This window comes from Lynx rufus, unplaced genomic scaffold, assembly GCF_022079265.1.
Source record: "Lynx rufus isolate CCGP_SWC_20201006 ecotype Redwood Valley unplaced genomic scaffold, mLynRuf1.p SCAF_8, whole genome shotgun sequence".
NCBI classification, from domain to species: domain Eukaryota; kingdom Metazoa; phylum Chordata; class Mammalia; order Carnivora; family Felidae; genus Lynx; species Lynx rufus.
Window position 1 is genome coordinate 15,297,742 of NW_025814896.1, and position 114,891 is coordinate 15,412,632.

At 45.2% G+C, this 114,891-nt stretch overlaps 6 protein-coding genes across 6 annotated transcripts; 5 read left to right on the top strand and 1 right to left on the bottom strand.

Annotated features, from left to right (window-relative positions):
• Window positions 1–1,649: 1,649 nt before the first annotated feature.
• Window positions 1,650–2,824, top strand: LOC124503365 (WAP four-disulfide core domain protein 10A-like). Its single transcript, XM_047068369.1, has 2 exons — window positions 1,650–1,746; window positions 2,679–2,824. The coding sequence occupies exons 1-2, from the start codon at window positions 1,650–1,652 to the stop codon at window positions 2,822–2,824; spliced, it is 243 nt and encodes an 80-aa protein (XP_046924325.1).
• Window positions 2,825–9,331: 6,507 nt separating this feature from the next.
• Window positions 9,332–10,875, top strand: WFDC9 (WAP four-disulfide core domain 9). The gene is made up of 3 exons (XM_047069141.1): window positions 9,332–9,422; window positions 10,371–10,518; window positions 10,842–10,875. The coding sequence occupies exons 1-3, from the start codon at window positions 9,332–9,334 to the stop codon at window positions 10,873–10,875; spliced, it is 273 nt and encodes a 90-aa protein (XP_046925097.1).
• A 22,531-nt stretch (window positions 10,876–33,406) lies between these two features.
• WFDC8 (WAP four-disulfide core domain 8) lies at window positions 33,407–41,914 on the top strand. Its single transcript, XM_047069142.1, has 6 exons — window positions 33,407–33,492; window positions 33,657–33,766; window positions 36,596–36,736; window positions 38,023–38,190; window positions 40,655–40,795; window positions 41,775–41,914. Exons 1-6 carry the CDS (start codon window positions 33,407–33,409, stop codon window positions 41,912–41,914), a joined length of 786 nt encoding a protein of 261 aa, XP_046925098.1.
• A 7,688-nt stretch (window positions 41,915–49,602) lies between these two features.
• On the top strand, window positions 49,603–56,334 carry EPPIN (epididymal peptidase inhibitor). Its single transcript, XM_047068385.1, has 4 exons — window positions 49,603–49,928; window positions 51,653–51,784; window positions 55,376–55,543; window positions 56,027–56,334. Exons 1-4 carry the CDS (start codon window positions 49,844–49,846, stop codon window positions 56,032–56,034), a joined length of 393 nt encoding a protein of 130 aa, XP_046924341.1. The 5' UTR covers window positions 49,603–49,843; the 3' UTR covers window positions 56,035–56,334.
• Window positions 56,335–58,145: 1,811 nt separating this feature from the next.
• Window positions 58,146–62,970, top strand: LOC124503997 (WAP four-disulfide core domain protein 6B-like). The gene is made up of 4 exons (XM_047069251.1): window positions 58,146–58,702; window positions 60,122–60,253; window positions 61,887–62,054; window positions 62,705–62,970. Coding segments are annotated over exons 1-4 (393 nt in total). The 5' UTR covers window positions 58,146–58,611; the 3' UTR covers window positions 62,707–62,970.
• A 20,687-nt stretch (window positions 62,971–83,657) lies between these two features.
• On the bottom strand, window positions 83,658–87,608 carry WFDC2 (WAP four-disulfide core domain 2). Its single transcript, XM_047068145.1, has 3 exons — window positions 87,530–87,608; window positions 86,822–86,965; window positions 83,658–83,809 (listed from the first exon to the last, which is right to left on the bottom strand). Exons 1-3 carry the CDS (start codon window positions 87,606–87,608, stop codon window positions 83,658–83,660), a joined length of 375 nt encoding a protein of 124 aa, XP_046924101.1.
• Window positions 87,609–114,891: the final 27,283 nt, after the last annotated feature.

The window sequence follows — 114,891 nt, forward strand, 5'->3', positions numbered from 1 at the left end:
CCTCATAGGATGAGAAAAGGTCCCTGGAGCAGACTTCACCTCCTCCCTGCAGAAAACCAGAACAAATTCCCCCACATTGTCTGTTCTTTAAGAGCGTAGACATAGTTCATTTGAAATGGCTGTTTTGGGGTTCCTGTACGTCTACTCCTGGCTATGCCTCCAATCCACGTGGAGTCAGCGGATCTGCTTGCATAAGCGTGAGAGTCCCACTGACTCCTGGACCAAAAGGTTTTTCTTCTAAGAGTCCAATTCCAAGGCTGGGTCTTAATACCCAGTATAAACTAAGAGGTAAGAGACTTCTTTTGGTCCTTGTTTGTGCGGGGCTTGCTATGTGTGGTTGGGAAGGGAGAATGGAGAGAAGACCAATGTTACATTGAGCACTTGCTGTGTGCCAAGTAGTATGAAGGTGCTTATAGATGGCATTTTATTTCATCCTCACAGCGGAGGTGCCAAGAAATAATGAGTAAACGAAGTCTATAAAGGTCATGGTATAGTCCCAGTATTACAAAGCTGGCAAATATTGGAATCAGGATTCCACTCCTCATCTGCTTTAGCACAAGCACAAAACCTAAGGACATTCCTCTGCTACTCAATTTTTTATAGCCAATAGAGGGCTGATTCCCCACAACATCTCCTGATTTATGCTGTGGTGCCTTTCAAAGTTTGAGGAAATTGACAGTCATCCTCTGTTCAGTTCAACATGATGCAAACATGTTTAATTACAAATCTCATTCTCCTTCTGTTTGTGTCTCCAAGTATGTGTGTATCTATACAGGTAAACATGTATATATGTGTGCATTTATTTATTTATACTTGAAATAACTCTTATACCCATAAATTCTACCTCTCTTATATTAGTCTAAAAACTAAAAGGTTTATGGTTGAAAATGCCCAACATAATATTGTCTAGATAATCAGTAATTATAACAAGGCAAATGCTTGACAATAGACAAGTTTTTAAAATTTTTCAATGTTTATTTATTTTTGAGAGAAAGACACAGAGCAGGAACAAGGAAGGGGCAGAGAGAGGGAGACACAGAATCCAAAGCAGGATCCAGGCTTTGAGCTGTCAGTGCAGAGCCTGACCTGGGGCTTGAACCCACAAAACTGTAAGTTCATGACCTACACTGAAGTCGGACACTTAACCAACTGAGCCACCCAGGTACCCTGACAATAGATATTTATCTTAAGTTAGACATGTGTAATTATGGAAAACCACACTGGGGAATACTTTCCTGATTAGATGAGGGTGGGACCAGATGGGTAACAAAAGGTCAGTTGTTCTAAATGTGAGAAAACAATAGATACTTTATGTTAAATATGCAAAAAAATAGAATGGTAATGCAAACAGGCACAGGTTAATTCTCTGCAGTTAGATTATGACAATTCTTAAAAATTATACCTTCTTCCCTCTTTCTGTGAATCATCTTATCATTAGAAAGTAGGAAATATTGTTTGCAAAGGAGAGAGTGAATCATGTAAGAGGAGGAGTCATCTGAAGAGTCTAAGTCCCAGAGAACAGGCCATGGTAAGGGCTGGCAAAGAGGAGGAGGGTAAAGCCTCCTTGTTTGGCCAGTGGAAGCAGGGAGGAGCCCAGGACAAGCACCCAGAGACTCCCAAACTGAGAGCTGTCCACTCCGGCCAGAGTCATGCCAACCCAGGCTCTCCTGCCCATCCTGCTCCTCTCTGTGTTGCTGCCGCTGCTACAGGTCCAGGGAGGGCACCGTACACTGAACAGGATGCAGAGTAGGTGATGGACTAAGGGGGTGGGGAGAGAAAGGGGCCAGGAGAGGCTGTGTCCTGTCTGGGGAGGACCTGGAAATTGGAACCTTAAATCACACCCTACTCTGACCACAGCACTATGAAGATTCTGGGTCTTTCCAAACGATAGCCCTCTGGCCCCTTTACCCAGCACCGGGAACACTGATGGGGTTGGAGGGGGAAACTTTGTCTTTTGATTCTCCATTCGAAGTACACAGACACAAATGGTACACAGAGCAGTGTACCCTCATCAGGGCTGAGAATCACTTGGGGACACCGAACCACTATTCTTGGATTTCTGCCCATATGTGACCTGTAAGCATCCAGAGATATTGATGGGGGTGGGTACAGAATGAAAGGGCCCTGGGAAAGTAAGTTTTGGAGTGTCCAGGGTCAAGTCAAAGTTCTCATCAGAGGGACCAGGATGATGGCAGTGGAAGGGAAATAGTGCAAGTGGTATTTTCTGGGAAGGGGCAGGGGTCCTGGACACAGTGACAGGCACAGGAGAGGGGGGGAAGGTGACAGGTCATCTTCCTCTCTGGACCCTGCAAATTCTGGGAAGTGAGTGGCTCTGCAGGATGTCTCAGACTTTGCTGAGTTTCTTATAGTGTAGATTCTATGGGGGTGACTTCACCAAGACCATGACTAACTTGGGAGACAGGTTCCTGGCTGCAGAGAATACAGAGGGCCCAGGAAGGCCAGGCATTGAGATCTGTTGGCTAGAGTGGAGAGATATAGGATTTAAGATACTACCAATCACCAGGATTGGGTGTAAAGGGCAGAAAGTGAGTGCCTTGAAAAGTCCAAGAGCTTCATAAATGGGACCTGGGTACTGGGGTCTTTGGGGAGGCTTTAAGCTTGAGACACAGGATCTCTAGGGGTCTGGTTCCACTGACTCTGCTCCTGCTCTGTTTCAGAAATAGAGCAGTTCAATGAAGTCAAGGTTTGTGAAAAGCACACCAACATATATATGTGCAGACGTCCATGTGAATATCACCAAGATTGTCAAGCAAATAACATATGCTGTTCAACCTTCTGTGGGAATATCTGCATGACACTCTAGGGAGTGGGTGAGGGGGATGGGCTGTGCACCCTGCTCCCCTAACCCTCTAGGCAGACCAACACCAGGACCGCAGATCCCTGGCACCAGGATGTCAAGAGGAATGCACCCTCCCTCCTGTCTGAACCGCTTGTTCCTGTCAAATAAACCAGCACAAATGTTCACAGACCTGCCTGTTTTACTCCCTGTGCCTGTAAGCATTGAGGACCCAGTGCAGACCTTTTCTCTGAGTCTGGGGCTCTGATCTCTCTCCCCTTGTCATGCTTCTCTATTTTCTCTCCCATCGGCCCCTGCTCCCCTGCAGGCCCCTGAGGCCCAGCCTCATTGTTGATCTGCTCACTGAAACAGTCCCGCCAGGGAGAAACTGCTCATTTATGGTATCTCCCAGTGCTAACCAGAACACTCCTCAGCCTGGAGTCAGAAGGGCCAAGTTAAAAATGAGGTAGATGGGGCTACACTCTGAGGCACAGAGTAGGAGACCCCAAGGGGGCCGCCTCTTAAATTTAATCTACCTCCATTCTGTTCTCCCCATTCTGTTCCCTTAGGGGGAGCCCCTCGGCCTTTCCTTTCTCACCTGCCTCCTCTTCTCTACTTGTTCATCCTAGTGGCTGCGGGAAGATCTCCACAAACTGTGTCCTCTTTCAACATTTCCTGGGTGGGATAGTTTTAGCCCAAGACACTCAACCCTCACCCTTTACCCTGAGGCCAACTATCCAAAAAGGATTCCTATCCAAAAAGAATTCCTAAGTGATGCTTACATTTCCACGAGCAGCCATTTTTTTCTCTGGAGATTGGATCCCTTTAAAAATGCAAACGCTGTATGATCTCACTTATATGTGAGTAGAAAACAAAGACAGCCCAAACTCATGCGTGCGAAGAACAATTCGGTGGTTGTCAGAGGTGGAAATTGACAACCACCGAAGGTGGAAGGTAGGGTGTGAACAAAATGTGTTCAAAAGGCACAAGCTTCCAGTTATGAAATGAGTAAGTCCTGGGGATGTACTGTGCAGCATGGTGACTGTGGTTAACAATACTGTGTAGACAGTGTAGACAATACTCCTAAGAGACTAGATCTTAAAAGCTCTCATCACAAGGAAAACAAATGTGTAATAGTGTGGTGATGACTGTTAGCTAGATTTATTGTGATGATCATTTCACTACACCAATTTTGAATCATTATTCTGTATACCTGAAACTAACATAATGTTATATGTCAATTATATATCCATTTGAAAATGCAAATGCATGTGGAGTAATCGATTTCTAGGATATATGGAGAGCTCGGGAACGGAGACTATGAGAGCAGGCACCAACAACACAACCTTGCAGCTGTAGAAGAAAACATAGGCACACTATGGATCGGAAATACATGAGCAAGTATTATATACAGGTGTAATATACGTGTGTATATGTGTATATATAATCGTATAATAATATGTATACATACATAATAACGTGTGTGTACCTATACATACATCTGTGCCCATATGGGTGTGTGTAAACATATGTGTGTTTGTACGTCTGTGTGTGCATGTGTGTATGTATATGAGGGGTGTTTATATATGCGTGTAAAAATGTGTGTGTGTTTATATATGTGTGTGTATATCCACTGTGCGTATGTGTGCCTGTGTGTATAAAATATACGGATAGTGACAGCCAGAGCCTGCTGTTTTCCTAAATTCTACACAGCTTTTTTGCATACCCATCTGCGTGATCCGGAACCAAGAGTGGCAAGAATCCTGGGAGGAAGCTCCTTGGCACTCTCAGCGACGGTGCTCCTCAAACAGACCCCGAAGGGCCCCTAACATCTGGGCCAGACCCAGGGCAGGGCTGTGATTGCCCTGTACAGAACATCGTTTTCCTACCATAGAAAGCAAGGACTTGGGAATCCATAATTCAGTAGCTTTAGGTTTGGCACCATTTGCAGTCCCCCTCAAAGTTCCCTTCAGTTTGCTCCCACACATTTGTACCCAGGTCCCCAAATTCTGCCCTTTGTCTCTATACAGTCCACCCTCCTCAGCCAAGTCCCTGGAATCCCACTGCTCGATGCACCCGACACATCCTGGGGCACATCACTTGTATATGGGTGTCTCCAGACAGTGTAGGAAATATTCCTGGAGACAGAGTTTGCAAGAAGGAGGTCTGCTCCTCGGGAGCCCTGGCCCCTGCCCACCTGACTCTTCTCTTTTGTCTAATCAGCTCCAAGTCATGGGTACGAGTGCCCAATATACTGCTCCTCTCTGATATTTGGTGAGCAGATCCCCCACCCCTCACCTCACAAACTGCCAAGATTCCGTCACTTCCCTTCCCTCATTTGCTGGGTGGTCATCTGTCTTTCCTAAAGTCCTTCCTACACAGTCTCTTTGTATCCACATACGACCCCCAGGGCATTTGGTGGGAGACAGTGTGATGCCTGAAAGAGCAAAAGAGAATCAATACAGAGGAGGGTGGGACCTTATTAGCACAAAGCAAGTCCAAGGCAAATAGTTGTACAAACTGCCCTTCACTCCCCACCTTTGGGTAGAATCAGATGCGCCACAGAAAGAGTCTAGACTTGGGTCTGCTTAGGTGGCCAGAGCTGACTCAGGTACACAGCGTTCCTCCCAGCTTACAGGAGGTGCTGCTCACATCAAAGAAAATCCGATACTTTGGAATGGGAGAATATCAGAGGAAAGAGTCTGTGATACAGCCACCGTGTAGTTCCTGGGTAGAACTTACAGATCTGCCACAACCCAATCACCATTAAGTTCCAGGCCTTTGAACTTTGTTTTTCTGCTCCTCTCCCCCCATTCCAAGCCACTACCTCCCCTCCCGCTCCCCGGGTGGAAGTGGTCACATAAAAGAGCTTTCAGCCAGTTACTGCAGACACTCACCTCAGACACCTTCAGAGGTAGGTGGGGGTAAGGATCTTGAGGCATGACATTTTATTTGTGGCTTCTTGGAGGAGTTCCCGGCCCAGATGGTGTCGACACCATTTCTGTGAGATGGGGATTGTTGTCTCTGGTGTTCGAATAAGAAAATTGGGAGAGAGGTGACATACCTGTCTGAGGTCACACAAATAAAAGGGGCAGATGTGAAACAAGACACCCGTACCGCTGACTCTAACTAAATCTAACACTTTCTCCTCTTAAACATTATCTGGAAAGCCGAGGACCCTGAATTCTGAGGGGCGCAGTAGTTCTGGGTCTTTGCGATGCCCAGGGGCCTTGTCATCACCCTACACTCTGTCTCAAAAGATGCCCAAAGAGTCGCCCAGAATTCTCTATGTGAGTAGTGCCCAGCCTGGGCGTGATTATATTTCTCTTCTCTGGCTCAGTGAGGGCACCTGAGGTGTGCGGAGAAGGGGATAGGACATCCCCAGGATCGTCAACACCCTTTAAGGGCAAGTAAGGAACGCAGAAAACTGGACTAAGAGCAAGGCCTCGTCAATGAACAGATCTCAAAGTTCTGGAAAACTTAGGTGGAGAGTGCTATTTTTAGATACAAATAAATAGCTGCATGGAACCCATGGCTTTGGATTTACTGTGCACCAGTCTTCCTCCTTCTTTGTGCAAAAGGCAGTTTCCAGGACCCCAGCTCTACCCCAGTGCGTGCTCACCTTCACCCAGCTACCTCCTACCTCAGATCCCCACCTGTAAGTGGAGGACGGAGCGTCGGCATTGCGTGTCTCTCTTGCCGTGTGCCGATGCCCTCAGAGGACCACAGAAACAGCCTGAGCCAGGCGCAAAATCGGACAGCCCGCCACCTTGAGCTGGCGTGCTTGTGCAGACAACGTGAGTGATTTATAGGATTTCTGGAAACCTGTCGTGCTCGAAGATAGTTTGCCTTTGCCCTGGAGCTTCACCAGTCAGGTTGTATCCTCTGGTAAACACTGCCCCATGGCAAATGAGCCCCAGTGCCTTCCCTTGGCAGTTTTCCTTCATCAAGCCGTGCTGAGGCAGGCTGGCAGGGACACAGTTTCTGAATGGAGAATGTGGGAGCGCAGATGTAAGCACCTAAGGGTGGAAGTCCCCCCAGCATCTGATCTTTTACATTTAAAGCTGCCCTCCTTTGTTTCTCCCCACAATCTCCTTCTCTCCTCTTCCCTTCAGGTCTCCTAAATCCAACCTGCTCAAAGTCAGCGTGCCAAAGATTCACATGCCTAAAACTTGCATTTTTCCAGCTTCTAAATTTCACTTATTCTGAAAGGAGAGTAAGTTTTCAAAGGCCCCTTGGAAACATTTTGCACCTTTTAAAGGATCTGTATGACTTACACTTGCTTTTGAGCAGAGGCATTTTGGTTGATTCGTCTAGAGCAGCGTTTTTCAGTAGCATTTTATGTGATGATAGAAATGTTTGATGTTTGAGCTGCCCAGTGTAATAGCCACTAGCTACGTGTGGCTATGGAATGCTTGAAAGGACTGGAAGCTGAATTTTAAGTTGACTTAAAATAGTCACATATGGGAAGGGCCACCATACTGGACAGTGCACAGGACTCTCTTCTGCTTGGTTGAAAACTTCTGAGCAAATATAAAGACTTTCAGGGACAAGGACAATCATTACCTGTGACGATGCGATCATCACATTAGAATTTTGATCTTTCCTTGGGCTCTTTTGTTTTCCTTCCTTTCTGGTTTCAGGACGGCAAAGCAGAAGATAAAGGTTAAAGGGGGCAGACAGTAGAGCACTGGGAAAATTGACTGGTAATTATCTTCCCCCCACCCCTCAGCTGCCAGTTGTCAGCAGGCTATTTCATCTTCTGCTTCACTCTTTTTTCCTTAACAATTTCCTTAACCATCTCTGGGGGATCGATCGTGATATTTATAGTTGGCTTGTTGGCATGACTTGTGTGATGTGATCATATTATTTTGTCTCCCTCGTGTGTATTCTTTATTCAGAATGGCTAGTTGTTTCTTTTCTCCTCCTGGAAAATGTAGGCAGGAGCCCCACCTTTTGTGTGACTGCTCAGTCACAAAACATCTCAACCTAATAGTTAAATGTGCAGATCCATGTAACGAACCACAACTCCACCAATTGTTGAGAACTGTGAACTCGCTCCTCCCTCAGAAGCTCTAGCTTGGGCTCTTTGTGATTCTGTTCTGTCACCCCCATCTAGCTAAAAAACTTTTCTGCTTCTTAGAGAGTAGAGGCAGGGAGAAGCAACAGGAGGAAGTAGGACAGCTCTCACACAGTAGATGCTATCCTAAGCTGGCTTTGTGCTGCTGGCGCCTTTTCGTGGGAGATTCCAAGGGTTCGCTGCAGACACAAAACACTATCTGGCCATTTACAATTTAGATGTGCCCCAACTGCAGCCCTCTTCTCTGCTACTAAAGGCCATTCTGGCCAGATCCCTCACCCTTTAGAGCCTTCAATCATGACTCAGATCTATGGTATCCCTACAAACTTCTGGGACACACAGTAAGCTCTATGAGTAGTATCCACAAAGCCTTTTCTCTCAACTTGGAATTAGAAGACAGCTTCCCTGCTTCCCGAGCAGAGCTTCGTACCAATAAAATCGTTGAAGGCCTCTCTACAACTCCTTTAACTTTGGGTCATCTGATTAGATCAAAGTTTAAGAGGTCCCTGACCCGTTCTTGGCTGTCAACTTTCTCAGGTCCTACTGAGTAACCCATCTCTCATAACTCATTTTGAGTTCACTCTGGCACTCTGTCATAGCGTCTAGACTAACACTTCCATTATATTATCCTATTACATATGTTCTGAAGTAAAAAAAAAAAAAATATTCAGGACACTTGGTGGGTTCTATTATCCAGGTTCATAAAAATATTGAGGGCAACAAAAAGGATACACATACACTGGTTATCTCTGGGTGGTGCAATTACGAATGCCTATCTATTTCCTTCTTATATTTTTTGTTGTTTGACTAGTTATACAAACTGAAGATTTATCGATTTTTAATCAGAAAACGCAATGCATTTTTATTTTTTATTAAATATAATTTATTGTTGAATTGGTTTCCATACAACGCCCAGTGCTCATCCCAACAGGTGCCCTCCTCAATGCCCATCACCCACTTTGCCCTTTCCCCCACCCCCCAACAACCCTCTTATAGTTTGCCTCCCTCCCTCTCTGTAACTTTTTTTCCCCCTTCCCCTTCCTTCCCCATGGTCTTCTGTTAAGTTTCTCAGGATCCACATATGAGTGAAAACATATAGTATCTGTCTTTCTCTGCCTGACTTATTTCACTTAGCATAATGCCCTCTAGTTCCATCCATGTTGCTACAAATGGCCAGACTTCATTCTTTCTCGCAATGCACTTTTAAACGAAAAAATTTTGCAAAGGAAGTGGCTGTAATGTGAGATGGGGAAGTAGCCTTGCGAAGCCAATGGCTAGTTTGATATGTTGTTGGGTGACAGAGGGTGTAAAGGGACAGTAGGAGAAAGAATAACCCAATATTCATAAGCATGTTCTCTCTCTTTCTGATCCTACTCTCTTTAATTCCTGTTGTACCTCTGGCAGCATTGGGAGAAGACCAGAACTTAACCCAAACACGCATAGAGACTACTACCATGAAGCCCTGGGTTCTCCTACTCAACGTGATCATCTATGGGGTTGTGATGCCTCTGCCTGTGCTGGGAGGCCTCAGGAACAAGACATTTTGTAGGTGGTATGGCAAGGGAGGAGGGGTCTCTGCCCAGGCCCGGGATGTCTGGTGTAGCTGATTCAGGGACCACCTTTCCCGGATCCCAACCCTCCTTAGAGCTGAGACACCCAAGAAGATTTTGGTTGGATGTTGCCAATCAAGTGCCCCTCCATGCTCCCCCTCTCATCTCTGAAAGCAACCATCATGGGTATATGGAAAGGGAACATAGTTCAGTCCATAAGTCCATTCCATAAGCTTGTGGGAAATGATATTTGACAAAGGTAGACTACCTTAGGTAGGGGAAGCACCAACACAGAGCTTCCCTCTGAGCCCTTCTTTTCGGAATCTCTGTGCCTTTGATGAATACCAAAAGGGCAATATTATTTCCTTGGAATATGAAAACTGGAAAAAACTAATAAGGGATCCTTAGAGTCTAAGTTTGGGGTCAGAGGATAAAATGGGGATAGTAAAAGGAGGGTACTGGGAATCTGGGGAGAGGCTGAGTGCTTAGGTGGTACCAGCAAGGAAGCAAATAGACAAGAGGAAATATAGGTGCCTATTCTCCTCCAGCTCAGTCTTCCATTCTGCAAACTGGGTGTGGAAATTGGAGCTACAGTATATTGCAGGCCCTGAAATCCAACGTCCCATGAGAATAGATAGACTTGGTGAAGTGGTGCCATTAGATGATGAGGCTGTCCTGGGTCCTATCTTTAGGGAGCTTGGGGAGGACCCGAATGCCTGCAGTGCTGTAGGGATGTGGGGAGAGAGGGAAGGCATGGCATGCAAGAATGGTCTCCTGTGAACAGACACAACTAGAACTCAAGAAAAGGATTTTCTTAAAATGCAGAGAAATGTTTTGTTTGTGACTTCAAGCTCAGGTTCCAGAGCTTGGGGATAGTTAAGCTTGAGAAGGGTTTCTTCTCTAAGTTGTGGGTGGGTGGATCTGCCAACATCTATCGTCTCAGTTTCAGTTGGAAGAACAGTGGTCGAGCAGTGCTGGATACAGCCTCTGTTAGAGTACTGTGAGAAGAGGTGCACTAGATTACAGGAGTGTTTATCTCCCAATCATACATGCTGCTGGACCTTCTGTGGAAACATCTGCTTGGACAATGAGTGAGTTGTTTGGAGTGGCAAGGTCGGGCCTAGATATGCTTCCTCACTACTGGTCACCCTCATTCAGAAGGTGGGACCTGGAACAGAAGTCACCCAAATCCCGGACAAAGAAACAGGCAGCATAAGTCCATGCCCTACTATCTCTGTACCTAGGCTGACATTCAGGGCAAAATAAATCAAGACACAAACATGGGGGGCTCTACTTTTCTCCCTTCTCATTCAGTTCCCCCAAAAGGTCACCCATCAGTTATTCATCCCTCCTTTGTCCAAGGCCCCGATTATGGACTCCTTAGTCTGGCCTCTGTGTGGGCCCCTTGTCTCAGGCAGGCCCACAAGGCCCAGTCTCCACCTGTGTGATGAATTGGCAAACTTCTTGGGAGAAATTGCTTAAAAGTGGGTAACCCCTGAATTACAGAACAAATTCCTTTTCCCATTAACCGGGGCCAGGGGTGTTGTTAAGTTTGGGAATGGGTGTTCCCTGACTTTTAACCACCTGACTTTTCTCTTCCAGAGAACCCTTTAAATCCATGCTAAACCTCTAGGCTCTAGCTGCCCCACCACTGATGTGGGCTAGAGGATGCCTATGTAGTCTAAGAAGAGTGCTGCCTGGCTACCTGTTGAGTTATTCCCTTGCCCTGGCTGAGGACCATTCTATTCTCCCCTTGATCTCTCTGTCCTGAGAAGTTTCAAGTCTCAGCCAAATAAACTGACAACCAACCCGAGGGCTCTGCAGTGTGTTATACTCCATTCCTGTGGTTCCATTTGTCTCTTCACAGTGATCGAACTGTTCTTCCCGCCCCACTACGGGTTATAGACAACCCAGTTAGTCTGCCTTCCCAGTTATTCAGTAGACTCACGGCTGTAGCAACAATGCAGAGATTTAGAAAAATGTCAGTGCGGGGCGCCTGGGTGGCGCAGTCGGTTAAAGCGTCCGACTTCAGCCAGGTCACGATCTCGCGGTCCGTGAGTTCGAGCCCCGCGTCAGGCTCTGGGCTGATGGCTCGGAGCCTGGAGCCTGGTTCCGATTCTGTGTCTCCCTCTCTCTCTGCCCCTCCCCCGTTCATGCTCTGTCTCTCTCTGTCCCAAAAATAAATAAACGTTGAAAAAAAAAATTTAAAAAAAAAAAGAAAAAAAAAAAAGAAAAATGTCAGTAAACACAATTAAAGCTTATTCTCATTCACAATAGATTTCACTGCGGGTGGTTGGCGAACACCCCCATGCCATGCATGATTCAGGCACCATACATCTTTCTACCTATAACGCCATCATCTCCCAGAGCCTCCTCTGCATCCAGCCAACAGATGGGAGAAGGTTGCGTGGAAGCTCCTGCAGAAGGTTTTTAAGAGCCAGGCCTAGAAGTGGAGCTCTGCTCCATCCACGTGCTATTTGCCATAATGTGGTCATGTGGTCCCTTATTTGCAAAGGAGACTGGGAAATATAGTCTCGCTGTATGCCCAAGGAGAACAGAAAGCAGGAGTTGGTGAACACAGGGTGGCCTCTGACCTGTCTACTTAGGCAAAGCCAAACTCCTCAAGCAAGACCCAAGACCTTGGCCTCCACATCACTGCAAAATGGAACAAGCGCCCCCTGGAAAGCTGGTGGCTCCTCTCATTAGAGAAGGTGGTCCTGCCCTCAAGGCGGGCACTCAGCTTCCAGAATCGTCCCTCCTTCTGCCTCCTTATATCCTCTTATTCCTGCCTGTTGTGTCTGCATGGTAGTTTTACGTGGGTAATATGAGTCATATCCTGACATGTCTGGTAATGCCAGGCAGGCTTCCGGCCCATAGTGTTCCCTTAGATTAAATTCAAATATAATATATGTCATATTATATTCTGCCATTAGTATCTTGAAGACCATTTTAATGTTTATTTATTTATTTCAGGGTCAGAGAGAGAGAGACAATTCCAAGCAGGCTCCCCATTGCCAGCACAGAGCCCAAGGCAGGGCTCGATCTCACGAACCACAAACTCATGACCTGAGCCAAATCAAGAGTCGGATGCTTAAACGACTGAGCCATCCAAGCTCCCCTTGAAGATCGTTTAGAGATATAACTTCCCTTGGATGAGGGGATTATAAAGTCCCTAGGATGTATTCATATCTGTGCCTCTTCCTGATCCAGAGGACAGTATATATTCATTTAGAGGGGCTGAGTCAGCAGATCACACTGATCAGCGGTGGAGCCCAGGGAAAGGTTCCACGATGTGATACAGCAAAGACTGAGGCCAGCAAGGATTAGGCCTAACAGAACACTGGTTAGTGCCTTAGAGCTCAGAGTAAGGAAAAGGCACAAGGACTCAGCGGCTCAGGCAAACATCCTTCAGGAGTGGGGCTTCGTCTTGACGTTCAGGGATAAGGGTGACCTGGAGCTCGATTGAGTGAAAGTGGTTATTTCTTCATGACAAAAGAAGTCAAGAAAAACAAGAGGTTAGGGACACCCAACAGAAGGATGAGGGAAGGAAGAAGGTATTGTCCTCTTGGGTATCCAGGATAGTATAGGAAGAAAAAGTGCCTTTTCCTCTCCCCTTCTGGGTTCTTGTCTGAGACCCCCCCCCCACAACCCCCCCTGCCACTGCAATCAAAGATTAGCAGGAGAAAAACAAACAAGTTTCCCAACATGTATACCTCCAGTATACCTGGGAGAGACCAGGAAAACTTAGGAACTCCCCCAAGTGGCCCAAGCCATCTCCTCCAATGACATCTTCAGCTGAAGACAAAAGATGTGGAAAGGAAAGGGAAGGCCCGTTATGGGAAGTCACGAGGAAAGGCACAGTGGACAAAGGCATGGTCGTTATGCAGATTTCTGCTGCAGGCTCCCTTGATAAAGACTTTCTAGGGGCTGAAAGTCATCCTTCTCTTCCACATCCAGAGAGGAGGACAGGCTTACAAATGGAGACTTCCCTCATGCGTGTAAATGTCTCTTATGAAGGGGAGAAAATTTTGCCAACTGAAAGATCTGCCTCTATGGCGTATTCATTATTTTAAACTGGTTATTTTTAAGAAACAGCAGACACAGGTGAAGCTCTGAAAACTGAATAGAAGATACCTTTTTGCAAGAGATTGCTTAATGCAATCCTGAGTCGTGGAGAGGTGGAAGGGAGAGAAGATGTGTTGCCCCAGGCGAGCAGTTGCTTACATTTGGAGCTTTGGCTTTCATCTCCTATTTTCCTCCCTTTGACTACTGGAAGGAATTTCATTCAGTTCATCCGGGGCATTCCAAAAAGGAAATCCTTTTAAGGGGGACAGTTAGCTCCTTGACAATCAGAATACCAGAACTGTATACTTTTTGTCACCTTTTCCTCTTTCTACTTGGGACAGAATGGGAGCACATCGGGCGGTACAAGGGTAGAGCCAAAGAATGCACCCGCAGCTGAAGCCACTCATCCTAAGCATCCTGGAAGTAGCTGCTTTTCCTCCGTGGAAACTCCGAAAGTCTTCAGCCTCTGCACCAGCATATGCTGTGCTCCAGGGCCATACACAGCAGCACTGGGGACTTCTCTTCACCAGCACGGTGGCACTTCAGTTCCTCCAAGATCAGAGCACCCAGTTCCTAGATCCGACCCCTCTCTCTTTCTTAACGACCTCATTTTGGTAACATACAACTCACCAGGCTTCCTGAGAGAGCACGTGAGAAATAAAAAAAATAGAGACTTCTTAAGCCACCATTCTCCATTAATATGCACTTCAGCTGGTGTTTCAGTTCGGATTCGTTTCGAATGCATGATGACAGCAACAACAAAGAAAATAGCGGCTTAAAGTAGGACGGGTCAATATTTGTTCATGTGGAAGACTGAGGATTAGGTGTCCCGAACCAGTGTAGGGACACCACAAACCATAGAAGATCCAGGCCGCTTCACCTCTTTGATCCATTGTCCTTGACATGAAGTTTCCACTTCTAAGATCACCTCATGACCCACAAGGACTAAGCAAGATATGAAACACCCCCCTCCCCCAAGAATAAAATTCAGACAGTTACTTCAAATGTCAAATCCAAGTAAGAACATTCGAACCATAGCCAAACTAGAGGAAAATGGAATGCTGTGTTGCTCAAAACCGGATGAGGAAAGACTTTGTGGCCTTAATAATAAAATGGTGCTGTGGTGCAGCATTTTGAAAAATATTAACCGAGTCGCAATTTTTCTTCCTCTGCAGTTCCTTGTTTTTCCATCAAGCCCTTTGACCATGAAACCAGAACATGCAGGTGAGGTTTGTTTCCCCAGGGAAAAGAGGTCACAAAATTAACCAGCAAGTACAGAGTCACGCTCATGAATCTGAGGGCTGGAGTATTTTGAAAGCCATTACTGGTCATTGAGAGAGAAAAGTTGTTTCTCCGTGTTTGTCTTGTGTTTGAGATGACAAAGCTTCTGCTTTGGCTCTCACGAGGGTGGAGTTCATTCCACAACCTCAGAATTAGGAATGAAGGTAAATATGTAAGAAGGGCTCTCGTCCACTGTGAATGTATAAACACTTGGAGGGCAAGGTGAACGCTGGAGGAGTGGGTTAGGATAGAAACAGAAACATCCAGATAGGCTGGATATCCCAACACAAAATTGGGCCTGCCAGCTAAACAGGGTATTTGAATATGAATATCTGTTTCCTGTTGCTGCTGTAATAAGTCATGAATTTAGGGGCTTAAACCACACAATTTATTACCTTACAGCTCTGTAGGTCACAAGTGCCACACGGGTCTCTTCCAATTACAATCAAGATGTCAGCAGGGCAGTGCTACTTTTTGCGTTTCCTTTCTAGACGGAAGGACCCAAGACTGTGTCCATTCAGATTGTCGGCAGAATTCAGGTCCTTGATGTTATGAGCCTGAGGTCTCCATTCCCTTGCCAGCTGTCAGCTGAGGGCTGTTTTCAGCTTCTAGAGACCACTCACATTCCTTGGCGTGGGCCGCATTCTTCCATCTGCAGAGCCAGCAAAGGCCAACTGGGTCCTCATGCTTCACGTCTTGCCTTATTCTGTGGGTCTCTAACCCACTGCAGTCAGGAAACATCCGTGCTTTCATCCACTCATGGTCACACTGGACCCACCAGCCTCCCCATCTCAAGGTCACTACCCTTCATCTCATTTGCAAAGCCCCTTCACCACTCCAGGTCAGCTAGTTCTGGTTCTTGGAACTAAGACATAGGCATATTTAGAGGGACCTTTATCCTTTTTCTCTCTGCTTACACTTAAAACCTCACTAGAATGACATAAAAGAAAAAACTCACCCTAATATGCAAGGTTGAAGAGAATAGGAGAGGAAATGGGAAATAAGCATTTTCAAGAAATTGAAAGCTGGAAAGCAATGGCTTAACTAGTAAGTATCTTAATTCATTAGAAAAGATAAACCCAAACTGCCTGGAGGATTTGTATGGATTCCTGAGAATTTGGGCGGGGCTGGATGAGGAATGTAAATAGAGCTGATTTAGCCAAAGAACCGGAAAGAGCACTGAAGCCATTTTGCCAGCATTCAAAAATATCATGCCATGCTCCGGTGACTCACCTAGCTTTCTAGAGCCTACAAAGCTTTAGTAATTATTTTCTTGTGCACAGAAGAATCATGTGGCCTTTTATGTGCTCATCATTCTCAAATGCTGAACACTTAGCAACTTTTCTTCTAATATGGTGGGCTTTTCCAGTCCCCCTTGGCTCATGCCAACCTCATTCATAAGGTTTAATTTGTGTAGAAGATGTCTTCACTTAGTAATGTGCGGAAGATGAATCGATAGTGCACAATATGTGTAAATAATGTGAGCGTGGAACAAGCAGAAGTGTGCCGCAGGGACTATATATACTTCCTCTTGCCTGGGTTCACGGAGGACATGTCAACATTCTTGCAGGCACAATTCCTTAGAGGATTTTTTTTAAAAAACCTGGATGGATGTGATGCAGGTAAAGTCAAACTGTGACTTTTAACCTCTCCAATGTGTCCACACTTGGATTGCTTTTTCTCTCCAACAGTGTGATGGGACATCTCTGTTTCACGCCTGGACTTCCACAAAGCTTGTCATGTGTGGGTGATGGTCTAAATGAGGCTTCTCCCCTGGCTCCTGGACTGTGGCTGAGGAGGGAACACAGCCAGTCCACAGGCCACTTCAGAGTCCCTGGTAACAAGACTGAGGTCTCTATGCCTGTGACCAAACGCACGGGGGATATTCCTCCCAGGTCCCCTGGTGCAAGGAGCTGGATCCTGAAGCTTCCACAGAGGTACTTTTGTGTGTGGGTGGGTGCCAAATTGTTGTAGAGGGAGGATTCAAGCAGGGGGCCCTTGTTCAGCCATCTTGCTGCTCTCACTCCCCAAAATCACTGTAATGGAATCGAGTGATAGAAAGCTAGTGCATCTACAAAAATTGTAAATTAATTATGCTTTAAATAGGAAATATGCTGGTATCATTAGGACCTAATTCTTATGAAAGACAGGAAATATTCGGGAAATTCAGGCTTAGCAAAAGTTGTTCCACTTCAAATTTTGTGATCAATTTATAAGTCTGGAGATTAAAAAAATTTTTTTACTAATATTTACTGATTTGTTTTTGTTGTAATTTTTATGGAGGGGGGTGGGGTAGGGGGAGGGGGAGGGAGAGAGAGATGATATTAAGTGGCTCCATGCCCAGGGTGGGGACTGACTCCCAGCTCAATCTCACAACCCTGAGATCATGACCTGAGCTGAAATCATGAGTGGGACGCTTAACCAACTAAGCCTCCAAGGCATTTCCATGTGCTTATGTTCTTAAATGGCTTTTTTTTTCAGTCCTTTTATTTATTTATTTATTTATTTATTTTATTTTTTTTTTTTATATGAAGTTTATTGACAAATTGGTTTCCATACAACACCCAGTGCTCATCCCAAAAGGTGCCCTCCTCAATACCCATCACCCACCCGCCCCTCCCTCCCACCCCCCATCAACCCTCAGTTTGTTCTCAGTTTTTAACAGTCTCTTATGCTTTGGCTCTCTCCCACTCTAACGTCCTTTTTTTTTTTTTCCTTCCCCTCCCCCATGGGTTCCTGTTAAGTTTCTCAGGATCCACATAAGAGTGAAACCATATGGTATCTGTCTTTCTCTGTATGGCTTATTTCACTTAGCATCACACTCTCCAGTTCCATCCACGTTGCTACAAAAGGCCATATTTCATTTTTTCTCATTGCCACGTAGTATTCCATTGTGTATATAAACCACAATTTCTTTATCCATTCATCAGTTGATGGACATTTCGGCTCTTTCCATAATTTGGCTATTGTTGAGAGTGCTGCTATGAACATTGGGGTACAAGTGCCCCTATGCATCAGTACTCCTGTATCCCTTGGGTAGATTCCTAGCAGTGCTATTGCTGGGTCATAGGGTAGGTCTATTTTTAATTTTCTGAGGAACCTCCACACTGCTTTCCAGAGCGGCTGCACCAATTTGCATTCCCACCAACAGTGCAAGAGGGTTCCCGTTTCTCCACATCCTCTCCAGCATCTATAGTCTCCTGATTGGTTCATTTTGGCCACTCTGACTGGCGTGAGGTGATACCTGAGTGTGGTTTTGATTTGTATTTCCCTGATAAGGAGCGACGCTGAACATCTTTTCATGTGCCTGTTGGCCATCTGGATGTCTTCTTTAGAGAAGTGTCTATTCATGTTTTCTGCCCATTTCTTCACTGGGTTATTTGTTTTTCGGGTGTGGAGTTTGGTGAGCTCTTTATAGATTTTAGATACTAGCCCTTTGTCCGATATGTCATTTGCAAATATCTTTTCCCATTCCGTTGGTTGCCTTTTAGTTTTGTTGGTTGTTTCCTTTGCTGTGCAGAAGCTTTTTATCTTCATAAGGTCCCAGTAATTCACTTTTGCTTTTAATTCCCTTGCCTTTGGGGATTTATTTATTTTTTAAATATGAAATTTACTGTCAAATTGGTTTCCATACAACACCCCAGTGCTCATCCCAACAGGTGCCCTCCTCAGTGCCCATCACCCACCCTCCCCTCCCTCCCACCCCCCATCAACCCTCAGTTTGTTCTCAATTTTTAAGAGTCTCTTATGTTTTGGCTCCCTCCCTCTCTAACCTCTTTTTTTTTTTCCTTCCCCTCCCCCATGGTCTTCTGTTAAGTTTCTCAGGATCCACATAAGAGTGAAAACATATGGTATCTGTCTTTCTCTGTATGGCTTATTTCACTTAGCATAACACTCTCCAGTTCCATCCACGTTGCTACAAAGGCCAGATTTCATTATTTCTCGTTGCCACATAGTTTAAATGGCTTTTAAAATGCAGTGAAATACTAATACAAGAAATATGTATGTTTTTTTTATTGAGAGATAAACTCTAAAGCTATCTGTCATGATAAGCTAGATGACTATTATCTATCTAGCTAATAGATAGCTGATCATATCTTAATACTTTTCTTTGTACTTTGCACTGTTTTTCAAATTTTAAAATAAATGATAATGCTATGAAGAATTCATTTCTGCAATGAGAGGAGGAGAAAGCATAAGGAGAAGGCAAGTAGCTCAGGAGACACCCATGCCCAGCCAAGGAGTGGTGTGTGGAGGAGAGGAGGCAGAACCAGAGGGGGTAGTGAGAGACCAGTCACGTGTTTTCCACTCCACACCCCAAAGCCCTTCGCTACCCGCAGCAGGACCTGGTGAAATCCTGGGTCTCCTGCCAGGCTCACACTCAGACATCCAGAGTTCACATCATGAAGGGGTTGTTTCTCCAGATGTTCACACTGTATTGTGTGGTGATCATCATGTCAGTGGCAGGAACACTGAGAGAAAAATCTGAGACTCAGTCTCCTTATTCAGGTAGGTATTCTGGTTGAGCTTCAAAATGAAGAAGGGGTATAAAACAAAAGGAACAAAGGGACTGACTGGCATATATAAAAGCATTGGTTCCTTTTTAAAGCCAGGATATGAGGAAAGTTGAATGTGCACTTCTCAAGTTTGAGGGTCTCCTGATGTTACAAGTAATGATGTTTTTATGTGTGTTGTGGGGACAGTGGTGGCTACGTGGCATTTTTTTTTTTTAAAGAGGATCTTAGCAGTGGAAACCTCCACAGGTTTCAACACCCAGGTGGAAGGTGCTTAGACTGAGCCACTAGGAGTTTATGACTCCAGTTAGGAGTTCCAAGCATGAGCACCAAATTGGGAATGGGGTACTAATTATTTCTTGAAATATGCCCTTTGTCAAGGGAATTGGGTATTTTAGACCATTGGGCATGTAGAGGAGAAGTTAAATGTGTGCTTGACCAAGAGAAGTCTGGAATCACTGGGGTAAAAAATTGAAATCAGCAGAATTGAGGGGGGAGTTGTGGGTCCATAACTGGTGGCAGAGGTTTCTGGGGAGCAGCTAGGTTTGGAGGGCTGTCTCAATGAGACAGGGAAAAGTACAAGACAGTTCTTCCTCTTCTCTGTGATCCATTCCCCTACCCTGTAAATGAGGGCAAGAGACAAGAGGATCTCTTGGGACTCTTTGTTCTGGGAATTGGGTTTCAGGACTCAGGTCCTGTGATGTTAAGTTGCATGCAGGTGATTTTATGGTTGCTGGATTTGTTAGGGGTGGGAGCTGGATTTTGACTCCAGGAACAAAAAAGCCCACCCAGATCCCTGGACACAGAGAAGAAGACAAAAAACCAATGGAGTGAGTCCTGTGGCTTTAAAGGGGTGGATAATAGTGAGAAAAAGTCATCTTCTTGGAGCCACTGCTCATGTGTTCCTTCTCAGTTATAGTAGAACTGAAACCGAGACACTGCCTGAGGCTTCCCAGTAACTACGAGTGCGGCAGAAGGTGCAAGTATGCCTGGCAATGCGGTGTGGGCTACGAATGCTGCTATTCTCTCTGTGGTCCTATCTGCATGAACGTCAGAAAACATGGTAGGACCTCAGAAGCACCCCTCTCTTGCCATTTGGTTTTTAAGACCGTGGACTCCCTACTGAGGGGACAGACAGAATATGTCTTCCTAGTCCTGGTACCCAGTCCAACTTGAGGTACCCCACCCCTTCCTCCCATCCCCAATCCCTGTCCGCCCTCCATTCCAAGCCACTTGCAGGCCTACCTGATTTATCCAAACCCCATAGGTCTGACATTTATGTGTCTTTACTCATTGGGCTTAAAACATCTATAGTGTGCCTGGGTAGCTCATTTGTTTACACATCTAACTTTTAATCTCATCTCAGGTCTTGATCTCAGGGTCGTGAGTTCAAGACCCACATAGGGCTCTGTGCTGAGCATGAGTCTTGCTTAAAGCAAACAAGCAAACAAAAAACATCTTGAGAGAAGCGTGGTGTGCGAATATCCTAAATCACAGAAAATATGCCTACCACCAGAGTTTGGGAGGATCTGTTATACTTAAAGAAATGTTTTTCACCAGACTGTGTGGCCACTGAATACCTACCCATTCTCTCTTCCAGAGGCTGACACTGAGGACTATACACCCGTCACCACCACCACCACGCCAGCGTTTACTTTTTCCATGACCACCACCCTGACTGGTTAATAAATGGATATGGGGCATCAGAATAATACTACTTGATGTCCAGTGGGACCATCATCTTGTCCCAGCTGGAAAGTAGGGGGAGGGAGGAAGAGGGGTCCCAGGGCAATGTCTCCTACCTGACAGCCCTCTTCCCTGAACCATTATATTATCAATCTCAATTCCTTGACAAATAAACTGTGGAAGTAATTCAGAAGCTCTGTCTCTTCTTCTATAATCCCAGGACCATTCACTGTCTCCACCTTTCCCTAAGCCCCCAAACCCTGTCTCCCAGTGCATTTCCCTGATTTCTTAACGTTTGGAAGTTTGTTCTTCTTAGCCAAGACTCCTGGACTCTCTTGGTTCACTGACTAACATACCTGGGGAAAACTGCTTATGTGTGGGATGTTCTTATGGTTACAGGAAACACCATCTCTCTGGGTTCCCCATACCTTGGTGCAGCCTTTCTTTTCTTATTTCTGGCCTGTGATTCTAGCAGGTTCCCACAAGTGGCCTCCCTTTTAACTAATCCAGGGAAGTACAATCTTCCTTAAAGGTGGCAGCACCCATGGTCTGCAACTGGAAAGAAATGCCATTGACCTCTCCAAGCTGTCCTCTCAGACAATGCCTCTTTTGTTATCATTATTTACTCAGTCACTTGGAATCTGGAGGAATTTTTTCAAATATAAATACTCCTAGAAAGAATAGGCAAGCTTTAGAGGGTTATAGAGCCTACACTGTGCTCAGGCTGTGGCAAGGGCCACTCCTCATGAGTGCAGGTGTGGCTAACTCTATCTTTTGGCAGATAGTCCAAAGAAGGGTTAAGTCTTATGATCCAAGCAAACAGAAACCAGGATGGGAAAAGGCAAGAAGGGATGAATGAGACAGTGCCTTAAGTTATAAATATAGAGGGGTTGCTACATGTCCGTGTCATTTTTCTGGAAGAAGAGATGCTTGGTCCTTGAGGGATAGAGAGGAATTGGGATAGCTCAGAAGGAAAGTTAGTTTTCCTCCATGATGGAATTAAATACAGACTGGGGGAAAAAGAATGAGAACTTGAAGGAAATAAAAGGCTGATATCCTACCTTCTACTGTCCCAACACCAACAGATGAAGTTGCAGACAAGGTTGGATTATCAATTTGGTATTAAGCTCTATGACCCTCACATATTCTAATTTGCCAACTTTTCCTTTTGGGTCCCTGTTGTTATACCCATAAAACCTGCAGAGCACAAGTATTGTTTGCTAGAATTAACAAAGGAAAACGAACAGGCACAGACAGGTGGCTGAAACTACCATAGTCCACTCAGCAGGTTATTACAAATAGATATGTAGACTTCATCGTCTAAAAGCCCCTGTGCCAATTTCCTGAAATACATACAAGTTAAGGGCCAGAGATATACTTAAATAGGGGTTCTAGTAGGGAATAGGGTTGGGAGGGGTGCTTTGCAGAAAGAGTATTAGCTGAGATGGATGAAGGAGGACAGGTCTGTAGTTTTCTTCTGGACTAGCAGGGGGTGATTGCCTTAGGACAAAACCAGTGAACTGTTTCCTGCTAAGAAATTAGCATAAAAAAGAGGTTGAGAAAAACTCTGGAACCACCAAGCAATAGGACACTCTTAACCTGCAGGTGCATTAAGGAACATGATGAGCTTTTGCTTGTGGGTGTCTCACTTCAAAGCCCAGAGCTAACCTACTCTGAAAGCAGAAGTGGCAGGTGATTTGTATCCAAAATGCTGCTGGACAATCCTCAAGGAATCGTATTTTGCTTTCCTGGAAGGATCTCAAGGTCCCAAGTAAACTGGTCTGCCATTGCCAGAAGCATTATGGACCAAGAGACAATTTTAACATACTTCCCAGTAACTTACAGAATAGGAAGAAAAAACAAAACAAAATACAGCAAACCCAGTAACGATCTAAAAGATTTGAACAACACAAATAATAAGTGACTAATGCCTATCAAAAAGAATTCAGAATTACTGTGGAACATACATTCTTAACAAGAGCAAATGGAACATTTTTTTAAAAAAATTCTCAACAAATGTCAAGAAATTGAAATCAAACTGACCACGGTGGAATTAAGCTAGAAATAAATAAAGTAAAATGGCTAGAAATATTTTACATATGATTAAAAATTAAGCAAAGCAATTCTGAGGGATCATGGGTCAAAATGAAATCATGATAGAAAATAGAAAATATTTTGAACCAAAAATGAAAATATGACATTTCAAAACATATGCATACAGAGGGATGTTCACCAAATGACAACATATGAGACCCCAGCCTCTGTCCCACAACAAAGATCAACAATTACACAGGTGTAATTGGGCAAGCTCTGGAGTCCACATAGAAACTTCAGCAAAATGGAACATACACCTGAGAATAATTGCATACGAAGAGAAGAAAGGGCAGCTACATTCGCCTGCATCATCCCATCCCTGCATGCTGCATGCCAAAGGGAAGTCTCCCATTAAAGTCCCCTCACCATGAAAGGAGAGAGCAGGGTGGGTCAGTGCCCCACCAGCTTTCTTGGGTATCACACAAAGGGTGGGCTTCTGTTTCACCCCACATAGACCAACTAAGCTGAAACATATAGAGACAACTACTAACAGGAAATAAAAACAGTAGCAGCCACAGAGTGGCATTGATTGTGGCAAACAGTGACCTGCTCTAATGTACAGCATGTTGATTATAGTCAATAATAGTGTAGTGCATACTTACAAGCTGCTGAGTCAATCTTACATGTTCATCACAAGCTTTTTGAGTCTATAGGCCTGTGTCTTCCAACATACTTGGAAATTTCAAGTCATTATTTCCTCAAATGTTTTTTCAGCCTTGTACCGTTCTCTTCTCTTTCCATGACTGTGACAGATGTCAGGACTTTGGTTATTGTCCCTGAGGCTCTGTGTATCTTTTTTAAGTATATTTTTTGTTGCTGTTGTTCAAATTAGATAATTTCCATGGGTCAGTCTTCAAGGTCACTGCTCCTCTTTCTGTCATGTGCATTCTGATATCAAGCCCACCCAGTGAGTGTTTAATTTCAGTTGTTATGTTCTTACCAAATTTCCTTTTCCTTCTTCTTTATGTCTTCTGTTTCTTTGCCAAGACATTCTATTTTTCCATCAGTTTCAAGGGTGTTCATGATAACTTGCTTCAGAATTGTTATATGGGCACCTGGGTGGCTCAGTTGGTTAAGCATCCAACTCTGGCTCAGGTCATGACCTCACAGTTTGTGAGTTCGAGCCCTGTGTCAGGCTCTGTGTTAACAGCTCACAGCCTGGAACCTGCTTCAGGTTCTGTGTCTCCTTCTCTCTGCCCCTCCCCAGCTCACACTCTGTCTCTCTGCCTCTCTCTCTCTCTCTCACAAAAATAAATATTAAAAAAAAGAATTGTTATAATAGTTGCTTTAACATCTTTGAAAGATAATTCCAACATTTATTTCATCTCAAAACTGGAGTCTGTTGGTAGCTTTTTGCCATAGGTTGATATTTTGCCATAGGAGTTGATGTTTTCCTTTTCCTTCATAGGCTACATAATTTTGGATTATATCCTGGACATTATGAAACTTACAAGACTCTAGGTCTTGCTTACATCGAATGGAGAAGGTTGACATTGTGTTTTGAAAAGTAGTTTAAATGATTAGGTTCAGGCTGAAAAGTTCAATCTGTCTTGGGTGGGTTGTGTTCCAATGTCAGTTTAGCTTTTCAAAGCCTCTGTTTGCAGTTCATTTAGTGCCTCCTTGCATATGCACCACCAAGTGACTAGTCTGGGACCTAGGTCATGGTGTATCTGTTAGTTCATTTCTCGATGCATGTCAGCATGCACAGCTTGGAGGTGAACCCAGGAATAAATAAACAACTGTATGTGTTTGCTTTCTCAACTCCTTCCCTTGGTGATCTCCCCAGTGCCTTCTGTTTTCCCCAAGTCTCCAAACAACTTAGGCTTTGTTTACCCTGCATTGCCAGGCCCTTCCGCAACTTCAGCTCCATATCCAGAGCCAAGTGGCGGAGAACAAACCAAAGAGAGAAAAGAGAAACAAGGACAACAGAGGTCCACCGACTCTCTTAGAATTACAGTTGACCCCCTGGATGGCTCGGTCAGTGAAGGGTCCGACTTTGGCTCAGGTCATGATATCATCGCTCTTGGGTTCAAGCCCTACATCGGGCTCTGTGTTGACAGCTTAGAACCTGGAGCCTGCTTCAGATTCTGTGTCTCCCCCTCTCTCTACCCCACCACCACTTGTGCTCTGTCTCTCAAAAATGAATAAACGTGAAAAAATAAAAAATAAAAAAAAGAATTACAGCTGACCCAACGGAGGAAGATTTCACTTCTCTCAGAGTTTTGGCTCCTTCCAATCTTATTCCAGCTGCTGCCCATCACTACTGTAGATTTTGCTAGGGACTGGGAAGCAGAAGAATTTAAGAGGCACCTGGCTGGCTCAGTTGGTAGAAAGTATGACTCTTGATCTTGAGGTTGTGAGTTCAAGCCCCATGTCGGGTGTAGAGATTACTTAAAAATAAAATCTAAAAAAAAAAAAAAAATCACCAGAATATTGAAAAAGTACCAAGTAGAATATCTAGAAATACAACATATACCTGAAGTAAAAAGCAAAAAGAAAGAGATTGTTTGACCCACCGAGGATTACTCAAGAGTAGCACCAGAAGCATAGAGAGAGTAGAAATAAATTTTTAGGGGTGCTTGGGTGACTCAGTTGGTTAAGTGGCTGACTTCAGCTCAGGTCATGATCTCACAGTTTGTGAGTTCAAGGCCCGTGTTGGGCTCTGTGGGCTCAGTACCTGGAGCCAGCTCAGTACCTGGAGCCTGCTTCGTATTCTGTCTCCCTCTCTCTCTCTGCCCCTCCCTTGCTCATACTCTGTCTCTCTCTCTCAAAAACAAATAAACATTAAAAAAATTTTTTCAACATGCTGGCTTAAAGCAATTAATCTAGTTCTGAATACCCAGTGGAACCTTCTTTTTATTTAAAAAAAAATCTGTAAGCTTTTATTGAGGTACATTGATGTGTAAAAATTGTGTATATTGAAGGTGGGTATAATAAATTTTGATATAGGTACATATTGTGAAATGATCAACATAATCAAGCTAGTTAGCATATTTATGACCTCAAATAGTCACCCCCCCCCTTTTTATGTGTGGTGAGAACACTTAAGGCCTACTCTCTTAGAAAATTTCAAGTACACAACACAGTATTATTAATTATAGTCACTATGCTATCCATTGGATCCCCAGAACTTACCCATCTTTCAACAGAAGACTTAGACATCCCCTAGTCTCTAGCAACCACTATTCTACTCTCTGCTACTAAGAGTTCCACTTTTTGAGATCTTGCAGTAGTTGCCTTTCTGTGTCTGGCTTCTTTCACTTAGCATAATATCCTCCAGATTCATCCATGTTGTTGCAAATGGCAGGATTTTTTTTTAAGGCTGAATAATATTCATGTATATCACATTTTCTTTATCCATTCATCTATCCATGGACACTTAGATGGTTTCCATATCTTGGCTATTGTGAATAATGGTACAGTGAACTGGGGGTGCAGATATCTCTTCAATATTGCTTTCATTTCCTTTGGATATAGTATACCCAGAAGTGGGATTGCTTGATCATATAGTAGTTTTGTTTCTTATTTTTTTGAGGAACCTCCAGACTGTTTTCCACAGTGGCTGCACCAATTTAAATTTCCACCGAACACACACAAGACTCCTCATTCTCCACATCCTTATCAACACTTGTTATCTTATGACTTTTGGATGATAGGCATTCTAAGAAGACATGAGGTGATATCTCATTGTAGTTTTGGTGTTTACTTCCCTGATGATTAGTGGTGTTGACATCTTTTCATATATGGTTGGTAATTTGTATGTTTTCTTTTGAGAAAAGTCCACTCAAGTCCTTTGTTCATTTATTAATCAGGTTATTTGTTTTCTTGTTATTGAATTGTTTGACAAACACACAAAACCAATTTGCAAATACAGAATCTCCAAATAATAAGGATAGATAATAGAAAACTCAAAATAAGATTGTAGAAATGAACCCACATGTCATTAAATCCCATAAATATCAATTAATAGGTAAAGATTGTAGATTTTTAAATGTAGATTTTTTAAATGTAGATTTACACTGTTTCAAAAATGAAACACAAGTGCATGGAAAGGTTGAAGCAAAATGAGGGGGAAAAGTTGAGGCAAATGCAAACAAAAAAAAGAGATGGTATAGTTAGATATCAGGAAATACAGAGCTGTAAGAGGAGTTTATTGTCAGGATAGAGGAGGAGTCACTGTATAATGATAAAAGATTCCATTCACCAGGAATGTTTGCATTTACCTAAATCAATAGAATCAAGATCTATTAAACAAACACCGATGCAATTACAGACATAAATTGAGAAATCTTTGTAGTGAGAGCCCTCCACACACCGTTCCGAATTATTGACAGTCAAAGAGACAAAAAATTACAAAGATTTAAGATATTTAAACAACACACTGTGGAGATAGGCAGTGCTCTGCATGCCACACTTAGCGAGATTCAGTATCAGAATGTAGATCACTGGATAGGAGTTATGTAGAAGATCACATCTTTGGAGGAAGCATCTGCTTACTCTGCCCAAGCGTGGGACAAGGTGTATGAAGGAGATCCATGGAGCTAATTGTCCTCCTCAAGGTCTGCCAAGTGACTGAGGCAAAAGGCACATTGTTGGTTGAGTAGCCAAGCAGGAGACATGCCGTGCCATTGAGAGGAGGCAGATGTGAGGAAGGGGCTCTCAGCCATGGAAGTGGGACCTGAGGCTGGGTGTACTCCCGGCATGGGGTGGGAGTGGGGGGAGCAGTAGGGGGTTATGGGATGTGATAGAATCATAGTGAGGCCTTACCTGTAGTTTCTGAAAATGGTAACCTGGAAATTCAACTGTTCCCCTAGCTCCTGACCACCTGTAGACCTTTCAGTTGCAAAACACTCCTCCATTCACTGCAAAGAGCAACCTCTGCCATGTGGGGAAGCTGGACAAAGAGGTAGGTTCAATGATGGGGTTCTGGGGAAGCTTCTGACTACCCAGGCTCAAGAAATGAGGAGCCCACTGGGTTTGGAACATTGTCAAAGGGACAGCTGGGAAATAGGAATAATATCTCCACCATCGTTTTAAGTGACTTAGAATCTTATGGTCCCAGAAATTCAAGCAAATTCCTTTCATCTCTTAAAATTTCTCACAATTGTACCACTACACATGTATTAGAATGACTAAAATAAAACATTTACGATCTTAAATGCTAGCAAGTAAGTGAGGCAAGTGGAGCTCTCCTGTACTACCAGTGGAAACACAAGATGGCACAGACACTTTGGAAAACATTTTGGTGGTTCTTGTAACCATATACTTATCACATAACCTAACAATCCTACTCCCTGGTACTTACCCAAGAGAAATGGCAATTTACGTTCATACAAAAACCTGTATGAAACTGTAGAGAGTTAATTCATAATCACCACAAACTGGAAACAACCCAAGTGCACGTTAATTAGTGAATGGATAAACAACCTGTGGTGCCTCCATAGGATGAAACATAACTCAGCAATAAGAAGGTCCAGACAACACACAACAACATGAGGGAATCTCAAATGCATTATGAAAACATGTTGTGAACGTTAATATTTTAAACACTGCAACATAACTTTTATTTTATTTTTTTTTAATGTTTATTTTTGAGACAGAGAGAGAGAGAGAGAGCATGAACGGGGGAGGGGCAGAGAGAGAGGGAGACACAGAATCGGAAGCAGGCTCCAGGCTCTGAGCCATCAGCCCAGAGCCCGACACGGGGCTCGAACTCACGGACCGCGAGATCGTGACCTGAGCTGAAGTCGGACGCTTAACCAACTGAGCCACCCAGGCGCCCCTGCAACATAACTTTTAAAACAAATCCTTTGGAGCCAAAATACCATCCTAATTTGATACTCACAATCATCCACTTAAAAAGTATATGGGGGAGGGGCGCCTGGGTGGCTCAGTCGGTTAAATGGCTGACTTCGGCTCAGGTCATGATCTTGCGGTCCGTGGTTTCGAGCCCCGCGTCCGGCTCTGTGCTGACAGCTCAGAGCCTGGAGCCTGTTTCGGATTCTGTGTCTCCCTCTCTCTGACCCTCCCCTGTTCATGCTCTCCCTGTCTCAAAAATAAATAAAACATTAAAAAAAAAAAATATATATATATATATGGGGAGGGGAAGGGAAATAAAAGCTAGAGAGAGAGGGAGCCAAACTATAACAGACTCTCAAAAACTGAGAATAAACTGAGGATTGATGGGGGGTGGGAGGGAGGGGAAGGTGGGTGATGGGTATTGAGGAGGGCAACTGTTGGGATGAGCACTGGGTGTTGTATGGAAACCAATTTGACAATAAATTTCATATCAAATATATATATATATATATATATATATTTTTTTTTTTTAATCTCCTGAAATCATTGTTGTACTATATGATAACTAATTTGGATGTAAATTTAAAAAAATAAAATTTAAAAAATTTTAAAAACAAAGAGGAAAAAAAATATGGAAAGCATTTCTTTAAGAGTTGGACATTTCAAAACACTTCTCCTTCTCGTAGAACTCATATTTCCATTCTTATTGCCCCACAGACTCACAATCTAATGCAATATAATCTTATGCTCAAAAGCCTTTTAATCACGACCTTTTCATACTGCTATGCCATAAACACATGTATATAGATTAAAATGTAAAGTTTTCAATTCCTGGGACCATAAGACTCTAGGAATAAAATGTTTTCTTATGGACTGATTTTTCATTCCATTTGTTACTTCGATAACATTATAATAGTGACCATATAAGTAAATACATTGAAATTATCGATTGGCAAAATTTTATTGATAAACAAAATTCTATAGGTAATGCATCTCTTGGTGATATGTAAGTGCATGGGAACAAAAGGAGTTTTGTTATAGGTAGGTCACGTGGTTCTTCAAACTTCCAGATCATTGCCCCCCAATCATGTAATATTCTATAATCAAAAACTATTTTAATGATCTAATCTAAATATTCATATAAGCTTACTTAAATCCCCTTTCTATGTTTACAAGGCATAGAACTGGAAACCTTATACTTGAAAGGAATTTGTTTCCTAGGAATTAGGATACTGATCACAAATCACACATGACTTTCTCAATTTCTGGAAAGTACCAAAAAGGCTTTACCAGTATTCACCAAATGATCAATAATGTTATTAATTAGACTTGTTACTCTTTTATGTAGACATATTGTTTAATCTGATACACTGTAAGCACTGGAAAGTTTGAATACTACTAGCTTTGATAGACCTTCCATAATATATATTTTATAAAATGCTTTTACCTTATTGCATGCTTTAAATACATTTTAAAGTTGGGGGAAGCAGCTAGTGGCTCAGTTAAGCATCCCACTCTTGACTCTGTCTCAGGCCATGGTCGCGTGGGATTGAGCCCCACGTCAGGCTCCAAGCTATAAGTGCAGAGCCTGTCTGGGATTCTCTCTGTCTCCTCTCTTTGCACCCCACCCCTGGCCCTCTCTCTCTCTCACTCTCTCTCTCTGTCTCTTAAAATAAACAAATAAGCATTAAAAAAATTATGCCACAGATTTAACTCTATTTATTGAAAATGTTAAACAAATCAACTAATTGGCAAAGTCAGTCCTCAATCGGCCAAATCAGGCCACTTTCTCCCACAATACAGCTGACTTCATTTTTCAATTGAAATTAATGTTTTCATACACATCCCTGTGGATATGTGCCATCACTCTTGGGATTTCCAACTCTAGAAGAGGGAGCTAAAGGCACAGTGACATACTATGACTTTGTCACCTGAGTGAAACAGGGTACTGACCAACCTCTTAGTATTTCCTCTCCACACATTTTTGCTTTGCTCTTTGGGAAGCGTCCTCAGGAAAATGCACTCTCAAAGTGTTCCTTTGTTTGTAACTCAGTTTTTACACTTTGGACACATGCAAGAGATAGGTAAGAAGTATGGTCCCTACCCCTCCTTTTTTGGAAGCAGCACGGGGCTTTGTGCGAGACAGAAAAGGAGAAAGGCGGACTGCAGGCTCTTTCTCAGGCAGACCAACTTCAGGAAGAAGTAAATGCGGAATTTGAGAAGCAGGACATCATGTCCTTAAATCTGTCCGTGCCTGTGTACCCTCTGGAAAACCTTCCTGTGCCCTCAGGGGTACGTGTGCGCCAGCATGATCAGGACTGACTGAGTTGAATCTCGTCATTTTCACATGGGTAGACTGACTTAAGAGTAGCCCCAAATGGCATGGCTTCAAAGTCTCTTCATTCCTGGTTCGTTGCTGTTCCTACAGCACCCTAGTGCCCATGCCTCCCACGTCTGTCCCGTTGCCTAGGGCCACTGGGCAAGTCCCCCACACGCATTTGCTCATTCGCCATAGGACCCATGTTTTGTAGTCTCTTGCCCAAACAGATCCTCCTCAAATCAAAATGAATCCACTCTGTTTTAAAGTTGCCAGATTTAGCAAATAACAATATAAGCTGACCAACTAAAGTTGAATGATAAACACCAAATAATTTTTAGTATAACGATGGTCCTTGTATTTCATGGGATATACTTCAATGAAAAATTCTAACCGGACGTGCTGTATTATATTTGGCAACCTTTGGTCTGCATCTCGCCCTGCACCCCCCCCCCCCCCCGCCCCGGAGCTCTGATTCCTACTAACTGACTACAGGCTAATCTAACCAATGAATTCCCAAGACTGGGTTAACAGGTGTAAAACTTCACACCAAAAGGGTGATTTGATTATAAGAATTTAAGGCACCCTAGGGCCTTGGCTAATCTTTTGGGGGAATAAAAGCAATGATATACACAGTCTTACAGGACACTCAAAAGCTGAAAAGGTAATAACTTTTTTTTTTCATTCATGAATTATTTTTTTATTGACTAAAATATATTAAGCACTATATGCCAGTCACCATGCTTTCCACATGCTTCAATTTGTTCTAATGTGTATGAAGTAGTTGTGGTAGTTGTGTTACTATTTCCTTTAAAGAAAACGAAGGCTTGGGGGCGCATGGCTGGTTTGGTCAGCAGAATGAGCGACTCTTGATTTCAGGCTTGTGAGTTCAAGCCCAGCATTGGGTGAGACTTAAAAATAAAATCAAGAAAGAAGAAAGAAAGAAAGAAAGAAAGAAAGAAAGAAAGAAAGAAAGAAAGAAAAGTAAAACTGAGGCTCAGTGAGGTTCAGTGGCTGAGCCAAAGGCCACATAGCTGGCAAGCGGGGGGTCCACAATGTGAACTCAGGTCCAACCTCAAGCACTGCTTTTGACCATTCCATACCACTCAGGAGTAATCTCACACAATCTCATCTAATTCTCACAGTGACAACAAAGCTGCCAGGTAGGTGTATCATTTCCATTTCCTAGATGAGGAAACTGAGGATCCGCATACAGCTACACCTGTAAGTTACCAAGCCAGGACCCAAAACCAGTTGTCACTGAGTTTGGGGCCATAATTGCCATTGCGAACAGTCCAGGCATTGCTGTAACATTCAGAGAGGATACAGGATTAGAATTCTGGTGGCGGGGGTGGGAAACGATAAATTGCTACAAGTCTTTCCCCTTAGGCAGCCACGTAATACGGTTCAGGAGATCCGGAAAGGACTCCTGGCAAGGTCTGAAGTTCCACCAATAATATAGGTGCATTCTGGGCATGATGACGTTCTCTGTCTCTCTCTTTCTCTTCCTGTCTGCCTCCCTCCTCTCTTGCTGTTTTCAAATTGCATTTATGCATTTATTAATTTAATTTAATTTGTTTAAGTTTATTTATTTATTTTCAGAGAGACAGAGAGAGAGAAAGAGTGAGCACCCACGAGTGGGGGAGGGGCAGAGAGGCGGGGAGAGAGAGAATCCCAAGCAGGATTCTCTCCACAGACAGCGGGGGACCAATCTCACAACAGTGAAATCAGGACCCGAGCCAAAATCAAGAGTCAGATGCTCAACCAACTGAGCCAGACAAGTGCCCCTCAAAACGCATCTTAGTTTGAGAGGTAACACTGTATGGCCTTATCAGTTCTTCACATCACAAAATGAAACAGTACATAAGGACCAGGAAGAGACATATGGAAATGGGATTGAGTGAGTGGGGGAGGGTCGTCTATGTATGAGGTGCTCTAGGAGTATCAGAAGCTAGGCTTGGATAACAACAGAAAGGAAATGAGGGATCCTTTGGTTAACCCTCGGTCATCTGGGACTTTTTTGCTCCTGGACCATATGGAACATGTCAAGGCCCTCCTGAAAGTCTCCTACCATGAGTTTCTTGCCATCAGTGGAGCAAGAAAAAGGTGTTCTCTCGTGTCTGGGGTTGCCCTGGGAATGACAGTGGGCAGACCAGCCCTGCAACTGTTCCAGACAAATCCCTGTGATCACTGATATGTGACCTCTCATGTAGGAGTAACACAATGGGCGAGGGTCCCGGTGGGACATGGACCATTACCGGGACAGAGAGTGGGGCCAACAGGAGGGTCCTGGGCTTGAAGGGCCTGCCGTACTCTCCACGTGACCTCAGACAACCCCCTTCCCCACCGTGTATCTTGATTTCCTCATCTGTGAACTGAGGGAAATGGGGACCATCTGCATGGTTCTCAGCACACCCTCTGTATCTCTGTCTGGCTTGTGCCTAATCCCCACGCCTCCTGTCACCCCACACAGGCACCTTCCTGTCCACAGTTCAGTCTTCTCCCCAAGGAATGTAGTGTTCCTGCTGCTTCTTCTTCTCTCTTTGGAGGAGACATCTTCATCGCCAATGAAAAGAGTCAAAGGTGGGTTGAGGGAAGCTACGGCTGCCCCTTCTTCAGGAGGCCTTCCTGGGACTGAGGGTCAGACAGCAGGCAAGGACTCATGTCGGATGAAGGAACTTCTACTGTGGCTTCAGAGGACTAGCCCTGCTCACCCACCCTGGGACCTTTGAATCCTTCCCTGACTGGAGCCCCCAAATTATTTCCTTAACTTTGCCTCATTTGTATCTTTTCCAAGTTAATTTTTTGGAGGTGAATCAGACACTGGGGAGGACCTGAGGTCAGAGGACAGTGAGGAGGAGGTGGCACAAGTGGAAGAGAGACATGAGCGGAGGTCGGGAGCTGTCTTGGAAGTGGTGGCCAAGAGGGGAAGCCATGGGACTTGGAGAGAGATTAGGAGGAGGAACTGACCCGAGTCCATGTCTGACAGGATGCTGGGGTGACAGAGAGGGAGGAGTGAATCTCAGGGTTCTCTTGATAGCCTGGGGGCATATTGATGCCAATATAAAGATGGGAGCAGAGAGAAGGAGGCACTGCTGAGGCATAGGGAGATGCTAGTTCAGTTTTGTACATGTGGGAAAAGAGGTCTTATGAGATGCCCAGATGTATGTTGCCAGGTGGTTGGATATGTGTCTTAGCTGGGAAGTGGGGATAGGTCAGGAGGGAGGCATAGGAACCACAGATAGCATTGTGGGAATGGATGTGGTCTGTGGGAAGTATGTGTCAAGGGATGACAGCAGAGAGCAAGACCCAAACTTTGGGGAGCATTCCCAGTAGCTGCAGAGGAATCCCCAGTATGTGTGCTTCAGGGGAGACCACATGGACAAGCTAAGTGGCTGGAGAAGGCTGGCTGGGAGGGAGGAGGATTCTAAGTGGGAGCTGAAGCTGACAGAGGGGGAAGGAGCTAAAGTGTAGAACCCAAAAAAGGTTTAAATGCCCCCAGAAGCAGGAGAGAGGTGGGCCTGGGTAAAGTCAACACTAGGGAGGAGACATTTGTCTTTATAATTCCAAGATTTCTGTGCCTTTTTACCTCTTTGGATGTGTCCCTCTTTGATTTGCTTTGCTCTCGCTGTGCCCAAGCCTCGAACAGGGATTCCCAAGTAGTAGCCTACATCATGATGCCTAACTGCTTCGGTGTCACCAGTGGCACTTTTAAAAAGTTGAGTCCCTCGGCTTCACTTTCTTGAGATTCTGATTCAGGACATGGTCTATATTTTCTAAAAGATGCACAGGTGTTTTCAATACACAACTCAACATTAGTAACCATATACTCAGCCTCAGGGCATCCTTGGAGGGTGCATGAAGGGTGGTATGAAGGCTAAGAAATATAACTGGAAATATACTAACAATTTCAATTCATCCTTCATCCACTATATTTTCTCATCTGACCTCATATTTTTTAACCTAAGAAAGTAAGAGGGTGATACTAGTGATAAATATGGTCTTTCCAATGCTAAACTTCTATAATTCCAAGTCAGTGGTATCCAAAAGGATCATGCTTCTCCAGTAGATCTCACTGGAGGGATGCTCAGTTTAGAGCCTCATTGCCCCCGGCACAGGGTAGTAGCTATCTCTGGCTGTGTAACACACTACCTGTAGTTCAGAAGTCTGGTGTGGTGCGTCTGGCTCAGGTTCTGTCTCTGTTCAGGTTGTCACCAGGCTGACATCCAGGTGTCAGCCAAAGCTTCAGTTTCCATCTGGGACCCAGGGTCCTCGTCCATGCTTACTAGCTGTAGCAGTTGCACTATTGAGGTTGCTTCCAGAGGCCACCCTTAGTCCAGGGCAATTAGCTTCTTCCATCCTCAAAGCTACTAATAGCATGTTAGATTCCTCTCACCCTTCGAATCTCTCTTACCTCTTCTCTGTTAATCAGGGGAAAACCCCTCCTTTTTAAAGGACTCGACAGCTTCGGTCTGGCCCACTCAGATAATCTCTGTATTTTAAGGTCAATTAATTTGGGACTTTGCTCCCATCTATGAAATTTCTCCACAGCAGTACCTAAATTCATGTTTAATTCAATAACCAGAGGATGGGAATCTGGGGGGTGCAACTTTAAGATTCTGCCTCCTACCGGGACGGATATGAGGCAGCCATGTTTAACCCTACAAAGGGAGGAAGCAATCCCATACCTGCCACGCTGTTCCCATGTGCCAGGTACTGTGATGAGTGCATTACGGACATCATCTTCCTTAATTCTTATAAGCAGACTGTAAGGAAGAGATTGAAATTCTCATTTTATAGGTGGAAAGCTTAGGACTCAGAAGGAAGACTTTTTTCTCCAAGATAACTTAGCTAGTCATGTTGGAGTCAGGCTCCCACGCCAGGTCTGTCTTATAGTGCTCCTCTCGCTGCACCATTCCTGCCCACTTTAAAGATAACTGTGAAGTTACATTGTGGAACTCAGATTGTTCTCGAGCTCACAAGGAGTCAGGGGCCCAAATCGGGTATCGCGACCACAATATTCCTATTTCCATGATATTTACACCACTCCTCACTAATTTCCCTGTCAACTGAGATACTGGAGGCGGAGGGATTAGACATTAAAATATTAAGTTTTAAGAGGAGAGAGAAGTTCCCAAACTTAAGGTAAGTCTCCTGGTCCCTGCTGTAGAATCTGAGATGCTTCCCTTCCCTTTCCTTTTTCCAGGAAACACAGTTTCCTGATTCAGATCAATCTAAATGAGCTACAAGTGGTGAGAGGCAGACCCAGCCCATAAGATAAGCAAAGCAAGCACTGAGGATGGAAGGTAGAGGAGAGGGCTGAGGGAATGTCACTATTCCCCTTTGCCATGGGGGGCGGGGGGAGAGCTGAAACTCTCAAGGGATGTGAATGTGGACATTGTTCTCTTGCAGAGAAACCAGGAGTGTGCCCCCATGAGAGGATCACCTGTGAAACTAAAGTTCCAGATTGGTGCCAAACTGATGGGCACTGCGTGGAACAGATGAAGTGCTGCTCATTTGCCTGTGGGAAGAAGTGCATGGATCCACTCCAAGGTAGTGGCACCAAGGCTGAGGGCACAGGTGCCTTTTGAGGTGTCTTACTTCCTGCCCCGTCTAGAACTTGCTGAATGATTCCCTTGAATGGTAGGACAAAGAGGCCAGGGCTCATGATTTTCTCTTTTTCTAATTATATTCCAACCCTCAAGTACAAACAGTGAGTCTAAGCATGGTGGATGGCAACTGGATAATATTGATGTTAGTCTTCTTGGTTCAACATTCAAGCATTCACAAATAACTAATACTTGTCGTACGCTTCCTATGTGTCAAGAAGCTATTGTTGCCACTGTGGTAAATGTAAACCCCAGTCAGCTTAGATGCTGGTCTTATTTTTGGACTCTTTGGCCTTCAAAGAGGTTTTCTGGTAACTCAAAGTATAGAGCATCTCATAAGAGGAAATTGTGCATTATAGATATAGATATCCATTTATTCACTCAAAAAATATCTACTGTTAGTGTCCTTTGGCCAAAGACCACCAGGAACACATATGTATTTGAACAAGTTGGATTTACTACTCATTGCAGTGAGGGAGAATGTTCACCATAGACAACCTGAGAGATCTCAGTAAGTAGCTGTTGGAAAGAATCTACTATGGGATTGAGGCTTTGACTGAGTAATTTGCAGGGGTGGATTTGGTCTATATGGGGTGTTGTCAGAAAGTGGGGCAATTTTATGATTATCTCATGTGATCTTATCTACAGAGAAGGGAGGCTAGACTGAGGATAAAGCCATAATGTAGAGAAACATAAATCACTCACAGATGTTGGGTATTCTGTGGCTTTCACAATTACTGTTTTTGGTCTCCCTTTATCATGGTCCCAGAGTGACCTTGTTTGATGTAGCTGTCTGGTGAGCTGGTTAATATCTGACAGGGGCACACCATGGCTCAGCTGTGAGCTCTGATCAATTTCCAAACATGAGAGATTGTTTTTTTTTTTTCCTTCTTGATGTTTCATTCTATCTATGTGCCAGGCACTTTGTTAGGCACTTTGGATATAGTCATTGAACAAGTCTTGTCCTCCCAAAGCTCAGGCAGTAGAGAAGAAAGATCAGCTCCAAAGCACCTCATATGCTTTTCACTATGACTTTTGAAAGGTGTGAATGATGCTCAGAGATTCAATGCAACGTAGAGTATTTGTAGTAGAGCTAGGCTAGAAATTTTATTGATGATGGTCTCCTAATCACTTGGATCTAATACCAAGAACTGCACAAAGGTGAGGGCCTGAACCCTTCTTTGTTTTTGCTACCCTTTATGTTCTTCCCTCTTTGTTTCCTGCCCTCAGAACCCTGCATGCTACCCTCAGACCAAGGAAACTGTAACAGTAATATCATGCACTGGTATTTTGACAATAAACATCACCTCTGCAAACCCTTTACCTATGGAGGCTGCTATGGGAATGCTAACAACTTCATCAGCAAGGAACACTGCATAATGGCTTGCACATTAATTGGTAAGACTTATATGCCTGGCCATCTGAGGGCCTAGTGTAACTGGAAATAGTACATCAGAATATTCATATGCTCAGGCTTTAAGGTTAAAATGTTTTGTTCAACTCTTAGCTCAATCATTCACTGAACAGGTGGTCTTGGGTCAGTTTCCTGTTTCCATGAGCTTCAGTTTTCTTGTCTACAAAATGGGGGGTCATGATAGTATTGACCTGATGGAGTTGTTGTGCCAGGAAACTGAGATAGTGCACATACCTGTTGAGTGTTACCTAAGTACTTACTCAAAAATGAAACATAAGCAGGTCAGCTCTGGTTTCCCAAGAAGTAGGGATAGAGCATGGAGTAGGTGAAGAATAGGGTGGAGTGAAGGTGAGGGCTGTGGATTAATTCCTTACTATAATGACCATTAGCAGTAATGTTGGGAGACAGTGTCTTACAGAGCTTAAGTGACAAATGATGTGGATAAAAATCCCCCTTTTCCCACTTACTGCAAATTTCTTCACCTGTTTGAGTTTCAGTTCCCTCCCCCATAATACTGGAATAACAAAAGTCATTGCTGAGTTGTTGGTATGATTATATGTGATCAGGACACAAATATTTGACATGATGGCTGTTCAGTAGTGTCGGTTTGCTAAATGGTAATAACTGAGGTTATTGTTTGCTAAATGGTAATAACTAAATGGTAACAACTGGCCGTTGATGTTCAAAATGCACAGCACTGTGTGACTTTACAAAGCAGCACTAGAACTTTGACCTCAGATTCTGCAATGCAGGCTGAAATGTATACCATCACCTCCATTTTACAGACATGAAAACAGAGAGGTAAATTTAGTTGCCCAAGGATTCACAGTGGGTCAGGGGTAGATCTGAAATTTTAATTCTATAGGCCTAGTGAGCCTGAATGGCCAAGGCAACCTTGTGGCCTGACCCTTTGTGGGAGGCTGTAAGGAATTATGGCACTATAAACTAGACCTTGGCTCTCTCTCAGAAACCAGAAGAAGAGGCCAGGGAAATTGGTTTGAGCTGGTTTGGGGGAAATTTATGTTTAGACCTCAGAAAGAACCTAACAATAGTTTTGAGAGTCAAACACACCATGGTCTGTTAGAATCTGACCTGAGGAGGAAGAAGAAGAAGGACAAGGAGGAGAAGGAAAAAGGGGAGAAGGGGAGAAGAAGAAGAAGGAGAAAGAGAAGAAAGAGGAGGAGGAGGAAGATAAGCAGTAGGAGGAAGAAGAGGAAGAGGGAGGAAAAGGAGAACAGGAAGAGGAAGAAGAGGTAGAAAGAGAAGGAAAGAGAAGAAGAAGGTGGAGGGGAAGAAGAAAGGAAGCACCTCCTATCCTCATAGAATTTGCAATCAGATAAGGACAACAGAAAACATGAACAAAATTCTAAAGAATTCATTTCAATACCATCTCTACCCTAGTGACTCACACAGTTGTATCTCCAGCCTGAATCTGATTCCCAAACTCCAACTGCCTTGTCTTCTCCTCCATCAGGATCTCAAAAACATCTCACACTTCATTTGTTTAAGAACCACTCATCTTTGCTCTCCCATCTCAAACCTGCTCTGTCCATACTTCTCTCCAGCTTGGTTGAAAAAACAAAACAGGGGCGCCTGGGTGGCACAGTCGGTTAAGCGTCCGACTTCAGCCAGGTCACGATCTCGCGGTCCGTGAGTTCGAGCCCCGCATCAGGCTCTGGGCTGATGGCTGAGAGCCTGGAGCCTGTTTCCGATTCTGTGTCTCCCTCTCTCTCTGCCCCTCCCCCGTTCATGCTCTGTCTCTCTCTGTCCCAAAAAAATAAAAAAACATTGAAAAAAATTAAAAAAAAAATAAAAAACAAAACAAAACAAAACAAAACAAACTTCTAAGTAACCCTTGATGAATCAGCATTGCGCTTTCTCAATCCACATCCATTGCATTAGGAAATCATTTTAGATCTACCTTGAAAATAGATCCAGGGGCACCTGGGTGGCTCAGTTGGTTGAGCAGCCGACTTCGGCTCAGGTCATGATCTCGCGGTCCGTGGGTTCGAGCCCCGCGTCCGGCTCTGTGCTGATGGCTCGGAGCCTGGAGCCTGTTTCAGATTCTGTGTCTCCCTCTCTCTGACCCTCCCCTGTTCATGCTCTGTCTCTCCCTGTCTCAAAAATAAATAAACGTTAAAAAAAATTTTTTTTTTTAAAAAAGAAAATAGATCCAGAATCTAACCACTTCTTACCACATCAACAGCTGCCACCCTGGTCTGGGGAGTCATCTTCTCACCTGGGGCTTCAAACACCCAGCCTTACTCTCTTTCTACTACATCCCAGGAGATGGTGAGGCATTACATTCCTTCACAGCCTACCAGAGGTCATCAGGGTAGAGTGAACCAAGTGGCAGAAAGAGATACTAGTTTGGAGGGGAAGGGAAAGCTGTTTAAAACAGTGAGATGGGCTGGGGTTTGAGAGAACTCACATCTGCTCTTGTTTTAGTCAAGAAAGGACATTGCCCACTCTTCCCTTTCAAGAACCGTATGGAGTGTTCATCTCTGTGTAAGAGTGACATCGATTGCCCCCAAAGTGACAAATGTTGTGAATCCATGTGTGGCTTTGTTTGTGCCATGGCCTGGACAGGTGAGGACTGGGGGTATACCTCCCAAAGTCTCCGGGGCATATGCTAAGGATGTCATGTTGTCCCATGGAATAGGAGATACCCCTTCAGTTGACCTTAGGGGTCTCTTGGGAACTTTTCCTTTTTTAATGCCCAATCACTGCTCTTGTGTTGTCGTGCTGATCTCAGGAAACTTATTTGCTAGGCTTCAAAGACAATCATGCATAGTATCACTCCCTATTTTTCCCCATGAGAACTTATTTATTCTAAGTCGCATCTTCAATGGCTGACAGGTGACAATACCCACTTATTTGTACAAAAAAAAATGATAACCATTAGGTACATTCCTAATAAGCCCTTATGTCTGCGTAGAACTTCAGAGCATGTAGAGCATATCCACATCCTGTAGGTATGCTGGAGTAATGATTGGCAGCAAAATGTTGTTGGGGCAGAAGTGAACTCTGTAGTTTCTGAGGTTAGGTCTCACTCCTTCATGTAGTGCTGAGTTAGTATAGTCTTGTCCCAGAGATTGCTAGTGTTTTGAGGTACAGCACAGTATGGTGGAAGAAATCCAAGTCCTTTCAACTGACTTCAACTCTTCTACTCATTTTCATTATGGCCGTAGACAACTCATTTTCCCTACATGATCCTCAATTTGCACAGTTTATATTTAAAAAGGAAGTTCTGGGTGCTCTCCCATATTCCTTTTATCTCTGGTAATCTGGGATCAGATAACCCAAATAAATCCATTAGCTCTTTGAGGGCCAGCAGGAATCCTATCAGATTTTGTAACTCAGAGATGTCAAGCCTTTTTGATACTCCTCAAATTATTAGCCATAGAAAGTTGATACTCTGCCTTGTACAATCTATTGTTACTCTAGGGGGAAGGGTAAGAGACTTCATCAGAAGAAAGCCCTGTTTAGGGTTCCCCAAATCTCCCAACTTTGTCTGAAACTATAATCAAGCATTTCAAGATCAAGTGTCTTATTTTATCCCATAAAGCCAAATCAGGTTTCTGCCCACACAAGCCTGTGGCGTGTTCCACATTTGATAGACCCAAGTGCCTTCAGGATAATGATTGCCCAGTGTCACAGAAGTGCTGTTCACATTGTGGACTGAAGTGCCTGGAACCTCAAAAATGAATAGTAAGTGGAAACCTTGCCAAGCTGTCTTAAGAAGTATAACAATATTTTATTCCATTGATCTATGTGTCTGTTTTTGTGCCAGTACCATACTGTCTTGATGATTACAGCTTTGTAATACAGCTTGAAGTCTGGAACTGCGATGCCTCCAGCTTTGGTTTTCTTCAATAATACTTTGGATATTTGGGGTCTTTTCTTGTTCCATACAAATTTTAGAATTGTTTGTTCTACCTCTGTGAAGAATGCTGATGTTATTTTGATAGAGATTGCATTGAATATGTTGATTGCGTTGGGTAGTATTGACAATTTAATAATATTTGTTCTTCCAACTCAAGAGCATGGAATGTTTTCCTATTTATTTTGCATCTTCAATTTCTTTCATAAGCTTTCTAGTTTTTCTTGTATAGATCTTTTACCTCTTAGATTTATTCCTAGGTATTTTATGGGTTTTGGTGCAACTGTAAATGGGATTGATTCCTAGATTTCTCTTTCTGCTGCTTCATTATTGGTGTATATAAATGCAACTGATTTTTGTGTGTTGATTTTATATCCTACAACTTTGCTGAATTCATGTAATCAGTTCTAGCAGTTTTTTGGTGGAGTCTTTTGGGTTTTCCATGTAGAGTATCATGTTGTCTGTGAAAAATGAAGGTTTGACTTCCTCCTTGCTAATTTGGATGCCTTTTGTTTCTTTTTGTTGTTTGTTGCTGAGGCTAGGACTTCCAACACTATGTTGAATAACAGTGGTGGGAATGGACATCCTCGTCATGTTCCTGACCTTAGGGGAAAGCTCTCCCTTTCCCCCCATTGAGGGTGATATTAACTGTGGGTCTTTCATTTATGGCCTTTATGATCTTGATGTATGTTCCTTCTATCCCTACTTTCTTGAGGGTTTTTATCAAGAAAGGATGCTCTATCTTGTCAAATGCTTTTTCTGTATCTGTTGAGAGGATCATGTAGTCCTTATCCTTTCTTTTATTAATGTGATGTATCACATTGATTGATTTGTGGATACTGCACCAGCCCTGAATCCCAGGAATAAATCCCACCTTATTGTGGTGAATAATTCTTTTATTAAATTTTTTTTCCAACATTTTTTATTTATTTTTGGGACAGAGAGAGACAGAGCATGAACGGGGGAGGGGCAGAGAGAGAGGGAGACACAGAATCGGAAACAGGTTCCAGGCTCCGAGCCATCAGCCCAGAGCCTGACGCGGGGCTGGAACTCACGGACCACGAGGTCGTGACCTGGCTGAAGTCGGACGCTTAACTGACTGCGCCACCCAGGCGCCCCTAATTCTTTTAATGTATTATTGGACCTGGTTTGGTAATATCTTGTTGGGAATTTTTGCATCCAGAAATGGACCCACAAATATCTGGCCAACTAATCTTTGACAAAACAGGAAAGAATATCCAATGGAAAAAAGACAGTCTCTTCAGCAAATGGTGTTGGGACAACTGGACAGACGTACAGAAGAATGAACCTGGACCACTTTCTTATACCATACACAAAAATAAACTCAAATGGATGAAAGACCTAAATTTAAGACAGGAAACCATCAAAATCCTAGAGGAGAACACAGGCAGCAAATTCTTTGACCTCAGCCGCAGCAACTTCTTACTTGAAATGTCTTCAGAGGCAAGGGAAACAAAAGCAAAAATGAACTATTGGTGCCTCACCAAGATAAAAAGCTTCTGCACAGTGAAGGAAACAATCAGCAAAACTATAAGGCAACTGACAGAATGGGAGAAGATATTTGCAAAAGACATATCAGGTAAAGGGTTAGTATCCAAAATCTATAAAGAAATTACCAAACTCAACACCCCTCCCCCCAAAAAACAAATAATCCAGTTAAGACATGGGCAGAAGACATGAGTAGACACTTTTCCAAACAAGACATTCAGGGGCACTTGGGTGGCTTGGTCGGTTGAGTGTCCGACTTCGGCTCAGGTTATGATCTCACAGCTCTTGAGTTCGAGTCCCGCGTCAGGCTCTGTGCTGACAGCTCAGAGCCTGGAGCCTGCTTCTGCTTCTGTGTCTCCCTCTCTCTCTGCCCCTAACCCACTCGCATTCTGTCTCTGTCTCTCTCAAAAATAAATCAACGTTAAAACATTTTTTAAGAAGACATTCAAATGGCTAACAGACACATAAAAAGATGCTCAACATCACTCATCACCAGAGAAATACAAATCAAAACCACAATGAGATGCCACCTCACACCAGTCAGAATGGCTAACATTAACAACTCAGAAAACAACCAATGTTGGTGAGAATGTTAAGAAAGGGGAACTCTTTTGCATTGCTGATGGGAATGCAAACTGGTGCAGCCACTCTGGAAAATAATATGGGGGTTCCTCAAAAAGTTAAAAATAGAACTACCCTACACCTAACAATTGCACTGCTAGGTATTTATCCAAAGGATACAAAAGTGCTGATTCTAAGGAGCACATGCACCCTAATGTTTATAGCAGCACTATCAACAATAGCCAAATTATGAAAAGAGCCCAAATGTCCACCAACTGATGAATGGATAAAGATGTGGTATACATAGATACACATACAAGTGGTGTGTGTACACACACACACACTGTAATATTACTTGGTGATCAAAAAGAATGAAATCTTGCCATTTGCAACAATGTGATGGAACTAGAGTGTATTAATCTAAGTGAAATAAGTCAGAAAAAGATATCATATGATTTCACTCATATGTGGAATTTAAGAAACAAAAGGGATGAACATAGAGGAAGGGAAGCAAAAATAAGATTGAAAAAAAGAGAGGGGAAACAAACCATAAGAGACTCTTAAATACAGAAAAGAAACTGAGGGTTGCTGGAGGGATGTTGGGTAGGCGGATGGGCTAAATGGGTGATGGACTTTAAGGAGAGCACTTGCTGGGATGAGCTCTGGGTGTTACATGTAAGTGATGAATCACTAAATTCTATTCATGAAATCATTATTAGACTACATGTTAACTAACTTGGACTTAAATAAAAAAATAAAAACAAATAAATAAGTGAGGTTGGATTAAAATATGAAGAATGGATTCAGAAATATCATTTGTGAAGCAAAAACAATAGTATATTTAGAAGCAATGAAATGGAAAAAAAACACGACAGGTTCTAAGAAAATATTCTTGATTAAAACAAAGCATTTGAGATAATTTTAAAAATTGTTGGGGAAAAAAAGAAGTATAACAATATTTAATGAGTTTACTTATATTTTATATATAATCATATCTGAAAATGATGAGTAATTTGACTCTCTTGTTTCCCAATGTCATGACTTTGTTTTCTTGTCTTTTTGTATCATGTAGAGCCTCTGAAATAATGTTGAAAATAAAGGTAATGACATCTATCCCTGTCTGGTTCTTTATCTTAAAATCAGTGTCTCCTGCAGTATGAAATGTCATTTGTTGTGGGCTTTGGGATAAATAGATTTTACTGCACTTGGATGGTTTTCTTTTTATACATTTACTATTGTTATTGGATATTACTGTGGAATTTTATCAAATACACTTTAAGCATCTAATCATGTAATAATTTTCTCTTCTAATTTGTTAGTATAAGAACTTATATTATTAAATTTCCATATGTTGAACCATCCTTGCACTCCAGGACTGACCTTAATCATATCGAGGGTATACTTCTATTAATACACCGAAGGTACTTTAAGCAAATAGTTTATTCAGAAATTTCACATCAACAATCAAGAGAAAAATAGGCCTATTACTTTTGTATGTTTTGCTATTGGAATCATATTACTTTCAACAAACTAGCATGGAAAACTAATTGGGAGGTTACTTATTTTTCCTATGATTTGTAATATTTTAATATCTCAATTTATTTTTATTTTCTTTCAAGTAATATATATGCCCAACATGTGGGGCATGAATTCATGACCCTGAAATCAAGAGTTGCACACTCTACCTACTGAGCAGCCAGGCACCACCTATGGTCTGTAATATTTTAAATAAAAATTTCCATAATAATATTTTAATAATATTCTCTATTTTTTAGGGCTACACAAAATTGAGCTCCAAAAGCAACTAGGTAAGGTTTCTTGTATAGTGGTATATTTGAAATAATTTTTTATAAATTTTTAATGTTTATTTCTTTATTTTGAGAGAGAGAGTGAGCACGAGCAGGGGAAAGGCAGAGAGAGAGAGAGGAAGAGAGAGAGAGGGAGAATCCCTAGCAGGCTCCACACTCAGCCTGGAGCCCAACACAGGGCTTGATCCCACAAACTGTGAGATCATGACCTGAACCAAAATCAAGAGTCAGGTGTTGAACCAACTGAGCCACCTGGGCAACCCTATTTTTACTAATTTTTTTCTTGTACTTTACCTTACAGTGTATATAGGCTTTCTACCTCCTCCTCCATAAATTTCGGTCTTTTATATGTTGCTAAAATTGATCCATTTTCTATTTTCAAATGTATTACCTTAAAGTAGTATAACTGATTTTGTACATAATTCTTTTTTTGTCTTTAACTTTGTTTAATATTTTCTTCAATATACTCATGTTTCCACCCCACCCACACTATCCACCAATCATTCAAAGCATTTACCACCTATCCATCCGCTCACCTAGCTTGCATTGAAATACCTTTAAACTTATTGATCTTTCCACCCATTCTCTCACTCATATATCCACCCACTTACCCTTCTCACCCACCTTCTTTCTACATATCCAGCTGCCTGTTTTATATCTAGCCTTTACTCATCTTTCATACAAACACATTCTCTCATACCTGTCAACATAGGTCTCCATCATTTCTACACCCATCTCCCCTCCATCCACCTAACAATTCACTCATTTACCTGCCATTCAGAGTTTCCATCAATTACCCGTTTGTCCCATTACTAACCTATCCATCCTTATGTTCAATCCAATCCATTTATTCACCCAGCCATTCATCCCCCCAGCCATGTTCAGGCATTCATGCACCCAAATATCCATGATACCCTCACCCATCCTTTGTATTCTTCCAACAGTATTCCCATTCATCATACTATGAGCCATCCATCTATCCACATAGCTACCTTGCTCATCCAGTAGTCTGCACCGAGTGTTTATTCTGGCCCTATTAATGTTCTAAACACTAGGTCCTAGACACAGACCTGTTCAGTGGAGCTCAGGGTTTATTTGAGGAAACAAACACGAAACTCAGTAACACACTTAGAGGCACAGAAAACAACACAGAAAGCCAAGCACAGGAAGCTTGATCAATGTCTTGGCCTAATTACAAGCAGAAATCTCCAGGTAGAAGCCATCTACCTTGGTACCCCTTGGAGTCCCTCATTCTGACCAGCAGATTGGTGCTAGAATAGAAGTGTGGCTGAGGTAGAGGGAGGGCACCATGACTGACCATCGGTGAGAGGAGATAAGGGAAGGAGGGCAAAGATCCACATGGATCCTTACTCAGCCTTCTTCAAGAAATTGAGTAAGGAAGGGGTAAAAGAGGTCATTCATCCTAGGCCCCCAAGACATAAATTTCATCTCATCTGCTTGAAAAGTGAGACCCTTGGGTGGGACTTGAAATTAGACAAGGCAGAATAGATAGAACAACTAGAAATTCTGAGTTTTCATTTACTTTCAAGAAAATTTAGAGAAGAATTCAGCCTTCCCTGGGGCACTGGGAGCCATTTGGACATTTAGTCTCTGTGGGTCCCTAGCTTCTGTCCCCACTATGGACATCACCTTCATCCCCTTTGTGTGCACTATTCCTCCCTACCTGCAACTCCATAGTAAGATATATTCACATCAATATCAGAAGGTTCCATAGTGACCTCTGACAAGAACTCAGATACTCCTTTCCCTCTTACCTTTATCTCAGACACTCACTCACTCGGTGACATGGAGTCATAATCTGCACTCCTCTGGGCCTTATGACCCCTCTAAGATGAAGAAATGGACGTGTGCCCTCAGAGTCCTTGCACCAGGTGGTTCAGCTTTGTATTCTCTCCTGGCCTGAGTATGGGAGGGACATAGAATAAGAGGGGAGGGACAGCACTGCTCAAGACATCTTGGTGGTTCATTAGAAATTCTATTCTCTGCTCCCTTTGTGGGGTTCAGTGGGATCCAGAAACTGATGGGATTGGACTGTGTGGTATAAGTGCCTGATATGCAGCTTTTTTATTTTAATGTAAGTGCCTGACACTAAGCTTTTGAGTGCTGAGGCATCCATTTCGAAGACATCCATATCGAATAAATGCAGCACCAGCTGTATAACACAGATATTAACAACACAGCTAGATAAGGAACCAGGCTGTCCTCACCCATGAAGTTCCCCCTTTGGAAAGGCCTCGAGGATCCCAGATAACAGACCACCCGAGTGACCCTGCTTCTCCCTCCCCACACCCTGATTCCCACTTTTATATGCTTTAAATTCGCCAATAAAAAGTGAATCCATGAAACCCTAGACATTCCACCCTTGGACCCTAATAAAGGCAGAGAGCCCCAGGTCCATACTTCCTACCCTTCTCTTTGTCCACAACCTTCTGTGTGGCCTTCTGGCATGCCATATACCCTCCAAGGCTTGTGAGTAATAATAAATTGTGTGCTCTGAAGTTCCCTGATGGTGTGGCAGAGGTAAGTCCTGTGATAACAATAAGAACCACAAAGTCTGGTCCAACCACAATGCTTCCCCATGGTGGTGGAGGCATGTCTGTCAAGGGAATGCCTGTGGGCCTCACTTTGAGTAAATATGCCCCCAAGAGTGTCTCGGGCCTTCCTAGCTGAGAATATCACTGTCAATAGGCTGAGACACACACCACAGATTCCCACAGGGGGCTCTGTCTGTGATCCTAAATTTTGTGACCATATAGTCACTCACTGATGATACAGCTGGCTTTGTCTGGCTTCTGCCCATCATGTAGCACAAATGGAGAACAACTTGACCCAAAGTGCAACAGCTAGTTGAAGAAAGAAACAGGGACCCTACAGACAACATTTACTCTCTAAGGAGAGTCTCTCCCTCTACCGGGACTGACTGGCTGGCTGGCAGGCATTGTGGAGTCCATGTAGGAATGCTGCCAAATTCTCCAGCACCCTCTCCAGGGCCCTTTCACCAGTCCAGTCAGAAGCCAGCAACTCTACTGTCTATGCACTTTAACTGGGGTGTGGTCTCTCAGGCAGGCCTCCCCATTTTACAGTTCCTCCTCAGACAACAAGATGCACCAGATGGAGGACACTCACTATAAGCTCTGCTGACATTCTCCACTGCTCTCAAAGCAATATGACCTTGACAAACAGTATCTGAAAATTCTGCTGACAGGCTCCTCCTCCCTCACACTCCACTCTGTGGTAACATATTTACTCTTTGGCCTTTGTCAAAGAATATGAACTACCCAAAGAGAAAAGGGAGAAGGTTGGATGAAATGGTGGGAGAGGGAGAAAGAGACACAGAGACCATGAGAAGCCCACAGAAAAAGAGAATAAGGCAGACACCAACACGGAGAAGCACATCTAAACAAAGAGATACCAAGACATCCATAGAGATACATTGTCAGAGATAAACAAAAGGGGCATAGCAGTTAATGTGCAGATAAAGTGGAAAATGAATGGAGAATGAGGACATTCCATAACTCTCAAAGTTATCAAGACCCCTGGTGGTGGCATGTACTCCTAAGTTCACATGGAAAGTGAGATAAGCTTTGTCCACACCCCACGGTGGACCAGAGGGCCTAGCCTAGCCCGGGCTGTTGAGCATCATGAACCATCCAAGAAAAGACTCTTCCCCAGAGCTGTGGGCTGTAGATGCCAGCTGGCCACATTGACGATCTCAGGAACTTGGCGTTCCCAGCAGGATAAGAGGTGTCTGGCTTGACTCCAGTTCTCACATCCAAGATACTGACTACTGAAGAAATAGGCTGGCCAGACATTTTCATATTCTGGAACCACTGAACAGGCCAGCTCTTCTTCAGAATGGCGTCTTCTAGACTTTTGAGCATCCTGGTCTTATCCGCCTTTCTAGTGAATGTCCAGGGTTTCGGTGACTGGATCTTTCCCAGTAAGTAGTGGGGCCTCAGCCTTCGCGCTGAAGAGAGGGAGGGTGCTGGGAGAATGAAACAAGGAACAGGTGCTAAGACTTGAGTTGCTTCCCACCATGTTAGTCCTGGTCCAAGGTTGGGAGGTATTTGGAATATTTCTTCCAATTTCCCCCTTTATGGAAATGCCCTCTCTGAATGCAAGAATCTGGACCTGAGGCAACCCCCAATTTCAGCCCCTTTGAAGTAGAGGGTCAATTGGGGGTGGAAGGAAGAGTCACAGGATCTTGCATTTATGGGAGGGGCTTTAAGAATCTGGGAAGTCTAGGGGATCTTCCCCTTACCCCACAAAAAATAGCCTCCTTTCTCAGGATATTATCTCTATCAACTCCTGATTCTTTCAAATGTAGTCTTATAAAGTATTCCTGCATCCCCAGGGGTTCCCTACCTTTGGGATAAAAGACAGTATCCAGAAGTTTCTTTGAACTGAAGACAGTAATCCTCCATGACTATAGAGTAATAATGACAATTGGTTACCATTTAGTCAACATTCAGAAAGTAGGGAGTTAGAGAGATCTGGAGTCAGACATGGTGGGTCCAAACTCTGGTTTCACTGTTCAGTAGCCATAAACTAGGGCAAGTTAGTTAGATTCCATGTGCTTCAGTCTCCTCCTGCACAAAATGTGGATGTCAGTAGAACTGACCTCTTAGAGGTATTAGGAGGATTATGGGAGATAGCATTTAAATTTTTTTTTAAGTTTATTTTTGAGAGAGAAAGTGTGAACAGGAGTAGGAGAGGGACAGAGAGAGAGGGAAAGACAGAATCCCAAGCAGACTCTGCACTGTCAGAACAGAGCCCGATGCAGGGCTCGAACTCGCCAACTGTGAGATCATGAGCTAAGCTGAAATCAAAAGTTGGACACTTAACCTACTGAGTCACCCAAGCGCCCTGAGATAGCATTTAAAATGCACAGAAAAGTCCTTGGTGTATGGTAAACAGTGGATAAACGTTAGTTAACATTGCTATGCATCAGTTCCTATGATTGTAACTTTACGCACTTTGTCTCATTTCCTCCTCAACAACTTTGTAAGGCTAAAACAAGTTTACAAGTGAAGAAACCAAGGTTCAGAGAGGTGAGTGGTAAACCAAGATGTAGAATTTAAAAACCCAACTCTCTGACGCCAGGGTGAGTGTTATTAATCATTGTGCAATAGCGCCCCTGGGAGGAACTCCAAAACACTGACTCCTCAACCAGGCCAAAATGACCAGATTAATTTAGACCAGTGGATTTCAATGGGCGATTTTGCCTTCCAGGGGACATTTGCAATATCTGCAGATATTTTTGATTGTTAAACTGGAGAGTGCTATTGGCTTCTGGTGGATAGGGGCCCGAGACGCTGAACACCCTACTGATAGGGGCCCGAGACGCTGAACACCCACAGGACAGCCCTCCTCCTCCCATAAATAATGATCATAAAGACTGGCAAGTTTGAGAAATCCTGCATTAGAGGGGATGAGGCTAAGGGGTGGAACTAGGGATGGGGTAAGAAGGTAGAGAGTGGTCAGAAGGGAAGTCAGTGTAGGCAGTGCTTGGAAATACATGAGAGCACCCTAAGGAAAAGGACTCCTGTGGATGAGCAAAGAGAAAGCAAACATCCCTGACTTTACAGAGTTGCCTTGGGCTGGGAGAAGAGTGGACACTGTGCCCTCTAAGATTCACGGTTGTAAAACTGTCCTTTCCTTTAGGGAGATGCCCCAGAATCCAAGAGAAATGTGAATTCAAAGAAAGGGATGAATGTACGAAGGACAGACAATGTCTGGACAACAAGAAGTGTTGCATCTTCAGCTGTGGAAAAAAGTGTTTAGACCTCCACCAAGGTAATACTAGGAGCCTCAGAATAACCAGCCCCTCTGCCCACACCCTCACCTTCTGCCCACCTGTGTAGCATCATCCCTGCTTTACTAAGGGCTGGTCTTTCAGCAAGATTGCTGGACGGGGAGACCTGTAATTTACATCCATCACTGCCCCTAATATTATGTGTGACATTAGGTAGTATCTTCATCCAATCTGGTCTTTGATTTCCCCAAACAGAATGTGAGTGTAGGATTGAAGCAGATAGTCTCTTGGCTGCTTTCACTCTTATGGTTTTCTTTTTTTGTTTATTTCTAACTCATGATTTTCTTAGTCTCCATGTGGCCATTGTTGGCACATTGTTGCTGCAAGTGATAAGTAAGCTATTGGTATTTACCAGCTTTTTGTTGCTGAGGGGCTGCCTCTCTGCTTCTCTAAGTTCAATTTAGCACCAGGAAACATCCCTCGACTACTGCAGACCAGAGGGTTTTTCCTTTGTTCCTGCGATCTTAACTCCATGCCCATCTTCTTGGGCTCCAAAAAGGCTATCAAAGATTCTTTACTCATTTAGTTAACAAATATGTATTGAGTATCTCTGAGAGTCATAATGGGATTTGACTCGTGTGGTCAAGGAGGTAAGGAAGGCTTCCATGAGAAAGCAAACCTGAAGTTGAGTTCAGAAGGATGGGTAGGAAATTTAGGCAAAGAGTGGATGGGAGGGATTTCAAGGCACAGAGAATAACATGCACAAAGGCTCAATGGTGGGGCTTAGAGAGGCCAGACAGCAAGAATGTGTATGAGCACGGCATGAGGGAAAGGATCTGGTGAGATAGGGTCTGGTGGGCTGACATCTCACTTTGATCCCAAGAGCAATGAAAATCCACTGAGGTGGACAGTGATGCGATCAGGGTTTTATCACTAACAGAGGAGAAACAGAATGTCTTGAAGGATTTCAGGAAAAGAGGATATGGTAGCTTGGACCAGAGAGGTAGCTGAGGGGATGGAGAAGAGTGGGCTGTGTTTGAAAGATGTCTAGGCAGTAAAGTAAGCAGGACTTGACAATGGACAATGGGGCAGAGTGGGCAAGAGGATGGTGAGTTGTTCATTTGCCTAAAGGTGAGGGTTTTTGAATCTAGGTTTTCTGAGTTCAAGTCTTAGTCTGTCACCAGCCTGGGAAAATTAACAACTTTCTCCTGTTGTTCCTCACTTTCCCCAGATAAGAAAAGAACCAATGTTAAAGGCTATTTGGAGGATCAAACAAGATGATGCACAGGAAGTGCTTAGAGCAATTCCTGGACACAATTTAGCCAAGTGACACATATTAGCTTAAGTTATTTGTTTAGGGAGTTCCTAAAAAGCAGAGGCCATGCCTTTTGTCTCTTAAAGCATCTTGAGGGGCACATGAGTGGCTCAGTGAGTTGAGTGTCACACTCTTGGTTTCAGCTCAGGTCACGATCTTGAGGTTCGTGAGTTCGAGTCCCACATGGGGTTCTGTGCTGATGGTGTGGAGCCTGCTTGGGATTCTCTGTCTCCTTCTTTCTCTGCCCTTCCCCTGCTCATGTTGGCACTTCCTGTCTGTCTGTCTCTCTCTCAAAAATAAATAAATATTTATTTTAATAAGCATCTTGCACATAGTAGGTGCTCAATGAATGGCTTATTCGGTTCAGGTCAGGGTGCATTTTGTTTTACCCTTAACGTTCTGCAAGATCCAATTCTATGCCAGACCACCTGCTAGGAATGGGGCTCCAAGATGAAATCAGACACAATCTCTGCTCCCTTGGAAGCTCATGACCTCATGGAGAAGACTGAGGAGGGAATCCATTGACAACCATGCACAAGAGATTCAGAAGCATGGTGGAACAATGAAGGATCGGTCCAGGAAGCTATGGGGGTGTGGGGTTTAGAATGGAGTCAGTGACATCACAGAGAGCTGATGTCTGAGTAAGGTTTTGAAGGGAGAGTGGGACTGTCGCTAATGAACAACAGCGGGGTGGACAGAGGAAATGAAAGCGAAAGGTGTGGAGGTGTGGGATACCATGGGGTGTTGAAGGTTGCAGGAGCATGTACCTCAAATGGTACTGTGGTGTCAGGTGGTGGTGCAGAACCACAAGCGGGAGCCAGGCTACAAAAGGCTTGTGGGTCAGTGGAAGACTTTGCCATGAAGTAAGGTCCTAGCTGTGGAATGACATGATCAGCTTTGTTTCAGGTCCAGTAGGTGCTTCCCTCTGGCAGGCAGAATGAAGGACTGATTAGAAGGGCCAGAGACAGGGCCAGGAAGATCAGTTCCAGGCTATCCCAACAGCCCAGGCATGAGACACCAAGATTTAAAGAGAGTGTCAGAGAGGTGAGCTAAGAGGAGGATAAAAATCAGCAGGACTTGCCTGTTCAGCTATGGGAAGTTTTCCCTCATGGAACTCAGAGTTGAGTTCAGATCTACATTCATTTGCTAGGGCTGCAGCAACAAAGGACCACAAACTGGGTGGCTTAAACAACAATATATTGTCTGACAGTTCTACAGGCTACAAGTCCAAGGTCAAGTGTTGGCAAAGCAGGTTCTTTCTCAGGTTGTGAGGGGGAGAATCTGTTCCACGTTTTTCCTCTAATTCCTGATGGTTTGCTGGCAATATTTGGCAATCCTGGGCTTGTAGACTTCTGCCTTCAGCTTCATCTCTCTCTCTCTCTCTCTCTCTCTCTCTCTCTCTCTCTCTGTGTGTGTGTGTCCAAATTTCCCCTTTCTATAAAGAAACCAGCCCTGTTGGATTAGGGATGCATCCTACCCCAGTATAACTCATCTGAACTAATTACATTTGCCACAACTCTATTTCCAAATAGGGTCACATTCTGAAATCCTGAGGATTAAGATTCAACATACAAATGGGGGCGGGGTGAGTAGGGAGAGACACAATCCAAACCATAACAGGACTGAAGCTAACTGAGGGAGGAAAGGTGCTGGACCATCTAAAATACTAGTCCCTGGCTTCCCTGAGTGGACTTCCCCTTTACTCATGATCCCATATTCTCTCTTCCTGGCATGGTTTAGGGGGCAGAGTATGTGGTTTATAATTTGCCATTTCCAAGGCACTTCCATATCTTTAATCCATTCAGGATGTATTTACTGAGCAGCTACTCTATGCCAGGCACTGCTAGAAGCTGCACATTCAGATATAATCAAGGAGTTCACAACCTCGAGTGCCATGAAGGCAGTCTCACTTGTACCTCAGGATGGCTCTGTGCCACAAGCAAGGTGAGATTTTGCATTCCCATTGTACAGAAGAGGAAGTCAAGGACAAGACAGGTAATGTGGGAGGTGAATACACACACTGATTTGGGAGCAGAGCCTTCAAATTAGTCTCCTCACTCTCAGGAAGATAACAGGGACAGTGACCAGAAGGAATGGGAGAGACCGATGTTCTCCGGGGATGCAGACACCCAAACAGCTCCACTCTGGGGTCTCCCTACAATGTGCACAATATACCAATGGGTCTGGGTTCCTGAGGTGTGAAAAGGTGAAAGGAGCCTGCTCAGTTTCATCTCTGGTGGTGTCCAGGGGTAACAATAACAGCTCCTTTTTTGAGGGGTGGGCACTCTTATTTCTCAACTCTGGGGTCTCCCTACAGACATATGTGATATGCCCAAAGAAACTGGCCCCTGCATGGCCTTTTTTCATCGTTGGTGGTATGACAAGGAAAAGGGTACCTGCTCTAGGTTCATCTATGGTGGCTGCAAAGGAAACAATAACAACTTCCAAACCAAAGACATGTGCCAGAACATGTGCTCCAAAAAACGTGAGTCCCTGGGGCTTCCCAACCTCATTAGGGCCATGCTGAAAGGTCTGGGTGTTGGTTGCTTTGTTCAGGGTTGGCTACGTCCTTGGCAGACCAGTGCTGGCAGAGCCAGCTCCACTTGGGGGGTAAGTATGCACCTGGCAGAGGGTTGGATAGCAGCTTTCTGGGAATTGAGTTTGGGAAGGGACATGGTCATGAATCAAAGCTGGCAAGTATGAGGGATGGAAGGAGGATGCAGACATGATGAAATCCCAGAGACCAACTTCAGAGAGGTCACAAGACATCCATATTAGTGCTGGATTGCCAGCAATCTGCTCCCAACCACATCCAATTCCGCTTTTAAGGAGGAAGCCATAGCTCCCCAAAGCAAACCCACTTTGTTTTAACCTGCTGTGCAAAGATATACGAGCATAACTTCAAGACTTGTTCTGAAGATAAGCTGAGCCCAAGTGCTTAACTGATCCTGTCCTACATTCTCTCCAGGCTTATAATCCTCATTGCATTAAGGATGTACCTGAACAACCACCAGGATTTGGCTCATGATCCAAGGCTCTGTCTGTGTGCCTGACCAATGGTCCACGCTGGTTTCCACTGTTCTACTCTCACATTCCAAGACCTCAGCTCTTCCCCTTACGGAGCCCCAGGATCTGCATTCGCCTTCCTCTATCTCAGACTCTTAAACATGGTATCATTCTGTTTTGACCCATCTCTATGCTTCTTTTCTTTATGTCCAATGTCTAGAGCCCCCTGCATAGCTCCCAATTTACCCCAGTAAAGTACTTTGTGTAGTCTTGTGCCTCTGAGGCTGAATAATTCACATCTGTTGGTACATTACACTTTGCAGAGAATAAAGGGTCACTGAGGCCTCTTGTGACACAATGAAAGGGAGGGGAAACAGTCAGCTCTCGAGAGCTGAGAGCTCCAGGGACATTGTCCCCCTCTGTTTCTTCAAAAAATTGTAAGATCCTTTTAAGACAAAGGTCTTTGGGCATTGCCTTAGTTTGGATCCCCCAGAAACTAATCCTGGGACAAGGACATGCGTGAAAACAGTTTACTTGGGAGATCTCTCAAGACACACAAGGTGGGGATCGGGTAAATGATACAGGCAAGAGAGGAGTCGACTATAAGCTGGTTACCGTGGAGGGAAACTGCAGCTTATTCTCCCAGGGGCCTTCTAAGGAATGCTGTAAAACATGTGTCCAAATGTCTGCATTCATCTCCAGTGACGGGGCAGTTGAGTCATTTAGTCATTGATTCCCATTCCTTCCTGGATGCCTGGGGGTATTAAAGCCCTTGCTCTTCCAGACTGTTCCACATGCAAGCTTAGCAAGATGTCAGGGAGCCAGAGAAAACCCATAGCACAGAAGTAGAGACTCTGACACTTGAAGTTGGAAGCTGTCTCTAAGCATTGGGTGTCATTCGGCCACAAAAGGAGCAAAACACTAACATATGCCACAAAAACCGAAAACGTTACTCTAAGCAAAAAAAGTCATACACAAAAGGTCACCTACAGTATGAATCCATTTTTATGAAGTATCCAGAATAGGTAGATCCATAGCAATAGAAAGTAGGTTAGTGGTTGCCAGGGATGGGATTGGGCTGGGGGGAAAGAGCAACTGCTAGTAGGTATGAGGTTTTCTTTTGTTTTTGCTTTTGTTTTTTAAGTTTCATTTATTTAAGTAATCTTTACACCTGACGTGGGGCTTGAACTCACAACCCCGAGATCAAGAGTCACATGCTCTTCCAATTGAGGCAGCAAGGTGCCTTCTTTTGGAGTGATAAAAATATTTTGGAACTAACAACGGTGGTGGTTACAGAACATTGTGAAGGTACTAAAAAGCCACTGACCTGTCCTCTTAAAAATGGTTAATCTTATCTGATGTGAATCCCACCTCAATTTTTCTAAAAGTGGGTTAGGAAAAACAAAAATGTGCACCAGGTCTGTCTCCTGTAGCTACAGGTGAAATCAGAGGCAAGCCAAGAACATGCCTTATTAAACCTTCAAACCTTAAGTTGGAGAACCCAGTGGAAGAATCTTCACGCCCCATAGCTGCTGGTTCTGATGTCATAACTGATAGTTATTATTTCCCTCCTGCATCAACCATTCCAAATTGCACCCAATAATAGAGGCTTTCTGTTAGTGCTGGCATCCTCTCCTGCTCTCAAAGCAGCATGATCTTGACAAATACTTTCTGAAGATTTGGTCCAACCTGAGATAAACCGGTCTCCTTCCCCACATGCTACACATGGTAATACCTTTACTTTTTGACGATGGTTTAAGAAAAGGGATGGCCCAAAAAGAAGAAAAAGGAGAAGGACAGAAGGGAAATGAAGGGCAGGGAGAAAGAGACCCGGAGGGAGACTCACAGGAAAAGAGAAAAAGGCAGGCACACAGCAAAAGGAGGAAGCACAGAAAGAAGAAAAATAGGAGCGCCTGGGTGGCTCAGTTGGTTGAGTGTCCAGCTTCGGCTTGGGTCATGATCTCGTGGTTTGTGAGTTCGAGCCCTGCGTTGGGCTCTGTGCTGACAACCTGGAGCCTGCTTCAGATTCTGTGTCTCCTCTTTCTGCCCATCCCCCGCTTGTGCTCTCTCTCTGTCTCTCAAAAATAAATAAATAAATGTAAGGAAAATTTAAAAAAAAAAAGAAGAAAAAAAAGTGTGAGAAAAATAAGGAGACAAATAGACATGTCAGGAGAAGGGTAAGACTGGAAAGAAAACTGGAATATTCTTGATCTCTAAACTCCACTGGAAAATGGAAGATGCTGGAATTGAACTTCCCTTTCTCCAAGGGAGTCTAGAAGTCCCAGACAATCTTTGCCTCTCTCCCTGGTTGACCAGAGAGCCAGAGAGCCGCAGCGAGCTGAGGAGTAGGAGCTGCTTTTCAAGAGTTCCTTCCCCCAGGGTTGGCGCTGTGGGTGCCAGCTACTCCCACCGGTGGCCTCGGGGACTTGGTGTTCCCCGGCACAGGAAGTGTGGCTCCTGTGCCAGGACAGCCAAAGATCAGAAGCAGGAGCTACTGCGGAGCAGTTCCTAATTTTCGTGCCAGCAGCCAGGCCAGTAGCTCTTAAAATGGGGCCCTTGGGACTTGTGCCAGTCCTGGTACTATTCATCCTCCTGGGGAGAGTTCAGGAGCCTGAGCTGGTTGAGGGGTTGCTTGGCAGTAAGTATCAGGGACTAGCCCTCCCAGTGGAAAAACGGAAGTTTCTGGGAGGGAGAAACAAAGAATTCTACAGAGGAGGAACACTTCCACCTTCAGCCTGGGACCCTGGGCAGGAGAAATGGGAGATATTCTCAGTCCTTCTCTCAGACCCCAAACTCCTGGTCAGATGCATTCCACGAGCACAGGGACCTGAGTCTGTAGCAACGGACTCCCCACTGTCATTATGAGAGGGATTCCTTCTAGACCAGGGGGCCATAAGATGGACTAAAAAGGTGCTGGAACCTTATGGACCTTTCCTATAAGAAAGATCCCGCCCCCCAGCACCTCCCTTAGCAGCTTTAAATCTCCCAGTTGCAGGGGCGCCTGGGTGGCGCAGTCGGTTAAGCGTCCGACTTCAGCCAGGTCACGATCTCACGTCCTGTGAGTTCAAGCCCCGCGTCGGGCTCTGGGCTGATGGCTGAGAGCCTGGAGCCTGTTTCCGATTCTGTGTCTCCCTCTCTCTGCCCCTCCCCCATTCATGCTCTGTCTCTCTCTGTCCCAAAAATAAATATTGAAAAAAAAATTAAAAAAAAAAATCTCCCAGTTGCAGCCCCAAAAGTCTCCCCATACCCACACCCCCAGAAGGTCCTTGCTTCTGGAGTTAAAGAATGGTCTCTGGAAGTCCCTTGAAATGCGGAAATATGAAGATCCCTTAAGTAGCAGCTAAAATACACTGAGCACTCAGCAGTGAAGCCATACATTGCAGGTTCAAATCCTGGTTCCTCTCCTCAGTAGCTGTGTGTGACCTTGGAAAGGTTCACATAACCTGCCTGTGCTGCAGATTCCTCTGTTTATAAAATGTGGATATTGATAGGACTCACCCATAGAGGTGTCATGAGAATTAAGGAGAAAAGGACAAGGGCACAGTAAGCATCTCGTTAATATTAGTTACCATTATTATGCCCCAGGCAGCTTGACGATGGCTTACAAGATTTGTCGCCTAATCCTCAAAACAACTCTATAGGCAGATGAAAGAGGCAAGGTCCAGAGATGATGCCTGTCATACTAAGGGTTGCACAGAATTCAAAGTCCAGCCACTTGACTCCACAAATGGAGATCTCAGTCACCTGGAGGAGCTACAGCACTCTTGCCCCCACCCAGGGAACATCCAAATACAAGAAAGCCAAGTGACCAGAGTAGTCCTAGTGGAGAGCATCCTATGAGTGGTGGGGTTGGGGGTAGGGCTGGGTGTAGGTACTACATGGTGAGTCGTTATCGGGTTGGGAGTGGGGACAGTGATGTGAAAATCCTGAGCCATCTAAAGGTCACTACCTTCTGGGGACGATGAAGTGAAAAAAGGCTTCTCTAACTCTGCAGTGGTGCTCTGGGCCTGGCAATGGAGGGTTCTGGCCTCCCTTCTTCCCTTGTTTTCTCCCTCAGAGAAGTGTCCCGAAAACAAACCACCATGCAGTTTCAAAGAAATCGACCACTGTGGGAGGAAAAAACGTTGCTCGGGGAAGATGAAATGTTGCAAGTTTAACTGTGCAAAGAAATGTGTAGACCCCGATGAAGGTAACACACAAACCCCCTGAACTATCCAGTGCCCTCACTCCTGACCCGCACTCTCTGCCCATCAGCACTGGCATTGCTGGACCCCTCCCCTTGAATGATGGCTGGTCTCTGACCAAGAGTCTGGATGCATCTTCTGCCTGACACAAATCCTAGCAGTGCTGGACTGGGATGGAGTTTATTTCTTTTCTCCCCTATTTAGGTATGTGGTGTGAGTAACAGAGATTTTCCTTTATGGGCCTTAGTTTCCCCATGTGTAAGAAAGATATAGGCATTAGACCACATGGTCTCTTGGCTATTCTTCTGCGATCCTCTGAGATGTCAAGGAACCACGGAGGTCCTATCAAATGCCAACATGGCATCAGGAGATATGATAGCTCTAAGAAACAAGTATCTTTCCAGGCCTCTTTGTCTATATAAATCCAGGATGCCTTCCCTAACCATTTTTGACCTCCTACACTCTTTCTGCTGTGCCCATATGATTGAGCTCTAAAGAGGACCATCAAGGACTATTCATTCATTCATTCTTTCTTTCAATAAGTATTTGCTGGTGCCTCTTACACCCATGGTGGTCTCTGCTTACTCAGCATAATCCAGGGAAGCAAGAAGGTTTTCATGGGAAAAGATCCAAGATATAAGATCAGAAAGATGGGTTGTAAGTAGGCAAAAATTGGAGGGAACAGCTTTCAGGCACAGGTAATAGTATGTGCGAAGGTCCTGTGTGAGGAGATAGCATGCTCAAGTCTAGAAAGTCTAGAGACCAGAGAGCAAGCATGCCCGTGATAAGAGAGAGAAATATGAGGATGGTAAAGCCAGGCTAGGTAGGCAAGACTCTGACAACGTTGGTTTTTGCCAGCCAGAGTAAGGGATCTTGTCTTGATCCTACAAGCAATAGAGTATTTATGTTCAAATCCCTATGTCATCTTCCTTAGGGAAGTTACTTAGCCTCTATGAGCCTCAGTTTCCTCATCTGCAAAATGAGGACCATAAGAGGACCTACCTGATAAGGTCATAGGTTAATATGTGTCAAGTGCTAAGAACTTTAATAAATACTGTTGTTGTTATGCTTTAGACTATGAGGTTCTAAAGAACTCTATTTGTACTTTGTAGTATTGTGAACAAAATGGTTACTCAATAAGTATTTCTTGAAGTGCAAGATATATATTCCTAAAGCATCCTCTCCGTGCCAAATTATCTGCTAGGAACTGGTGTACCAAAATAACATAAGGTGCAAACCTCACATTCTGATGGAGGAGTCAGAAAATATGAACAAATAATTACACAGAAGTGATCAATATGTGTGCAAGATTGAAAACAAGAAGAGCAAAAATTTAAATTTAAAAAAAGCAATAAAGAAAAGCAAAGAGTGAGGAATAGGGCCAGGAAAGACATCAAAGAGTTTGATGTCTAGGGATGGTTTTGAGGAATGAATAAGATTGCACCTAGTAAGCAAAAGAGGGATGGCACTCCAGGCATGTGCAAAAGCATGGAGGAGTATAGCAGCATAATATTTTTTAGCATGTTCATGTAGCTCTAAAAATATCATGCCTTACATTGTTCCAAGCCTATTCACAAGCCTGGAATATTCTCTAGCAAGGCAGAACCCAAAGAGTACTGCTCTGCAATCTCCCTGCAGACGTATGCAGTTTGCCCAAGGAAGTTGGCCTCTGCCTGGCCCTCATTCCACGCTGGTGGTACAACAAGGAAACCAAACGTTGCTCCAAATTCACCTATGGTGGTTGTGCTGGAAACAACAACAACTTCCAGTCTGAAGCTGTCTGCAGGTCCATCTGTCCAGATGTGTGTAAGTCCCAGGGGTCCCATCTCCCAAGCTCACTTGCACCAGTGGGAGGTCTGGGTGTTAACTGGTCCATTCCAGGAAGTTGGCAGGCCTGGAGCTGACAGAATCAGTCCAATCATGAGATAAGAATGCACCTTGCAAAGGGTAAATAGAGGACGTTTTGGGAAAGAGAAGGTGGGAATAGAAGCAGTAGTCAAAGGGAAGTTGGCAAGTAGGAGATGGAAACGGGATGCAGAAAGTGGAAGCACAAGTGGTGGAGTGCCCAAGACCATGTCAGAAGGAGGCCCAGTGAACCAGCCCAGAGCCCAGGGCTGGCCACCATGCACCATCACCCGTCCTCTTCATTTTCCTTTTTAAGGTGATTATAGCTAGGACAACCACACGCTTTATTGACCAAACAGAGAAAATTGACAGTGAAAGGGGATGCCATTCGTTACCACATTGGGATAACAGGCTTAAACTGGGTCTTGACAGGAAAAGACGGAGCACATGATCACCCTATGAGCCCCCAAAATCACTCCACTTCTGTTTTCTCTTCCTGTGAAAAGATATAAATATGACCCCATCTCCTTCTCTCCATTAACTATAGGATTTGGTTCCTAAGGTGAGTATGGCCCAAGCATCTCATCCTTTTCTATTCTGTTATCTTGCAGAGTCACCAACTCCCTGGGCAGGATAAAGAGAAGTAGAACAACCTCCAGAACTTGGTTGTATTCCAGGCCTCTCTCCATGTGTGCCTGACTGATGCTTCTTATTGGCTTCCTCAGCTGCCAAGACATTGGCTGCTCCAAAACCGAACCCCCGCATTTGCTTACTCTCTTTCCTCCAGCTCAGCTTCTTTCCAAACATAATGCCCTTTACCCTTTGGCCCTTTCTCAGTGTGAGATCCTATCTCTTCAACTCTCGGGGCCCCCATGTATCCTTCGGAAGCCACCAGTTTCCCCAGTAAAGTTTTCTGTGAGGTCTGGTATCTGTGAGAATGAATAATTCACATCTACTCCTGTGCAGTGTTCGGAGAACAAGAAGTCATTGGGTCCTCCAGGAACACCAAAAGAAAGAGAGAGGAGTATGGAAATCCTGCAAAATGGGAACTCTGGTGACCCTGTGGCCCTGGGAAAATTGTCATAAGATGCTTAGGAATGGAAGTAGGTTTGCTCAGATGAGGGATCATGAGGCTTGATCTCCATCAACTTCATGGTAGATCCATCTCCAAAAAGGCTCATAGACTCGTTCCCTGAGCTTTCAATAAAGGATACACTTCCAGAGTCCAGCACAGTCACTACAAATAGAAGGTAACTGGGGAGAGGCATGAGAGGAAGACTTAGGGAAAGCAAAGAAAAGATGCAGAGGAAGGAGGAAGAAAGGAGGGATGAAGGAGGGAAAGACACAGTTTGAAAGCAGGGACTCACAATTCTTTCACATACTTCAGTCTAGAGGTAGAGTCCACATCCTGTCCCTTTGAGTCCAGGCAAATGCTGGGACTGTTTTGACCAGGAGAGTAAAGCTAGATGATGCTGTGTGACTTCCAAGGATAGGCCAGGAAAAGTGCTCTCAATCCTCTCTGGATGCTTGTTGGGGGTGTGTGTGAAGCAGCTTCCACGTAAGAGGTTCAGCTACTCTGAGGCAACCATGCTGGGGAGGCCCAATCATACACTCTGGCCGAAAGCCCCAGAAAAGCTCTACCTGAGAATCAGTGTCACGTCCCAGCCACATGAATGAGCTTCCACCAAGCAGAGCTTCAGGTGATTGTGGTCCCAGCAGATATCTGGCTGCAACCAGGTGAACACCCCAGGAGAGCACCACTGGGCTGATTCCCTCCCAAAGTACCCACCCACAAAATAGTGAGAAATAGAAAATGTTTTGGGAAATTTCGTTCGCTGCAATAGGTAGATAACTGGAACATATGGAAAGGAAGTAGAAGGAGGAGGAAGGATAAGGAGGGGAGGGATGGGGGAGAGGAAAGGCATGGGGAAGAAGGACAGGGGTCCTCAAAGGACTGGGCAAGATAAGAAGGTGCCAGGCTTGAGGATTGAGCCCCACAGCAGGAGGTTTGGCCACCACCGCACACCAAAACCTGGATGTATCTTTTGAGTAAGTGCATTGTTTTGTACAACTTGAATCAAGAAGCTCTAAAGAAAGTCTGGGGTCCACTTACTGTTCAGTAGTTCCTTTCCTCTCCACATCGCTCAGTTTCACCCTCTTTAAAAAGGGCTGGTTAAACTGTTGGGTATTTCTGAAAATGTTATTGACAAACACATTAGGTCATTTGGGGTGGGCAGGGGCTGTCTAAAATACAGGTCCTTCAGGCCTTGCAGACACCATCCAGCCACAATTGACCCCACCGTGTTCTTCGATATCAAGGTGGAATGCAACCCTTTGGGCCACATGTCCTTCCAGCTGTTTGCAGACACAGTACCAAAGATAGCAGAGAACTTTTGTGCTCTGAACACTGGGGAGGAAAAAAATAGGTGATAAAGTTTTCTTCTTTCACTGGATTATTTTGGGACTATTGGCCAGGGTGGAGACTTTACTTCACATGCCATAATGGCACTGGCAGCTAGTCTGTCTATAAGGGGAGAAATCTGATGGTTAGAATTTCATCCTGAAGCATACAGGTCCTGGCATCTCATCCGTGGCAAATGCTGGACTCAACAAAAACAATACCCAGTTTTCCATCTGCACTGCCAAAACTGAGTGGTTAGATGGCAAGCATGTGATCTTTGGCAAGGTGAAAGAAGGCATGAATATTATGAAAGCCATGGGGCTTTATCTTAACTACCAGACCATTCCTTCTTTAGATCAGGAGAGCATCCCCTCACCCCCATCTTCTTGAAATATCCTATAAGCTTTTTGTTCTTTTGTTGCAGTTCTATGGGTTCCGTATTTTCCTTACTCTCCTCCAAGTCTAGCTGGGTTGCAGAGTTAAGTTTATGATTATGAAATAAAAACTAAACAATAACAACAACAAAATAAAAATTGGGTCCTCAAGACACCATAAATATGCATTTTTAACAAGTAGTGCCAAGTGATTTTAAAGTTTCAGAATTTGTGGATTGGATGATAGTTAAGGGCAAATCCACTGATAGGGGTGGGAAAAGGGCTTAAGAAGTATCTTGGTGCTTGCTCCTTTTACAGAAGGAGATCAGGAGAAAATATTAAAATCATTAGATGAATGTTAGAATCATTAACAGTGGGAGCATTGGGGAAAGATTGTGTGGAAGACCCCCAAGCCCTGCTAATCTGGCAGTTTTGCAGAGTGACCATCTAGCCAAATGGCTCCTGTGTGTGGCATCTCCCACATTTACGTGGCCCTTGCCTGCACACATCTGTGAGAGTTAGTCTCCTTTCCTGGGAAACCTCTTTGTACATCTTTATGATTCAGACCAAATTTTCAAGTCATCACTGGTCGACATCCTGTGGGAAGAACACTTATCTTGGAATAAAAATATCCAAATACAAATCCCAACTTTGCCCCTGGTTGAATGTATGACCTGGTTGAGACAGGGTAGGGTGGAGGGATGCTCCTCTCAGGACCTCAGTTTCCTGTCCATGAGTCGAGGGTGATGGATTAATAATGTCAAAGAGTACTTCTCAATTTGAAGAACTATGGCTGTTCAGGTACCCAGCCAAATCTGATAAGGACCTGAAGTTTGTCCATCCCATTAGTACCTCTCAGTTCTTGATTACGTTTACATACATGAATGACTGGAACAAAATAATTCTGCCCTAGAAGGTCCATGGACCAGAGCAGTCCTTGGAAATGGCCAGAGTGTGCTTTGCAGTTGACAGTGTCTTCTCACCTGCTGTCCTCAGGAATGAACTCAAAGCCCTCAGGGGCTGAGCGGAGGGAACACTCTACCTTACAAGGTCCTCAGTGGAAGATGCTGTGTTTTTTTGTTATCAACTATTTTCTCATTACTTTGCCCATTAGAACCCAGAGGACACCTCAAAATAGAATCTTCGAGTGTTTCTCATGGTGTCATACAGACCCAGGACCCCTTATCTTCCCTCTCTTTATTCTCTCTTGGAAGCTGTCTCCAGAGCCAAAAATGCCCAGAGGAAGCTGGAGATGATTTGGAAACTCAGGAAATGTTGAGTTCCGCAGCCCCAATAACTTTCCTTTTTATTTTCACACGTGTACAAATGGAAGCTTCTAGTAGGAAATAGACTCGTCCAAGACCTCACAGCAAATCAATAGCAAAACTGAAGTTAAAATTCAGGTTTGAAGAGTAACAAGGTGTTGCCAGATTTTACGGCCTAGTTGGAAATCAGGATGTGTATAATGGCTCTTTGTTAGCCATTCCTACATCTTAATCCCATTCCTAAATTGAAGAAGTCCCTACAGGGAGTCTTGATATGAGGTAAAACCAGAATTCCACTATAAAAGTTGAAAGAGCTAGACCCCCTATCAGTCAAGGTTCAGTAAAGGTCACAGAAACTATACTCAGTATCTCAAACAGAGAGGATGTAATGCTGAGAATTGGTTATACGAGCACTGGCAGTGGTAGGGAGTGCGTCCATGACTCCAAGGTTTGAGAGAATAAATTATTTGGGAATCTCAGACCTAGGCGCTCATAAAAGGGGCCCAGGCACAGCTGGAGCTCACGCCTCTGGCAGGACAGAGAGATGGGGGCTGTGTGGCTGGGGCTCAGTCTTCTAAAATGCACTGTGACTGGCGTTCAGACCTCCGAGGGGAACCTGGCTCAGATAGTGCTGGGCCCACCGGGTTGGGAGGTGCATGCAGCTGGTGCTGGTGTGTCCGGGGAGGTGCAATACATGTGGCTTGAAAACTGCCAAAAGGATCCAGAAGCTGGAGGTGTAACTGTTTTTTGCTGTTGGAGACGTGCTGACTGGAGCCAGAAACAGGAAGAAAAATCCCATTTCCCCTCATTTCTTTCTTTCTTTTTTTTAAACCAGGTAAAATTTATTTATTTATTCGTTTAAAAAATTTATTTTCAAGTTAGCTAACATACAGTGTACTCGTGACTTCAGGAGTAGAACCCAGTGATTCATCTCCTACATATGACACCCAGTGCTCATCCCAAAAAGTGCCCTCTTTAATGCCCATCACCCATTTAATCCAGGCCCCCACCCCAGAAACCCTCACTTTATTCTCTGTATTTAAGAGTCTCTTATGGTTTGCCTTATCTCTATTTTTATCTTATTTTTTCCTTCCCTTCCCCTATACTCATCTGCTGAGTTTCTCAAATTCCACATATGAGTGAAATCACATGATAACTGTTTCTCTGATTGGCTTATTTCATTTAGCATAATACACTCCAGTTCCATCCACATCATTGCAAATGGCAAGATTTCATTATTTTTGATCACTGAGTAGTATTCTATTGTGTGTATATATACCACTTCTTTTGTATCCATTCATCAGTCAATGGACAATTGGGTTCTTTTGTATCCATTCATCAGTCAATGGACATTTGGGTTCTGTCCATAATTTGGCTCTTGTGGATAGCGCTGCTATAAACATTGGAGTGCATGTGCCCCTTCAGGTCTGCATCTTTGCATCCTTTGGATAGATACCTAGTAGTACAATGGCTGGTTCTTAGGGTAGTTCTATTTTCAATTGTGATTGATTCTTTGATGTCTCTTTCTGTTGCCTCATCTCCCCTCATTTTACTTTTTCCCCTCAGTTTCTTCTATGTGTCTCCCACACAGAGTCTAACTAGACGCAACTGGCAAAAGAATGAGGGAAAACTCAGTTTTCACAGTCCCACTGGCTGCATCACAGAGAAGAGTGTGAAAGGATGGGCTTACAGCTGAGAGACAGTAGGTAGTTACTAGCATAGGCACTCTCCCTTGAAGCCTCTCTTGCAGCTACGAAGTAGGTACTTATCTTGGGCTCAGCCAATCAGACACTCCCACATTGAGCAGACACTGAACTAGGAGCCAGTAGGCAAGGAAGCAAGGCCAATGGAGAATTCATTCTGATGGCAACAGTGACAACAGACAGCCTCATCCTTTTTCTGGGAACAGTACTGGCAGGGATGATGGTGATGGCATTGATGGGGCAAGACAGTACAAGTGCTCAGTGTTCTGTTCACTGTGGCTTCAACTTTGCAGCCTTCCTTGTTCCCAGCCATTCTCCTAGTCGTATTTTCCAGTCCTGATGGTGATCCTGTGAACTACCCAAATTTTTTAAAAATAAATTTCCTTCCTGCTCAAAATAACGAGAGTTGCATTTGCGATTAGAAATGCTGATGGATACGGTGAAGATGGTACCTGGAGGGGACTTTGAGCCTAAAAGTCTGAATGAGCACAAGAGACCTTTTTTCTTGCCAGAGAGTTTGTCACCCTTATGTGATGTGTCCAATGGAGTCCTTCCCCATTATTGGTTCCTGAGGCTTGTCATCATATGCTGTGGACCCCATATTCCTCTGAGTTAAATTTTACCTTGGAAGAGGTGCCCTTTAGAACATGGATGTCCAGAAGTGTGCAACACCGAGGTCATTTACTATCTTACTTTCTCATCGGAAGGATCTAATTATCAGAAAGAATTGGAGCTTGAGTGAGAAACAGAGAGAACATTCTCTCCAAAATAACAGCGTAAAGCTAGACTAGTTCCATAAACAGTAGAAAAGTTTTGGACTTGAGGAACTCTTCTGTAAAGCTGACCCCAGCCCTTATTTTCTGTGCAATAACGAGCCAATCAGTCTCTTGTCTGGGCCCCAGTTACCACACGTGAACCACTGGGAAAGACAAAGAAAGGATCTCCCCCCATAGACTCACCTGAGGATCTCATCCTTCCCACCTCCAGTGATGTTCAAAAACATATTAGTGGTGGTATTGATGGGAGAAGGGTGGATCTGTGCAGAGCCACAGAGGATTCAGTAAAACATACTGTAGACCACACACCTCCCAGGAAGACCTGAGGCTCCAAGCCCTTGTTCTACGTCTTCCTCTCACCAAATGAGTTGCACTCCGTGGGGATAACATATCGGGAAGGATCAACAGAGTCCATATAACTGTCATTGTCTCCTAAATCTTCCTCTTGGATTTCTTAAGACATAAATTGACTCTAAAAGTGATTAACCTTATTTTTGCCCTCTGGACATTTATTTGGGACATAAATAAGGTAAAAATAGAAATCAACTCATTTGGTATGTGCATGCTTATGATAAATGTATTCATTATATGTACAAGCATGTCTTCTCTCTAAGCCTTGGTTCCCCTGTTCTATAAAATGAGTATGGCAATAAAATCTATTCCAAGGACTTTTCATGAGAATGTGACAAGACAAGGTAGAAATCTCCCTGACATATAGTTAGTGCTCAAGTGTTGTTAGTCTCCTTTCCTTTCTAGATAAGAGAAAGGTTATATGGAGGTTAGAATATAAATGGGGAAACTTCATTCTTCTAAAATTCCATCCAGTTTACTTCCCCTATCCCCATACCACCCAAATCAAATGGGTCTCAGTCAAAAGTAATTTAATTAATTATTTACACACATACAGACATACACATACACACATGCATACATGCACATACAGTTGATGTGGGGTTAGTAAGAGTCCTTTGATAAGTATAAGAGGTGGATAACCAGCAAGAACCTGCCAGCTTCTCTAATGTGCACTTAATAAATCTTCAACTTGCCCTCCATCTTCTGGAATCACAGTAACCCTGCACCCAATCACCTGAGAAAGGGCCAAGTTACTGAGTCATGGTCAAAGATCCCCCAGGACAAGCAGGTACAGTGTGCCTGTTTTTCAAAGTCCAGTGCCTCCCACACCCACCCACAAAGGCTGTACAGCAAAAAAATTACAGGTACACCTTGTCAAGTACTGCCCTCACTGCATGGAGTTCTTATCATGCTGCTAATGTTAGAAATGTTTTTTAATTTAAAAAGTACTTACGTCCATAATTCTTCTGCCGGGTTTCCTAACCTTGGCAGTACTGATATTGGGGCACAGACAATTCTGTGTGGTAGGGCTATTCTGTACATTGGATGATGTTTAGTAGCATGCCTGGCCTTTACCAGTAGGTCCCTTCCCACCCCGGAGTTGTGTCAACCAAAAGTCTCTAGACATCGCCAAGTGTCCCTGGAGGGAGCAGAATTGCCCTTCCCCAGATGAAAACTGCTCTTCTGTATAGTATGTTAAATGACCAATTCTTACGTCTAGGCCAGCTACTCTAGAAGTGGGAGCACCCTGGTAAGTTCTCACAAAGGAGCAATCCTGCCTTTCCTCTGCCTGAATGGCGAATGCCAGGCTGTGCACTCCCTGGGCGCCTCCTTCTGCCATTATTTTGGTTTCTGATGAACTGACTTAACCACCTGAGAGAGCTAAGGAAAGAGATCCCAGGAACAATGCTGGTGAACCACCAAAGTACAAAAGAAGATGAATCCCAGAGATGTTGATATGTAGATATGCATCTCCTCTGAAGAGGAGATAAATAGGAAATAAAGGTAGAGGAAGCAGTGAAAATCGGCAGGTGGAGGGAGTTTACCAACCATTTTGTAAACTACAGTTGGGAGAAGCAGTGCCCAAAGGATGAGTATCATAGCTTCAGCGCATTTCAAGAGAAGGAAGAGCTACTAGTGATAAGAAAAATGTGTAACACTTGTCTTTAGGGACCAAGCATGGTCCTGATCTGGTTAGCACCTCATTTCCAGAAAGGCTTCATGACCCCACACACACACCTGCAAATGGCATGTGCCTTTGTGTGCATTTACAATGAATGGTGCAATTACATTTGCATGTTCATTGAACACTTGTGCCAGATTCTGGGAAGCAAGCCAAACCAGCATAATTCACTTCAATGTATATGTGAGAAAACTGAGGGTCAGAGAGGTTAAATAATTTGCCCAAGTTCAAGAGCCTCTGGACTCAAAAGCACAACCTCAGACTTCAAATCCAAGGCTCATTAAATCCCACTAAAGCATGCCAGCTTTGTCTTCTGAAAAATCAAATCTCTGGAGGATCCAGGAAAGGAGTTGGGTGGGGAATGTGCTGGACTCTGGTGATTGGACATGTGGTTAGACAAATGATTCTCTAACCCAAACAAAGTTGGGCCCTCTTTGAACACTGTGCTTTTGATATTTCTGTTTAGATATACTGAGTCTGCATCTTCTCCAAGTAAGTGATTGTTTCTGACCTCTGGACAATGTATGTGTTGTTCCAACAATTCCTTGACATCCCCAGAGGGAAGGGAGAGAGCACCTAAGACTATGCCTGGCACATTATGGGAGCTCAATAGGTGTCTGTTGAATGTATGATACAAGAACATTGGAGCTGGACAGGCCCAGTCCTGACTGTGAAACCTGCTATCCATGTGACAACAGTCAAAGTAGTTTAACCTCTCCTTGTGTATAAGATGGGTTTTAAGCTTTGTGGGAATCCTATGTTGATTCAAGAGAGGTAATGTGTGAAAAGTATTCTATATGGTCCCTGGAAAGATAAGGCACTCAACAAATGGTAGCAGTTGTTTTATTGTTGTTAAAGGGGCTTCCACCCTGAAGTGTAGTAAAGTGACCTTAGACAAAATCGGATCAGATAAGGCCTAAGGAGAAAGGCAGAGCTGTGCTTTGGCTGGACACTATGTTCTAGGGGTGGCCCAACCTTGTAAATAGCAGAAGTTAGGGGTAAATTAGCTGAACATGGAGCTAGGCTACTCCCATTTGGTCCCCTTTCCCCTTAAAATGCCAGTCCCAGGTAGGGCCACAGGCTGGGTGGCAGCTTGCAGCTCCAGGTCTCTCTCCCATTCCTCCTGCTTCTCACCCTCTCCCAAGAACCTCGATCAGCATTAGGACAAAGTTGGTATGGAATGTTAGAGCTTCAAGAATAGCCTCAGAAGGGGGTTGGGGAAAATGAGTGATGGGCATTAGAGGGCATGTGTTGGGATGAGCACTGGGTGTTATATGTAAGTGATGAATCACTGGAATCTACTCCCGAAGCCAAGACTACACTGTATGTCAGCGAACTTGAGACAAAAAAAAAAAAAAAAAAGAATAGCCTGGGAATAGGGCAGGGGTCCAGCATCACAGAAAGAGTCCATTTCTTAACTTATAGGATAGGGAGTCAATTCAATTCACTTCATCAAATATATGTTCATCAAATATATGTGTACACTATGCCAGGCACTGTCCTAGGTGCTGAGGCTAAAGCAATGAGCAAAACAAAGACCCTGCCTTTGTGGAATTCATATTTCAGTGGGAGAGAAACAGACAATACATAATACACATAATAGATGGTAAATGTGCTATAGAGAAAAGAACAAGTAGAATAGGGTGAGGGGTATTCAAGTCCGGAATGGGGTTGGTGGCAAGCAAGATGAGATGAAGAAGGGGGAGATAGGAGCCAAAATTTGAAGGTGAGGGGCTTAGCCAAGTCAGACCTACTTGTAGCAGAATGCTCCTTTCTGGACTTTCAGAATGCTTCTTTGCTGAATCTTAAAATCTGCAAATGGAACTGAGGGAGATGAAATGCACTCTATCCAAGATTACTGGAAATGAGGACAGTTAGCAGTAGTTTCCAAGATTTTTGAGCAGCCAGTAAGATTCCCTTTAAAAACTCTTATAATGTTTACAGCAGCACTATCAACAGTAGCCAAAATATGGAAAGAGCCCAAATGTCCATCGATGGATGAATGGATAAAGAAGATGTGGTATATATATACAATGGAATATTACTCGGCAATCAAAAAGAATGAAATCTTGCCATTTGCAATTACTTGGATGGAACTGGGGGGTATTATTCTAAGTAAATTAGTCAGAGAATGACAAAAATCCTATGACTTCACTCATATGAGGACTTTAAGAGACAAAACAGATGAACACAGGGAAGGGAAACAAAAATAATATAAAAACAGGGAGGGGGACAAAACAGAAGAGACTCATAAATATGGAGAACAAACTGAGGGTTACTGGAGGGGTTGTGGGAGGGGGGAAGGGCTAAATGGGTAAGGGGCACTAAGGAATCTACTCCTAAAATCATTGTTGCACTATATGCTAACTAATTTAGATGTAAATTTTAAAAAATAAAAAAAATAAAAAAATCTTATTATAATAAATCATTATAAAAGTAATGCCTACATTTTATAGAAAAGTCAAACACACAAAACTCTAAGGGAGAACATTAAAAATTCAAAGTCAAAATATTATCTTCCAGGAGAGGAGCCAAGATGGAGGAACAGCATGGAAGTTTTTTGTATGTCTCGTGTTCCTGAAATACAGCCAGACCAACACTAAACCATCCTACACACCTAGAAAACTGATTGGCGGATTAACACAACAATCTGCACAACCTGAACCACAGAATTCAGCAGGTACGCAGCACAGAGAGGTGCATTTGGGGAGCGAGAAGCTGCAAAAGGTAGGAAATGCTTTTGCAGGCGGAGAGAGGACGGACACTGGGTGGGGGAGAATACGGGAAAAGCACCCTTCCCCAAAAGCAGCTGGAGAGAAAGTGGAAAATTAGAAACAGCCTCAGGGACTAAACTAAAAAAGGGAGAAAGGAGAGGGTTTAAATTCCATTAAGACTGTAAACAAGGGGAGCGCAAAGGCTGCAACTCCACAGCTCGATACCTGGCGGTGTTCTGGTGGGAAGGGTGAATTCCCAGGAAGAGAGTCGGGTCCGGGAGGTTCTCGGGCCACACGGGGAAAAGTGGTTCCACTGCTGGAAGGACATTTGGTAGAGACTGTTGAAGCCACCTGGTCCCAGCAGACCCCAGAAGGCAGCCACATTCGCTGGGGCAAGGTCGTTAAGGGTGAAGACTGGTGCCAGATGTGTGTTGTGATTTTCCATAATCCCTGAAACGCTGCTGCTACACTGTCTTGCGAACTTTTTCTGGGCCGGGCTGGCACCTGGCCGCAGTCTCGGGGCACCGGCAGCAGCAGGGTCCAGCAAGCGTTCCTGGGTGCAGCCGACATTCGGCCATTGCTCATTCGGCCATTGCTCGGTAAGTCCCTCCCACAGAGGGGCAGAACGGGTGAAAGCCGCAGTCCTTCAGAAGTAAGGGGCCGGGGAAAACAGCTGCATCTGAGACAAAACTCGGGAGAGAGGTACTGCCTGGGGCCTGGTCACAGACAGTGAAAAAGCGGGGAGTGGATGAGAGCTGAAGACAGGACGGGTGCGCGATTGTTGATCCGGGAGAACAGAAATTGCTGGGTGGCGCCATTTCACCACTTCCACGCATGCGCATACGCACCTCCAAGCGCGGCAACAATCCACCCCAGTAGGCTAGCAGCACCATCTAGTGGAGAGCGGAGCTGTTACACTGAGCCCCGCCCAACTGGGCCAACTTCGCTCTTCAAGAACACAAGTCTCACTGCCGGCTTAGTTTATGGACTAAAAAGCGCTACATAGACTGACTTCTAGGGGAAAACGAAGCAATTTCAGTCCTACTTCAATCTGTTAGCAGGTCCATCTATTCAATTTCTTTCTTTTTTTTTTCTTTTTATCTTTTACACTTCTCTTTCTTGAATACAGGAAGAGAAAAAATTCATTTTTATTTTCAATTTTTATTAAAATATTTTTCTTTAATTTTTATTACTATATTTTTTACTTTTGTGTAAATTTTTTCAAATCCTATTTTACTTCCATCTCTTTATTTTAGTCTACTTCATTGTACTCACCTTTTCAAATTTTGAAATAATTTCCTTTTTTCTTTCTTTTTTTTTTCTCTTTTTTGTTTCTTTTCTTTTTCTTGAATGCAGAAAGAGAAAAACTTCATTTTTACTTTCAATTTCTATTGAAAATATTTTAATTTAATTTTTAACTATAATTTTGCTTTTATGTATATTTTTTCAAATTCTATTTTACTTCCACCATTTTATTTTAGTCTACTACAGTGTATTCACTTTTTCAAATTTTCAAACGATTTCTTTTTTTCTTTTTTTATCTTTTCTCTTTTTTGTTTCTTTTCTTTTTTCTTAAATACAGAAAAAGCAAAAATTCATATTTATTTTTAATTTTTATTAAAAATATTTTTCTTTAATGTTTTTTCTACTATATTCCTTACTTTTGTGTATATTTTTTCAAATTCTATTTTACCCCATCATCTCATTTTAGACTACTTCAGTATATCCATTTTTTAAAATTCTCAAACAATTTCCTTTTTTTCCTTCCCCCCCTTTTTTTTCTCTAATCTGTCAAACCACTTTCAACACCCAGACCAAAACACACCTAGGATCTAGCATCATCTATTTGATTTGTGTGTGTGTGTGTGTGTGTGTGTGTGTGTTTAATTTTTAATTTTAATTTTTTTAATTTCAATTTTTCTACCTCATTAATTCATTTTCTCCCTTCAAAATGACAAAACGAAGGAATTCACCCCAAAAGAAAGAGCACAAAAAAACGACAGCCAGGGACTTAACCAACGCAGATACAAGCAAGATGTCTGAACCAGAATTTAGAATCACGATAATAAGAATACTAGCTGGAGTCGAAAATAGACTAGAATTCCTTTCTGTGGAGATAAAAGAAGTAAAAGCTAGTCAGGATGAAATAAAAAATGCTATAACTGAGCTGCAATCATGGATGGATGCCGCAGTGGCAAGGATGGATGAGGTAGAGCAGAGAATCAGTAACATAGAGGACAAACTTATGGAGAATAATGAGGCAGAAAAAAAGAGGGAGACTAAGGCAAAAGAGCACGATTTAAGAATTAGAGAAATCAGTGACTCATTAAAAAGGAAGAACATCAGAATCATAGGGTCCCAGAAGAGGAAGAGAGAGAAATAGGGGTAGAAGGGCTATGTGAGCAAATCATAATGGAAAAATTTCCTAACCTGAGGAAAGACACAGACATCAAAATCCAGGAAGCACAGAGGACCCCCATTAGATTCAACAAAAACCGACCATCAACAAGGCATATCATAATCAAATTCACAAAATACTCAGGCAAGGAAAGAATCATGAAAGCAGCAAGGGAAAAAAAGTCCCTAACCTACAAGGGAAGACAGATCAGGTTTGCAGCAGACCTATCCACAGAAACTTGGCAGGCCAGAAAGCAGTGGCAGGATATATTCAACGTGCCGAATCAGAAAAATATGCAGCCAAGAATTCTTTATCCAGCAAGGCTGTCATTCAAAATAGAAGGAGAGATAAAAAGTTTCCCAGACAAACAAAAATTAAAGGAGTTTGTGACCACTAAACCAGACCTGCCAGAAATGTTAAGGGGGACTCTCTGAGGGGAGAAAAGATGAAAAAAATATATATGTAAATAAATAAATACCCAAAGCAACAAAGATTAGAAAAGACCAGAGGACACCACCAGAAATTCCAACTCCACAAGCATCATAACGGCAATAAATTCATATCTTTCAGTACTCACGCTAAACGTCAATGGACTCAATGCTCCAATCAAAAGACATAGGGTAACAGAATGGATAAGAAAACAGGCTCCATCTATATGCTGTTTACAAGAGACCCACTTTAGACCTAAAGACACCTTCAGATTGAAAATGAGGGGATGGAAATCCATCTATCATGCTAATGGTCAACAAACGAAAGCCAGAGTAGGCATACTTATATCAGACAATCTAGACTTTAAAATAAAGACTGTTTCAAGAGATGCAGAAGGGCATTATATCATAATCAAGGGGTCTATCCACCAAGAAGACCTAACAATTGTAAACATTTATGTGTCAAATGCGGAAGCACCCAAATATATAAAGCAATTAATCACAAACATAAAGAAACCCATTGATAGTAATACCATAATAGTAGAAGACTTCAACACCCCATTCACAGCAAAGGACAGATCATCTAATCAAAAAATCAACAAGGAAACAATGACTTTGAATGACACACTGGACCAGATGGACTTAACAGATACATTCAGAACATTTCATCCTAAAGCAGCGGAATATACATTCTTCTCCAATGCACATGGAATGTTCTCCAGAATACACCACATACTGGGACACAAATCAGCCCTAAGTAAGTACAAAAAGATTGAGATCATACCGTGCATATTTTCAGACCACAACGCTGTGGAACTCGAAAACAACCACAAGAAGAAATTTGGCAAGGTAACAAATACTTGGAGACCATAGAACATCCTACTAAAGAATGAATGGGCTATAACCAAGAAGTTAAAGAGGAAACCAAAACTAACCCTAACCCATAAGAAACCGCAGGCTTTGGATTGCTCATCTGATGAAAAATTTCCAGAGGGGTGCTTAAGGTATGAGGGGCACAAACACTGGGGACAGAGCAGCTCAAGGGGTCCCATCTTTGTGTGTAATGAGCTCACCCCAATAGGTCTGGTCTGGCTGGGCCTAGGGGTTGATGTCTCTGCTGCGGGGGAAATACAGAGACTTCTGAGTTTAGGACCTCTTCTCTCTGCAGGCAGGACCTACCAATGCCAAGTTGCTCTGTGGCTGAGGGGGTCGCAGCAGTTCACCTAAGTACCACCTTTCAGAGCTGAGCAAACCGAGACCCTCACCAACACGCTGTGGCACTGAATGGAGGGTTGGCATTCTGTCAGCTGTCATTCTGTTCTTAAGCTTCCTCACCCTCTCACTTTTGCCATGACTCTGTGGTAGAATTATCAGCTGGGGCAGGAGGTGGGTATTTGTTGTGTTTGCAATGTGATTATTTCACAAGTTAGTTTCTCGAAGATGCATCCACGGGCAGAAGGCAGAGGGATCCAGGCAGCAGCCACAGAAGACAGCACAGCTGGTACATCCCCAGCTGTTGAAGCATCGGTCGGCAGTTGCACGGAGCGGTGGGGGGGGGGGGGGGGTGGGGGGGGGGAGAACTCAAGACACTAGATGAAGACGCAGGAACAAAAAGGCATTTCTTCCCTGCCCCGTGGCGGTATTGTAACCGCTCTCCCTGCTCCCACATCGCCCTCTAGAGTCTATTCTTAACGTAACAACCTGAAAGATCGTTTCAAACACAAGTCAGATCAGGGCACATCTCTGCTCAGACCCCTCCCGTGGCTCCTAAATTCCCTAGAATAAAAGGCAAAGTCTTTGCGGTGACCACAGCGCCCTCCATAATCTGTGCCCGCGCTACCTCCCTGAGCTCATCGCCCCTCGTGCCCCTGACCCCTCATTTACTCCAACCACGTTAGCCTCCTGGACCATCCTCAAATACTCAGAGCACACTCTGACCTCAGGTCCTTAGTCCTGGAAGTTTCCTAGGTCTGGACCGCTCTTCCCATGGATTGTCACATGGCTCATACCCTCCTTCACTCAACTCAGTACTTGAATGATGCTTAATGAAAGACCTTCCCTGAACACCCTCTGCAAAGAAACCACACCCACCTCAACCCCCACCTTGGGGTTCACCAGTCCTCTTACCCATCTTTGAGTTATCACTTGACATGAGATACATGGTAAACATGAGTTCATTCACACACACACACACACACACACACACACACGAACACACATACACATGCATACACACGTACACACAGACACAGATACACACACACGCACACAACCTCCTTGGTACCAACCTCCCACCATCTATACATAGTAGGCACTCAATAAATATTTCCTGGGTGAGCAAATGCCTCTGCTTATGTTGTTCCTCAGTCAGGGCTATCCTCTACTGGCCTGTTTTTAGAACTTCAGTTTTTTGTGTGTAACCTCCTATTATCCATCCAACCCGAAGCCTGCGCTTTCCTGCCGAACAGATGCTTGTTTCCGCAGAACAGCCCTTGGGACTGGAGATGGGCGCAGAGGCATCAGCAAAGCAGTTTGCTGTTGGAAGTAAGAGAAAGTAAAGGCGGGAAGAAACTCTGCCCTGAACTCTGGGGGTGGGGGGGGGGGTCAACAGGACTGAGGGGTTCTGGGAGGTTCCACGAGAGTGACAGTCCCATCTGGAGCCAGCAATTTATCAGGACTCCTGGCCCTGGGAGCCACCACCACCCTGTGCCCCCCCGCCCCCCCCAGCCAAACTAAGCACGGCTGTGGTCTGGCTACATAATACATAGCTCATCGAGACCTGGAAGAGGGGAGGAAGGGGCCAGTTCAGAGCAGTCCCCCCTTCTTTCCTCTTCACACCCCTCAACCAAAGACCCTCAGAGTCCCTGGCCTGCAGCAGCCACTCGGCAGCAAAAGTTGATCAGAAGAATGTCCTAGGCTGGGGGCTCCTCCAAACCCACCCATTTTCTCACGTGACCCACTCTACCCCTTAACCCTCTTTTTCCAGCAGAGTTCTTCCTGTTCATCACTGGGATCCTTGGTAACTCCAGGAACCCTGGTTCTCTCCACCTCATCTTCCCCAGGAGGCCCGTGGGCCGGGACCCCCTTGAAAAAGTCCCACCCCCACTTAAGTTTCTGGTGGAGGCCCTGAGGGTCCATCTCCCTCAGACCCCAAGTGGCCCCGGGCAGCCTTCTCATGCAGTAAAATCTCAGCCACCAGGTCTGATATGCTGTTGGTGGCACTTCATTTGAGTTAAATCGGGAGCAGCAAATTTGCCCGCTGGCCCTAGTCAGTGGGGAGCTGGTAGCAGCTGCCTGGAGGCCTGGGTTAGGGAAAGGAGGAGGGAGCATGAGCGAAGCAGGTTTGCAGAGTGGGTGCCGGAGGGGAAAGATGGCATGCATACAAAAGGCATACCTCTGCCATCCCTGGGTTAGACGGGACCCTGCCTAGGGCTCTCTCCCCGTACAAACCTGGGGAAAGTGAGGAGAGAGTGGCGGGGGTGGCAGCCACACATTTGGTCCCATCATGGGGCTTCTACCGAGCCCATCTCTGAATGCCTTTGCTGCTGCCCGCAAGGGCTCAGGCGACTCAAGCCTGGGCAGGGACAGAAATCAGAAAAGAGAAGGCTACACTGCCATCTATCGCCAAGGGACAGCCTTATGCACTGAGCACCCACAGGTCCATGTTCACCTTGCATCCCTAACGGGGTGGATGGAGAAGCCCTGGGTCTTTCCTGGTTCATGGCCTGGGGCAGGGACTCACAAGAGGATGAGAAGGATAAGACTGGCCAAACACCAAACCACCAAGCTCTTCTGTCTCCAGACAACTGCCCTTAAGCTGCCCTGATCTCTCACATCCAATGGTGGGTAGAGCAGAGAAGGAGATAAAAGCTGTCCTGGGGTGGGCAGAGGAACATGGAGAGAAGGGGATAAAGAGAGAGGGGCATGGAGGGGGAACAGAAAAAAAAAAAAGGCAATGCGGAGACAGAAAGGGGCAGAGGGAGAGCAAGGGGAAGAGAGAGAAAAGAGAAAGGGATGGTGGGGAAAACAGGGAAAGAGAAAGAGAGAGAGAGGGAAAGAAAAAGGGTAGAGAGGGTGAGGACTGAGACAGGGCTAGGTCTCTGAAAGAACACAGAAGAAACTGGTAGAATTGGTGCCTCCATAGGGCACGGGGCAGAGGGAGGAGGTCAAGGGTGAAAGACTCTTTTTGTTGTTGTCGTTTTCACCTTTTGGATTTTGGTCCATGTGACTGCATTACTTGTACGAAATAATGGTTTGATTTAAAAAACCAGTTAAGGGGCGCCTGGGTGGCTCAGTCCATTAAGCATCTGACTCTTGATTTCAGCTCAGATCGTGATCTCACGTTTCGTGAGTTCAAGCCCAGTGTCAGGCTCTGTGCTGGTGACATGGAGCCTGCTTGGGATTCTCTCCTCCTCTCTGCCCCTCCCCCCTCTCAAAATAAATAAACGTTAAAATAAATAAACAAACAGATAGATAATGAAAAACAATCAAAGGACCAATCAAAGGACCCCAGTTTTGCCAACTTCTGTCCATGTGGCCGCAAGCAAGTCACTTGCTAGACTCCTGGTCTAGAACACGGGACTGTCATCAGCTACATCGAGGGTTGTTTTGTGGCTCCAGGAGATCTCGCAAACAAGTCTCCCAGCCCTGGGTCCGGGGCACAGAGAAGTGTTGCAGGCCCCGGCAATGAATGGGAGTGACTTTGGAAGCATTCCATCCCATCTCTGAGCCTGTTCTCTCTTCCACGTCCCTCCCGCCGAAAGGACAACCACCAACCTCCCAAAGAAAACGCTATTATACGAGTAGTACACGAGCCAAGCCCTGAGTGTATGTTCACTGTCTCACAGTTGATCCCTCCCTGGACTTCATGCCAGGATGACCTGGTCGCCACCACCCCCTCCCCCACCCCACCCCACCCCCCATCAATCCAGAGTCAGGAGAGACAGGGACAGAAAGGTTAAGAATGGAGGCCATGGCCCTTCCCCCAGTGCTGGAAACGGTCACTTTATTGGTTGGAAAAGACAGAAGCTGTGCTCGGCTCTGGAGGGAGTGCAGAGGCCAGAAAGAAGGGAGCCCAGCTGGGCTGGAGCCAGGCAGGGCCGGGCAGAAACTTCCACTCCCCCACTCCTCGGGTGGTGGTGGCTAGAGCTGGAGGAAGAAAACCATAATAATACATCAACAGCAATACGCAAAATACTAGACAAGAAGACAGAGCTTAAATTCTGGACCAACCCCCCCCCCCGACTCCCCCCTTCCAACACACACGCACAGCAAAGCCTCACCTTCCTGAGGCCCTGGGGCTCTGCCTGCACTTCTCTGCAGGTCCTGGACTCACCTCTTCTGCTTCAGACCTGCCTGGGACATACCTGGGTAACCGTGGCCCAATTGACCGCTGGGGCCTTCCTGAGGGACAGCCATCACTTATCTCCCTCAAAGCCCTTCTGCCTCCAGGAAGTTAGAATGTCTCCATTCCTTGGGTTAAGCTGGGATTCGCTGGTCAAGGAGATCTTATTGATCTCATTTTACAAGCAAAATAATTGCAGCCCCGGGAGGTAAAAAGCTAGTGAAGTGAAATCCACACCCGGGTCTTCCTGGCCACCAAGTCCAGCCACCTACTGGCAGTCAGGGAGGCAGGAGATGATTGGCATCACTGGAGAGCTCTGGGCCCTTGGAGACCGTGGTTCCCTCCCAGGCACTGAAGGGACACCTTGAAATAGCACCCACAGGGCCTCGGGCACACCCTCCCCTCTCTGTAGCCTCAGTCCTCTCACCTGGACAATACCGGGCCCCACTAGTGACCTGTCAATCCCCCGGGGTGAGGGCTTATCAAGGCAGCCCCACCATCAATACTGAGATGTCAACCAAAGGGCACTTCCAGGTTCTTGCTCCCCCTGCACCTCACCCCACAACCGACCTTCCAGTCGTCCCTGAGGGCTGGCCAGGATCATCCCTCTGCCAAGCCTGCTCCCTCCCACCACCACGCCACCTCCCACCCCATGAGGCTTTCTCCTCTGTTCCCCCAGCGCTCAACCCTTCCCCCAGTGCAGCACTGATGACAGGCTCTCGGAGTGTCCGTCCATCCATCTGCCTCAGCCATGGGGCTGCAAGCCCTGTGAGGAAGGGCAGTGGACACCTTCTGCCCCAGCACCTGGCACAGAGACCTGGTCACAGTGCCCGACGTCCCCAAGGGCCAACCAAACACGAGCTTGGGGTCTTGTATTTACTTCCTCACACTTACTCTAGGACTTGATATTGTTTTATTTTTAGTTGTTACTAGAGGAAGAGAGGCTCCACAATCCTTTCCTTACATGGGCAGAGCCACCACCAGAGGTGGCCAGATGTGGCCCCGGCCTGCTACAGAGCAAGTGCCCCTCACACTTCAAATATACATTTGATGTCTGCCGTGTGTGTCCTGAGAAGCCACGCTTTGGGCGAAACTAAGGATCAGCCTTTGGCCTCCCACTGGCCACATGCAAAGAGCTTCTCACCTCCCCACCTGCTCCTGGCACTGTCCACTGTCCTCTCTCCCAGGGCACAGCTGCTCCCCCAACTGCTGACTTTCTAAGTGCATGCTAAGGCAACAGAGGAAATCTCTTTCCCTCATAGCCCAATTCATCAGCTGTCCCCTCTGCCTTCACATACGTCCCAAACATAGCCACCTGCCTCCCCTGGTCTATCACCTCCCAGCTGACTCTTGCAGGAGCCTCCTAGCTGGTCTCCTGCTTCTGCCACTGCCCCTCTACAGCCTATTCTCCACCGGGCAGTCGGAGCAATCATTTCCAAATCTGAGTCAGAGCACGTCCATTTCCATGGCGGCCACATCTCTGGGTCAAGACTAAAGTCCTGTAATGACCTATCAGGCCCCTAAGACGTGCTCCACTTACCCCTGACCGACCTTCCTCTTCCTGTGCCCTCCTCGCTCTCACCCAGCCTCCTGGCTTTTCATGAAACACCAGGGATGCTCCTGCTTTTGCACCTGCTGCCCCTTGCCTGTGACACTCCCCCCAGATATCCTCACGCTCCCTCCCTCAAGTTCTGGCAAGTCTTTGTTCAAGTGCTGCCGTCTGGGTGGGACCTTCCCTGAGCATTCCTGTGGGGGGGGGAAAAAAAAACGGCAACCCCACTTCCTGCCCACCCTGCCCCACCCCTACTCCCCTTCTGTTTCTTTTTTTCTCCGGGGTACTTTTCTCCCTCGAACATTCTACAGAATCTACTTCCTTATTTATTTTTCTTTGTTGCCCATTAGCACATAAAACCCGTCAGAGTTTTTGTCTGATTTGCTCACTCACGGGCCGCCCTCAGTACCCAGAGCCGTGCATGGCACATGACAGATAACAGATTCTTGCTGACTGGATGAAAGCAAGTAAATGGACAGACATGAACAGAGCTGTGTTCTCCAGGTCCTCCTTTTCAACCATCTTTACCCATAGGCTTCGGTGCACTTCCTCCCCCCCCCCCCCCCCACCTACCTCAGAAGACGGGAGTGATGCAGGACACCTTCCCGCAACCATTGTAGCAGCATTTCAACAGGCCAGGACACTGGCTGTCCACCTTGCACTGGTCCTGGCAGAGGCCGAGCTGGGGGAAGTCAGTGTTCACGTGGGGGCAGGAACCTTGCTTTTCTGGGGACAAAAAGGAGCAACGGGAAGTGGGCAGAGGGGATGCCGGGAGATGAACACCCCTCCCGGCACCCCCCCCACCCCGCCCCCGTGTCACAAACAGTAAAGCTGCCCGCCTGTCTGAGTTGATCCCAGAGTCGCCTAGCAAGACCGTCTGCAGACCTCTCCTCCTCCTGCTCCCTCCACCCGCGATTTTGAAATCACAGAACGTGAGGTCGAGGCCCAGCTCTGCCTTTTCCTATCTCTGCGGCCTAACGTGGAGAGCAGAAATGTCCCAGAGCCGCTGTGCCTTCGGGTGCTACGTGAAATCACCGCTGCCCACATCATGGGGTTGTTGTGAAGCCATGGGGGCCATGCACATGCACTCCTCACCGAGAACCAAACTGCTTTGCCACAGTGATGAGAATGAGCACTGCTGAGTTAGCACTTGCTTAGCTCCTACCGTGTGCCAGGCATTATTCTCTGCACTCGACATATATTAACCCCTCTAATCCTCACAATAATTCTACAAGAGGGAGAGGTACTGTTAATATTTCCTCAGGTTACAGATGAGGAAACTGAGGCACCAAGAGGTTAAGTAATTTGTCTATTACTCCACCCATGGAGGCAGGACTGGAAACCCAGGAATCGGGCTTCAGAGTCTGCGCACCAGACACCCTGCTGCTTCGTAAGCTGTGCACGTGTGAGGGTTTGCACACCCACGGTCTCTTCACTCACTCCACGCCCCCCCCCACATACACTCACTCATCCATGGCTCACTCACAGACAACACCGCAGAGAAGTGCTGCTGACAGTGTTCTTGGTGTAGATCCATTACCTCCTCTAATCCTCACATCAAGTATTTCCTCTGTCGGGGCTGTTTCTAACCCTGCTCCTATCTCAGACCAGGAAAGTGAGGCACAGACAGGTGCCACCAACACCACACCGCTGGTAAGAAGCAAAACCAACACCTGAGCCCAGCCTGTCACCACCCATTTACACACACATACACACACACACACACACACTCACCCTATGCTCAACTTCCTGGGTCAAGGAGAAGGGAGCTGGGCTCAATTCCCAGAAGCCCCAGGAGCGAGCCCAGCCAAAAGTCAAACACAGGCACAGAAGTGGCTGATTAGCTGCGGAGGACAGGAGTGGCTGATTTCCTAGCACAAAGAAATCCATTCCCTTGCAAAGGGCAGGAGATCTGGATACTGGGCTTCTCTGGGACAAAAGGGAGTCGGGAAAGGGTTACCGACAAATTGCGCCACTGTGTATAGAGTATCTACTCTCCACAAACACATCTTCAGTGTGTTATTTCATTTAGCCCGCATGTTAATCCTACAGGGTTTGGGATTATTATCCCCAGTTTGCCGAAGAGAAAGCAGAGGCTTGGAGAGGTAAAGCGACTTTCTCAGGATCACATGACTAGCAGATGGCAGAACTAAGATCCTAGTCCAGGAGGCCATCTGGCTCCGTCCCTCTTCCTGCCTCAGTCTGTCCATCTGAGACAAGGGACCAGAGGAGACGGCACCTAACAGTCAGGCACTCCTTCTGTCCCCAAGGACCTCTCTCGTCTGTCTGTCTGTGTGTCTGCCTCGTGCTTCCTCTCTCTCAAGCTCCACCTCTCCTGCTGGTCCTCCTCTCTGTGCTCCAGGTTAGAGGCCTCCAGACCCAGGAGCTGCTGATGGGCAGCTGACCAGCCAGCTGATGGGCCAGTCGTCCCTCCACCTCTCCGCTTCCTTGCTCGTAAATCTGAGGTCTCTAATTATAAACAGTCCCAGCCACTACTGGTATCTTGGGAGAAATAACAGACCATGAAGATCACAGGGGTTGTATCCTGGATAAAGACCAGTAATCACAATACCTGGGTACCCCAGGTCATATCCTTGCTTCTAGCCCTCAGTTTTCCCTCTGAGAAGTGAGAAGCTTGGATTCCACCTTGTCTAAGCCCATTCCCTGCTCTGATGACCGTCCCCATAGCCTGGTGGGAGGGTAAGCTCTAGCAAGGACCTTTTGTGGACCCCCCAGGTCTTCACATAATTCCCTCTCTCTCCTTACAGTGGAAGAGATTGTTTTTTTGTTTTTTTTTTTAATTTTTTTTTTCAACGTTTATTTATTTTTGGGACAGAGAGAGACAGAGCATGAACGGGGGAGGGGCAGAGAGAGAGGGAGACACAGAATCGGAAACAGGCTCCAGGCTCTGAGCCATCAGCCCAGAGCCCGACGCGGGGCTCGAACTCACGGACCGCGAGATCGTGACCTGGCTGAAGTCGGACGCTTAACCGACTGCGCCACCCAGGCGCCCCTGGAAGAGATTGTTTTAAAGAGGAGGAAGGGGGAAGGGGTGCTCTGGGAGGAGTCCCAACTTCCTTCAAACCAGCCTTCCAAGAAGGGGCAAAAGTTGAACTTCGCTATGACTCTTGCGGAGCTACGGAGTGACGGTGCGGCCTGGGCAAGAGCTTTTCTCTGACGCTCACAACCACATCTTTAAGATGGGCTCGGCGCTCCGCTAATTCTGTAAAGTGTCTTTCCGTCTGGACAGGGGAAGCCAGGGGAGTCTTGCCAGGCCAGGCGCTCCAAGTCCTTCCGCCAGAGCTGGGGGACGCCCCAGGGGAGGGACTCCGAGAGGCCCGAGCGCCCCAGGTGTTGGGACCCAGCCCACTCGCCTGCCCCGGGCTTCCCTGCGGCTCCAACCAACCGCGGAGGAAACTGCGAACCGGGTGCCCTGACCTCCGGAAACACCTTCCAGCCTGTGCTTGCCGGGAAATCCGTCACGCACCGGGGAATGGAATCCGGCCAGGGGTGGGGGACCTCCCTTCCCCCGCTCCCCCGCTGCGCTTCAGCGACGCCTCCCCCCCCCCCCCGCCCGGGGCCCCGAGAGGGAGCGCAAGGCGGATCGGGTTCCATCCGTCTCCACTCTGCAGGGGTCCCTGGGTGCGGCGGGAGCGTCCCCCTGCCCCGATCCCGGCGCTCTGCCTCCTCCAGCGCACGGCGCCCTTCCCCGCCCCGCACGGGGCGCCCCGGGGTTACCGTCGGGCAGGTGGCAGATGGTGGCGCAGCCGGCCTGGCAGCACTTGAGGTTGTCGGCGCATTGGGCGTCAGATTGGCACTCCTGCGTACAGTTCAGGTCCGCCTGCAGCTGGGGGCACACGCCCGTTTTCTCCGCTTCTCTGCCTGGGAGGCCGACGGTCAGTGGGGCCAGGAGCCCTAGTCCCGGAAGACGCCCACCTGGGGCCCCAGATCTCCAGCTCCTAGGAATTAAGTCTCTGGCCCTAGGCGCCCCCCTTACAGCCTTCAGAGGGCCCCACCTCCAGGCCCGGGGTCCCCGACACTTGTGAGTACAGGGTTTACCTAACCCTTGTCCTCAGAGCCCTCAATCCTCGGGGGACCACCCCCCCGCACAGCTGAGCATCTAGAAGCTTCCGATGTGTCTGTCGGCAGAGGGTCCCCCCACCCGCCACTAAGTCTCCACCTTCGGCACAGAGCCTCTGCCCCAAATTTCAGTCTTCGTTGGTCTCCCCCACCTCCAGCACATTGGACCCCACACCTTCAGCTCCAAGGGTCACCACCTTCAGGCACCAGGGAATCCTCAAATTTTGGTCTTCATGGGTGTCCCCACTTCCGCCCCCAGGAATCCCCATTCCTCCAGCTCTCAGGCTACGTGCAGCTAGCCCCGGGCCTGTCCTGGCGCTCCGGGAGCGGCCCCTCTGGGCGCCGGGGTACCCCCGCCCGGCTCACCTGGGACAGGGGAGAGGCCCAGCAGCAGCAGGCCGAGGAGGAGAGGGACGGCGTGAAGGCCGGGGCGGCAGGCAGGCATGGTGCTGCGCCGGGCGGGGTGCAAGTGTGAGCCGCCGCCGGGATGCGGGGATTTAACGACGCGCGCGGGGAGGAGTGGGGCAGGGGTGGGGCGACGCCGGCGGGGGGGGGGGGGGAGAGGGCTCAGCGGCCACCGCGGGCGGGCTGCCACCTCACTCCGTTTCACAATCCCCCAGGATCAGATGTCACTCTTGGCCCCGGTGGGAACCAGGAACCTGAGCAGCTTCCAGGCCTGGCGCAGCTATAGACCAGCTGCGGCCAGACCCTTGTCCCGCTCCTCCCTTCCCCCTACCCCCTGGGGCCTGAGCACCGGGCTGCGGTGGCGAGGGCCGGGCCCCTGACTCCTGAGTCTCCCTGTAATGCCCGGAGAGGGAAGGGCAGGGCCCACAGGAAAAGCAGTAGAGCCTGGGGATTAAGTGGTTAGATTTGGGGCAGCTAGATCAGCGTGTTGAAGGGTTGAAGGGTTAGTGATGGAGGGCTAGTGTAGTGATACAGAGCACACGGTAGGGGCTACAGAAAAAGCAGTTGTTTTAAATAAATGAGCCCATTTGGCACAGAAACTGAGGCCCATGAAGGTGAAACCCCTTTTAAGAGCCTCAAACCATTTTGGACATGTTTCTCTCTCCCTCACCTTGTCTTGTCCTGTCTGTTCGTTCTTTCTTTTTCTTTCTTTCTTTCTTTCTTTCTTTCTTTCTTTCTTTCTTTCTTTCTTTCTTTTCTCCATCCCTTTTCCACACCAACACTCTGTCAGGGCTGACTGTGTGCCAGGATCAGTACTCATGGTCTCATGGAGTCTCATCCATCTTCCCAGCAGAGCTATGAATCGAGAATTACTATTATCATCAGCTGTATATGCCAGTCAGAGATTTCGACCTTTCCCTCAAGGTCCCATGCAAAGCTCTAGAGACAAGGTTCTGGACCCACATCTCCTTCCCTTCAAGCCCTTGTGTTTTTTCCCATTCCATCATAAATATACACTAGGTGCCTACCACATGACACATATCGGGCAAGACAGTTGGTGCAGAGAAATGGAAGGAGCCATCTGGCGTTGACTGCGCGGTGGTGGGGTCTGGGTATGATTTCATCTTCATTATGTCCCAGCTGAGGAAACTTGAATGAATCACCTCCCTGTTCTGAGCTTCCACTCTGTCATCCACAAAGATGGTGACCGTATAAGAATTCAGGGAGAGGGGCGCCTGGGTGGCGCAGTGGGTTGAGCGTCCGACTTCAGCCAGGTCACGATCTCACGGTCCGTGAGTTCGAGCCCCGCATCAGGCTCTGGGCTGATGGCTCGGAGCCTGGAGCCTGTTTCCGATTCTGTGTCTCCCTCTGTCTCTGCCCCTCCCCTGTTCATGCTCTGTCTCTCTCTGTCCCAAAAAAAAAAAAAAAAAAAAAAAAAAGTTGAAAAAAAAATTAAAAAAAAAAGAATTCAGGGAGAACATGAATGTAATGTTACTGCCATGGACCCGCTGTGTACTCACTGAGGGCTGGGTCCACTTGATTGACATAGGAACTCCAGCCTGGACACACAGCACGTTGTAGATCAGCGAGTGTGAGAGCTCGATAAATGGTGTCTCCTGTAACCAACGAGCCTGATAAGTATATACCCAAGCTTTAGAATCCAGGCTGGCAAAGGTTAGGGTTAGCCAGGGCATTAGACAAGACCCTACCTGCACCAACAATCTGAGGCTTTGTAAGCCCCAGGAGGTCTTTGCTGCTGGAGGCTAGAGGGTATCTGGGGCACCGACCATTGGGATGACCGGTGAGTAGGGCTTTGGTGACATGAATATATCAGGCCACTGTCCCCTGCTAAAAGAGGCCGAGAATGCCTCCCCCACCTTCCCATGCCCGTCCTGGGGAATAGAGATGTGCCATGGTTGCAAGGGGCCAGGGCTGCTTACTGAGGTCGGAGAACAGTCAGCAGCAATGAGGCAGGAGCCAGGGGGGGACAGCACTAGGCACACTCCTGAAACTCAGTCTAGGGCATACAAAAGGCTAAAAGCCTTTGGACCCAGTTGGCTACTGGGCTGTATTCAGCCTTGGGCACAGCTTCTTTCTTACACAGCTACCCAGGCAGGGAAACTGCCCAGCCATGCTCCTCCCCAGCCTTTGCACCCTCCACCTCCCAACCCCGCCCCACCTTCCCTACTGGTTGGCTCCGGCTGCTTGCAGGAATGCCACTTAGTCTGAAGCTGAGGGGGTTGGGTAGGCCAGAAGATGGAGAAGAGTTTCCTCTGCCAATGGCCACAGCATGAAAAGATGTTTCACTTTTGTGATCCTAGGCTCTGTGCTAAGGGCATGCATATATATATTTCCCTTCTCCGTAAAAGGTAATAAGGGCAGAGGCTTTAGAGCCAATACATTTGGGTCTGAGTCAGGGGTTGGCCACTTCCTGGTGTTAAATAACACAAGTTAAATGGAGTAAATTTTAAAGACCTAATTAGCTTTGCTAATTGACTCATGAATGGGGCAGCATTCCATCCAGCAAGTAGAGGGGAGCTCCAAAGGGGGCTACAGAAAAGGAAAGGTTTTTAAAGGTAAAGAAGGAGCAGAAAAAAGTATCTATTTATTGTCTTGGGCAAGGGTCACCCTCCTAAGAGAAATAGAAGGGGTGAATCGGTCAGTTTCCTAGGGCTGAGCAGGAAATTCCCATGTTGACTAGTGAAAAGTTACATTTCTAGGGGGTTGAGACTGCAGTCAGGTTGGGTGTTAAGTCTTGGTTTACTGACTTGGGGCCTGAACCTAGGTGAAGCCACTTGGGGCCTGTGGTTTTCTTTTTAAAATTACTCCCTTTTGACCAGAATCTCAGCTTAACTGAGAAATGGGCTCAAAATTTAAGGCATTAGCTCTACTCTCGGCTACTCTATAGTTCTTGCAGCTTCTGCTGATTCCTTGGGTGGTATCACAGGTCATGATGTTTTTGGTCGATCGCTATGATATTCACAGGTTATGACTTCAGGTTCACATGCTTTCAATTGGTCATCTTTGTTCCTTTTTTGACATTTCAGTCTCAGAGAGATCATTTGCTTGGTGGTTAGTGGCTATGAACACACATTTAAAGCTTTTGAGAGAGTATGATTATGATTACTATAAACGGGATAATTCCCAATATTTGGTCTGCCCTTCGAAGCCGTGGTCCCCAAGACTCAAGCCAATCAAAATTAAATAAGTGAAAGAAAGACCCCACTGAAGGAATTGTTCTTTCAAGCCAAGTAGCTTACTCAGTGATCTTATGTAATTGAATTTCAACTTCCCCAGTAGTGTTAATCCAGGTATAGCAGGTGGTGTCGGCCACAGCAGACATCCCCTGGTTCAGATAAAACATAATCAAGTGCTATTTTATTATCAAGAACAACTTTGGGCAGAGAGTCTAAGGGATCTTCATTGGGCAGCTGTTGCTTTAGCAGCAGATTTTGCAACAATTTCAAGAATTAATACGTTCTCATCGCTTCTCGGCCTTTTGGCTAAGATCAAGTGAAGAATTAATACGTTCTTGATCACAGCCTCATTTATATTTATCCTTAACCAGGGAGGTAGGAACCTGCCAAAAGGAGTGAGTCCTGAGTCATGAAAGCCTCTTGGTAGGTCCTTGTAACTCATGATGTAAATTTAGGGAATGTCTTATTTTGCTTATGAAACATTAGGAGCACAGTTAGATTTTCTGCTATCCTGAGATAAAAACTAGATGCTAATCCCCTTAGCAGTGACCTGGGAGATACAGATGAGGGCATTACTTTCCAGGCCAATGCCAGAGCAAAGGAAAGGAAAAGAAGGAGAAAGAGTGTTGCGTTTAATTAAAGTATGAAGTCGAGGGGTGCCTGGGTGTTTCAGTCGGCTGAGCGTCCGACTTCGGCTCAGGTCATGATCTCGCGGTCCGTGCGTTCGAGCCCCGCGTCGGGCTCTGTGCTGACAGCTCAGAGCCTGGAGCCTGTTTCAGATTCTGTGTCTCCCTCTCTCTGACCCTCCCCCATTCATGCTCTGTCTCTCTGTCTCAAAAATAAACGTTAAAAATAATTAAAAAAAAAAAAGTATGAAGTCGATCAGTCATCTTGGGAGGAAGTAGTCTACCTAGAGTTACTTCTCTTCCTCTGCCAACCTGATTTGGAGATCTCCGGTGTCTGCACAGGATCAGGTGACAGGTGGAGTCTCATTTAGCTGTGTAATGTGGACTCAAGGGTCAATGCCTTCTAGTTTTGCAATAGTGTTAGTCATCAGGAACACTTGGTAGGGTCTTTTCCAACAGGGCTCGAGGGCTGTCTTCCTCTGCTGACATTTCTAAAATACCCAGTTACCAGGCCTTAGAATGTGACCAGCAATTTCCTTTGCATTGGGATCTGGGAAGTCTCCCTTAACCTGTTGATGATAGGCTTGAGCATAAGACTTTAGAAGCTTACAGCAGCTGGGCATACTAGCATGAGACAAGGGATTGGCAGAAAGTTATACACAGATGGGATTCCAAGAAGTCTGCAAGATTTTCATTAAGGGTTGTATGATTTGTCCAATGAAGTAGGTGCTCCAATCACTGGAAATTATAGAAGGTATATCCCAAGTGGGAAACACATTTTTAACAGTTTTCTCCCTACATAGTGAGGGCATCAGCCTTGCAAGAGGGAAAAGTTTCAACCCATCCAGAAAACATACAAACAATGACAAAAACGCATCGGTAACCCATACTTGGCAGCAGTTAAAAAGAAATCCAGCTGTAAGTATTCAAAGTGTCTGGAAGAAGGAGGTCTGAGGTCTCTGGAGACAAAGAGAGTTGTTCCAGGATTATGGACCCGACAAGTCAGACATTGCTGGTAGACTATTTTTTGCTATATTATACAAGTCTCTGCACCAACGTCCGTTTATAATTTGAGTCATCTTAAAGGGCCTCTGATGGGTGAAGGAATGCAAACACCAAAAAAAGAAGTTTGTCAGAAAGCTAGGAAGAACCAAGCAGTTGTCTGGGTTTTCCCATAGCCCTGTCTGTCTGCTTAATTTTACAGCCATTGTTTCCCCACCTCAATTTCTCTGCTTGGGTTGCTGACTATTGCCATGTTACCAGGACATCAGGATGTCCAAAGGTCTGGCAATGAGGGACCATCATTATAGAAGCAGAATGGAGGTGCCACAATCTTACAAATACAACATAAAGAAAACTTAGTGTCACTTCTTATTGGACAAAGCTCCCCAAACAATTGAACACGACAAGTAAGCCTAATGAGTTTAGCAAATCTTTTGGAATGTTTGAGGTCGAAAAGACTTACGCAGAACACAAGTCTAAAAAAAACAACAAAAAACAAAAAACACTGTCCTTTTAACAGAGAGAAAACCAAATTCTAATGTTGCACCAGCTTACTTTTGATATTAAAACTCAGCTCATTCCAAAAGAAATTGTGCAAAGGATACAAATAAGCAATTCACCAGTAAGTAATGTAAAAAAAACACACAAAAAACAAAAAACCAACCAAACAAAACCCTCAAAAACCCCCACCTTATTCATTCCAATCTTCCTCAGTTCTGACCACACATAAAATTCCTTCCCAACGATTTTTTTTTTTCATGAAACTTCTACAACTTTCTTTTTTCACATCCAGATGTTGTCTTCAGCTTTCTCTCCTTAAATAAGAGCCTCACTTCAGGACAAAATTACTTTCTTTTTCCTCAACAAAAATGAATTTCTATTCCTCATACTTTCTTTTTTACCAAAAACACACATCTTACTTTCTTGCATAGAGAGCTGTTTCCCTTATTAAAATTTTTAACTCTTAGAAACTTTCATTTCTAGTGAAAGCTAATAAGTAAGCAGCTGTGACCTGTATACCAGCATTCTGAAGATTGGCAAATTGATGAATACATTTCATAATTTTTAGACATGTACTTTTTCATAGTATAGTCTTATTTTATTTTTAAGTTTATTTATTTATTTTGCAAGAGAGAGAGAAAGTGTGCACAGGGGAGAAGCAGAGAGAGAGAGAGAGAGAGAGAGAGAGAGAAGAGAGAGAGAGAGAGAGAGAGAGAGAGAGAAAATCCCAAGCAGGCTCCATGCTGTTAGCACAGAGCCTGATGTGGGGCTCAGTCTCACAAACCGTGAGATCATGACCTGAACTGAAGTCGAGAGTCAGACGCTCAACCTACTGAGCCACCCAGGTGCCCCATATAGTCTTTTAATAAAGCACAAAACATGTTTACTAACAGACCCAAGTTTATCTTTAGTTTCCCTGTAATAAGGAAGCCAAAAGTAGATAAACTTAAGTTCAGTAATTAATGTTGCAGCATTTCATCTTATTTGGAAATGATCTAGATATTTAGTGAATTTAACTTAATTTATTGCTTAACCTAACTCAGCAAAACTTGAAGGTGTTAGATTACCAAAAAGATTTGGGAGATTATTTAAAGTTTACTTAAAAATTGTTTTATTTGATTTACCCCTACATACTTGTTACTAACAATTGTGCTTAGATTACCCATAGAAACTTTATAAGACATCAAAGTCCGTCATTTTCCCAAGCTATTTAAAAAAAAATTTTTTTTTTTTTTGGGTAACAGAGATCATATCAACTTATTTAACTTAAGTAAACCCAGGCAGAATAAAAGTTTTAATTTTGATGCTGATAACTCTGAAGACATGTCTATTTTTTAACTTTATTTTTTTTTTTTTAGTAATCTCTACATTAACATGGGGCTCGAACTCACAACCCCAAGATCAAGAGTCTGTATGCTCCCCTGACTGAGCCAGCCAGGCTTAAGCCATGTCTATTTTATTTTATTTTTTAATTTTTTAATGTTTATTTATTATTGAGAGACAGAGAGACGTAAAGCATGAGCAGGGGAGGGGCAGAGAGAGGGAGACACAAAATCTGAAGCAGGCTCTAGGCTCTGAGCTGTCAGCACAGAGCCCAACATGGGGCTTGAACCCACGAACCGTGAGATCATGACCTGAGCTGAAGTTGGTTGCCCAACCAACTGAGCCACCCAGGCACCCTGAGCCATGTCTACTTTAACTAAACAAACAATCAAAATGTTTTCCCAGATCAGGTGAACTTGAAAAAAAAAAATAGGGGTTAGTTTCTATTTTTCTAAGAGTTTTAGAATGTCCAATCCTTACAAGTGCTTACTTTCGAACATACTAAATAGGGCTCTTTTACAAATTAATTTTAGCAATATCGTCCCAAAGTAGAACAGTATCTCACATGTACAACATGCACATGAACACACTGATTTAAAGTCTTTGTAGTTACTAATATTTGTGAAGAAGATTTTTAAAATTTGTACTTGTCCCTAAAATTCTTCTTAAAGAGATATATATAGGAGAATTTGGGCACAAGAGACCTTTTAGCAGTTCGTGTTTTAAAGAGGCCTCTTCCCCTCCCCTCCCTTTCTTTTCCTCCAGTCTTCAGTGATTGTGAGCTGTGTTCACATTTCAAAAAACATGATAAGATGTATCATTTTAAGGGACGGAGAAAGAATGCAAGTTTTCCTAAGGACTTTGGTTTTCTAAAGCCTGTAACTTACAAGCTGTAAATTCAAGACAAATGGGTCAAGTTCAGGGATTGGGAAAGGAAAAGGGGAACCCTAAATTGCCTTCAGACCTGTATTTCCAGTTTTGTAAAATTTGTAAAATATGGAAAATTGCTTTCAACCCTCAAAGAACTGGTTCGTAACTTAAATGCCATCGTAAATTGATCCGCCTCTTCCAGCTCCAATCTCCTCACCTTGCTTCTTTCCCTTTGAGAACATAGTTGTCATTTTAAATATTTCTGGCAGTGTTGAATAGCCCCCCCCTTTGGCGTCAGAAGGGTCCCCAAAGGAGAGTGCAGAGAGTATTACCTTTCTGAAATCCAGAGTCAGTCCCAATGAGAGCCAAAAGAAAGAACCAGGCACCTGTCCGTCCCAGACAGGCAGGCAGAAAGCCAAGCCCAGTGACAACGAGGCAAGAAGACAGTAGCTATCTCTTGGAGACAAAAAATCAATAGCCAATGGGTCTGGATTTGGAAAGAAGGCACTGTGTGAAATTTTCTTTTCCTCCCTCGAATGGGCACTACGAACAGAAAGAAAAAAAAAAGCTTAAATTCCTGACACAGTCCTCTTTGAGTGGGAGACAGTCCTTTTTGACACATCTAGATCTTTTCAGAAATGGTGGAAATCGGCAGCTGGGGTACTTTCCATCTAGACTGATACTCATCACACCTCAGATCTAATGCAGAATGTTATATAGTTGTACTTTACAGATGATGGTTAAATGGAACGGTTCAAGCCATGTTTATAGTTGTGCTTCACAATATAACTGAAATAAGGACTCTCAAAATACTTCTTCAGTAAAACATGTATAGTTGGCTGCCCAGGATGAGCAAAACATGAGTATTTATCACCGGCTTGATCTGAATGATTCGCATGCGATCCAATGCCCATATTGTGCCATATCACTTCTCACCAGTGCTGTTTTCACCTTTGTGGAGTGAGTCGTGTGCAGAGCCGTTCATCAGTCTGCCTTACCCTTCATCTGTTCATGGATATTTATCTACCAACGATTTTTAAAAGAGTCATGGGGTAAGAAATGAAGTGTTTGTTCACCATTTCCTAAGGGATTGTAAACTTGAGTTTTTCAACAAGATAAAATTCCATTGTTTAAAAAAAAAAAAAAAAGTCTAAAGTAAATCCAAAAACCCTAAGGCAGGAACATGCCTGATGAATGCCAAGAGCAGTAAGAAAACCAGTGTGGCTGGAGCAGAGACAAAATTGTGCAGGGCCCTGTGATCCAGGATGTCTTCTCAGCACAATGGGAAGTCATGGGCTAGCTTCAGCTAGGAGGTAGGGGGATGAGATCATCTGATTTATAATTCAGGAAAATCACTCCAGCTGCTCTCAACAAATGGATTGTCAGAGGGCAGCTGTGGAAACTGGAGATACAGTGTGAGGTTTTTTGTTCGTTTTGTTTTATTTTGTTTGCAGTCGACTGAGCAAAGTATCAATGGTAATTGTTCCTTATACTAGGCAAAGGATCCTGAATCACTTGGTGGTGGTCAGTCCATCCAGAACATCCAGAACACAGGGCTGATTTATTAGACTTGTCACCCTAAAGGAAGATAAAGCCACAGAGAGGTGCTGTGTGGTGACCGATTCATCTGCTGGGATGCCCGTTATTTGTCTGAGCCCCTCCAAGCTGCTATCACAAAGTACCACAAACAAAAAAAATGTATTTCTCACTGTTCTGGGGGCTGGAAGCCCAAGATCAGGACACCAGCACAACCAGGTTCTGGTGAGGACACTCTTCCAGGTTGTAGACCGCCAACTTCTCATTCTAGCCTCATGTGGTAGAAAGAGCTAGCTAGCTCTCTGGCCTCTCCTTAGAAGGGCACTAATCCCATTCACGAAAGCTCCCACCGTCATGACCAAGTTACCCCCCAAAAGCCCAACCTCCAATTTCATCACACTGGGATCAGACTTCCAACATATGAATTTGGGGGAGACATAAACAATCAATCTATTGCTCTTTCTGGGCCCTCCTGGGACAGAAAGGATGGAGATCCACATAATTGTCATGCATGTCATGGGCATCCCAAATGGAAGCATGTTGGAGAACCATGAAATATTCCTACCTCGAGACTAAGAGTAACGTGGCAATGTTTAGACACGACTGCAACATTTTTGACACTCCTTGTAACTCCTTGTTTTGAGAAGTGAGGGTCTATGTCCCCTTCCCTTGAATCTTGGCAGGCTTGTGATTGCTTCAATCAATAGTCTAAATAGAAGTGATGCTATGGACTTCTGGGGCTAGGTCATAAAATGTCATGCAGTTTCTACCTTTTCTCCTGGAAGTTTCTATCGGAATACTAGCTCACGGAGCTCTGAGCTGCCATGGAAGAGGTCTGACTATCCTGAGGCTGCCATGTTGTAAGGAACCCTAAGGCACATGGAGAGACCACATGTAAGCACTCTGGGCCACCATCCCAGCTAGCCCAGCCTTACTGTAATCTGAGCCCACACGAGTGAAGAAGCCTCTACCACATGATTCCAGCCCCAGTATGGAGTCACCTCCAGCCGTTTGAGTTTTCCCAGCTGAGGCCCGAAGCGTTATGGAACAGAGACACCATTCCCGCTGTGCCCTGTCCAAAATCCTGACCCATGGAATCCGTGAACGTAGTAAAATGATTGTTATTTTACACTAGCTTTAGGATTGTTTACCATGCCAATAGGTAACTGAACAGGTGAAAAATGTTGGTAGGGTTTTTTATAATCCTATTGGCCTTGTCAGTGAACTATGTAGAATTAGAATAGGCTCTCTGTCAGTTACTGAAGTTAACCCACAGAAATCATTCTGCAGCAGAAGTGAAGAAGAGACACCCAGCAAGTGGGCTCATCATCGGCAAATGGCCATCTACTCCCCATCCCTTGAGAATAGTTAAGAGCCGGCCATTTGGAGTCAAGATCTGGTTTGAAGTCCAAATCTACCACTTCCTCGCTCTGTGACCTTGGGCAAGTTCTGTAACCTCTCTGGGCCTCAGTTCCTTCATTTTAAGGTGAAGATAATAGTTCTAGCCTCATAAGGTCAACATGGATTAAGGGATAGTTTTTTGCAAAGCAACCAAGATAGCACCAACATGTGAGCAAGAGCTCTTGTCAAAATGCCATGTAGGTGCCCTGGGCTCTTTATAGCTGGCTCTGCTTCATCCCCTCGGGCTCCAATGTTATCTTCCGTCACACTCAGACAGCCTCAAGTTCTGGACCAAGATACTCTGTGCACTCACTCCGCACTAGGTCACGACACCTAAAAATTGTTTGCCTTCGCAACATCCATGATGTGAAGTAGAAAGAGAGGAAGAAGGAAACCCTCCCTTCCTCCCCTCAACAGCTTTCCCCAGGGTTTATCTAATCATATCCTCCATGTATTCCTGGGAGGTGGGCAGGGCAGGTTTTATCACACCCACTTCATAGAGGAGAGAACTAAGGAGGAATTGGCATCTCGAGGTCAGGCAGCACCACACAGGTCCTGAGGGCAGCCTACATACACAGCCACTAGTCCAGGAATCAGTGGGGGAGGCTTCACAGAATCGTCTAAGGAAGGAGCAGACATGTACAGCATATTTTCATGGTGGTTGTTCTTCATGTTATTTCATGGGGGCACCTAGCACCACCCTCCACAGTAAATAGACCCGTCTCCAGGGTCACCTGACAAGGCAAGAACAGGGCTGCCTTCTCCCTGTTGTTGCTGTTGTTCAACTCAGTCCCCAGGCCATATCATCGGCCCCTGTTACACCGTCTTCCATCTAGAAGAATCTCCAATATTCACCTCTAACCCGGACCTCTCTCCATTCTGGGTGCATTATATTCTCTTCCTGGTGGCCAGTGGGTGACTTGGAAAAAATTAAATCAGGCCATGACACTCCCATGCTCCAAGCCCTTCAGTGGTTGCCCACCACACCTGGAATCACAATCTAACGTGGTGCCACAGCCTGTGAGCGAGCCCCTGCCTGCTTCTGTATTTTCTCTATGCAGGCCTTTGTGTTCCTCGACCATCCTGGATCTCTGCATTCCTTCTCCCACCCGCATCCCCCCAGTACTCACATGGTTCCTCCCTCACTCCATCCAGAACCACCTGGACTAATGTAGCCCTCTTGGCCCTGTACTCTGTGTCCCTTTCTTCCTAGCAGCTATCACTATCTGAAACGTATCTTGCTCATTATCATTTACTTGTGTACCATCCCCCAGCCCCACCTAGAAGGTCAGCTCCATGGCTATGACCCAGAACCTAGAACAGTGCCTGGCACACACAGTGGGCACTCAGTTAGGACACGGTTATTGAGTCCTTCCTGAGTGCAGACACTGATGTCTTTACATGGATTAACTCCCTGGGTCCTCACTAAGAACCAATGAGGTAGGTAATCTTACTACCCGTCCTGCTTTGCAGGTGAGTCAGACGATGACAGAGAAGTGAAGTGGTTTATTTGCTCGCACAGCTAGTGAGTTGGCAGAGCCAGAGTTTGAGGCCATGGAGTCTGGTCTTTGCTTTCAATCACCACATATACTCTCCCTAATAAACATTTGCTGAACGAGTGAATGGTTGAATCAACGTCGACTCAACATCTTCGCCTCAATGCTCTACAGGCACCACGGACTCAACATTTACAAGACTGAACTCACATCCTTCCCCCAAAGACCTGCTTCCCCATTCTCCCAGAAAGCAGACTCTTGTCCTTGATTCTTCCTTTTCCTAACCTCCCCTGTGAGAAATCCATCGGTAAAGCCTGTTGACTGTACTTCTCACCATCTCCTCCCCAGGCCATTGCTCTCTGCTGAGTGCAGGCCACTCTCCTCTGCTGTCTAGACAACTGTCATGCCCCCACACCACAGGCCCCACCCTTCCTCCCATCCAGCCAACAGGTTCTGAGATGCCCAGGCCCTTTCTCTGGCCTTTGGATAAAGCCCCAAACTCTTAGTTTGTTTTGCAAGACTCCTTGGGTCCCTACTTTTACTTCCATTACCATCTCATCCTGGCCTCCTGCTTATTCTCACAGTGTCTTCTCTTCTGCAAGCCACCTCTTGCTTTCCCATCTGCTTAGAACACTCTCCCCCATCACACACACCTTCCTCCAAGTAACTCTTGCTCACCCCTTGGGTCTCAGCTGCAAGTTCACGTCCCCAGGGCATCTCTCCCATCCACCACTACAGCCTCCACACTTGACCAGGTCCCTTGCTAACTTTTCCGTCACACCTTGCCCTTCCCCTTCACAAATGGTCACCACATTCATTGTTAATCACTTGTTCAATGTCTCACGGGAATTCCTGCTCGAAGGTGAAGACCGTGAGAGTAGAGATTGTCCTGCATGCAGATGCACAACAAGTATTGTATATTAATTATTCCTACTAATTTATGATTTATGAACTCACTTTCTCTACAAAAAAACACACTTTTTTCAAAGCAGATACCAAAAGAGCTAAATCTTCCCTGTCACAGGGGAGGGGCGGCACTTCCTCCTGCTGCCACCAGGGGGCAGGCAGAGCTTTCCTCAAAGAGAGGTTCCTACCCGCTGAAGATGAGGTGTCCTTGATCCCAAAGAAAATCAGAGGTATCTTCCACCTCCTGCTCACACTTTTGAGAGACCGGAAAGTCAAATTAAAGGCAAGGTGGGGTGAGCGCGAGAATAGACCTGGGTGAGGCCTATCACTGAAGCAAGAGGGCTTTAGTTACCCCTGAGGAAGCCTGGGACCCATTTGGAAGAGAGATTGTGACATTCCTTGGGCACTGGAGGGACTTTCCAAGGGCAGACTTCCGGGAGGTGACACTATGAAAAAAAAAAAAAGTTTATTTGTTCCTTTCTTAAATGCCACCAATGGCACATTTAAAAAGCAGTCAAGAACCAAAGAAACTAAACACATATGTGCTTTTGGGTAAGTTGTTTTGGTGTGTGGTGTTCAGAGCACTTCGGCACCATAATCATCATAGTCCTCAAAAATAACCAAACTTGCGGGGCGCCTGGGTGGCTCAGTCGGTTAAGTGTTCAACTTTGGCTCAGGTCATGATCTCACGGCTCATGAATTCAAGCCCCTGGAGCCAGGCTCTGTGCTGAAAACTCAGAGCCTGGAACCTGCTTCAGATTCTGTGTCTCCCTCTCTCTGCCCCTCCCCTGCTCGTGCTCTCTCCATCTCTGAAAAAATTAATAAACGTTAAAATTTTTTTTAATTAAAAAAAAAAAAATAACCAAACTCATGAATGTCTGAAAGCAGATACCACCACCCTGTTTCACAAAGAAAGTAACTGTGGCTCAGAGAGGTGAAGCAACTGCCCAAGATCACACAGCAACATCCAGAGCTACTCCTCGTTAGTATCAAATCTGTTTTTTATTGCACAGTTTTAAATTAGCAATTAAATAATGCATTTATTAATAGCAGTATTATTGCTGTTATCAGAGCTCTCGTACTCTGCCAGCCACTTGTACAAAGCATTTTACAAACGTCGTATCATTTTAATCCTCCCCATAATTCTATGAGATTGATACAAGACAGAACAAAGCAGCCCCTGGCTCACTTCTGAGAGCTGACCTGGCACTCACAGTTGACCTTTGATGTTCTCCTGCTGAACACAAACAATTTCACAGAACATCAGCATCAGACAAGGCCCTTCTGTGCCTGTGGTGGACCAAGACAAAAACAAAGCCCTCTGTGATCTTGGTTGAACAAAGAGTGAGCGCTGCACAAGCCACAAAAATAAGCAAGCATCCCCTATCCTAGCCAATCTGGAGGACGGTTCCTTCTTTACCAACCATGGCTGTAACGTCTACCTAGCATTCCCTTCTTATTGTTGGGGTTAAGATACCCAGTCAGAGAACCGCCCCACTTCCTGACAACATCCAATCCAGAGCAGAGCCAGCTTCCTTGAACCTGTCCCCAAATCACCCGACATAAGCCCAAATCCCGTAAGTCCTTTCTAACATCCTCTTAATGAGATGTGTGTGTGCGCTCTCCCTTGCCGAGTAATAAACCCAACTCGTTCCAGCAGAAACAGGAATGTTTCTAGTGATCTTTGGATGGAGACATCAAAAGACATTCTCATTACCCTTGTTTTATAAATAAGGAAAGTGAAACTTGGAAAGGTTGAGAAATTTGCCCAAGACTATAAGGTAATGTGTGACAGAACCAGTTCTGTCTCTGTCTGTCTTCTGTTTAACAATCCCTGCTATATGAACACTCTATGGCTCACTTTCCTCATCTGTAGTGAGACAGTTAGACTGCTCTCCCGAAGCCCCTTCAGCTCACGTCTTCCCAGAAAGCACTGTCAAGGGCGTCTGCTTGCAGGAGCTGGGAACTCTGGCTAGGGGGTCTCCCTTTGGCTGAGCACCCCCTGGATTTTGAAGAAGTCCCACAATGCCTTGTAGCTGGGAAGGTTTAATGATGAACCGAAGAGTGGTACGTCCTAAGAAATATCTCCATGAGCTTACACCCCACCTCCTCCCTGCCCCCCTCGAGATCTTCTTTCAGTTGTCCATATTTTCACATTATCTGATTGCCACTCTCTCGCCTAACTAGGGGAAGCAAGTCAGGAGGGTGGTTCGAATGCTCTTACCCTACCGACCATCCTGTTCTTACATGAACCTCTCTCCCCCCACACAGTGAGGTGGCATTCTAGCAGCCTCTGCATAAATTGTAGGGAACTGAAAAAGAGGGATTCCTCCCACTTCAAGTCCCAAGAATCTGAAAGCTGATAGAGGGGACTTAGGAAAATGTTGCACAAGAACCTAAAAGACACTTGATGGGAGATGGGAGTACTTTCTTGATGGCCATCTCCCAGTCTGTGTATAATTGTCAGTGGGTGGGTTTCTTGGGAGTAGAGTCAAGGCCAATGTGGCAAGCCCGGGCAGGGGTGAGGGAGAGACTTATTGGTTCAAAGAGAAAAAGAGAGTATTCTAAATATGACTGTCTGAGTCGCTCCTTCTCCAGCAAAGGACAGTACAATTTAGTCAATTATAATCCTAGCAAATGTTTCAATTGCACTAATTATATGCCAGGCTCTCTGGTCTAAGGGATCAGCATGGATTAAGTCATTTATCCTCACAACAACCCCACGTAGGAAGAAGATCGGAACAGAGAGGTTAAATAACTTGTTCAAAGCCACATAAACAGTGTGGCACAAGATATGTGCCCTACCCTTACCTCTGGGAGCTGCCACGTTCAGCGCTGCTGGCTGACTTCCAACAGCCACTACCAGCACGTCTTTGCCCGAGGGCTTTCTTGGAAGCCACGCAAGGAAAGCCTGTGAACAGAACAAGCCAGAAGTCCTCAGCCAATGAATAACGGGGAGTTGGTGTGTAAACACTTTTCCCTCTCCTCTGGGGGGAGGTATCTGCAGGGACAGTGTTCTACCCACTTCCCTGAATCCCCATGCGATTAAACACCAGTCACAAACAGAGGTAGTGGGCTTGAGAACTCAATGTTTATTGCCTGCCTCTCCTTCCCTTTCTCACCTGCCTCCATCTTACATAATAAGCTACTTGCCTCTGCTTCTTAAGAGCCCCAAATTCAGACAGACGCAGGCATTTGGACCCTTGCAGCCTGGCTGGAGAGGCTGGGCTCTCACCTTCTGCAGTCTTCCTCCATCCAAAGGACAAAGGCTGAGGTCGATCAGGTCCACATTTTGCCATTTCTTTGCTATTATGGGTTGAATTGTGTCCCCCTCAAGAAGAATGTGTTGAAGTCCCAACCCCGAATACCTCAGAATGGGGTCTTATTTGGAGATAGGGTCTTTACAGAGATCAGAGTGAAGATAAGGTCAGTAGGATGGGCCCTCCCTATGACTGGTGTCCTATAAAAAGGGGAAATCAGAATATGGAAGGAATGCCATGAGGAGATGGGATTTATGCTACCCCAAGCCAACGAACTTCCACGAACTAGGAGAGAGGCCTGAAGCAGATCCTTCTCAGTGCCTTCAGGGGGGATCATGGCCCTGCAGACACCCTGGTCTTAGGTTTCTGGCCTCCAGAACTGTGATAGAATAAATAGCTGTTGCTTAAACCACCGAGTTTGTAGTATTTTGTTATAGTGGCCCCAGGAAATGAATTTGCCAGCTACGAGACGTTACCAAGCCCCCGTTTCCTCCCCCACAGTACATTAGGGTGATTAAGTCACATGCTAAGCACAGAGCCCATACATGGAAAGTGCTCCCCAGATGGGTAATCATTCTTGTTGCAAGAGCCCTCCCCTGCACGCACACACATCTACAGGAAAGGGGTTCCTTGGACAAGTGGGCAATTGAGCCCCATACTCCTTCCTCTCTCCTTCCGAGCCCACAACAGCCTGCCCGCACAACTGACCTGGCCCCAAAAGGTAAAGAACAAAAGTCTGAATGGAAAAGGGGCCTTAAAGTCACCCAGGGGTTTTGTGTGGCTTGGAGTAGTTGCGAAGAGGTAGGTGGCCCTCTGATGGCTTCGCTTCCCTTACTGGTTCGGTCCAGTCTGAAGGCAGGAAAAGAAGAGACGCCACAGGTCTGCAGGAGAATGTGAAGTACCACCACTTTGGCAGACTGTATCAACGAAGGTTCTTAGCTGCGCACAACAGAATCCACTCAGGTTAGCTTAATGGGAAAACGAATTTATTTAAACACAAGGCCAAAGAGTTTGAAGTCCTAGACCGGAAAATGTACGGCATCACTGAGGGGAGAAAGGGGCTTCTTTGGCGAAAGCACTCCTTCTGCCACGGTGCTCGGAACTGAGTGCCAGAATTCTACCGCCGTCTACCCTCAAAGCCCAGTGATATTGGGGGATGAAGGTGAGGATGCAGTGAGGATGAGGTTGGGGAGGAGTCCTGGCTTCCAACCTCTCCCCTTATGCTCACTCTGCTAGCGAGGAGATGTGCTCACGCATTGATTCGTTCATTCCACCGATATGTATGGACTGTCTCCTTCGTGCTGGCAACCACACTAAGTGCTAAGGATAAAGCGGTGGGAAAGAACAAAGGTGCTTAGTTCTTGCTCCTGTGGTTTTGGGGTCTACTGGGTAAGGCAGAGACAGGGCTAAACCAAGTAGGCCCATGCGGGGAAGGAAGGAGGCAGGGCTGTGCTAAGGAGGGTAGGGTTGAGGAGGCTGAGTTATTTCAAGAGGCAGCCACAGCCCAGCCCTGCTGGGGCTTCCTCCAACTTCAGCATCTCAGGGGAGTTCAGGAGAAAAGAATGTGTTGGCTGTCATCACTGAAGTCCCTGACCCACATAGCTTAGGCCCTGACAGGTCCTGGACCGTCCCAGGAATGAGCACCCTGGATCCTCCCCACTATTGGGACGGCCGGCAAGAAGAAAGGGAGCTTACCAAGCCTCCGTGGTGGCTGTTCAGGAGCACGACAGACCACTCAGCAGGGAGCCTGCTTCAATGTTTCCATCTGAAAAGGGGGTGCGGGGGGGGGGGGGGGGGGCTGGCTCGGATTATCTCGGGGCCACCACTAGCAGGGACGTTCTGTGGAGCTGGTCCCTGGAGAGTGTGCTCAGTGTGTGTTTTCCCAAGACACTACGGCCACTTTCCCCTCAGGAAGTGGTGAGGGGCACCGGGCTCCTGGACCCCACCTCTTCCCTGCCTCTTCCCCTCCCTGCCTTGCCCCCCACCTCACCCACCTGTTTTGGGCTCTTTCCCACCAATTCAGGTGTAGATGCACGCCTGCTCACCCCAGAAGCAGTCCTCTTTCCCTCTGCAGCCACCATATGAGAAAGTCTGGCAGTGCCCAGAGTCGGCGTTGAAGAACCACTGATCTTCAGGACCCTGCAGCAACCCCGGGTAAGGGAGCTCCGGGCAGAAGGCCAGCTGCAGCCTACCGGGGTGCGAGGGGGCTCTGGGTCACTTATGAGGTGTCAGCACACCTCAGACTGCACAGTGCACAATTGAAACAGCCCACATGCCTCCAGACAGTGGTAGGGGGTGGGGAGCATGAGGTGTGCACCCTCCATTTGGTGGCCTGCTTTCTGGGGCATTACTCTTGATTTTGTTACGTGTCACAATGACATAGTGATAATGTAAAAAAAAAAAAGGTATATAATTGATGAAGTATTTATGGGTTAACTGGCAGGATGCCTCAGATTAGCTTCAAAAAAAAAAAAAAACTCCAGAAAAAAAAAGACAGACATAAATAATATTCTCCATGTGTTGATAATTGCTGAAGCCGGATGATGGGTACATGGGGATTTATTACACTATTCGCTGTATTTTTATGTATGCTTGAAAGCTTATACTATTTTTAAAAAATGTTTTAAAGAATCCTGCTGTAATGAAGAAAGACACGGAAGCAAATGTAGCAGTGTGTTAACCATGGCTGCCCCAAGGGGCTGGGAATAATGGGATACTGAGGGGATGTGGCGTTGTGATTTATAATAAGAACTATATACTTGATCTTCCTCCCTTTCCTGGCACAAAGCTCCTAAAACCTTTGGCATTCCCCAAATGATGAGAGCCATAAAGGTGTCTTTCTAACCATAAAGGTGTCTATCTAACCTCAATGATGTTACTTTTGGAAAGCTCCTAAGTAACCAAAGGAGAGGGATTTGTTGCCAGGGGAACCAACAGTGTGATTTAAGGGTTGGAAATTTCAGCCCCGTCCCCTGCCTTCCAGGAGGGAAGAGGGGCCGGAGATTGGTTTAATCAACCATGGCCAATGATTTTATCAGTCATGCCACTTTGCTGAGAGTTCTTCAAAACCCCAAAGGGGTTTTGGGGTTCTGAGAGCTTCAGGGTTGGTGAACACATGAAGATTTGGGAGAGTGGCACCCTTGGAGAGAGCATGGATGCTCTGCACCCTTTCCCCATACCTTGCCCCCATGCATCTCCTCCATCCGGCTATTCCTGAGTTATATCCTTTTATAATAAACCAGTAAGCTAGTAAGTAAAATGTTTCTCTGAGCCTCTAGTAAATTAATAGAACCCGAGGAGGGGTCATGGGAACGTCTAATCTATAACCAGTTGGTAAGAAGCACAGGTAACAATCTGGACCTGCAATTGGCATCTGAAGTGAGGGGGGTAGGTAGGCAGTTTTATAGGACGGAGCCTTTACTGAGCAGTGGGAGCCGCCACTATTGCCAGTCAGAGTTAAGTTAAATGGTAGGACACCCAGTCAGTGTGTGCTGAGAAACAGAGAATTATTTGGAGGTGCTGGAAACAACAAACACCTACCAGTGAAGGGGTTCCGAACAAGTCTTCTCAAAATGTGCTACTTTGATATGTGGTCTATTTCAAGCTAAAGGCAGCTGAGACCCTGTGGGCTCAAGAGAAATTTTTACACCTCCCTTAACTACCTAGAAGAATCTAAATTGAGGATCTCTCCTAGGGTAAGAGTTATTGCCAGAGAAAAACTTTATCTGACTCACTCTTCTGTGGGGTGGGGCAAACATCTAATTGCCAAACATCTGCCCTTCTTCTTATTGCCCTATGACTTGCCCTCCTCCCCTTGAAAGCCCAACGCCCCTATCCCATACCTTAGCCCAGGAGGGCCTATAGACCTCATTTACCTGTCTTTGAACTGCTCATGGACGTGGGGTTCCTGTAAATACAAAATTAAATTAGTTTTTCTCCTATTAATTTGTCTCATGTCAATTTAATTCTTAGGACAGCCAGAAGAACCTTTGAAAGATTAAGGAAAAAATTTCCTCCCCAACACTGGAGAGGGAATCTTAAAACTTTATTTACACATCTTTGTGTCCTTCCACTAGTTATAAGAAGCATATACACCTTTTGTAATTAAAAAATAAAGAAATATTTAAAATAAATATGCCACAATTTTGGCAACACATAAGTAACATTATATAAGAATACTGACATTAGAAAATGGTTGCAGATATCGTGGAGTAATAAAGCGCTGCATCCAGTGACATCCTGGCTTTGTGAAGCATAGGATATGTGCTATGCGGATGTGGATGTCAATCCTTTTTAGCAGCAGATCCCTTCTGTCAAATGAAATCTTACCAAGAGAAAGCTGTCTGGTAAGTACTTCGGTGTGGGGCCTGGAGCCCCATCCTCAGCCCTCTCACTGTCCCCCACTGTTCCCCCACCCCTTCATATCCCAGTACCCCCAAGGCTTAAGGAGCATCTTGGGCAAACTGCACTGCATGTTATTTAAGCTCACCACTCATTGGCTATGTGATTTTAGGTAAGAAAACTAATCACTCTGAGCCACAGCAGCCTATTCGATGAAATAAGCACAAACAATAGTCTCAACCTCATAGCTTTGTTGAGAGGCTTAGAGATGATGTCTGTAAAGGAAGTAGCAATTAACAATATTCAGTAAGTGTTAGTTATTTGAGTAGCTGTTAGGTGCACTCATTGAATTCTAATTTAATGCTCAAACTCGATATTCGAGCTATAAATAACCTGGGACAAAATTGCCCAAGAAAAGCCCTTGAACCTCTCCCCAACCCACTGAAGCACAATAGACTCATTCCCAGTGACCCTCCACTGGAAACCAGCACAGCCAGATTTTTCCAATGGTAGGATAAACCCATGCTTCTTTTTTTCAGAGTCATATTAAGTAAATGACTTACTTTTAAGGATTGCAGTGTTTTTTTTTTTAAAAACCATATTTTATCAAGCTAAAGCTTTAAAATATCTATCCAGGAATCAGAAAAATAATTATTATATATTTTAGATCTAATATTTTAGATCTAAGTTGTCAAAATGTAAAATATCTTGATGAATATTAAGTCTTTACTTAAGTCTCTGAATATTTCAATGTGTTGATTCAGCCACAGACTTCTAACCCCTCAATAAACCGTCAAGTAAACAAGAAAAAAATCCTGTGCAACACAGGCTGAAACCATCAACTAGGTGTCCAGAGGGCAGAGGGAAATCTTTCATTTATGAGAAAACCTTTAAATTGATTTGGAAGTTGCTTTCTTGCACATAGAGAATCACAACTCTCTATTTAAAAGAAAGATTTTTTCCTTTTGAAGTAGGAAATCACATTCTGATGGACATCTGAACTTGAAGTCGGGAATGACTCCTATTCAGGTCTGAATGTAAAGGTCTTGATTTTCAGCTGAGCGGGGCCAGGACTGAGGCGAGGCAGGTCAGCAAGTACAGGGATGGATCCTGCATTTATTGAAATGTTAATATTCTGTTCATAATGGGCTTTTTGCATTAATTATGATTTTTAACTATTGTATTCAAATACAGCTTATCTGAATGATTAAGTACATTAAACCTTGGATTGCAAGTAAGTGGTTCTGTGAGTGTTCTGCAAGATGAGCAAACATTTCTGATAAATTTTAACTTGATAAATGAGTGATGTCTTGCAAAACGAGTAGTATGTGACACTGAATGTCACATGATCATACCTGAGCCAATGGTTCTTCTCTCTCTCTCCTCTCCCTCTCTCTCTGCGGGATTGTAGGTGATTGTCTCCCATGCTTGGAGGCCATAGTGTTTGGCAGAAATCAGTGATTTTTCGGAGTGATGGAAGGTGCCCACAAGTGGCACTAATGTATTTTTTGTCACTTCAAAACACCTATGGACAGTCCTTTGCTTTTCCATACAAGTGTAACCTTAAGAATACTTTGCTTCATTCTAAGTCAGTGGATAAGTTCCTTGTTAAAGTTTCACAAAAAGACAAAGATTCCACTGAGCCAATAGATAGCAGTGATATGTGAAAGTTGTCCTATACGATAACCCTCCTCTCTCTTGTCCCCCTCACACCAGCCATGGAAGTTTTCAAAGGTAAGTGCAAGTTAAGTTGTTTATTTTTCTTTATATTTTGTACTTTCTTTATTATTTTGTATTATATTACAGCATTGTAATCATTTTTATATGACTATTTTGGGGTTGTGGAACGAATCGTCTGAGTTTCCATGATTTCTTATGGAGAAATTCACTTTGATATATGAGTGCTTTGGGTTACAAGCATGTTTCAGAATGAATTATGCTCACTAACCAAGGTTTGGCTGTATTTGGCTTCCCTTATATTCTGTGTGACAGGCAGGTGCCTCCCTGCCCAGCCCTCCTGCTGAGGTGAAGTGTGTCCTCTCTCGGGGTGGGCTTCATGAGTTGGATATTCTCCTGAGAGGGACTTGATAGGGACCTAGAGGGAAGGTGGCACCAGGGCCCTGAGGAGGGAAGGTGGTGGGGGGGGCACAAGAAGAAATGAAAGGGAAGGTTGTGGTTTCAGAGAACAGCTTCGCCTGCTTGGTGGCTCTTCCTGGCATGGCCAGGCTCCATGATGAGCGAATCAATTCATTCATGTACATGAAGAGCTCTCAAAGTAGAATGGTTTATCTGTAATCTTTGGGTTGTAGGATTTGGAAATCTTTATTTTTTAATGCTTTTCTTTATCTTCTAAGTCTTCTGTAATGAACACATTACTGCATGTATTATCAGAAAACAGCAAAGAAAGGATGTTTTAAGAAAAGAAAAGAAAAGATGTTTAATTACTCACAAGAGGAACAGAATCATTCTTTAATCTTTTTTGTTTTTGAAGTGTTTATTTATTTTTGAGAGACAGAGAGAGACAGAGCGCAAGCGAGGGAGGGGCAGAGAGAGAGGGAGACACAGAATCCGAAGCAGGCTCCAGGCTCTGAGCTGACAGCACAGAGCCTGACGCGGGGCTCGAACTCACGAGCCACGAGATCATGACCTGAGCTGAAGTCAGACGCTTAACCGACTGAGCCACCCAGGCGCCCCAGGAAGAGAATCATTCTTAACAGAGTAAGGCATTTGTTTTATTCAAGAGAACTGGATAGACTGCGGGAGTCGCATACGTCCACACTCCATCATTGTTTGCCTGCATTATTGCAGTACCCTGCCCATTGGTCCCTCTGTCTCTACCCTTAGCCCCCTAGGGACCACTCTCCACGGTCAGAGGGATCCTTGAGTGCTATTGAATTGCTCCTACATGCAAACACTTAGCAACTCCCCATCCCTTTCTTAGAACCAAAGTTGGAGTTCTTATAAAGCCCTACAAGGCTCTGCACGACCTGCTCCCCAGGGCCTCCCTGGCCTCCTCACCTTCCATTACCCCACCCCACTCGCTCAGGTCCAGACACGCTGGCCTCCTCACCGCTGCTCAAACACTCCGGGCAGTTCTTTTTGCTGAGCCCTCTTCCTGAACTGCTCTTCCATCAGCTGGTCAGCTGGCACACCCTTGGTTTCTCCAAGCGCTGCTCAAACGTCTCCTTTTCAAAGACGATTTCCTTGACCAGTCTGTAGAAAGGGCATAGCCTTCTTTATACCCGTCACTCCCCATCAGCAAAACACTTGTCATGACCTGGCATCTTATTTCCCTCTTGCTCTATTGTCTGTTTCCCTCCTAGAGGGCAGGGTCTTTGCTGTGTTTTGTTATAGCTGTGTCCCCACACCAAGAACAGTGCCTTGTAGGTACTTGATAAATATTTGTCAAATGAGTTAATATTTGTCAAATGAATTCATCTCCCATCTCATGTTCACCCAGGTGCACAGTCATTGGATAGAATGACTATAATGAAATTCCCGTTAGTAAAATATCTGTTTGATGATGGGGCACCTCTGTATATATAATTAAGAAGCTGGTTCCACCATTCTGTATCCTGAGAGGATAATAAAATAATAGACATGGGGGCAAGTGGAAGGGCCTTGAGTTATTACTAATATTCTAACAGCCTGGGAGAAGCACAGCCTTGGTCTGGAGGGCAAACTCGCAGAAGCGTTATATTTCCTGCTCTCTGTCTGCACTTGCCTCAGGCACAGCAGAAGCTCCATTCAGCTGTTCCAGGCCCTTCTGATTAATTTTAGTAATGGAGAAATAAAATCATGATTTGACACCTGAATATTTTTTCCTTGGGGGAAGGAGATGGGTAGACCAAGTCTTTCAGACTGAGACACCTTAGTGGAGAGTGGACATCCTGGGCCATGGTGTGTTATTACATCTTTATATTCATGGTTGGTAATCCTTTCAAAGAACCTGGGTGGCAGGTGACAGGTGAAAAAACTGAGCATAAGTGACTTTCCCAAAGTGACACGTATTACGTGGTAAGGTCAGGACAAGATAACTAGTCCACCACAACCCCAATGATGAAACACCCGACTTCTGTGGGAAATTGTTAAAATGCAGGTGACAAGTAGATATTCAGAAATGTAGATAATAGGACACCCATTACTCTCCTGTCCCTGAGCCTCACCCCGGCCCCCAAAGCACAGGGGTTAATGAGTCTTGGGGTTTTTTCCTGACACCAAATATGTGTTGTCTCTACCAACATCAACCAATTTTCCAACACCACCTGGATGTCCTACAAGTCCATTCACTTCTGACATGAAATCCTCAGAGTTAGAACAGAGCCTACAGGTTAAGGGCTCAGTCCCAGAGGACTGCCCCCTCTGTAGGTGCCAGTCACAAGTCCCTGGGGCCACCCATACTTCTGGCCAACCAGTTATAAATACAGGGTTCCTTGACCACCACCACTCCCCCAGGCTGAGTAATCACTAGAATGATTTACAGAACTCAGGAAAGCACTTTATTTGCCATTACCAGTTGATTACAAAGGATAAAACTCAGGAACTGTCAAATGGAAGAGATGTGTACGGCAGGGTGGGGGGTGGAAGGACCCGGAGGGTGACTCTCACAGCACCTCCATGTGTCAGCAGCTCAGAAGTTCTCTGAACCTTCATGGTTAGGAGTTTTTATGGAGTCTTCATTACATCGATATGGCTGATTCAATCATTGGCCATTGGTGATTGAACTCTCTCAGTACCCTCCTCCTCCCCAGAGGTTGGATAGGGGTAGGGGCTGAAAATTCTAGCCCTTTAATAACCTGAGCAGTTTTTCTGGCCACCAGCCCCTCCAGATGCTATCCAGCCTGTAGTCATTCATTAGCACCCAAAAGACAGTACATCCCAAGGGTTTCCTGAGTTGTGGCTGGAAGCAAGACAAAGATGTAATAGTCATTTTGTTCATTACACTACAGTGAGGTTCAGGGAAGAGGCAGAAACCAGGAATAGGGAGTCTCAGAGATGGGGCTCAGGTTCTGGTAGAGTTGTCTGATGAGCATTAGGCAGGATAATGTTTTAAAAGCTGAAAACATACTGATTTACTTCTTAGAGTCATGAAAAATCCCTGCAATTAAAATTTCCTAATGTCCCTGGAGAAATGCAAAGGGATGTTTGGCTCCCCTTTCACAGAATGTCTCTCCTTTATGGGCCCCAGCCTGTAGAAGACAGGGGAGTGGGACTTACTTGGGGATGAGGTACTAGTTTCATCCCCCTGGGTACTGGCCACCAGGGTGCTCAAGAAGATGAGAACGACTACAGAGAGGCAGAGGGAGCTCATCTTCAAGGCCTTCAGAAGGACTTCTGTGGAAACCTGGGGTCTGACAGAGCTTTTCACATCCCTGCAGAGGAGTGGAGACAGCCAATGGGGAGTGGAGTGGGGAAGGGGAGGAGCTGGGGTCAGTCCTGTTCATTTTGTAACCTCCCCACCTCCCCAGGCTTCTGCCTGCAGGGGCCAAAATGCTGGGTAACAGCCTCCTCCAACTTTATCATGCTTGTGAACTGCCTAGGGATCTTGTTGAAATTCACATTCCTGTTTTATATATAAAATTTATTTATTTATTTTGAGAGAGAGGGAGAGAGAGAGAGAGAGAGAGAGAGTGTGTGTGTGTGTGTGTGTGTGTGTGTGTTGGGGGGGAGGGGGAGGGGCCGAGAGAGAAGGATAGAGAGAGAATTCCAAGCAGGCTCTGAGACACCAGCGCAGAGCCTGATGCAGGGCTCGAACTCACAAACTGTGAGATTATGACCTGAGCTGAAATCAAGAGTTGGACGCTTAACTAACTGAGCCACCCAGGCGCCCCTGAAATGCACATTCTGTTCAGCAGGTCTAGGGTGAGACCGGAGAAGCTGTATTTCTTACAGGCTCACTGCTACCGGGTGTCCCCAGCTCCAGTTTTTCCCCTTTCAAATTGTCCCCAGTACCACACTTTGAGCGGCAGGCCTGGAGCAAACCTCATCAGACATAAAGGCTGCCTTTCCCACACATCTTGGGAAAGTGGCAGAGGAGACAAGATCACGAAGGGGTGAGTCTCAGAGAACCCCAAATTCTCTCCCATTAATCTCCCCCTTTGCCTCAACCTCCACCTTTACCTTGCTTCTTCGGAATGGTCACAATGTCCACCATGTGACCAGTACAAGTCACTTGACCTCCTTTGGCTAAAATGAACGAGTGCCCTCAACCCCATCTCCCTCAGAGGATTAAACAATTGAGTAGATTTCAACGCACTTGCACCATATCACACTGTGTGCGCGAGGTAAGGAGGCTCCACATTATAGTGCCACCCTCACCCAGCTACAACAGAGACACCCTCTAGTCCAGTGGTCATTGGATCACCAGGACCCGCTAACAAGTTACAAGGACCCTTGGGAGAGGAAACACCTAAAGTCCTATCTCATGCTTGAGACAAACTGAACTAGGAGTACAAGGTACCAGCAGGGTGGTGTTGGGGAGGAATAATTTTCCTTTACCTTTTAAGGACTCTTCTGGCTGGTCTAAGAATTAAATTGACATGAGACAGATTCACAGGAGAAAATCAAGTTTAATTCTGTACATGTGGGAGCACCACACACATGACAGGTGCAAAGACACAAAGGTAAAATGTGGTCAATAGGCCCTCCTGGGCTAAGGTATGGGATAGGGGTGTGGGGCCTCCAAGGGGAGGATGACAAGTCACAGGGCAATAAGAAGGGCAGATGTTTGGTAATTAGATGTTTGCCCTGCCACACAGGAGAGTCGGTCAGATAAAATTGATCTCTGGTAATAACTCTTGCTCTGGGAAAGATCACCAACTTAGATTCATCCAGGGAGTTAAGGGAGGTGCAAAAATTTCTCTT

Coding starts and splice junctions, on each gene's coding strand:
- WFDC9 (XM_047069141.1), top strand. CDS start 9,332: ATGAAGCCCTGGGTTCTCCTACTCAACGTGATCATCTATGGGGTTGTG. Junction 9,423..10,370: donor CCTCAGGAACAAGACATTTT/GTAGGTGGTATG, acceptor CTATCGTCTCAG/TTTCAGTTGGAAGAACAGTG. Junction 10,519..10,841: donor AACATCTGCTTGGACAATGA/GTGAGTTGTTTG, acceptor CCCTTGTCTCAG/GCAGGCCCACAAGGCCCAGT.
- LOC124503997 (XM_047069251.1), top strand. CDS start 58,612: ATGGGGCCCTTGGGACTTGTGCCAGTCCTGGTACTATTCATCCTCCTG. Junction 58,703..60,121: donor GGTTGAGGGGTTGCTTGGCA/GTAAGTATCAGG, acceptor TTTCTCCCTCAG/AGAAGTGTCCCGAAAACAAA. Junction 60,254..61,886: donor ATGTGTAGACCCCGATGAAG/GTAACACACAAA, acceptor ATCTCCCTGCAG/ACGTATGCAGTTTGCCCAAG.
- EPPIN (XM_047068385.1), top strand. CDS start 49,844: ATGGCGTCTTCTAGACTTTTGAGCATCCTGGTCTTATCCGCCTTTCTA. Junction 49,929..51,652: donor CGGTGACTGGATCTTTCCCA/GTAAGTAGTGGG, acceptor CCTTTCCTTTAG/GGAGATGCCCCAGAATCCAA. Junction 51,785..55,375: donor GTGTTTAGACCTCCACCAAG/GTAATACTAGGA, acceptor GTCTCCCTACAG/ACATATGTGATATGCCCAAA.
- WFDC8 (XM_047069142.1), top strand. CDS start 33,407: ATGGGCGAGGGTCCCGGTGGGACATGGACCATTACCGGGACAGAGAGT. Junction 36,737..38,022: donor GTGCATGGATCCACTCCAAG/GTAGTGGCACCA, acceptor TCCTGCCCTCAG/AACCCTGCATGCTACCCTCA. Junction 40,796..41,774: donor TTGTGCCATGGCCTGGACAG/GTGAGGACTGGG, acceptor TATCCCATAAAG/CCAAATCAGGTTTCTGCCCA.
- LOC124503365 (XM_047068369.1), top strand. CDS start 1,650: ATGCCAACCCAGGCTCTCCTGCCCATCCTGCTCCTCTCTGTGTTGCTG. Junction 1,747..2,678: donor TACACTGAACAGGATGCAGA/GTAGGTGATGGA, acceptor GCTCTGTTTCAG/AAATAGAGCAGTTCAATGAA.
- WFDC2 (XM_047068145.1), bottom strand. CDS start 87,608: ATGCCTGCCTGCCGCCCCGGCCTTCACGCCGTCCCTCTCCTCCTCGGC. Junction 86,966..87,529: donor GGGCCTCTCCCCTGTCCCAG/GTGAGCCGGGCG, acceptor TCGGCCTCCCAG/GCAGAGAAGCGGAGAAAACG. Junction 83,810..86,821: donor CATCTGCCACCTGCCCGACG/GTAACCCCGGGG, acceptor TTTTGTCCCCAG/AAAAGCAAGGTTCCTGCCCC.